The sequence below is a fragment of the Syngnathoides biaculeatus genome, chromosome 6, assembly GCF_019802595.1.
Source record: "Syngnathoides biaculeatus isolate LvHL_M chromosome 6, ASM1980259v1, whole genome shotgun sequence".
NCBI classification, from domain to species: domain Eukaryota; kingdom Metazoa; phylum Chordata; class Actinopteri; order Syngnathiformes; family Syngnathidae; genus Syngnathoides; species Syngnathoides biaculeatus.
Genome location: NC_084645.1, coordinates 14125238 through 14247133, shown reverse-complemented (window position 1 = coordinate 14247133; position 121896 = coordinate 14125238). Strand labels below are relative to the sequence as shown.

At 40.7% G+C, this 121896-nt stretch overlaps 4 protein-coding genes and 1 non-coding gene across 13 annotated transcripts; 4 read left to right on the top strand and 1 right to left on the bottom strand.

Annotated features, from left to right (window-relative positions):
• Positions 1-1716: 1716 nt before the first annotated feature.
• rassf7a (Ras association domain family member 7a) lies at positions 1717-49210 on the top strand. The gene is made up of 7 exons (XM_061823094.1): positions 1717-1822; positions 39496-39572; positions 41051-41249; positions 42461-43377; positions 45112-45286; positions 45371-45460; positions 47448-49210. The coding sequence occupies exons 3-7, from the start codon at positions 41147-41149 to the stop codon at positions 47477-47479; spliced, it is 1317 nt and encodes a 438-aa protein (XP_061679078.1). The 5' UTR covers positions 1717-1822; positions 39496-39572; positions 41051-41146; the 3' UTR covers positions 47480-49210.
• Positions 49211-52710: 3500 nt separating this feature from the next.
• On the top strand, positions 52711-76196 carry phrf1 (PHD and ring finger domains 1). 9 transcript variants are annotated; one of them, XM_061822096.1, is made up of 19 exons: positions 52711-52863; positions 53387-53448; positions 53552-53667; positions 53760-53846; positions 54959-55143; positions 58150-58233; positions 58486-58619; positions 62052-62140; positions 62806-62972; positions 63227-63359; positions 63432-63547; positions 63653-63846; positions 63937-64059; positions 64249-64403; positions 65699-67448; positions 67537-68663; positions 68750-68820; positions 75347-75556; positions 75751-76195. In XM_061822096.1, exons 3-19 carry the CDS (start codon positions 53589-53591, stop codon positions 75886-75888), a joined length of 4842 nt encoding a protein of 1613 aa, XP_061678080.1. In that variant the 5' UTR covers positions 52711-52863; positions 53387-53448; positions 53552-53588; the 3' UTR covers positions 75889-76195. The 9 variants fall into 9 exon arrangements, with proteins under 9 accessions (XP_061678080.1, XP_061678079.1, XP_061678085.1 ...); XM_061822095.1 differs by having other exon boundaries at positions 53541-53667; XM_061822101.1 differs by having other exon boundaries at positions 52724-52867; positions 53541-53667; positions 65702-67448; positions 75751-76196.
• On the top strand, positions 54536-54608 carry trnat-ggu (transfer RNA threonine (anticodon GGU)). Its single transcript has one exon. It is a non-coding gene; the product is annotated as a tRNA-Thr (tRNA).
• Positions 76197-76533: 337 nt separating the features above from the next.
• irf7 (interferon regulatory factor 7) lies at positions 76534-80919 on the bottom strand. The gene is made up of 10 exons (XM_061822102.1): positions 80844-80919; positions 80492-80645; positions 80252-80411; positions 80088-80170; positions 79932-79968; positions 79270-79350; positions 78891-79078; positions 77545-77746; positions 77351-77466; positions 76534-77271 (listed from the first exon to the last, which is right to left on the bottom strand). Exons 1-10 carry the CDS (start codon positions 80849-80851, stop codon positions 77104-77106), a joined length of 1197 nt encoding a protein of 398 aa, XP_061678086.1. The 5' UTR covers positions 80852-80919; the 3' UTR covers positions 76534-77103.
• Positions 80920-87621: 6702 nt separating this feature from the next.
• On the top strand, positions 87622-88259 carry ascl1b (achaete-scute family bHLH transcription factor 1b). The gene has a single exon (XM_061823580.1). The coding sequence runs from the start codon at positions 87622-87624 to the stop codon at positions 88195-88197; it is 576 nt and encodes a 191-aa protein (XP_061679564.1). The 3' UTR covers positions 88198-88259.
• Positions 88260-121896: the final 33637 nt, after the last annotated feature.

The following is a 121896-nucleotide window of genomic DNA, read 5'->3' as shown; positions in this document are numbered from 1 at the left end:
AGTGGTGGTAATCTAATGGTCTGGGGCTGCTTTGGTTGTTGAGGATCTGGATGACTTGCTGCTTGCTGTTACTGTTCATTTTGATATTCACCATAAGTATCTGAAGGAGAATGAATGGCCATTACTTTATCATCTCAATATGAAACTCGTTTGGGTTCTGCAGCAGGGAAACACCAGCAAGTCAACTTCTGAATAGCTTGGAAAAGACAAAAGGAAGGTTTTGCAGTGGCCTAGTCAAATTCTGGACTTGAATCTGATTCAAATGCTGTGGCATGACTTTCCAAAAAGAAAACATTCTTGCTGGAAAACCCTCCAGTGTAGCTGAATTAAAAACATTTCTTTCTTTTATTTGTGTTTGATCCATGTGATTGGAATCTAATTAAATTATGCTATATAATATCATGTAGTGATGGTTCCATTGAGTGTACTAAATCAATAGAATCAGTCAGTTCAAAGATTTGCTAAGCGAATCGTTCAGTTCTTTTTTACAGAATCCTTCACGTGCTTCCCCATTAAGTTAATGATTCATCCCTGAGGTTGATGTTCACTCAACTTGTTCACAGAAGAACTATGTTTGTTGTCCTACACTATATTGTAAACTTGGAAGAAAAAAAAAAACTTCAAAGTCATCCCCTACCTATCGCTCTCAGCAAGCTCTCAACAGATTTATGCATTAAATATGGATACACATGATTTAAGATCAAATTTGTGAGTATGCACTGTTGTTGAATTGAACTCATTGAGGGCCATTATAGAAAATGCATGATTTCTGCTGAGGGTGTTCCAACCTTATTAGGTTTAGGGAGAATTACTTTGTCACACAAGGCCAGGGAGCTTTGAATACCTTTTATCTCTTCAATAAATAAAATCACTGTTTAAATACTGATTTCTATGTTTACTTGGGCTATCTTTGTCTGATATTTACATTCGTTCGATGATTTCAGACAAAGCGGGGACATTGCAAAAAAGGCAAATAATTCTATCTATCTATCTATCTATCTATCTATATCTATCTATCTATCTATCTATCTATCTATCTATCTATCTATCTATCTATCTATCTATCTATCTATCTATCTATCTATCTATCTATCTATCTATCTATCTATCTAGGCCCCCCATATAGTAAATATCCATAGTACATACACCGTACTTAAAGATGTGAATCTAAAAAAGCAAATTAACATTTTATGTATCACTCCAGATGATTCTCTGGGGGCAACGATGGACAAAACTTCTTTTCCTTTCGGCTTGTCCTATTAGGGATTGCCACAGCATGTCATCATTTTCCATAGGATATGAAACTCCCCTTTGAGCTGCCTGCCAACAACAAAGCTGAAGTACAGTAGTAGGGGCAAAGTTTCGGTACATTCCATGTTCGGAGACAAATGGCATGGTCGGATAACCAAAATGACAAGGATGCCTCCCCATTGTGCCGAGTATGGTTGCACACATGTCATATAATTCACAAAGGGATTTCATAGATAGGAATGTTTTGAATTCTGGCAGAATTAAATCACGTCAGAGCATTAAAATAATATTTAAATAAATGTATGGCGAATTAATTCCCATGAACACATCGAAAGTGACATGTCACAAAACGTGTGAAGAAGTGAAAGATACAGCACGAATCACGCCGTATTCCTTTTTTTTTTTTTTTTTTTTTTTTTTTTTTTTTTTTTTTTGGAAGCGTGACCTTTAGTTTGAAATATTGGCCGGAAATTCCAGAAAGCGGACGACGTGCTAACAATGGCTTGTTTGGGCGCAGAAATAGGTTGTTAATCGTGTTATTCAGAGTTCCACTGTTGCTGGACGTCTAACTGTAAGTTCTGTTTAGTTGTACGCGTTCCAGAATATGCGTGGCTGTGTGTCACGAATGTGAAATACTGTACTGTACCGTAGAAGTGTATGTCGCCCATCGCTCGGTGATGCAACAAGTGGCGCACCTGCAGATTTAAACACGCTAAAAAGTTGAAACAGACTCATTTGAATAACTGGAATTGCACGTCTCGCTTTAGATACTATTAATGAATATTACTATTAGTGTGTTATTTGCTGTCTTTCTGTAACGTGTTGCAGTGGTTTATATTTTTTGGGCACAGTTCATAGATAGCGGCGTGCTGTTTGCCATGTAGCTAGATAAGTTGAATAAAAAGGTGAGAAACATCAGTGAGGTGCAGGGAGTTCTGCAAAGCTAACAAGGCTGGTTATAACAACAAGTTAACCTCTCTCTGACTCTCTCTCTCTCGCTCTCTCTCTCTCTCTCTCTCTCCTCTCTCTCTCTCTTTATTTATATATATATATATATATATATATATATATATATATATATATATATATAGCTATCAATTTTCTTAGCCGCTTATCCTCACAAGGGTCGCAGGGAGTGCTGGAGCCTATCCCAGCTGTCAATGAGCAGGAGGCAGGGTACACCCTGAACTGGTTGCCAGCCAATCGCAGGGCACAAGGAGACAAACAGCCCCACTCACAATCACGCCTAGGGGCAATGTAGAGTGTCCAATTAATGTTGCATGTTTTTGGGGTGTGGGAGAAAACCAGTGCACCCAGAGAAAACCTACGCAGGCACGGGGAGAACATCCAAACTCCACACAAGGCAAGTCTGGGATCGACCTCAAAACTGTGAGGGCAATGCTTTCCAGCTGAGCCCATCGTGCATCTATCTTTCTATCGATCTATCGATCTATCTATCGATCTATCGATAGATCTATTGATCTATCGATCGATCGATCGAGCCACTTATCCTCACAAGGGTTGCGTGAGTCCTAGAGCCCAACCCAGCTATCTTCAGGCTGGAGGTGCGGTACACCCTAAACTGGTTGCTAGATATCACACTGGCACTCATTTGAACATTTATGTACGCACACACATGGTTATCTTCATGGATCACAATTGGCATCCGTCGATCTATCTTAAGTTAAGTCTTTAGAGAAGTGTACTGGGATTGGTGTGTTTGTCTCCATTTAGGTACTTACTGGACTGTATTGGCATGTCAAGTCTCAACTAACTTGCTCATTTAATGTGCTTGCGTGGGTTCTCTCTGGGCACTCCGGTTTCCTCCCATATCCTAAAGAGATTCATTAATTAGAAACTCTAACTTGCCCCTAAATGTGATTGTGAGTGCGATTGTTGTCTGTGTTCATCATGTGCCCTGTAATTGGCTGGCAATCAGTTCATGGATTACCCCGTGTCCTGCCCGATAATAGCTGGGATAGGCTCCAGTGTTCCCATCCTTGTGAGGATAAGTGACTCAAAAATGGATGGATGGTATTTCCAGTAGCTGTAATACCAACACAGAGTATATTAAACTTTCCTGTTCTGGAGCAGAACAGTTCCGGCATGAAAAGGCATACAGAGACACCATTCTGCATGACTTAATAGCTAAACAGGATTAGGTTATAAACACAACAATACTCATTCATTCTTTATTTCGTGGCAAGAAATTGTCATACACAGCAGAAGTTATCACGAGAACACTGATCACGATTGGCTTTCTTTAAAAGTGCTATGTAAGTCAAATGGAATATTTATTATATTTGCAGTTTTTGATGACTTCACCTTTAGCAACACTTTGATTTTCTTTTCTAGTACTTTTTTCCACAATACAGTAATGTTTTTACCTTAAAGTACTAATTCAGAGGAAATGTATTTTATTTTTGTCATATAAATGTAGCTAAAAGCTCATAAAACAAAAATTCAAAAAATTCTCAACACAACAGAAATAAAATAAATTAGCGCCAAAGTGCACATTTTTTTGGAACCCGAATGCTTCTGATGTCTGTTTCAAACCGAGGCTCTGTTGAAGCTGTGTGTGACATCCCACTAAATCTAAACACAATGGCTTCCTACAAAGAGAATCATAGACGCTGCAAGTGGGATCTCGAGGAGATAGACAGCAATGATGAAGTTTTTATGGAATGTTCTGTGGAAGATATAGGAACTGAAGAGCAGGAATTTTTGTAATGCTTCCCATGTTCAAAAAACAGTTGGAATTCAACCATATACATATGTTCGAACTGGAGTTGACGAACGCAAGACAAGTACAGGATTCGGCGAGACCTGACCAAGTCGAAAACATAGACTGGTATGTGCCTCAAGAAGTCTATGTACACTTTGTTGACGAAATAATCTAATTCAAACACGTTTAAACGTCTGATGGTGCTTGTACACAGCAGTGAGTCATTTGTTGTTGTTATACTAGCGACTGAGTCGGTGTGAAACAAAAATCGAAACCTTCGGTATCGTTCTTCGTTTAAATATCATGTATATAGTTCGCTCTGAGTTGGACAGTACAGTACGCTTACATTTAGCCAGTGATTATCGTTATTTAAACTAAATGATTAGTAGTTGTAGCTAATAGCCATATATACTGTATAGAAATATGTAATTTAGCTGTATTAGAAGGACATAAGGGGCAACTTGTGAATTTAACTGTCCGTTTCTTAATTGTTATTAATGTAGCGTTGCATACATTCAAGTATGTCATGTTTTCACACTTTAGTCAGCGTATAATGAATAAATGATAGAGCTTTACACCACAGCGGCATTATTTCAGCCTTATCTTGGTGAGCAAAAGATAGTAATGAAATACAACTTTGTGCTTAAAACAAACCAAATAACTTTATTTTAACTGATTATATTTTTACCCATGTGGAAATGTGGAAATTGCCAGACGATGCCTTCCCAAAGAGAATGCCACTGCTGTAAGGAAATCACAGAAACCGCCCAGAAGTTGGATGGAACCGCCTTGGCTTGCATTGTTAACCACGAAGGCTTTCACCCAGTCTGCCCTAACCCATTTGTATTGGAGTAAGTCATGTCTTTGAATACCATTGTGGCAGAAACACCTTCACAGGAGAAGGACATCAAGGAAATTGCCACGTGGTGTACAAACAGTTGGTGAGGTGGTCTCGCGGGGCCTTTTGGCAAAAGCAACAGGGTTGTTATACCATCATGTGCTGTGCAGAGAATCCGACCAGAATTTCCAACCCCAGGACTTGAAGATGATGCCATGTTCACAGGATTTATGCCTAGCTGATGAACATTACCCTTGTCTTTGCATGAAAACTAAATTGTGGGTGTTGATCCTTGACTAATAATTGATGGACATTACTGTCATTATGTGACATGTAATCTGAAGGAGGTTACCGACTTTAAGGTAGTGGTGGGGGAGAGTGTGGCTCGACAGCATGAGATGGTGGTGTGTAGGATGACTATGGCAGCAGGTAGGAAGATTAAGAAGACAAAGGTAGAGCAGAGAATCAAGTGATGGAAGTTGAGAAAGGAAGAATGTTGTGTGGCCTTTCGAAAAGAGGTGAGACAGGCTCCAGATGGTCAAGACTGGAATACTACTGCCAAGGGATTCAGAGAGGCAGGCAGGAGAGTACTTGGGGTGTCTTCTGGAAGGAAAAGGGAGGAGGAGACTTAGTGGTGGAACCCCAAAATACAGGAAGTCATCCAAGGAAAGAGATTAGTGAAGAAGAAGTGGGACACGGACAGCGATAAGGAATACATTGAGTGCGTCGTAGGGCAAAGGTAGAGGTGGCGATACACTTACTGTAGGCAAGGCCAGATTTTAACCCGATCCTATTAGCTGCGAGGCAGATGCGCTCCCCAATCGACCACAGTGTTGCTTAATTTATTTGTTTGTTTGTTTTGTATTCATAATATCGCATTCTAAATGGCCCAAAATGGCTTGCAGGTGAAATGTGATTTTCTTGTGAATATTTCATATGGAAAACAACTTCACTATGATTGCTACTCGGTTATATCTCGGCAGCTACTTAATATGGAGCTGTTAGAAATTGTACCACAGGGGTAACTAGCTTGCGGTGGCCAAGCATTCACTGTGACCAAGTTAGCTCTTCCTGTCATTGTGAAATAGAATTCCCTAAGCATTGGATTCTTCTCCTACTCATAGGGAATGTGAACTGGATTTAGACCATTGTGAGACAGTTTGGTATTACTCGACTGATGACACGTCGCCGTAATCGTAATCATGATAGCTTCTGAGATAGTACTTGTGGCTTGTGGAGAACTGGGTAACCTGTGTGATGTTGGCACATCTCCGGGTTTTGCTGAACTCTTCAGAGTTTACAAAATCATCCTCCACGAAATGTGTTGAACACAGCATAATTCTTATTCCTCAACTCCTCTGAGTTTGGAAGGTGATACAAGGTACAAGTTTGAGCTTTAAATAAGATGTAGTTGGACTGTCATTCAGCCATATCTGCAATTGAGTTGGTAGGTACCCAACACCAACAAGTAGGCTTGTACTTTAACCGTAATTCGTGTGTCTGTAGCACCAAGGCCTGAAATGGATCGGTTTATTTTCCTGCCTTGTGCCTGTAATTGGCAATTGCATATAATCAACAACCCGTTTAGATGTAAAACATAATCTAAGTGACAAATTCATCTTGACCTACGTTTTGCAAAAACTATGAAGGATATGGATTTTCATAGCACGGGAGCATAAATATCCCAACTTAATCTGATTTCATTGACAGATAATACACACATATAGAAGCATTCTACACTCACTAGTGGAAGGTTAAACTATTTGGCTATAAACTAAACTTCATATTCAAAAGCTGCGTTGTTTTGGTTATGTTGTGTTAGTTAGCCTAGAAAACTTCTCAGCGATCTTCTTAGTCTGCCCTTGTCTTCACATGCCACCCGTAAGCAGCGCAACGGTTGTACCCCGCCTCCCCTCTGAACTCTGCCATTTGGAAGTGGCGTTGGAGCTGTCATGTGACTTTTGTCTGAAAACAATTGGCTATGTTTGCCATTGGATGATTTCTTTGAAAGAGCGTCGGTTGTCCAGGCAACAGGGAATGGCGGCAGCACTTCACTTTGCTCTTAAGCCCCCCCCCCCCCTTACACTGCTGTAAGCATGCCTGTGTCTGTCTCTCCCATAGGCGGTGGCAGATCAGGTAGCACACACTGTCAGTAACAGGCTTGTCTCGCTCTTCCTTCTCTTCCTCTTCTCCTTTTTCACCAAGTAGATACACAGAAAGATAAGTTGGACGAGGTGAGTTACAAAAATGAACACATAGTCCCCATAATTTCAAACATTGTAACATAAACGAAAGTTTAGGTTTACTTTAGGTTTTGTTTTGTTTTTTTTAATTGTGCTTTTGTATATTGAGGTTGTATTAGGTATTGTATTAGCAGGGAAACTGGATGAGTTTTGTGTTCTTTAATAGATGATGCCATTGCAAATTGTAAAACATATATGCATTTGTTTGTAGAAATTAATTCGTCATGCACCACCTGCACTTTATTTGACTTGTATCCACTGAGATCGCTGTTGTAATCCGTATTTGTTTTGTGGTCCATGTTCTTCTTTGCTTGTCTGAAAACTGCCGATCAGGTGACAAACATCTGTGTTTGTGAATCTAAACAGCGGCGTAGATGTCTTTGGCATGGTAACCATCCTGAAGTGGTACTCTCACTGCTTCCCTTCTTGGGTTCCACCCACCAAATGATTGTGTCTGTGTTTGGTTTCTGTGGAAACACCAGATGCACAATCCCTGCCCCTCCCTTTGGTGCACTCTCTCTGATGACCTTCTACTATTCAAACATCATATATATGTGGGTTTGTGTCACGTCCCCTCCTACCTATGTTTTTGTGACCACCTTTGTGTTAAAACTGATTTGCAGTTTTGCTTTTCAATGTGTTTTTTTTTGTGCAAAAAAAACTTTTTGCAATGAGAGACCACTTAGTTGAAGCCTTGCACACATAGTGTACGTATAGTTGGTAAGTTATGTTGTGTAGCCTTGTACGCAGCTCCACCATGCTTTATGCGTCACTGATCATTTTTGTGCATCTCGGACATGGAATGTACATCAATGGAGATCTCTGTGTACTTCACGTTACAGTGGCTTACAATAGTAAATACAATTCTTTGGAACAAGACCTGTGTCATTTTGATGAACACTTACATCTATGTATTTTAATGTGGACCATTATGGTGGTACTTGAAGAGTGAAGTACAAATGAAGTCAGAAAGTTACATACACTATGCAGAAAAAACATTGGTCTCAAATCAAATCAAAGAAATTGGCCAGGAAATCAGAGAAACAATTGTGGCGCTCCACAAGTCTCTCTCATCTTTGGGTAAAATTTCCATGTGCTTGAAGGTGCAATGTTCATCTGTTCAAACAATTATATGCAAGTATAAATACGGGAACGTTCAGCCATTACAATGCTCAGAAAGGAGACAGACAAGAGATTAATGTGTTTTGGTCTAAAATATGTAAGTCAACACCAGAGCAAAATACCTTGTGAATATGCTGGATGAAGCTGGTACGAAAGTGTCATTATCCACAGTGAACGGAGTCCTGTACTGAAGTCAGCTGAAAGGTTACTCACTGAGAATGAATCCATCCATTTTCTTGACCGCTTATCCTCACAAGGGTCGTGGGAGTGCTGGAGCCGATCCCAGCTGTCAAGGGGCAGGAGGCGGGGTACACCCTGTACTGGTTGCCAGCCAATCGCAGGGCACATGGAGACAGAGAACAGTTGCACTCAAAGTCAACCCTAAAGGCAATTTAGTATGTCCAATGAATGCATGTTTGCCGAGATTGAACCCTCGACCTCAGAACTGTGAGGCCAACGAGTTCCACTGCTTCCGACACTTTTGGTGATCCTGACTGACCTGAAAAAGGAGAGGTTTAGCCTCATTTAACTTTGGACAATTACACAATTTAAATGTTTTTGCACAGTGTATGTAAACATTTGGCTTTGTGTGTGTTGGCTCAATAGGTTGACCTTGGAATGAATTCTTGCTGTTATTTCTTATTGGCTATCTTCTTTTTCTTCTTTTCCTTTCGGCTTGTCCCGTTGGGGGTCGCCACAGCGTGTCATCTTTTTCCATCTTAGCCTATCTCCCGCATCTTCCTCTCTAACCCCAACTGCCCTCATGTCTTCCCTCACCACATCCCTAAACCTTCTCTTTGGTCTTCCTCTCGCCCTTTTGCCTGGCAGCTCCATCCTCAGCACCCTACCACCAATATACTCACTCTCTCGCCTCTGAACATGTCCAAACCATCGAAGTCTGCTCTCTCGAACCTTGTCAGCAAAACATCCAACTTTGGCTGTCCCTCTAATGAGCTCATTTCTAATCCTATCCAACCTGGTCACTCCGAGCGAGAACATCAACATCTTCATTTCTGCCACCTCCAGTTCTGCTTCCTGTTGTTTCTTCAGTGCCACCGTCTCTAATCCATACATCATGGCTGGCCTCACCACTGTTTTGTAAACTTTGGCCTTCATCCTAGCAGAGACTCTTCTGTCACATAACACACCAGACACCTTCCGCCAGCTGTTCCAACCTGCTTGGACCCGTTTCTTCACTTCCTTACCACACTCACCATTGCTCTGGATTGTTGACCCTAAATATTTGAAGTCCTCCACCCTCGCTATCTCTTCTCCCTGTAGCCTCACTCTTCCCCCTCCACTTTTCTCATTCACGCACATATATTCTGTTTTACTTCGGCTAATCTTCATTCCTCTCCTTTCCAGTGCATGTCTCCATCTTTCTAATTGTTCCTCTGCATGCTCCCTGCTTTCACTGCATATCACAATATCATCTGCGAACATCATGGTCCAATCGGATTCCACTCTAACCTCATCTGTCAGCCTATCCATTACCACTGCAAACAGGAAGGGGCTCAGAGCTGATCCCTGATGCAGACCCACCTCCACCTTAAATTCCTAAGGCACACCTCACCATTGTTCTGCTGCCATCATACATGTCCTGTACTATTTTAACATACTTCTCTGCCACACCAGACTTACGCATGCAGTACCACAGTTCCTCTCTTGGTACTCTGTCATAGGCTTTCTCTAGATCCACAAAGACACAATGTAGTTCCTTCTGACCTTCTCTGTACTTTACCACTAGCCTCCTCAAGGCAAATAATGCATTTGTGGTACTCTTTCTATGCATGAAACCATACTGTTGCTCACAGATACTTACTTCTGTCCTGAGTCTAGCCTCCACTACTCTTTCACATAACTTCATTGTGTGGCTCATCAACTTTATTTCTCTATAGTTCCCACAGCTCTGAACATCCCCTTTGTTCTTAAAAATGGGAACTAGAACACTTTTCCTCCATTCTTCCGGCATCTGTTTGCCCACTAGTATTCTGTTGAATAAGTTGGTCAAAAACTCCACAGCCATCTCTCCAAATTGCTTTCATACCTCTTCCGGTATGTCATCAGGACCAACTGCCTTTCCATTTTTCATCCTTTGTCGTGCCTTTCTGACTTCCCCCTTAGTAATCATTGCCACTTCCTGGCCCTTCACACTTGCCTCTTCAACTCTTCCTTCTCTCTCATTTTCTTCATTCATCAACTTCTCAAAGTATTTTTTCCATCTATTTAGCACACTACTGGCACCAGTCAACACATTTCCATCTCTATCCTTAATCACCCTAACCTGCTGCACATCCTTACCATCTCTATCCCTCTGTCTGGCCAACCTGTAGAGATCCTTTTCTCCTTCTTTCGTGTCCAACCTGGTGTACATGTCTTCATATGCCTCTTTTTTAGCCTTTGCCACCTCTACCTTTGCCCTACGTCGCATCTCGATGTACTCCTTTCGCCTCTCCTCATTCCTCTCAGTATCCCACTTCTTCTTCGCTAATCTCTTTCCTTGTATGACTCCCTGTATTTTGGGGTTCCACCACCAAGTCTCCTTCTCCCCTTTCCTACCAAAAGACACACCAAGTACTCTCCTGCCTGTCTCTCTGATTACCTTGGCTGGCGTTGTCCAGTCTTCTGGAAGCTTCTGCTGTCCATCGAGAGCCTGTTTTACCTCTTTCCGAAAGGCCGCACAACATTCTTCCTTTCTCAGCTTCCACCACATGGTTCTCTGCTCTACCTTTGTCTTCTTAATCTTCCTACCCACCACCAGAGTCATCCTTCACACTACCATCCTATGCTGTCGAGCTACACTCTCCCTACCACTACTTTACAGTCAGTAACCTCCTTCAGATTACATCGTCTGCACAAAATATAATCCACCTGCGTGCTTCTACCTCCACTCTTGTAGGTCACTATATGTTCCTCCCTCTTCTGGAAATAAGTGTTCACTACAGCCATCTCCATCCTTTTTGCAAAGTCCACCACCATCTGTCCCTCAAAGTTCCTTTCCTGGAACTATTTCTTATTGGCTGTAATTCATTACATATCTCAATGAGTCGTAAGTCAACCATTATCCTGCAGCAAATCGTTTGCTCTCGGAGGTCCAATGTTCTTTACACATACACATTAGAATCCACAGTCGATGCACTTCTATTGTATAAGTCTCATATTTATGAAATAATTCTAGGTCATACAGCCAAGCACTGAAATATATAATTCTCTTCATTTACACAACGTGAACAAAAAGGAGCAGTGTAATGTGTGTCATTGAGCAAAGCCTTTCTGTGGCTGATGTAACAAGGGCGAAACACCCACTAGGGCCTTGTTGTAGCGTTTTACCAGCTGCCATTATGTCAACTGCTGACCAGATAATCCAAACATATCACCTTATGTATGACATGTAGACATGTCATATGCCAGACAGAGATGCACACACCTTCACACACATGGGCATTGTCTAAAAGCTGATTAGTAAACTAGCATGTCTGATAATAGACATCATTAATTCAGTCTCACGTACGCCCACTCTCTCACATACTTGAACTCTGATGAAGATGATGATGGGACTCTTTAAAATTCAAGAAGACTTTAAGCTTCTATTTGGGCTGAATTTGTTTTGCATACATTCTCTGCTTTAAAATACAGCATCTGTCGTTGCGATTGTATCATGAGAGAGATCTGTTCTTCACTATTGTGATCATATCTGTGTGCACAATTGGGCATATAGTATTTTTTTTCCCCAAATTTTGTTTGTGTGCATAGTGTATGATTCAAGCTACAAAGGATTTTCTCACCAAGCTACAGTTATGCTTTGATCCAGTAAAGCCTCAGAGGGAAATCGACCATGAGAGCGAGAGGTCCAGTGAAAGCTTTTAAATGCTGTTGTTTCTGCAGGTGTTTGAATCGTTCTTTCCCCCCAGACACATTGTGGCAGCCATATTGTATGTTAGGAGTAAAAGAACAGACGGCTGCTGTTGAAGTACCTTAACTGGAATGCTATTTTAACTGGACAAAATGCATTACCTCAAGTTGAACAAATGCACTAAAGTGAATTGTGTTGTTAAAGCTCAGTGGAGACGGTGAGTGAGAGTGTCCAGCGGTGTCTACCTTGCTTAGTCTGGGGCTTATGAAGCTTTTGTCCACCTCTGACCCCTGACTGTTACAACCTGAGAGCTCCAAGGCCACAAACCCCCATTTCCTGTCTGTTAAGCTTCGTTTTTGTTTCCATCATGGTAAAATCAGGAGTCCTTACCCCAGCATTAGCCACCATCATGTTTTGCAATAACCGTTTTGTCTCAGGGCTTGTACTGCTATTAGTGGGCTTTTGTGTAAGGTTTTGCCTTTAGTAAACGTTTATTTTTCATGTCCTCTATAGAAATTGACAAAATGCATCGTTATATTATTTTAGATGCAATAAAATCATCTTCAGTATCTGTCTGTGCAGTTTTTCACTGTACTAAACCGACCTGTCAACTGCTACCATGGGTCATATTTACTTCTCTTGGATTTATTTTTTGTCATGAATGACAATATCTGTTTTTAATTCTTGTATTTGGTCAGTGTGTGTCATGAAAAAAAAAAAACAAGTCATGAAATGAAACTTGTGAGCTCATTGAATGAGTGAATGAAGATGAAGAGGACCGCTCCAAAGCATTGAAGAATTTTTTCAAATTTCTTCTTATGCAAGTCAAAATCGGTTTTCATAGTTTTTCCTTTTTAACAGTGCAGCACAGCGTTATGTAGAAGCTGAGTACACCTGTTTTAAGGAGTTGTGAAGCCAGCCTAAACTGAAGAAAAAAAAAAAGACAAAATAGAAGAAAAACAAGAAATAAATGGCTATGATGAGAAGGCCAAGTTTTTAACCTCTTGTAAGGGACTATTTACACAAGAATAAAAAGAAGAAAAATTGACAACAGTGTTGCTTTCTCCACTCAATTATGTGACAGTTTGAAGCACATGCTGAATACTCATCTGTAAAAGAGGTAGCAAATTTATGTGTACGACGGTTTCAGCTTGGCCATGTAGGAGTAGTCCACAGTGTGCTGTATTAGTGTTTGGATTTCTAGAGCATTATGTATTTACATTACTAAAGTATCCATCAGTCTGCTTTAAATTACTTTGCAAAGTCTTCAATCTTACAGCATAGTACTGTATATGGCCCCAAAGTCTATTCAAAAGTTTTTTTCTTTTCACATCTTTTTTCCTACTGTATGACAAGTAGAGGCATGTACAGTGGCAAAGTTGCAAAGTGCCATCAACTACTCTTGACCTGGCACGTGTCTGACATATTTTAGTTGATTTTGTTTCAATATGAACGGATCATAATCCCAATGTTTTTTGGCTACAAGAAAAAAATTCCCCGTGTTCAATAATTGTTTGTTTTCAAGCCTGGCAATTCATCTACTTTGGCTTCTAGGAGGTCTTAGAACAGTTTCACTTTGGCGTGCAGTTAATTCCCATTTTGACAGTGTACTTATCCTCTTTGGTGAAAGTTAAAATGATACACATAGCGTAATTGTACAAGTGAAGCATAGCCATGGGCTAATTTGACAGCCATACTAAGGCATTTTTCGTATAAATCAGCACACAATCCTCTCTGGCTGTTCCAACTTGAAAACAGATGTCATCAACAATTCACATTCTTTCAGGGGTTATTGGTGGTGTTTTTTTTTTTTTTTTTTTAACCATGATGCTACTTCTTTCAGAAGGCCGGCTTAGTTGACTTGTGAAAAATTGACTAAATAAAAAGGAGAGATGGAGTGTCAACAACAAAGATTGGAAGAGGCAAAGTTTTCTATCTGGAACTTAATACTATTCATTCATGGTGCTTAAAGGCCAAAAAAGACTATCAGCATGCATTCCCCTCTGTATGCTATTTTCCTCGCCACCTTTTTAACCCCTGGCAAACACAACCAGTCTCTTGCCATATCATCTCCTCTTAGCAGACTTTTGGATTACTCACAACTGTGGACAGATGGGTATATACCCATCACTTGTTTTGCAGGTTATTGTATTATGAGGAATGTAATTCTTTTGTGGGGGTGGACAATGCTAAATCAGCAATAGAATCTTACAAAAGCACTTTTTTCAGCTTTTTGAGGGCTGCCTGTCCATTTTCTTTTGCTTATCTGCTGAATAAAGAAGGGTAGGCAAGTGGGGGCATGGTAAGGGGCGTTGCAAGAATGTTTGAGTCACAGAGAAAATGGGGGATGATATGGGAGGTTTGACAGAGGAGGCAGGAGTGAAGGAGGCACAGGAGTAAGAGCTGCCCTGAGGAATGCCTGGAAGGTGTCAGCAAATTCAGAGAGGTTTTGGACTGTTAATCCTCCAAATCATGTGACGTTACCCTCTCTAGTCCTGTTTTGGTTCTATCTTCAGTTCTTTAGACCTATAATGCAGGATTTTGGGAGTCTCACAAACAAACAAAAACCCCAAAAATGATGATATTGAAGCTTTGCCTGTCATGATCCATATTATGTGCTGATTTCTACGCTCCTCCAAAATGTCTCTCTCTGCGACGTGTTAACCTTTTCTCACTTTGCCCTTTGGTATAGTAATTCCTCTGGAGGCGTTTACTTGACTCTTCATAAGGGATTTGCCTGACAGCACAACTTAGATGTGCAAAAAGCATTGCTTCATAGACAGTATACTAAAGTGGCCCACAGAAGTGAAACAATTCTCCATGGGGAGAGTCTGACTAAAAGCTTTGAGTGTCCTCTTTTCGAATTATGCAGGTACTGCATAAAATTAAATCTACATTGGGTAAGGAAAGGATTCAGACCCCCTTAAAATGTTCACTCTTTATCGAACAGGCACATTGTGTCCGCAGAAAAATTTTTAGACCTTTGAGTCCAGCTCACAAAAACAGGTGTAAAAATAAATGTTGCGTTTGGACTTTGTTCAGTGTATATACATGTATTTTATATAGTGTATGTATACACTTCATAAATATGTGTACCGGTGTATATAAATATGTGTGTCTGTCTGTATATGCATGTGTATACATGTGTACCTGAGTATATCTATGTGGAATTATATGGACAAACCCAATTCCAATGAAATTGGGACATTAACAAAAGAAGAATCCAATGATTACAAATACAAATTAAACTTATATTTAATTCAATACTCTACAAAGACAGTCGCAAGCAAAGATGTGTCGAGGTTCATGTCTTTGTGAACAAGTGTGTGAGAAAATAGTCGAACAATTTAAGGACGATGTTCCTCAATGTACAATTGCAAGTCATTTAGGGATTTCATCTACGGTCCATAATAGCATAAAAGGTTCATAGAATCTGGAGAAATCACTGCATGTAAGCGCCAAGGCCAAAAACGAACATTGAATATTCGTGATGTTCGATCACTTAGGCAGTACTGCATCAAAAACGGACACCACTGTATAAAAGACTTCACCGCATGGGCTCAGGTAAACTTCAGAAAACCAATTTTGGTCAATACAGTTTGACATTACATGTCAGTGCAACTTAAAACTCTACAATGCATAGGAAAATTGCCATTTATCGACAACACTCAGAAATGCTGCGGTCTTTTCTGGGCCCAAGCTCATCTAAGACTGACTGATGCAAAATGGAAAAGTGTTCTGTGGTCCGAACCGTCTACATTTCAAAGTGTTTTTTGGAAACTGTGGACATTGTGTCCTCCAAGCCGAAGAGGAAAAGGAGGAGGACTGTTATGGACCCAAACTTCAAAGCCAGCATCAGTGATGGTGTGGTGCTGGGTTGGTGCCATCAATGGTGAAAGGTGCATACAGGTTTTGGAGAAACATGCTGCCATCCAAGCAACGTCTTTTTGAAGGATGCACCTGCTTATTTTAGCGAGACAATGCCAAACCACATTCTGTACGTGTTACAACAGCGTGGCTTCGTAGTAAAAGAGACTGACTGGACTGCTTACCCATTGAAAATGTGTGCCTCATTATGATCTGGTGTCATGTTGTGCTCAGTTAACTGATTTTCACAAAACTCATGGAAACTGTCAACTTAAGACGGGCCTTAACATGTGCTGGTTTAAGCCTGGAACCTTCTGTGCCATGCATGATTTCAAACCATGATGTCTTTTGTGTATTAGCAACAGTCACCATGGAAACGATGGTCTCAAGTCTTTTCAGGTCATTGACCAAGTCCTGTCGTGTAGTCCTGGGCTGATTCCTCACCTTTCTAAGGATCACTGAGACCCCACGAGGTGATATCTTTCATGGGGCTCCACTCCGATTGAGATTGACCGTCATGGTTAGCTTCTTCCATTTTGTAATGATTGCTCCAACCGTGGACCTTTTTTCACCAAGCTGCTTGGCAATTTCTCCGTAGGACTTTCCATCTGTGTGGAGTTGTACAATTTTATCTCTGGTGGCTTTGGACAGCTCTTTGGTCTTGGCCATGTTACAAGTTTGAGTCTTACAGATTGTAAGGGGTGGACAGGTGTCTTTATGCAGCTTATGACCTCACACAGGTGCATCTGATTTCAGGGTAATACATGGAGTGGAGGTGAACTTTAAAAGGCGGACTAACAGGTCTTTGAGGATCAGAATTCTAGCTCCAGAAATAAAGTAGTTAATTGAGTTAATTTGACTAAGGCCAAATAGTTGACCACAGAGTCTAAAGCACTCATGAAGAATCAGCATTTAGCTGTTATGCTGCACACAAGCGGAGTAAGTTGCCAAAAGAAGTGCTGTCAGCATGAGTTGTGAAATTTTTCCCCAAGTCCAAGCTAATGACTCCTTTTTTCAGATTTTTTTTAAAGAGCATTTCCGCTCTTAAATTATTTGTTGCACTCTACACTTTTAGTTGTATTATTTTTCTTTGTTTTATATAAGGTTTTGTTTTTCAAAGTTTTTAATCATTTTTAATCATAAAGGACATTGAGTCAACTTGTGTACATGTACTCCCAGTCACCTGTGCTATGATGTCATTCTAGTGAAAAGGAAGCAAAATTGACGGTTTTGTTTGCGTAATCAGCTGGGTTAGGGTTAGGAGTGGATATTTTATTACCTCAGTTTCTTGGTTGTATAAAGTTTCAGCCGCACAACTCTTCTATGGACTCACATTTTTTCAACGTTTATTGTTGGCTACAAAACAGGGAGATATGAGGAAACTGATCCAAAGAGAACATGACGCTGTAAACACCTGAAAAAGGAGGAGGCACCTGATCTTTCAGAACAGCAGGACAGGGTGGGGAGAAACCGTGACATAGGGAGGAGTGACTGATGTGGTGTGTTTCTCTGTGGCTGAGAGGAGGAGGAGCAGTGTAGTCAGGAAGAGAGAGAGAGAGAGAGACAGAGCAAGAGAAACTCTTTCAGGCTCTCCGATCTTGGCTGGAGTGGAGACACCCAAGAGCAGTGCATTCCTGAGGTAGGCAGCAAGACCGAACGAGAAAAGAGGAAGCCACATCCTTGATATCACTTGGTCACCGCGTCCGACTGCCTCTGACCTCTTCTTCCTGACTGTCACCGTCGTCTCGCGTTGTCATACACACACTGATGTTCGCAAACACTAACTGCCACACTGGACTGGATTCTGCGACTGTGCCAGTTGTAAAGGATTTTGTTCAGAAAGGCAGAGAAGAAGTGTGAGCTAAGGAGACTAAAGGCAGTGGAACTATATTCTTTCTGGTGAGTGGAAAGTTTTTTTTTTTTTTTTTTTTTTTTAAATATGTCCTTGCTTGTTTGAATGTCAATGGAAAGAAGTTTCACTCAAGTCATCTTTTGACTGTGTAGCTTACTCTCCAACCATAATTATTAATTTTCAATCAGATAAATTCACCTTTCGGTAATTAAGCCGTGTCTTGACAAGTAAACCTTTCTAGTTGTCTTTACTATGAAGTCGTCCTTAATGAACGACTCAAACCTGTTTTGATGATTGTACTCTCTTGATTATTTTTTTTATTTTTCGCAGAAGTGCTCCATGTTCAACATTTGTATGTTTTTTGTTTTTTTTTTTTTTTTTTTAACACCTTTTAAAGGGAACGTTCAGTGTTAGAACTATGTGACAAGTGCATGCTGCTTCTTGTCACACTGGCTGCTGCTTTTATCACTGAAGGATTAAAGATTAATTTATTGGAGGCATGGGCAGAGTTCAGTCCAACATGCCCCAACCTCGATTAAGTGTTAGTGTGCTACACATCTCAAATAATATAATACAAGCATCAAAGCCTAATTAAACTCTTATTTATGATCATGCACGCCAAGATTCTCAACAACAATCCTCTGCATGTTATAGGCCGGGAAGACAAGTTTTGATATCATTAGCATAAATTTTTTTTAATCCCATTGTGGATATTGATTGGAGCTTCCTCCACTTTCACGTTTTTTCAGTTCTTATTTTACTGCTCCTAGTCAGTTATACCCTAACTAGAATGATCACAAAATGATTATAGCTAACCGTAGCTTTTTATTGCCATAACCAGGTTTTTTGCTGTTTATTCATTTATTTTGACCTTACCCTGTCTTGTATGAATGTTGCCACTTACCCTTTCTCAGTAATGTTTGCCTTTAATATAAAGTCCGACATTATAACATTGTAATAATATGGTCAATTGGAATATTTCCCAGAATCTTTAAGTAGTTGTGTTGGTAACCCGATTAGCCAATCAGAAATTTTTCCCTTTTTCGTTTAGAGAAAAATTACTTTAAGAGAGCCCCCCCCTTTCTTTTCCCCCCTGCCCCCAAGACATTTAAAATAGTCTTTACTCTAGGTCCCATGTGGTTTTTATACCTTGTGTAACACTGCTAAAACAATGTCCATATCCCAAATAGCATTTACTTACTTAAAAAGTTAAAAATCTTGTTGAAAAGTTGAAGCTGCTGCTTAGTGGAAAACCAACATATGTAAATTCATTTTTAGTTTCTGAGAGCATGCCATTGCTTTTGTCTCTGTAATTGACAAGTATCTACTATGATTGATGACATAGCAGAGGAATGGTATGCTTTACTGTTGTGTCATCTGAAATTTATACACACCTTGTAAGTGCTTGTTTCCTCTCTCCTTCGATTTACTGTACAGCTCCTCACAGCTTGGGCTTTTTGCTTTGTCCTTGAATTAGCCTCTTAAGATGGTGATAGCTAAGCATCTTCTCAAAGTCATTGTATTTTGTTGTAATCACCCTTATTTTGCACTTCTTTCACTGCTGTAATACGTAGATGGATTTCCATTAACGACTGCAGGCAGCGTAGTCTGTCACTTCTGTCAAAGAGCCTGTCTGTCATTTAGCTCACGTGGAAAGGAAAGCAAGCCTGGCCATGCACAGCACGATATCTTTGGGGATTCTTGATGGAAATTTACAAAGTAATTTTTCATGCTGTGAAGTGACTTCATTTCTCAGGTCCTTATCAGACATGTTTACCGGCTCCCACAGATACACTCAGGGCCGGAGGTAATTGGATGACACTAGGACATGAAATAATATGTCTGCATAGTTTCAGGCTATGATTATTTTGGGAATGTGGTTCAAGCCAATTTCTGCTTTTTTTTTTTTTTTTTTTTTGTAGTGTACCTCTGTCTAACTCTCACACTCTTTGTTCCACGTGTCCTTCCCCTGCCTGTGCAATGGGACAAAAGGCGGTGTTGTGCTCATGTCAGATCCATTAGGGTGGAAGTACACTACTGTGATAAAAAATTGATCCAGTCCTCCTTGCATCACATTCTCATCTCACACCCAGCTCTCTCATCCTCACACCTGTTTCCAATACAAAGTCAACCCAGTTTGCCATTCATCCAATCTTTTCTAGTCATCCAAATGCAGTCCCCACCATAAGTATTTGAATGGCAAGGTCAATTCCTTTGTTTTTGTTGTATAATGAAGACATTTGGGTTTCAGATGAAAAGATGATTAGGGTAGATAACATGTCAGAATGCCAGCTTTAACCCTATTTCATGCTACAGGTATTTACTTCAAAATGTATTAAACAACTCAGGACAGACCCACCCTCTGTTCAAGTGTGTAAATGTATCGGAACAGACATGATTAACCTAAAGTGAATGAGATTTAATATTTGGTAGCATAACCCTTACTTGCATTAATTGCATCAAGCTTGCAACCCATCCTTGATTTTGAATGAAGACTTCTCATCTCCCAGGTATCTGTTGAGGTACGATGGGTAAACCACACATTGATCACAAAATTAGTCAAAAAAAAAAAGTGGCATATTGCCCAGCAAGCCCTACTTCACCTGTTGTATATGAAGAGGCAAAGGAAAACTACAGACCTACGGCTGTCAGGTGGGAGACTATAATTACTGAGAGGAAGAAGGGGATTTAGGCAAGGAATTTCACTGTGGTTCTGCTTTTTAGACCTTAAGTCATGTTAAGTGCATTTGTAAACATGTTGTTGAAAACCAGTATATGCAGACTTGTCACGCTAAATTATTTTTTAAAAGACTGTTTTCCCAGAAGTATCATGATAAACTAGAATTTTTTTTTAATGCCTCTGAAATATGACGAATAGGCCCTCCATTATTATTTTTTCATTTATTACTGTGTATGCACGGCATGGTGCTCATGTGTGACAGATATCATGTGTTTAACTAATTAATTTTTATCATGCTTTTTTCTTATTATAATGAACATCTAAAAATAATTAGAACTAATGTAATGGATACTGTAGATGATGGGGTTCCGTTTTGACAAATGATATAACATTCATGATGATGTGGGCATGCCACAAAGTTTTGGAGAAACATGCTGCCATCCAAGCAACATGGCTACCCGTGCTGATTTTAGCAAGACAATGCCAAACCACCTTCTGTGTGTGATACAACAGGATGGCTTTGTCGTAAAAGAGTGTGGGTACTAGACTGGCCTATCTGCAGTCCAGACCAGTCTCCCATTGAAAATGTGTGCCACATTATGAAGCGTAAAATATGACGACGGAGACCCCGGATTGTTGAACAGCTGAAGTTGTACATCAAACAGGAATGTGTAAAAATTCCACCTACAAACCTTCAACAAATAGTGTCCCCAGTTCCCAAATGTTTATTGAATGTTGTCAAAAGAAAAGGTTAGGTAACGCAGTGGTAAACATGGCCTCATCCCACCTTTTTTGGATGATGTTGCACCAGTAAAATTCCAGGTTAATGATTATTTGCTCAAAACAATAGTTTTTCCAGGTTGAATTATAAATATCTTGTCTTTGTAATTATTCAATTAACTGATTTGCAAGTCTTTTTATTCTGATTTTGTTTAGCACAATGTCCTAACTTCATTGGAATTGTTTGTATGTACTGCACATGGAGAAGGCTGTGGGGCATTGGATGGAGCCAACACTGGCAAGAAAGTCATGGTCTGCTGGCATTCCATGAGCCCGCCATCACAAAGTTAATAGGCTGAGGGTCCTTTGGAGTACCCTTTCCAAAATCCCTTATCAATGAAGCAATGGGTTTTGGTTAGATTACAGAAGTTATTATCAGAACTTTGTTCACCTAAGGTCATTTTCTCAAATCAATCCAGCTGAACATGAAGTTCCGCTTTGAGAGTGTTGCCAATCCGTCAAGAACAACTTTTTGTTGCCTGAGTTAGTTCATGGTTGTTGGTTCTGTCACGTCATGAAACTTATTGGCACACATCTGCTCTTATACTCCTTTAACCGGAGAAACATTTTATCGTTGAAGGGTTTCTGGATGTCTTTAGTCTATTTGTCTCCCATGTGGATGGTGATTGGTGTTGTAAACATCTCTGACCCCCACCTTTGGGAAGGCCACGTAGGTTCTGCGTGCAAGACCAAGCCACAGGTTGCTCCGTTGCTCAACCAGCAATGCTGTTTTGACTTTGTGCTCACAGAATTCTCTTGGCAGTAAATAACAGGGTGTCTCAGCCAAGGGCCCTGGACAGGGTGGGGAAAAGGAAGATGGGGGCGGGGGTGGTGTCAAGACACCCAGAAGAAAGAGAAAATCTCTGCCTTGGGACTTGGAAATACTAAATCGACCAAGTGGACAGGGTTAGGCAGGTGCACTTGACAGACTCATCCTCCAGTTCTCAAAACTTTAGGTCACTTTTAACACTGACATATCTGAATAAACAAAGGTGAGAGAAAATGCCAGTAAATGTTGCTCGTGGCATGCCAATGGTATGTGGCTAATAAAACATCAATCTACATAGAGAAGCAGTCTAACATGTTTAAACAAACAACTGAAACTTCTTGGGGATACTCCGTGTGTGTGTGTGTGTGTGTGTGTGTGTGTGTGTGTGTGCGTGCGGAACTGTGGGTCTGAACTGGTCATCAGACACATATAGACAACTATTCACACTCACATTCACACTTACAGGCAATTTAGAGTCTTCAATTAATCTACCATACGTTTTTGGAATGTAGGAGGAAACCGGAGTTCGTGGAGAAAACCTGTGCATGCATGACGAGAATATCCAAACTCCACATAGGGGAGCCGGATTTTAACCCGGGACGTCAGAACTGTGAGTCAGATGTGCTCACCAGTCGGTCACTGTGCTTGTCCTATTATTATTATTATTATTTATTACTGTCCATCCATATATTTTACGTATCGCTTATCCTCACTAGGGTGACATGCGTGTTAGAGCCTGTTCCAGCTGACTCTGGTCACCAGCCAATCGCAGGGCACATATAAACAACCATTCACACCTCACACCACAGGCATTTTACAGTTTTCAATTAACCTTCATTGTGTGTTTTGGGGATGTGGTAGAAAACCGAAGTACACAGAGAGAAAGCCCACGCAGGTATAGAGAGAACTCCCGGCTGAGAGCGAGCTCGTCAGACTCAGTGTCATTCCGCCCGAAGAACCATCCGGATATTCAACATTATTTACAGCCGAGCAGTGGCGCTCGCTCGCGGGGGGCATGCTCACGGCTCCGGCGCTCAGCGGAGCTCAGCTCACGGCATTATTTACAGCCAAAGGTTCAAGTCTGTATGGAAGTATTCCTCCGTCTTCCTGATCAACCGATACCGCTATTTCTTCATCAGATGAGGATAAATCCGGGAAATCAGCGCTGGGCATAATGGTGTCCCATGCAATCGAGCGTTTGGAACGGCACGTAACATGTCACATACGCCCACGGAGGTCATGTGACTCGCGAAACTGGCAGCGCCACTGAAAACTCGTAATTGCCTAACCCTCTCAAAACACTATTAAAGGAGAGAGGATTTAACATCACATTGTCAAGATAGCGTACATATTAGATGAGCTATTGGATACATTGTTAATGCAAACCACTGGATTTTCCCTTGAAGTACTCCCAGTAATATTGGGGCAGAGGAATGAAAGTTAGACCTTGCAGAACTACCTTGGCTCCTAAAATACTGCCAATAAGGCATAAATAAAACTAGCTTTTTCTGCACCCCTTGACACGCTTGTTTGCACACGCACACAACCGTCGGCTCAGACTGGCAGCATTGGCAGGCTCGTTATTCTGTCTCCTCATAGAGTAATGATGGGGAGTTAACTCTGATTGTGAATAGATGTCCTCATCAAAATATACGGTCCATAAATATGGACTCACCCTAACCACTTGTGATCCTCACCCTGCCCATGACACCCACTGTGAATTTAAATGCTTCCAGTTCAGATGGTTGGGTAAATGATGCTGTGTAATATGTAATTTGAATTTTGAACATTACATCGGAAATCCTGCTGACCTCATAAATGTTTCTCAAGACTGGCATGTTATTCACAATCCAAGATTTTTTTTAGATAGTGAAAACACCATTTAAGCTTAGTCCTTTTTCTTTCTTTTTTTTAAAGATCTATTTAGCTCTCACACTATATTATAATATATAGCACAATTTAACATATCCAGTTGGATTTGGTGATGGAAAGGGGGAAGGAAGCATCCTGTCAATTATTGGTCAAAAGCCATTGGAAACAAAACAATTCTTTTGACTGTGGCAAAATGAGTTCTTGTCACAGGGTGGTTTAGAGCTAGTATTGTCAAAAATAGTCAGTATACATTACCAAAGACTGCTACAGAAAAAAAAAAAAAAACTCAAACCAAAGTCCTACTATAGTAATTGAAAACACATGACCTGAAGATCTGTCGGTTACATCATAGCTGACGTTGTTTCCCAGATTCAGTATGTGTCTCTAAGGGTCAAGTGTGTTGGAACTCCCAAGGTAAATATTAAGTGGGTGTGAGAGAAGCTATTTTACACCACAGACTACACGAGCCAATGTTTTAGACTTTAGCATCTCTATATTTTTTTTTCCTCCGTTTGTTTTAGCTTTTCAAAGAATGAAGTTTAACTGTGCCATTCTAGTTAAATCCAGCAGTTAAGGGGTTTCTCTCGCCACAGTGGTTTTTAAACATCCCTCACGTGGATTGGGATGAAATGAGTGTAATTCTTTGCTTTCATCTTGAAAACCTTTGAATCAGCAGACAGGTCCGTGTTTTTGATGTAATCACTTATTTGGCATAAAGACGAATATGAGCACAAGTAATATGCTTCTGCTATGTCTTAGGGCTGTACCTGCCCGAAGACTGAACCTGAGACTGGGACTGATAACAGGTGTGTCTAGTACTCTTAAAAGCACGTTTATTTGACATTCTGAATTTATTCAATTTTCTAACTTTAGTATTACATGTGGTGTAGAATCCTCCCCATGATCAGTTAGCTGGAAACTTTAGAAATGTCGATTTGTCATGAATAGAATAATTCCAGGTGGGAATTCCAGAGATGCCAACATACAATTTAAAAAAAAAAAAAAAAAAAAAATCTGGTTTGTCGAGTTCCTTTTGAAGGTATTTAAAGGAGATACATCCCCTTTTAAGAGTTTTAACTTTTATTTTTATTAAAAGGTACAACTTCTAGTTCTAAGACACCTAACATCACAGTTAATGGACAGTGCCTTTAACTGTGATGTTAGGTGTCTTAAAAATGTTCTTTGAGACGGTATGGAGTCTTTTATCCCAACTGAAAACCAAGTGACATTGATAGCCTAGAAAACCAGAGACTGTATAGTCTTGGTGGACTACTTCCCATAAAAAACAATGTTAAATGCTAACAGCAAAATATTTAATGGTCAAAGGGAGCTTTCTTTGTCGACTTATCAAATGATAAACAAAGCAGTTTCCTAAATATCTAATTTTTACAGTGAAGAAAATAAGTATTTGAACACCCTTATTTGCAAGTTCTCCCACTTAGAAATCCTGGAGAGCTCTGAAATTTTCATCGTAGGTGCATGTCCACTGTGAGAGAGAGAATCTAAAAATCATAATGTATGATTATTATTATTTTTTTAACAATATGTATGATACAGCTGTAAAAAGGTATTTGAACACCCGTCTATCAGCAAGAATTCTGACCCTCAAAGAGTTTTTAGTCCACCTTTAAAAGTCCACCTCCACTCCATGTATTATTCTGAATCAGATGCACCTGTGTGAGGTCGTTACCTGCATAAAGACACCTGTCCACCCCATACAATCAGTAAGACTCAAACTTGTAACATGGCCAAGACCAAAGAGCTGTCCAGAGACAAGAGAGACAAAATTCTACAACTCCACACAGCTGGAAAGGGCGACGGAGAAATTGCCAAGCAGCTTGGTGAAAAAAGGTCCACTGTTGGAGCAATCATTAGAAAATGGAAGAAGCTAAACTTGACTGTCAATCTCAGTCAGAGTGGAGCCCCATGCAAGATAGCACCTTGCGGGGTCTCAATGATCCTTAGAAAGGTGAGGAATCAGCCCAGGACTACACGACAGGACTTGGTCAATGACCTGAAAAGACTTGGGACCACCGTTTCCAAGGTGACTGTTGCTAATACACAAAGACGTCATGGTTTGAAATCATGCATAGCACAGAAGGATGCAGGCTTAAACCAGCACATGTTAAGCCCCATCTTAGGTTTCCCAATGACCGTTTGGATGATACAGAGGAGTCATGGGAGAAAGTTTTGATTAAATTTAAAATTGATAAAGTTAATAAAGATGAGACCAAAATGGAAGTTTTTGGTCATAATTCCACTGACCTTGTTTGGAGGAAGTCCAATGATAAGTTCCATCCCAAGAACACCATCCATACTGTTAAGCATGGAGGTGGTAGCATCATGCTTTAGGGGTGTTTTTCTGCACATGGGACAGGACATCTAGAGAAGATCTGTGTGGAGGAGTGGGCCAAAATCCATCCTGCAGTGTGTGCAAACCTGGTGAACAACTACAGGAAACGTTTGACCTCTGTAATTGCAAACAAAGACTACTGTGCCAAATATTATTATTGGTTTTCTCAGGTGTTCAAATACTTATTTGCAGCTGTATCACACAAATAAATCGTTAAAAAAATCATACATTGTGGTTTCTGGATTTTTCTTTTCAGATTATCTCTCTCTCATTGGAGATGCACCTATGATGAAAATTTCAGACCCCTCCATGATTTCCAAGTGGGAGAAAATGCAATATAGCAGGGTGTTCAAATACTTATTTTCTTCACGGTGTGTATATATATACTGTATATATTGGAAGAAGCACATTGGCTGCAGTTTTTTTTTATTACAAGGCATTGTTCATGAAAAGATTCCCTTTAACTTGGATAAAAACAATTTCAATGTTTAAGTTTTCACTCGACCAGGAGAGCATGCAGCCTGGCTTCCAAGCTACTTTAAGTCTACTTTTTGTCAAGATGTAGTGAACAGTCAAGAGAACAAAAAGACAGCAGAGCGTAAATCCTGCATATTGAAGTGGATCCGATATAAACCCAAAATGCAATAATGACTAACAATTTTGTATATTACCATCATAAATCTATTTTTATGTACAGTATATCCTCAAAGGGTTGTCTTGAACAATATTCGTTATGGCTTTTAAAGAATAGTTGATAAGCGTAAAGCAAAAAGTTAAATGGAAAAAAAAGATGAATAATTCATATAAGAGACATGGGGGAATGTTTTAAATTACTAATGAGTTTGAGCTTCAAATCTGTGACACTGGACGCTGTGGCAGATTTGAATCTCCTGTGTCAGATGCAAGCACGCAAACAAGAAATGAGTGGCTCACACGAACATTAACCTGCAAAAAACATCAATACTTTCCGAAATATAAAGGGACTAGTACATTTACAGATGTTGTTCATGGTAACTGTCTGATATCATTTTAGTTTCGGCTTTTTATGTGTGTACTTCACGCTTACTGTATGTACTTATGCCTGTCAGGCTTTTTTTTTTTTTGGATTGGGAAAATAGCACTGTCCTCTTTCCCTGGTAAGCATTGCTGACTCAGATCATCGGTGTATAATTACACATGGGTGCCCATCAGCAGTCTCAGAGCCTTCTTCTTTGCCTCACCCGACTAAATGAACTCTTGCGCTTGAAGGGCTAAGCCTATGCTGGGCTAACCCCCTCATCCTGAGCCTAATTCTCTGTTGAGGTCAACGCTGCCTGTGGGATCTGCTGTTATCATTCTTACCATTTGCTTATGTGCGTCTGTGCATGCGTGTGTATTCATGAGTCAGCAGAAACAAAGTCCCTGTTTCTGATATTCTGCGCTTTGCCTGGTTTCCCAGTTGAGCGAAATAATTTACAGACAAGCCAGGTATGAATAAGTTTCTTGGTCAGATAAATTATTTACCATTATTTTAGTGCCAACTGTATTTTGGGCACATGCTCTGGGTAGTCCCGTTATCCTTTTATAGAACAGGAAGTGTGATCTTTCTACAATGTAATTCTCCATTGTTTGTACCTTGTCCCTTCCTTGCTTCCTGCTCAGGCCAGTATACCATCTTTGTGAATGTGAATGTGGCTGGTGATGATTCATGGTGACTAGCGCTGCTCAGAGGTGTTTCACATGGCGGGAGTGTACTGGGACGGTCAGTGACAGGTGATAAACGTGCTCTCAATGACCGTGTCTAGTTGTCTAGTCGTTTGATAGAAAGTGGAGTAGAGTATGTAGTTGGAGCCAGCAGATGAATACAACACTGCCATGGAAATGTGGTTTTGTCTTTGCAGGAATATCAGTCCTATTCAAAGGACAGTCATTTGTCACATCGCTAATTTTTTTGAGCTGACCTGATGGAAACCATTGTTTTGTTGAAGAACTTGTATGGTAAATACTATATATGGAAATGCAATCTGAGGATGCAAGGCTGGATACATTGTGGTCATCTACAACCATGCTCTTTTAGATTTGAGGGCTACATTTCAATATTTTAAAGGTAATTGCTTCCATTTTTGTGTGTATCCTTGATTATATGGTAAAAAATGTTTTAATGAAGCACTAATCCAATTTGATTGAGATTTCACACTTGGTCAAGCCAATAATTATAGTGAGCAGGTTTCAGCTGCAGGGCTTGATAGTGGACGGACCTCTTTGCAACTGTAATGACTAAAGCTTATTAGTGCACCATTTGATTCCCTTATTTGAAGTCCATTTCAGTACCAATAAAAAGAAAGTCTCAGTCAAACCAGGGACGTTTTCAATGCATTTGTAGGTCATAAGCACATTTTTCAGAGAAACATTTTCCAGATGAATGTGTTGTGAGAAAAATGGTATTCATTACATCTGTCTGAACAGTGAGCTGATAATAATTTGTATTTTTGGAAAGTCGAGCCTTGATTCTAAGACTGTTGAGATCTTTAAATATACAACATTTAATGTGTACTGTATGTGTACCGTTGTTTGTGTGGAGATTTGCGTTGCCTCATAAAGCAAAGACAAAAACAGGAGTTAAGACCCAGTACTTTTTTCTAAACAACTCCTATATTTGTGCTTGTATCCATTAAGTTTAACACAGGGGTGTCCAAACTTTTTGCAAAGAGGGCCAGATTTGGTAAGGTAAAAATGTGTGGGGGCCGACTATTTAGCCTGACATTCTTTGAACCATTAACATTAAATACAAATTAACTTTTGGGGATTTTTTTTTTATTTAATTACAAATGGCATACTTTTACTTTTACATTTTTTTTACATTTAGGTTTTTACTGAAATCACAAACCACAAAAAATTAAGAAAACTATAAAGGATATCTAAGTTCATGTGAAACATTACATATTATTCACTATTATATGCTCACTGTAGGAAAAGTGCTGAAAACAAAACAATGATCACTGCATATTCAAACTGTGATTTTGACCATCACAAAAAAATTAATTAACTGAGATTTAAGAATTTATTCAACTCAGAGGACTTAACAAAGGTCTTGCCTGCACTAATGTGAAGGGTGATACTGGGATCTTGACTGCAGTATGTAATGTAGTCCATGTCTGGCTCAAGAGCAGTGGTTTTGATGCGCAAGACGTCACGCAGGTGAGAGTCACTCAGTCTCGTCGTCATGCGGCTCTTGTTAATGTTCATAACGGAGAATGTCTTCTCGCACATGTATGTGGAGCCAAACAAGCTCAGCATTTTCTTAGGAAATGTCCGAATTGCTTGGAACCTGCCTTCATCCAGCTGGCGGTAGAAGTTGACAAGAGGGAGCTGTTGGTGCCGACTGCGATGCTCGGCGTCACACTGCAGCTCAATGAGCTCCAGTTGCAGGTGGTCTGGAGCGTCATCAGGGTCCACGGAGAAAGGAGAGGAAAAAAGCGTGATCTCCTTTTCAATAGCTGCAAAGTCCCGAAAGCGCTGCTGAAACTCCTCAACCAGAGATGAGATGTCTGCTGCATACTTTGTCATTTGCGCACTGATATTGATCTGTGGGAAACTGGTCACAATTTCCTGCAGCGACGGGAAATGTGCGGTATTGGGCTGCGCCTGTGACAGGTGTCTTTGGAAAAGTAGCAGCTTGGTCCGAAAGGCTTTGATGTGTGAATACAGTTGGCTTACCACTGCATTTTGCCCTTGAAGGCTTGTGTTCAGTGCATTCAGATGTCGCGTTATGTCAACTAAAAATCCCAAATCAGCCAGCCAAACAGGATCATTTAATTGTGGCATGGGTTGTCCCTTTTTAGTCAAGAATTGTCCAATTTCCTCCCTGAGAGAGAAGAAGCGCTGCAGCGCAGACCCCCGACTGAGCCACCTTACGTCGGTGTGATACAAAACATCTCCGTATTCAGCCTGGATGTCGAGAGGAAACTGTTGAAACTGGCGGTGGCACAGCGCTTTGGAGCGAATATAATTAATAGTCTTTATCACCGGTTTCATAACATTATCATATTTCATATATTTGGCACAGAGAACTTCTTGATGAATAATACAGTGGAGTTTAATAGCGCTGCCTCCTTCTTCGCTGACTTTGTTACAGACAAGGCTTGATAATCCACTCCGCTCGCCAGCCATGGCAGGTGCGCCGTCCGTAATAATCCCGGTGACTTTATTCCACTGTAGTTTCATGTCATCTACGGTGGAACAAACAGAAACAAATAAATCCCTTCCTCTTGTTTGGCCCTTCAGACTCTGGAGGTCCAGAAGCTCTTCACTCACGTTCATGTCATTGTCCACTCCTCTTAAAAAGATCAGTAACTGAGCGGTGTCGGACGCATCCGTGCTTTCATCGCACGCTAACGAGAAAAAGTCAAACTCAGTTCCTTTTCCCTCTAACTGTCTCTTAATGTCTAATGAAACGTCTTCAATTCTCCGTACCACAGTATTACGAGCCAGGCAAATATTGGCAAACTCTTGCTTCTTCGCGGGACAAATTTTCTCAACCATTTTCATTACACAGTCTTTAATAAATTCACCCTCAGTGAAAGGTTTGCAGTGCTTTGCAATCAGCGTTGCCACTTCGTAGCTTGCCTTTGTGGCATTTTCATTTGACTCACGGACTCTTGTGAAAAAGCTTTGCTGTGCCGTTAAAACAGCTTCCAGTTGCTTCACTTTTTCACCGCGTTTGTTCCCAGTTAGCTTGTCGTAGCTAGCATGTTTCGTCTGGTAGTGCCTCTTGATGTTGAATTCCTTGAAAACAGCCACAGTCTCTTGGCAAATTAGGCAGACACAGTTGTTTCGTATTTCAGTGAAAAAATATTCAAATTTCCACTTGTCCTGGAAGCGGCGGCCCTCGCGGTCAACTTTCCTTTTTTTGTTTACAGACGCCATGTTAGCAATGGGCTGGGCTGAAACGATCACGCAAGGTCAAGGGTCACGGCGGCCAGAGTGCGGCCACAGGGCTACTGCCATCTTCTGGTGAAATGAAAAATATGAAAAATAGCTTTTTGTACACATGTATTTTATACTGTGGTCAACAGTGCTGGCGGGCCGCATATTATTGATTTCATGATAGAGGCCGCGGGCCGGTAAAAATTTGTCCACGGGCCGCAATTGGCCCGGGGGCCGGACTTTGGACATGTCTGGTTTAACATGTTTAACTAAAGTATGTGTTATTTCCCCACCATTTATTATGTCACACTATTTAAAAGTCAGTTATGCACAAAATGAACCATCAGGGACCGCTGATCTCTATCTGTTCCTGACATGCCCAGTGGTCCACTTCCTGCTGTGTCAGACCCACACTCCAGAACCTTGATATTATTGTTTTGTGTTTGTGGAACATGTGCTAGTTTAAAATTCAGGGGTCATTCTTGACTTGCAGTTGAGAAAGTCATCATAGATCTTGAATTCAGCTTTATTATGACAGCATTATTGTCTATACTTGCCTGTGTTTTAATAGATTGGTGAAAAAATTTAGTCTTTAAAGTTCTTGATCATCGACAAGCAATCTTGGATTTACTTTCTCTATTTTGATTCCCCAGTGCAAAAATACAAATGATTGCAGAAAAGTTACTACCCAATTTCATGAAACTGTAGTGACATCTGACAAAGAAGATCCCATTAAATTTTCATTAAAATGTAGATTTTCATATGACATACAGTGCCTTGTGAAAGTATTCGGCCCCCTTCAACTTTTCAACCTTTCGCCACATTTCAGGCTTCAAACATCAAGATATCAAATTTTCATTTTTTGTCAAGAATCAACAAGTGGGACACAATCATGAAGTGGAACAAAATTTATTGGATATTTTATGCTTTTTTTAACATAAAAACCTGAAAAGTGGGGCGTGCAATATTATTCGGCCCCTTTACTTTCAGTGCAGCAAAATCCCTCCAGAAGTTCAGTGAGGATCTCTGAATGATCCGATGTTTACTGACAGGGATGAGAATTTTCCGCCGATCGGCGAATTTACGACTTTTTCAGAACATAATGACCATTCTCGAGATAAGCGCAAATCCGTTGAGAAAATTTCAGAAGGGGGGGGGGGAACATGCGCCTGCCTGTCGGGGGTGGGCTCCGAGCTGCAAGTTCAACTTAGTGCTAGCACAAGCACGACTATCATATGCCGTTCTAACTTGCTCGGTAGTGTAAATATTTGCATTTTGCGACATAAACATAAAAACTTGTTTGCGGCAGATTACTCGATTGGACTACAGTGTTATACAGTATAATGATCCAATTGTGTTAGTGGTTAATCGAGTTTCACCATTGCCATGTACGTGTGTTCTCGGTTCTCAGAAATCGCAGTGTAACTTGTTAGTTAGCCAAGTAATGGCGCGTGGGACTTGGCGCAAATTAAGGGACAGTGCGTTCAAAGTTTTACAATGGCGAAAGTGTTTGGGGAGAAAAAGGATGAAGATCAAGCGAGGTTCATTGACAAGGATGCTGGAATCAAAAACTGTTTCAGACAGGCATGGCTTGAAAAAAGTGTAACCGTGCAGATAGGACCGAAAACGGTATCAACATGTCAAACCAAACACATACAAAAAGTGGACATTCCCGGCAAAGTGCTGTGCACTCTGTGTTCCGATAGGAGCAAAAAATATCCAGGAGGAAAATCAAGGAAGGTGCTCTGGTCAGATGAAACCAAAATCAAACTTTTTGGCCACAATGCAAAATGATATGTTTGGCATAAAAGAAACACACAGGGTTCGCACGCGGCCCTAAAAGTCCCTAAAAACCCCTAAATTTTCGAAGGTGCATTTAGGGGCTCCTGAAAGTCCTTAAAAATCCGCGAAAACCGGTCAAGCCCCTAAAAAGGCCTTAAATTTAAAAAAATCAAAGGGAGGACCTCTACCGCCAAAATTCTCCCTAAAAAAAATTATCTTTTGTTTTTAAAAAATAGCGATCTGTCTGGCGTCCAAAACAGCCGTAAATTGTCAACGGAAGTCACCGTGTTGACAACTTGTCGCCATCTTGTCGATATTCCATTGTTTGTTTCCGTGAGTAGGCATTTCACTTCGTCTTCGTTACAACGTAGCGTAGTTCTTTCATCGATCCAACTTATAACACGGGAAAGTGCATTTTTCAAGAAGCTTGGGTTGAAAGTAAGGAGTTTGGGAGCTGGGTTCGTCGAGATCCAAAAGATCGGCACATGTTTTACTGCCATCTGTGCAAGCAGAGTTACCATCTTGAAAAGATGGGCGTCAAAGCGATGGAGTTGCACTGGAAAAACACGCCGATTTGGCGAAGACTCTCTCATCTTCCGTTGGTATGAATGTGTTTCTAAAATATCAAGATAGTGAAGCATCAACTTCAGGCAGTGGTACTAGAAGTGCATCCGCATTAGGGATCGCAAAAAAACGCTTACTTTCATAACCGTTTTTAACCGAACAGCTGTAGCAAAAAAACGGTACCATAGTGGTGTTTACATAATTCACCTGCGGGACCTCGAGTTGGGGTGCGGGGTTCCGCACGGACTGTTTTTGTTGTTGCTCTTCCGGAGTGATGAGTTCACAGAGTTCCCCCCGTTTTGCGAGTAGTGTTTTGATGTGTGTCAATAAAACAAGTTTACTCCCATACTTTTGAGCGTTTCCTCGATGCCATGTTTGATTTTTCTTTGATTTAACTGAATGTTCTTTTGAGTCCAACTTTACTCTAACAGCGAAACTTGAAAAAAGTGGAAATGATGTTGAAAAAATAGCGCAATGTGGAGTACCGGAACCGGAAAAAAAGATTGGAAATTTTAACCGATCTAGAAAGTCCGATTACGGTTTCGGTCTTTAAAAAAAAAATAAAAAAACGAAAACTGGTTATTTGTAGCCGGTTGTGATCCCTAATGCGCTCCTACAGTTGTCCAGCCAGAAGTCAGGCTTTATGAACGTAGTTCAATACACGAAGACTGACTCGTTAAAGGCAGAGATCGTGTGGACTTTAAAAGTGATCTGCAGCCATTACAGTTACAAATCTTGTGAAAATAATTTGAAAGTGTTTGCAGTCATGTTCCCAGACAGTGACATTGCTAAAAACTACCACTGTGGGGAAAGGAAGACTTCGTACCTGGCCACTTTTCATCTCTACTGCCTCAAAGCCAAAAAAGCCAGAATAGAGACTGACATAGCTACGCTTATTGAGAAGGCTGACCGGCTGTGTGAGGAGGCAGAAGAAAAGAGGAATCTGACGTTTATCACCGAGGCCAATGCATTCAGAGGCAGAGCAAAGGACAAGAGAGCCACTTTGGCATCTCTGCAGCAACAAATAGAGGAGGCACTGGGTAGGCTCAAGGAGCTCGAGTTGGGGTGCTAAAACAGACATCAGTAGAAGACATTTGTGTATATAGTTGCAATTGTAGTTAGAATCTGTTTTTCTGTATACTGTTATGTGAAGACGTTGACAATGGTCATATCAATGAGAACTACCACCAGGGGCGACAGGTGATCACTGTCACAGGTACTGAGGTACTGGAACATTTGATGAACCAAGAACGGTTGATGGCACCAATGGTTAAGTCTTTTTTCCTTACTCCTGCTTTCCCACGATGGCCCTAAATTTTTCATGTCAGCCCTAAATTTTTTCCGTGTCGGCCCTAAATTTTTCGTGTCAGCCCCTAAGAATGCCCCTAAAAATCCCTTAAATTTTTTGGGTCTGACTGAGTATGAACCCTGACACAGCTCATCACCCTGAACACACCATCCCCACTGTCAAACATGGTGGTGGCAGCCTCATGGTTTGGGCCTGGTTTTCTTCGTCAGGAACAGGGAAGATGGTTAAAATTTATGGGAAGATGAATGGAGCCAAATACAGGACCATTCTGGAAGAAAACCTGTTCGAGCCTGCAAAACACTTGAGACTAGGACGGAGATCTGTCTGCCAACAGGACAATGATCCAAAACATAAAGCCAAATCTACAATGGATTGGTTCACAAATATTACGTATCCAGGTGTTAGAATGGCCACTTCAAAATCCAGACCTGAGTCCAATTGAGAATCTGTGGGCAGAGCTGAAGACTGCTGTTCACAAATCCTCTCCATCCAACCTCACTGAGCTCGAGCTGTTTTTGTTTTGCATCTTTATGTTTGAAGCCTGAAATGTAGTGAAATGTTGAAAAGTTCAAGGGGGCCGAATACTTTCACAAGGCAGTGTATGTATTTAAGTCACAAGGAACTGTTCCTTGATTTGCCTTGAATTCAAATGGGATCATGCTATCCATTTCCCCCCAATGTATTACATAATATCTCACGGACCAGACTATAGTAAATGAAAAAAGTGCTTTAACATGATGCTCTAAAGCAGGCACTACTTCCTGGAAGTACTTGGTGACATGCAAGAGTGAAAAGATGTATGACTCACTCTCCTAATGCAATTTCTCAACCTAAAATGTTTTTGTAGATGAGAATTATTCTTGCTCTTGATGACAGGCATGTGTGGAGTTAAACAGTTTTTTTTCTCTCGGGGTATTTGAACACAGCAACTGTGCTCTCCCAGTTGGCTGAAACTTTGGATGTCAAAGGAGGGGCAGAATTAAGAATGCAAATCGGGCGTCAGGGAACACAAAAGCAAGCACTTTATGAGTTTTATCAGTCGCAACATGTGGACGCAGCAGAATGGCCACAATAATTGGCATTGCACACGACCCAGTAATACCAGAGGGCACAAAAGAGCCAACTGCCTGTTTAGTGTGAAACCAGAAGTACAATAGGGTGTCTGCAGCTCAAATGAGACCGGGTTGCTCAGTGCCTGTGTTACAAGGACTTTGTGTGTTGTTTGTGCCAATCTCGAGCAGAGCGGCACAAAGGTTCTCCCACCACTGTTCATTGTCATCAACCAACGTCTAACCTACGACATAAGATTTAACCAGCCTTGGCCAGGCACCTCTGTTCTCTCCTCTACTCTTACTTGTAGGGATTTTGACCAAATGCAAATGCTGTGTGTATGTGTGTTTGTTGACACTGGCTCCTTTGTGTTGTGTGAATGAGTACCCAATTGTGCTTCAGCTCAGATGAGGAGTTTTGATGAGCAAACTGCTCAACGGGTCCTGGCCTTCAGTTGCTGCAGAGATGGGAGTTGGAACACCCTTTCATGAAGAAGAACATTAATAGCCTTTCTACTTACAGAGGACCGATCACCAATCCCATCATTATCTTTCACTACAATTTGTTTGCGATGGTGGCATGGTGGACGACTGGTCAGCACTTCTGCCTCGCCTATCCGGGTTATCCGGTCTCACCTGTGTGGAGTTTGCATGTTCTCCCTGTGCCAGTTAATTTTCTTTCCTCCCTCATCTGCAAAACAGGCATGTTAGTTTAAATGAAGACACTAAATTAAAATGAAATGAAAAAAAAAAGAAAAAAAGTTTTCCTGTATTAGATAATCCGAGGGTCAGAAAAATAGTCAGCAACAGGGTGACCAGTATTTTCCTCACCCCGTAAAACACTTATTGCACAGGTGTGCCTTAGCTGCACACAATAAAAGGCCTCCCTAAAATGTCCACTTTTATGTTATTAGGGCAAAAGAGAGGTTCACACATCACAACTTTTGACAGATCTGTGCCTTTTGTGTATATAGAAAAGAAATTACATCTTTTAGTTCAGCCCATGAGATATGGGAGCAAAAACAAAAGTTTGTATTTTCAAGTATATACATTATGTTCAAGTGTTTGTGCGTGTGGATTCCTCCACCCTATATAGAGCTGATTTGCGTCTTGTGCCATTAAATGGAAAAAGAATCAATGTGTAATTTGTACAGAAACTCATACCATTGTTTACAGAGTGGCACACAGATGGGCTGAAACACACCCATGTAGATGCAGTGCTTTCAGCGGCGGTAACCCCTTGTGCCTCCAGTGCAATTCACTGAGGAGTTGGCAGACAGTTTTTGAAGAGACAAACAGGCACAGACAGGGTGATAAAAGACGCAAAGGAGGGTTTGCTGGAGAGAAGATGAGAGGGAAGAGAATGGCAAGCACATGGCTTCACTGATAGTTATTTTTTTTAGCCATTCTTCCCCTCTATCTATTTTTCATGTAACTCCTCAACCGCACGTTTCATAACTTCATTGTCTGTCTTCCCCTGTCTTTTATTGTATCTTTCAGCAGAGAGTGTCCTCAAGTTGTTTTAGGTTGGTTTGCATGAGGTTGCTGATTAGGCCGAGTGAGAGCATTTTCTTCATTCCTTGCACTGTGTCAACATGTGATGTGAGGACCTAGTTTCAACTGAAACTGGGTGTTGGATTGTTTTGGTGGGTTGGGCCAAGATGTAAATAATGGTGCGAGCGATGGAATCTTTGCTGTTTTTCACAGAGCGTGAGATGCAGTATTGTCACATGGATAATGGATTCCCGATTGTGGAGTGAGTGTTTTTGGTGGGAAGGGTGTGTGTAAAACTAGACAACAGATTTAATTCAAAGAATTTGCATGTTTACACTCTAGTCCATATGGTGAGGATTTTCAACTGGTGTGTCGTGGACAACTACTAAAATTAAATCACATAGTCGTATACTGATCTATTTATTTTCAGTACATTACAAAGGCATTCCAGTTTCCCACGTGGAACGTAGTAGGTATAAGATAAAGATGTTACTCCTTTGCGCTCTAGTCACTATTTTACTCTATAAACAAATACACTTCCCCTGCTTAAAACAGAACATGACAAGGCCAGTCTTACATTTGGCAATGACCATTTGGATGACACAGAGGAGTCATGGGAGAAGGTTTTGTGGTCAGATGAGACCAAAATGAAACTTTTTGGTCATAATTCCACTAACCGTGTTTGAAAAAAGCCAAATGATGAGTTCCATCCCAAGAACACCATCCCTACTGTGAAGCATTGGGGTGGTAGCATCATGCTTTGGGGTGTTTTTCTGCATATAGGACAGGACGAGCGCACTGTATTCAGGAGAGGATGACCGCGGGCATGTATTGTGAGATTTTGAGGAATAACCTCAAAGTCAGACCATTGAAGATGGGTCGTGGCTGGGTCTTTCAACATGACAATGACCCGAAGCACACAGCCAGGCAAACCAAGGAGTGGCTCCGTAAGAAGCATATCAAGGTTCTGGTGTGGCCTAGCCAGTCTCCAGACCTAAACCCAATAGAAAATCTTTGGAGGGAGCTGAAATTCTGTGTGTCTCATTGACAGCCCAGAAACCTGTCTGATCGAGAGAGGATCTGTGTGGAGGAGTGGGTCAAAATCCCTCATCCAGTGTGTGCAAATCTGGTGAACAACTACAGGAAACGTTTGACCGCTGTAATTGGAAACAACGGCTACTGTACCAAATATTAACATTGTTTTTCTCAGGTATTCAAATTCCCTTTTGCAGGTTATACATTGTGATTTCTGTATTTTTCTTTTTAGATTATCTCTCACAGTGGACATGCCCCTACAATGAAAATTTCATAACCCTCCATGATTTATAAGTGGGAGAACTTGCAATATGGCAGGGTGCTCAACTACTTATTTTCTTCACTGTATATACTGTTCATGTGTTTTCAGAGGGTTTTTGTCAACAAAATCTTGCTCGTTCTTAACTTTTAGAAAGTGGGTTGTGAATATGCATTTATAAGAAATTAGTTTCCAGTATCTTCCCTAACCCTTGCCTAAATACATGTTTTTAACCTTGTTTTTAAAAAGTTGAATAATAATAGAATGCATCTCTGGTTGTCACAGTAAATGTAAACGCTGCAAAAGAGAAGCATTATCAATTACATTTTGAATGGCCTGCCTATTCCTTTCATTAACAGCCCTGGTTCCGCCATTCATGCATGAATGTGACGTATTCTTCCATGTGCACTTCCGCCATTTATTTGAAAAGCTGAAGCTTTGGGTTTTACTTCTGTTGTTGTGTAAACAAGTGGCAAAAAAGTGTTTTGGTTAAAAGTAGGCTCTGTATAAATGTCACATGAGTTCCTACACTAGCAACCTGAAAATCACCAATGCGAGCCAGTACACTACCAATGTCTGAGACAAGACTCAGGAACACTGGCAGGTTGTCTGGTTGTCAGTGTTGTTGCCTTGGAACAGAGGTAACAGATAGCAAGCAACCTGCAACTCACAAGCCTGTTTGTTTCTTGCTAGTGCAGCTTATCATGTTTCACTAGCCGGGCGGGACTACAACTAAATAACATGGGAGACTAGCATTCTTGTTTGTGTTCCCTTTTACGTTGTTCTACCTAAGACTGACGCAAAGACTTTTTAGAAAAGAATGTTTGCATAACTGCATGTAGCTATGTGTAAATTTGGTTAAAATCTAAAACCATTTTTTTTTCTGTATGCAGGCAAAGGTACATTTCACCCCCTATTTGGACCTCTTTGTAGGTCATCTGTAGATGTGGAAATACTTCAAATTGTTCAGGTGAGGCACTTCCTGTGACGTGTCCAGTAAAGTGTTATTTCACTGCTGATGCCACCAAGATTTGAAATGTTGCTTCCTGTTCATCAAGTTTAAAAACCAAAAAAGAACTCTCTGCCAAAGCAAATGATTGTCTGACTACTCACTCTGTGACTCAACCCGTCAGGTTTAATTCCTGATATGCATTGCAACACTGTTTGCTTTTCTAGAGAAAAAAAAAAAAAAAAAAATTACGCCACTCCAATGCTGTGTAGTTTTGATAAGCATTCCTATTTCATATGATGTTTTTTGCCATATTTAATTGCCTACATTATACTATGATTCATAACATGCAATCATTAATAAGTCACTTTTGCAAGGCCAGTCTTATAGCAATGACTTCAGTCATGTATGTGATGTCATGTGCTCTAGGTTTGAAGTGTAAGATGTTGCCATTTCAGTGCGTTTGCAATCCAAACAAGTGTTGAGGTAATGGCGGCGCAGGGTGGGGAGGAGACAGGGGTGGGCTGGGCAGGAATCTACTTTCTTAAAGAAAGTAGGAATTCTTCCAGTTGATTGATGAAGTCAGTGCATTCCTCAGAGGCAACTCCTTATTGGCAGCCAGCGGAGCACGGCCAGGCACTGAAAGAAGGTAAACATAAGAGGGGTGGGGGGCTAGGGTTAAAACATTTCCCACTGAGAATTAGAAAGTCACCTAGAAAGAGAATGCCATCTGCCTGAGTGTTGTGTTTTACCCACCTAGACTACATGGCTTCTTTCTCTGTGCCAATTTCTGGAGATAATCCTTCCACTGCCTGAGGCTTTTCACTTTTTTATGAGCATTCCAGTATTTTAATACAGTGTTTTAAAGTTTGTCTGTAAAAGTACAAACTGACAGAGACAGGAGTCAACATAATGTTAATTTAGTCAAACCTGCTGTCAGGAGAGATGTTGATTTGCCTGCTCAAGTCACTTTTGGTCCTGCTTACTTTCATTAAATAAAGGGCACGCATGCATGCACATGTGCGCACTCACACACAGACTTTTCTCGATGCTTTTTCCACCTGCACAAACACCCTCCACCAGATCTACAGTCCGTGCATACAGCAAGTTTGATTTGCTCCACTTTTCCTGTCTGTTCCCTTTGGCAGTAAGCTATCATAACAGCTTTGAAGGAGGGTAGCAGATTGGCATTTATTGTCCTTGGTCCACAAGATCTTCAAACGTCTTTAAACAGACAACTAGGATTGTTGTTATAGCCTTTTCCCTCTGTTGTGATCATGGATCAGTAGGCCTTCTTCTTGATGACTGTAGGGATGTTGTGATCCACCTTTTTTCACTTCCCATCTGGTACCGATATTGCAGCCTTTGGTTTTGGCCAATACCAGAATCAAAATCAGTCATATAAAGTGGAATGGGAATTATAAATGTCAACCGAGTCTATTGTGTGTAAGATTGCTGCAACCGTCAAAACCTGTGTTTTTGTGGTCCATCCCATATAGGTTTTGGGCCATGCAGTTCTGAGCTGAGGCAAGCCAAGCTACAGCACTGTGTTTGGACGACCATCTTACCAATCACCTTTCTTCAACCGCTCGCAAATGGAGCTGAAAGTGTGGGTGGATGGAGTGGTGCGGGTGGTATGCGGACTGTCAGAAGAGACATCTTGCCAGGATGTGGTCATCGCTTTGGCCCAGGCAATTGGTGAGTAAATTTAGTTCTTATATGACAGTACCACCTGATTTGACTCCTTTTAAAACTCATTCCCACCAAGCTGTAACCTTAAACTGATTTCAAGGTTTCACGTTGTCAAACAGTATTGAACCGCTTTTTGGCCTCTTCCATGAGAGTACTAACTGTAGTCTGCTCTAGTATAGTAGTTTAAATGTGGAAAAACAGCAATTTGTTGATGGCCGACAGAGAACTTTCATTTGCACATAATAATGGAATGAGAGGAACACAACATACCTAAGGTTCAACAATAAATCTAAGGTCCCAAGTTTGGATTTTGAATACAGTGAATCAGTCCACTCCATATTGGCAAATTTATTAAAAAAAAAAAAAAAACTTTTACACTTTTGAGTTTACCTGATTATACTCATCCCTAATTTTAAATTGCAAAGGGTTTCTGGCTTTTTTTTTTTTAACTCACAAAAGTGTAAAAATGAGCTAATCACTCTTACGTTGTTACAATGTATTTACAATTATGATATCAAGTGTTTGTTTCATGTTTATAACTGCTAGGACATCACCCTAATATCACCTCCCGCCCCCTTCACTGTTCACAATGCAAACCACATACTGTGATTAAACCAGCGGAAGTATATACCGCTTAATGGAAGCACGGCTGAATTAAAAAAAACATTCTTGCGGACAAGACAAAGAGCATGTGAAATCCTAAAGTTACATCTTTGCACTAAATTAGGAGCTCCACTGGATTTTCATGAGGTCATTTTGGATTTGAGCCTCCCCATGTATCCTCTGGCTTTATTCGAGCCATACGCTGCAGCAGCATTTACAACATAAGACCAGATTTAGCACTCTGTTCCATGAGTGAGCTGCTTGCCAAGCCATAAGGGAGGGTTTGTCCTCGTTTTAAGGTCCTTGTGGAAAGTTTAGTTTATTTGAACATCTTTACATGATGGGAAAGTTGTACATTCTTCTCAATCTCAGAGGCAAATATTTAAAGGTATCAAAATACATATGTTGTAATTTATTCATTTATTATTCCTCACAGAGTGGAGTGCGTAATAAAAAAAAAAATCACTCCTTCACTGACCTTGAACAGACAATCTTTAACATGTAAATTCCTTACAATTATTTGATTCACTTTTGTGAAAAGGGTACAAATATTTAGAGAGAATAGTTCATTTTCTGAAACACTATATTGATGTGTTGTTTTTCTTTGTTCCCAGGTCAGACAGGCCGCTATGTTCTAATTCAACGTCTGCGGGATACAGAGCGACAGTTGCTGGCCACAGAAAGACCTCTTGAGTCTCTGGCCAAGTTAGGCCAACATGGCAGTGAGGTTCAGTTTTTCCTGCGTCGCACTGGCCCGAGCAGCAGTGATGGGCCAGGCTTAAAACAAGACAAAGTATCCCCTATACCCTTGCCCAAGTATGCTGAGCCAGACCTTTTAAAACGCAGCCAACCCAAGAAGTCGCTCACGTTCAACCTGGGCCCATCAACTTCTCCCAGAGCCAAGCAGTTCCAGAGGTCTCCTCAGGACTCCCCAGACCAAGGAGCCTCTCCTTCCTCTTCTCCGATCCCTCCATCTCCTCATAATCAATCTCCCACACCACCAATAGGCCCATCCAAAGAGGAGGTCTTTAGGGCAGTTCTTCAGCAACAGGAGAGACTTAGAACCCTTAAAGCACAACTCGAAACCCTCGAACGGGAGTCTCATACTTGGGAGCGCCACTATCCACCTCTGTGTCCTTCACCTGTCATTGATGCTCGCTTCCAAGAGGAGTTGGACACTCTAGAGCAAACAGTTCGGATGAACCAGGCTGAGCTTGCCCACGAGCAATACTGGGAGGAGGAGTTTCAAGCTGAGACAGAGCGGGAACGAGGAATGAGGAGGAAGCTCGGGGAGCTCCATGCTAAGTTAGATGATTGCGGAAGGCGACTTCATGAGTTCTCAATGCGCTCCACTCAGCTCGAGCAAGAGATCCAGCGAGAAAGTCAGATGGAAGCCAAAAACAGAGGGCCACAGGAATCTCTTGATGCTGTGAAAGCTCAACTCCAGAGTCAAGAGAAGCACAGGACAGAGTTAGAGGAGCAACTCTCTGAGGCTGATATTGCTTTGGGGAAGGCAGAATCTCTGCTGCAGGTAAGGAGTGAGGTCACAGTTTTGGAAAAGGGGCAGTAAAGCCATTATAGGTCAAGGTGTTTTTTGTTTGGCTGTAAAGAACAGACTCTTTTCTTCCCAGACTGTTGAATATGTCCCTCTGCTCCCTGTAAACCACAGCAAACACATTAGTTCAAAGACCTTTACTGAGTGCAACACGTTGTAGAGTAAAATTAAAACTTTCTGAGTTCATCTTTATGTATTTGAACTTTAAAAATATTCCAACAAATTTGATATGCTCATCATTATCCTATGAAAATGTTATCAAAGGAAGTTTTGGACCCTTGCTGAGCCAGCTTGGCAGGTCTTATTTTGTATATGTTCTAAACATGCATACGTACTAATGATATTACAGATCACCATGTCTAACTATTCTTGAACTGTATAAAAATGAGATTAAAGAGACTTGTTTTTTTAGCCCAGAAGCTTGACTTTATTGGGTCAACTGAGACTTATTTGAATGTAGTTATTTAGTCATGATGTTATCTTAGGTGCGGCTATGTCAATTAAAGCCTTGCCCAGAAAATGTTTCCTATTAGTCCATATGAAACAAGAGACTCCGCTATCTGTGTCAGTGAGCTCACATTTGAGGTCACGTCGTTTAGATTGTTCCGCTTGGTGGAACTAAGGTACAGGGACAACTTTAAGTCAGGTGATTTGATGGCGACCATTGTGTCCTGTTCCACAGGGCTCCACGTCACAGCTAAGTGGTTAGAAAACTGAAGAAACTAAAGTATAATTATGATCTCATTTGTGCTTCAGCAAGTCATTCCCTTGGAGGACTCTTGATTCATGCTTTGAGACTGGCTCTTTGTCATAGTCATCAGCAGAACAATATACAGTACTGTACATTTCGCACCAAGACCAACACAAGGCTCTCTTTATTACATCCAGGATTATGTTCCAAAGTGCAATATTCACCTGCATTTTAGAAATTCTAAAATGCCCTCATACACACAGACTATTTTAACTGTAACAATTATAGTGGTGGCTTCTTACTCCATATGGATTTGTGCAAATTAACAGGCCAAAAAGGAACTCTGCCACCTATCAGCCATATGATAAGTAACAGGTTTTAGTTTATTTACTGCATTGGGTGTGATGAGCTCAGTTTTCCTAGCATTAGAGTAATGGAGGCAGATGTGCAGGTGTTAACTGCAGCAGGCCGCTACAGTCCGGTTAACGCCTCCTCTTCCCCTAAGGTGGGGGTCATAACTTGCAACTGTATTTCTCCATAGATACTTTATTGCAGTGGATCATCTCATCGATCTTTGAATTTTGCGTGTTCAATCATTTGATAATTTTCCTGCAGTTCCCCCGAGTTTCCCTGGCCTCAGATCAGTTAAAAGCAATTCATTGTAGCTGTGCATCTGACATGTTGGCATGATAGAGGCTAGTAAAGGATTGTGACATTGCTGGAATGACTAACTGCAAATGAATGGGCTAGAGGTGACTGATGACGTCAGAATGCAGACCCTGCAAGCTCAGTGGTTTCGAATTCCTCACTCCGATGCCCCCTTATGGCAGGAAATACCACTTGAACCAGTAATATGAGTCCTCTTCATGAGCCCTGTGGAATAATTTCCATATTTAACAGCCCTGCAAAATTAAATCTGCTGTACTCTCAACACATTTTTCATTTTCCATGCGTGCTTGGCACGATGCGCCGTCCTCCCTTATGTTTTCCCGTATTTTTTTTTTCCTTTTAATCTCAAGGCAAAGCAGGATGACCTGGAGGAGTTAAACAAGGAACTGCGGCAATGTAACCTGCAGCAATTTATTCAACAAGCAGGCGTCCTGCCTGCTCACAGCCAATCACGCACAGACCTCCAAGAGCAACTGGAGCAGTTCGAACTGGCGCATCTTTTACAGGATGGATACAGAAATGACTGTAAGGCCGGAATTTAGAAATATTAAAACCATTTTGCTGTAACTGTTACCCATACGGATGTTTTTGTGGTCCCTATATCTCTAGCGGAATCACCGCCTCGCCCTACTGCCAAACAGTTCCTAGGACATCCACGGAACCTACAGAACCCCCTTGTGTCCAGCCTCAACCCCGAGGGTGTGTATGTGTGAGACCCTGCCGCCTTCCACGTCCATCCTGCTCTGCCCCCTCCCTTCTGGTCCCCAGGATTGTTGCCTCCCGTACTTTTCTCCATCCCGGCTTGTTTTGGGTTTGAGGCTGCTGTTTTTGGTGTTGGGATGTGGAAGCATTTGGAGGTGGAGAATCCTGCAACTTCTCAATTTTACGTCCTTGTGCTCTACCTTTCATAGCTGCGGTCAGCTTCCCTCTCCGATTGACCACGGATTAAGTTTGAAATGTTGCATTCCTTCTTCCACTGACATTTCCTTTACTTTGCTTTCTTTTCTTATTCTTTTATCTTCCCCTCTTTCTTTTTTTCTGGACTAACTCCTCTCTGGCACATTTTCCTGAGGACACTTAATCACTGAAAGGATTCATACCCTGGCCAACTTTTGAATCATGCTAAAATTTTCCCTAATCAATATGTATTTTCTGGCTAAAAAAATGACAAAAATATGAGAAAACGCAGACAAGCACATAGAAAATATTATGTGCATTATATACTGTATATATAATATTCTGACCTAGAACCTACAAACTAAGGCAGATCTGCTCACAGTTTGGTCAGCGTGTTGCAGAAAATATATTACTAATTTCCATATTATGTAGTGCAGTATACCATTCATGTCCAAAATAATTCAAACCATTATTAATATCCGTTTGTTACAACGAGTCGATAATAATGCTGAATATTATGTCAGATGTCACCTTGATCGTTTAGTGTGGAAAGAAGTACACAATTTAGAAGACAATTGAAGATATTTTTTATAGCTGTAATTAAACCTTTTGCCACATTTGTATGATAATGGTAAAGATCATCTCAGAAGTTACCCGGATCAGAAGGGAAATAAGAAAATAGATTTTTTTTTTAAATATTTGTGGATATTTTCCAATATTTATAATCAAAGCATTTGCCAAGTCCGGATGCAGTTTCAAACCAATAGATCTGTTTCAACAAAATAATACTAAATAAATGTATTGAACAGAATGAATTGAACGTAATAAATTGAACGTTTGCCCAGGGTATTCATATTTTTGGATTTACTACTGCCTGTATCTCCACTTTGAGGATAACTTTCCTCTCATGTCAACAGTTGTTCACACTGATGGCATCTACTATATTGTGTTCTCTAGTTTTGAAAGTTCTGGTTCAGTTTGTACAGCATATTGATGCCATTTATGTGTAACGGGTGTATCTCAACTCCAATGCCTTGTACTTTGGTGACCCTCAACATCCAAAGAACACTACTCGCCTTTCACGGAGGGCTCTGCATGTTTTGCACTGTCCCAATCTCTTTCTCTGTAAAAACTTGGCCTGTTTGTGCGCTAATAGAAATATATTTCTTCTTCTTAACTGTTGTGCGCTAATAGAAATATATTTCTTCTTCTTAACTGGACCTTACACATTTGTCAGCTTCAAAGCTCCACACTAAAAGAAAGGAGTACATTTTCAGCGTGCAAATGGGCCAAGGTTTAAGATGCTTCATTTTTGTTGTTTTTTTTCCCGTTATCTGAATGTGCCTGTTTGCTGTCATCACACTTCACATTTGGCCTGTCATAAATTACACTGTCCCCCAGTGTAATGTAGATTGAGGGTGTGTTTAGCCTAACCGATAGCAAATGTACAGTGTACAAAAGTTGGAATATGAAGTTTAAATTCCTCAAGCCAGTGTTGATTGTATACCAAGCACTTATAGTATATTGTGGTGACAGGTCCAAATGAAGTCTGTTTTTGGCTTCCTTTACTAATTTTGTGGGTTATTTAAAGCAGTCTTCCCTGCCGTTTGAATCCATTTTTGACTGCCTTTTAGAGTACTCGGACTTTGTTCGAAAGTAGAAGAATCAGTCTATTCCATCATGTGTGATTATCCTGATGTTGTAGGTTTCTCAGAAAGGTTTTTTATTATTATTATTTTTTTTTTTAAACAAAGGGATCATTATCCCCAATTGTTTTTGTGTCTTGCAGTCCTGACATCTCAAGAGTCGTCATGGCGATAAAACATGGACCGCAGGGCCAGGGGAACGTTGTTCACTTATGTCACCATCACCTCCTATTTAATGCCTTTCTTTGTAAATCCCATTATTATTAGTACCATGATTTACATACTGTAAATACTTGAGAAATATATTTACAAAGTTTTGCTACTGTAATTTGCAAATTATCTGTAAAATGTAAAATAATGTAGGAGCCTTTTACTTAGCACAATTGTTAAAATGTATTTATATGTAATAAGAGAATATCTTGTTTTAGAGAATAATTTGTGCTTTCATTGTATTTTATTACCTATATTATGAGTCATTTCAATTTTACAATGCAGAATCTTGAAGTGAAAATCTATCTGCAACCTCCAGCAGTAAATGATCAACACAAGCATTCCAAAACTGACATCAGGTCTTTGTGAAATATGAATACACGGTTTGAATCATTCACACTCCTTTGCGCTTCTTTCTCAAAGCACAATGGCTCCGGCGATGAGTTGTGATTATTTCTTGGCATTTGACTGGAAGCATTCACAGGTGATTGAAAAGTGCCCCCTTGCATGCACCACAGGCAAACGTGGCAACCATCTTGGTCTCTCATCTGGTGTTGTTCCAGGCGATGAAGCTACTTCGATTGTAGATAATAAGGATGTGACAATGAAAGAATGCTACACATTTGTGGGCCTTGTAGGGACACCACTTCAGTCAAATGGGTAATGTTTCTCATGTTTAAGTGTACTGAAGGAGTAAGTGCACAGCCTTTGTGACCAATTTGAATGGTATTGTGTGGTAAGGAAAACCATGTTATGAAACACTTATTTCAGGTCTGTGTAAAAGTGGAGATAGCTGAGAATTGAAGGAAGAAAATTATAGATGTGCCTTTGCTAAAAGTGTAGTGTCATTTCAGTAGTTATTCCTAACAAAGTATTTGGCCAACAAGTGGTTTTGCTTTGATACAAAGAAATACGTCAACATATCTAAATTCATCACCGCAATGTATTTGAATATAGCAACCAAGATGTGAAAATGTCTATATAACATTTAGGAATTCTGCCGGTAATTTACTAGCCTGACTTGGGTGCAAGAAATATGGGCTTACTTCCCACATTGTGTTGCTGTGAGTGTGAATCATTGTCAGTTTACGGTACTGCATTTTCGCTTCATGATGGTCTGCCTTTTACCATCCATCCATGTTCGATAGTTCTCATCCTCAGTAGCTGCAGGTAGTCTGCAGCCTCTACCAGCTGAATGGGCCAGAGTCGGGGGTATTTCCTGTGGACTGGTTGTCAGGCAATTGCAGGGCTTTTTTTTTTTTTTTTAAACCATTTCTTCTAACTTTTCGCAAGATAAAGTATTTCAGCAAAGTGACATCAATGCAAATATAACTAATTCTCAAGAAATAAAACGATTCATAGACATCTATAGATGTCACCAAACTAAATTTCCTCCCTTTGGATGATCTTAACTATGGGAGATTATCGGATGACTTTGCCATTGCAGCAAATGCTTAATATTTTAATTTTCCAAGAAATAATTACAGTAATGCCCCTGCTTCCACATTTCAAAAAAAAAAATTATAAATTTTTAAATACACCTGAGGCATTGTTTTTTTTTTTTTTTTTTTTTTTGCATTTTACATTTAAACAAAATCCATTGACTGCAGAGCAATGGATAAAAACATTGTGAAGTGTTTAAAAACAAAAAAGTGTAATAATGCTTACCGAAAAAATAAAAGTCTACCGCACTATGCGATTTTGCACTGACCTCGATGTTGAGTTCCACACGAAGCCTCACGAAACACCCAAGCATGACCAGTGAAGGCTTGCAAAAATCTTTTCTACAAAATAGTACTACAGTACTCTGCGGTCATATTGAAACACGCACACCACAAGTCATTCACTGTTGGCTTTCCATCCGACTCTGACCTTTTTGAACTCCCATCATGCCACGTGTATATGATGAATGATATGATATGATTTAAAATCGACAAGATGGCCAGTTTCAATATAATGATTACTTAGTGTCTGTAGAATTCGATTATACTGAGTAGATTCCGAGCCGTCTGGCAGGGTGTTACGTAATCTCCTAAATCCACTGTCTGGCGTCTGGACCCGGTACACCTCTGACACCCACTTGTGGACGACAACAGTCCTGCATGCCGTCCAACAGTTTTTCTTCAAATGAGGTCACAGCTACTGTAGTCGCATGCGCATTAATCAACATTTCAGGTCCTCATCCTGTATGTCCCCCGTGCAACAAAAACTACACTGACTACGGCGTTTCGAGACATCCGGCTAGATTGTTTATTTAGTCTTATGGTATTCACTCATTTCATTCATAGCACATATCATGTTAAGAAGATTCATCACCATAGAGAGTGAATGATTGCCATGAATGACTGTGATGACATACAGTTGTCCACCTATTGATACATTTGTACAACAATGAGACATTTTACAATTAAAAGAATTAATCCCCCTCTCGTATTAAAATGTGTACACAATTTCGCACAAACAATTTGGGGTAATAATTTGGGTGACTAATTTTAAGGCAAACTGCAGTCATGTAATAGGTATCCAATATGAAAGTGTGCGCGTGTTTGTATGTACAAAGAGCGAATCACAGAAATACATCGAGGGTGAATAGGTCACAGAGGTCGGACGTAAAAAGCAAATGCTGCACATCCTGTGGAGACCATAAATAGATTACAGTAGGCGGACAAAGGGAGGGGCTGGACCCCCAGTCTCAGCACCACAGTCCTGGGACGTGGAGAAGGAGGGAAGCTTGTTGAAGGATGTTCCGTGGGAAGTTTTCCTAAAACCAGGTTAGCCGCTGTCACACGCACAGTGGAACTGGCATTGGGCGCAATGTGCGTTAGTCAGTGGCTCACCTGCTTTTAGTTTTGCTATAAATCGCTGCCGTATGTGGCAGCAAGAACACACAATATAAAGAACAAAACATGTACACTGTGCAGTCAGACAAGACATAACAAACAGAAGCAGGGGGCTAGGTGACACCTGGAATGGAATGAAGGAATTAGAATGAAATAATTTCAGTTACCCAATACAGACAGTGTACCGCAAAAAAGCAACGGGAGTGTGTATTCCTATAATCAAAAAAAAAAGGAGAAAAAACAACAAATGGAATAATTAGATTAAATTGAGTCATCTCAGACAGGTGAGATGTAGCCGATTTAAATGCTATGAGCAGAGTAAAGAGCATCCATTCTTCAGTTTTCTACTGCTTTGGCATATAAATGGAGCTGTACTTACCGGTCCCAAGTTTTCCCTGCGGTATACCTAAATACCCCCCACCAAAAAAAGAAAAAAAAGTTGGGTGTATCTCGTACATTTCCAAATACACTCCTTTTTTTCCTACTTCTATTTGTAAATTCACAGTGCACGATAAAACTTGGGCGCATTTACAAATTCTAGTATATCCTACACAACCGAAGTTGAGTTCACTTGCACTGTCTCTTCCCAGCCCACTCCCGTGTATCGACAACCTGACCTGCTTATGCAAATTGACAAGACAACGGGCACCACGTCCGGCCAATGACCTCTCCGTTGAAGGCAATATGCCCCGCCTATTTGACCTTAGTGACGAATGAAATCCGCCGAAATCTGGTCTTCCCCAACGAGCAGTTACATTCACATTCGCGCTCCAGTTGGGGTGCGGTGCGTTCAGTTTCGCACGTCTTACATTAGGGATAAACCATTCCACTTTTAACCGCCTTTCTATCAAAAGTTATTACTGAATCTAGATATCAATCGGAATGGATTTATGGATATTTAAATAAGCGCTGCACTATCCTCAGGGGCTTTTATTCGTGTAACGCGCGTAGTTTAACTGTCTTTGACTACATAATACCCCTATGATTAGAGCGCGAAGTGGTTGGGCTCGACTCGATTTGTACAGTGTTGCCATGAGCAGAGGGATCTTGTGCACGTAGCAAGGATGCTGCATGACAATCTGATCTCACGATGACGACCAGGAAGAGGAACACTTCAATTATTTACGACGTGACATTCGGGAACATTCTGAGCCCACCCATAATACGTCAAGTCAGTATTACGTGTATTAAAAAAAAAGTACTGGAGGTATTGCCCATCATATTTAAATTACATTTCACACACACGGTAACAATGAAAAAGAAATGTAATAAAACAAGAGTTCGCGTGAGGTCATAAGGAAACAGTGAACGCTCCTTCTTCCTCCCATTTGTAACCAAGAACGTTGCTTCTAAACATTTCCAGTTTGAGACCTTTACTTGAACCTTTGTGTCTAAACGGTATTTGGCTCTGAACCCTCAAAACGGATTATTCACATCCAGGATACACATAACCTCAGGGCATGAAGTCCCAAATTCGGATTACGTTGCATTATGGAACAGATAAAAGTAGTTGGTCTGGTTGAACACAAGGGGGCGACAAGAATACATAGACAAAGGAAATTGAATGAATCCGTTCCTGGGTCAAACTGTTGACATAAATTATATTCAAGAAGGAACGTGAAATCTTACATTTGTTACTAAAGAATGATGTGAAGATAATTGTTGTTTAGTAACTGGTGCAGAACACCTCTCTCACAGACACATTTTCAAAAATTAGTAGAACAAAACAAAAGAGCGAGAGGAAGACCAAAGAAAAGGTTAATGGGCGTTGTGAGGGAAGAGGCACGAGATAGGCTTTGATGGAAAACGATGACACGCTGTGGCGACCTCTAACAGGTCAAGCCGAAAGAAAAGGAAGTAGATAACAAAACACATACTTGGTTGTTTATTTTTACACTTGATGCGTGGGCAGGATCCCCAGAAACCCAACTATTTGTATAAGAACAATAAAAATTACATTTTCCATCATATGTTTCCTTTTAGTAACATTTTAACATCCATTTAAAATAACAGTGACTGCTAAACAAGTACAAGAATTATTCAACCACTGTGTATTTATACATGTAATCTTCAAATCATTAATTAGAAAAATGGGCTGACTTCAAATATATCATCCTATTATTCTTGATTCTTGGTCTATTTGAACAAAAGCACATCGCACCAGTGAAGCATTTTAAATGTGCAGGAAAAAAAATGCTTCGTTGGTCTCCTCCAGTGTGACTTAACATGTTTTATGACTTGTCTCGTCATTTTTTGTTTGTTTGTTTGTTTTTTTTAAGAAGAAAAAACTTGAAACGATTAGCAGAACCTAAATTCACTCTCCAAACCAGTAGTTGGCAGTAATGCAGTTCAATAATATTTGGTCCCCGCCATTAAACACAAAGGAAAGACGAATACCCACTCGGCAATTTCCGTGGAAACTGTTTCGCGGACGGCGGTGTCACTCAACACCTAGATCCTACAACCAAGATTTAGTCCGAACCTACCTTTCACTTCGCCACCGAATATGGTCGGTAGGTGTGTTTTGGTTATGATTTACTCGATTGGGGAATTGGTACGAGTCATAAGTCGCTTGCTTGGAACGTTGAAGAACAAATGCCAACGGAGCGTTTAGTTGAAGCTTAATGCTAAATTTAGCTGACGGTATTCAGAAGGTAGCTAACAACATGGCTCCACGGTCATGCAAATGTAACGTACTATTTTTTTTATTATTTTTTTTTTTAACAACAAAAGCGTTTCATGTCTGGGGGCATAAACCTCCGAGTGCACGCAATTTTAATAAAAACGTCTTCACCCTCTATAAGTAATTCATGCATTACACTAAGTGAGCCATGGTTTACGATGAGTTTCCTTCTTTACGTCTTTGACATGCACATTACAGCATTAATCCTTAATCTTTAGAAACAAAGTTACTCGTTTCAGACGCTGTAAATGCTTGCCCTTTAGTTTGGACCCCCTGATGTCATACATTTTTTTTTCCAATTACCTGATTTATTTTTGTACTCACTTTCAATTTGTTTTATTTGACACAGCCTCCAGTATAGTAAAAAACGTTTAATGTTTGGTCAAATCAACCTGCCCCGTCCTTCAAACAGTGAGTAATCTGGCTCTTTATTTATATTCACCCCGCCCTTTCAGATAAATTGATATAATTTTAAATAATGGATTCGAATATCTAATTTCCAGCTATTTTGCAGACAAACTTTTGAGCGACCTGTCTGTTCATTATCAGTCATGGATGATGATGACAGCCCAGATGAACTGATAAACCACCGTAGATGCCGCAAAAGAACTGTGCCACAGGAAATTTCAGGTAGTTTGTGATGAGCGTTCTGCAAAAAAAATTGAAAATGTATGATTAACTTGTACTGAATGAGTCTGATACCACAACATTTGTTGTTTTAGACTCTGATGATGAGATTGATGGGTCAGAAGAGGATGAATCAGGTGGCAGTGACGAAGAGGAGGGAGAAGAAAATGATGAGGAATATGGTAACAGCAGTCACATTTAACCCGCGCGATCACACCCGCGCGCCATCACACTCGCAAATCTGCACAGTCGAGCACAAAAAAATCACGTGCGTAAAATTTGCTACAAGTAGCAAAAATAGTTATTGAAAGATGTCAAGACTACACAAATTAAGTGATATTAATTTACGTGTTTATTTCATAAATGTTGGTAACAAAACTAGCCTATTCCTAAACAATCACTATTCACCCGGAAACGGGAAATGCAAGTTAACCGTACTGAGCATATTCAGAAGTAATGCCAAAAGCACATGTTCCGAGTTGCTTCATGTACTGTGAGCGCATTTACGTCGAAAGTCATCAACATGTCAACGTGAGCCATGTCAAAGGAAATTCGGTTACACCAGGAGTCTTCAATGTGTCGATTGCGAGGCAGTTTTGGTTGGTCGTGTGACGGCGTGCCCAAAAAAAAAAAGAAAAAAAAATGTTAGACCATCATCCACTTCGTCGCTTGATTCAGGTGTGGCTAATACGTCTAGCGCACGCACATAAAGATGCGTTCTCGCAGGCCGGCCTCCTATTTACAACAGTCGTGGCGATGCGCATGTTCTGAAGAATTGTACTTCACCGTGTGTGTAAATGTAAAATTTTCTTATGATGAGTAAATACATTTTGATACATGATATTCCCCTTTTACGTGTCCATCAGTTTGAGGCCCCATAGCTCAGTGGTTAGAGCACTGGTTTGGTAAACCAGGGGTTGTGGGTTCGTATCCCACTGGGGCCTCCACTCCCTGAGAAGGGTTGCGTCAGGAAGGGCATCCGGCGTAAAAATTGTGCCAAACGTATATATGCGTTCATCTGAGATGACACGCTGTGGCGACCCCGAAAGGGACAACCCGAAAGAAACACATATGTGTCCATCAGTTTGTAAACGTAGTAGTTGCTTGCATCCAAAAGTCATACTGTATTGTCAACAAGGATTTGCGTGAGTTTACAATGTAGTCAGGATTTTTCAAAACTTAATGGGTGATTTGCCAACCATAAATTTTCTTGTGACAGTAGTCATCTTGATCATAAAATATTGTATATATGTATTAATGATCAAAAATGCATATTTTCTATTATCTACTTAAGATGAGGATGAAGAAGAAGAATCTGAAGTTGAGGATGCTGTTTTAGGCGCCGTCACAGCAATGAGCTCAGACGAGGATGCAGATAAATGTCCCATCTGCTTGAACACCTTCAGCAACCAACCTGTGGCAACACCAGAGAACTGTGAGCACTACTTTTGCCTCGACTGCATCCTTGCTTGGGCCAAGGTGAGTCGGGTATAATTTCTCAACCTCAACACTGTGTCCGTTCATCCTGGGTTTATCAAATATTTACATTGTCAGGTTGCATCATATGTCATACCTTTCATTAAATCATTGTCCTGTGGTAGTGTCAAAATGGTGTGAGAAATATTTGAGAAGCCCAGAACTGAAGAAGAAAATTAAAAACAGACCTGGGAGTTCAAGTTTCCATTATACTTGGTGACACGCGTGAGGCTTCAGCAAATCTTGTGAGAAATCTTGGACTTGATCCACATTTGCTTTTGTGAACTGACAATTATAAATAGTTTAACTCTACATGCAGTGTATGTGAAATTATGTTATCGTTTGAATTTGTACTTATATTTTAACCAAGGAAAAAAATTGCTGGAAAGCTGGCAAATCAATGCAACAGATTTAAAGGATTATCTCTACACATTTGCTTTACTTTCTCCTTGGCTTTGTTGTCCGCCCATATTTTTTGTAATGCAGCAGCAGAAATGTATCAGTGATGGCAAAAAGGGAAAGTTTGATAACTATACAGCCAGGAATGAAACCCAAATTTTAAAGTGTGCAGTTGTTGCTGAGTACAATGTACAGTACAGTCCATTTGATACTGTTGACAACACTCACCTTCCCCACCACTTCATTGGACCTACTGCCCTCTGGCAGGTGCTCCCAGTTCATCCAGACTAAAACAAACAGCCACTGAGACAGATTATTCCCTCATCGAACTCACAATGACACCAATACTCATCCCATACTTCTGTACTTCTACTTTTGTACGTTTAATGCAAAAAGATCTCGTTGCACTTTGCTGCTGATAATAACAGAGGAATCAAATGACTCTTCTGCTACTGCATGTCTGTCTTCCTGGCATTTGCACTGGATTATTTAGTGTTCTAAAGATTTTATATAATTTATCTTTCCATTCTATTTTTTATTCCTGAAACATACACCTGTCCTTACACCTCTATTTTGTTTTACCTGCATCGTACAGTGGCAGTAAACAGTATATTCTTATTTCTGTTTCAAACGTCTATTCTGCCAACATCTGTAAAGAGAGACTAAAGTGACTGTATTGTTTTGCAAACAGTCTGGTATTCTGGAAGTACAATTAGTGTTACTCTTTTTTTCCATTTTCATTTTAGTTTTATTATGATTTAGTTTTCTTCAGTAGCAGGTAACTTTTCTAAATACTTGTATGACTTGAGGTTCATAGTTAATCATGTTTATATGATGCCTTAGGGGAATTAATTCTCTTTAGATTACTTACAAAGTGTTTTTTTTTCAGTTTTTTTTTTAATTAAATAGGAAATTGACCAGTGTCAAATTTAGTTAACATTTAGAAGTTGCACCTTAAGGTTGGAAATTTATATTCAAACCTCTTTAGCTAGCAATTTTTACCTGTTTATTGGTTCATAGTTAATAGAACATTTTTTTATTTAGCAGTTGATACATGGATATACAGAAAAATATTTGGACAGTGACAAGTTTTATTTTAGCTGTTTACAAAAACACATTTAGTATACAATTACATAATCGTGTTTTAAAATGCATTCAAATAGGAGCAAGGGTTGAGGAATTATAGCTCTTTAATACACAGCTACCTCTTTTTCAAGGGACTAAAAGTAATAGAACAATTGATTCAGAAGGCTGGGAAAAAATGTTACAATCTCCAGAAGCCTCTCCATCAGGGCCAATCAGAAGTCATGGCTGACAGGTGAAGCCCACAAGCTCCTGAAGGCCCGCAATGCTGCCTTCAGAACTGTGGATGAGGTGAGCTGAAGGAGAGCCAGGGCCAACCTGTCAGGTGGCATCAGAGAAGCCAAGAAGTAGTACACCAGGAGGATTGCTGACCGCTTCAGCCACAGCACAGACACCAGGAACCTGTGGCGTCGTATCCAGACCATCAGGGACTACAAGCACCCCCAATGGCCCCCAACAACTCTTCTTTGCTGCTGGATCAGCTCAGCCACACAACAGGACCCCAGCACAGAAGATACCTCTGCTTTCCCAAAGACCAGGTGCTGTTGCGGTCTGCAGGTAGCGTGTGGAGAGTACTCAGAAGGACTAACATAACGAAGGTCCCCAGACCGGATGACATTCCTGGCCACGTCCTTAGAGACAGTGTGGATGACCTCACAGATATCTTGAACACCTCAGTGAGCCAAGGCATTGTTCCGACCTGCCTCAAAAGCCCCACCATCATCCTGGTCCCACAAAAGCAGTCTCCTGCTCCAATGACTACCACGCGATTGCACTCAGTCTCATTATTATGAAATGCTTCAAGCAGGTAGTCATGGAGCACATTAATCCTCCCTCCCCTCACACTGGACCCCTATCTCTTTGCATATCAATCAAATGATTGACTGATGATGCTATCTCCACTACCCTTCACTCAGCTCTCACCCACCTGGAGACTAAAGACTCAGACGTCAGAATACTGTTCATCGACTTCAGCATTCAACACAATTATCCCCCAGTAGCTCATCCTCAAACTAGACCGGCTGGGACTGCATACCTCCCTTTGCAACGGGCTGTTGGACTTCCTGACGGGGAGACCCCAGGCAGTTCGGGTCGGTAACACCTCCAAAGCCATCATGCTGAAAACAGGTGCCACCAAGGATGTTTGCTGACCCACTCTACGCACCCGTATCCCTCTCCAAAGTCTTCATCAAGTTTGCAGACGACAGAACTGCAGGAGTGAGGTGAGCCCCCTGGCGACGTAGTGTAAGGACAACAATCTCCACTTGAATGTGGAGAAGACAAAGGAGAACATAGTGGACCATAGGAGAGGGCACACCCAGCATTCCCTGTTAACCAACTCCAGAAAATTGTGTCACTGTCCAAATAATTCTCAGCCTAACTGTAGCTAGTCCCTTAAAAATCACCTTTGGAACATTTGACAATATACTGAAAAGTGGGTCACTGTCTAAATATTGCAATCAAAGTCATAAGTGGGGGAAGGAAGAATAACATCGAATTTCAAATGTGTTTAATCCCTCTTTTCAGAATGCAAACTCATGCCCTGTGGACCGTATTGCTTTCAACAGCATTTCCCTCAGGAAGTCATATGGTGGTAAAGTGCAGAAAATTGTAAGTGTGTTCATCCCTGATTCTAAACAACAAATGCAATTGAATTCCCAAATGGTGTTTAAAGTCATAAATGTGACAGTCACAGTGCGTATAAATAATACCAAATTTGTGATTTGTTGTGCTTTGTTGGAATGGAATCACATTGTAAAATCTCTTAGGGATCCGTGTATTTAAACGATGAAAGTGTTACAAGTGACTTTGGTGTCTGTATGTAGATGTATTAAGTTTTTATTGTATTTATGCTCCATACAGATTACAGTACAAAAACCATTGAAGGAAGATGAAGAGGTGGCTGTGGATTTAGAATTGGAGCTGACCAATTGCGAGGTGTGTCAGGGTAGTGATAGGGAGGACCGTCTTCTGCTCTGCGATGGCTGTGATGCTGGGTGAGACATTCATTCATTCAAGACTTGTAGCACAGTGTGTTTTGATTAAATTCACTTTTTGTTCCTAGTTGTTAGTTTGCGGTCTTAAATACTGTTACCTTTGAGGATTACTTTTAGTAGATTTGGAAAATGATTGAAGGTTATTGTTTTTAATGTAAAATATTAGTCTTTACAGTGATCTTATTAGCCTTATCGGTACTGGTAGATGTTTAGCATTTTCTGTTGACCACCTATAAAGTCATAGTTTGCTTATCCAATCAATTATCTCATTGATCGGCTTTACAAAATACATTTACACCCTGTCGCCATCATGCACTGAATGTCTTAATCCAAAAGCTAGTTTATTAGCTTTGTCACGTCTCTTTTGATGAAGTACTGTATATCTGATCTCCAATAAAATATTTTTTTTTTTTTTTTTTTTTTAACCAATGTGAAACAGACAACATGTCTGAGAAGGACGGCACGAAATCCCCAGATCAGACTACAGGACAAATTTGCTCCTTCACGATCGCACTGTTAGTCTGAGGTGATAAAATCATGTATTCACATACTCTACCATGACATCCCATTTTTTTTTTTTTTTTCGATTATTGGGTTTTATTTTGTCAACTCAAATATCACTGGATTCACTCGTTATTGTGGCAGTGACCACATGAGTGGATGGCTTTGACTGTAATAAAGAAATGTGCGAAAAATGTGTGTTGGTTGTCCGTGGTGCTCAGGATAGACTTTCATTTTAGTGTTGCTGGAGGTATGTTTCTGTACTTTTAATATGATTCGAACTGCAAACAGGCAACCAAAACGTTATGTAGCACACAATGATCTGGCAAACAGTGGCATGAAAAACAAGGCTTAAATGCACAACTGAATCGGCGCACACGAGGAAATGGCACTTGACCACGCCACCGTGGTTACTGCCAAACACCTGACATAATTGTGCTTTTGGATATGTGTGCACATGGCATGCTGCGAACGCACACATGTGGCCATTGAGAACCACACTCCTCACATATTTATTACGTGGTGTAAAAATGTTAGACTTGGCGGGAATGTTTAGGGTCGGTCGGGAAATTGCATTTTTTTTACGCCTTATTATAATGCAAGAATTATTTGACCAATTAAACAGTAGCCCCTTTCTGATAGGGGTTGGAGAGGTTGGGGGGGAACTAGAAGGCGGCCAGTGTGTTGGCCATATAAACTGACTTTTTGTAGGCTCTTTTGCAGATTACCGTTTGAAATGCTGCCAGCTGCCAGACAGTCACTGGTCTCACTGCATAGCTAATTATATGGATGTACAAAGCCGCAACAGATGTAGACATGCGCACTTAATGGCGATTTCATGCTTTGACGAATTTTGTCTTAATGGGACGGCTTTGTACGAGCTCCTTATATGCAGGTGGTAGTTTCCAGTTGTTGCTTTAACAGCCATTGACAAGTCTGTTACAATTGGCCATTGTTGTTTATTGGCGCTGTTGTGCATTACGGATCACAGATATACAATATGACTGGATTTGACCAACACATGCAACTGTGCCTATGTTGAATGTGGTGACATTTCAAGGTAAGTTATTGGCAAGGTAGCCATGATTGCAGGAGTTGTACACGTATCTATTGTAGCAAAGAGCTCACATGGAGTGCAGAGAGAGCTCACATGGAGTGCAGTGTTAACTTAGAGAAATATAACACAGAGTCTGTCTTTGTCTCTGGAGTCTGAAACATGCTATTTTTGGTACAGTAACAGTTATTGCATTTTTTGTCAAGCTGTTTGTCTATGTCATCCAATTAATATATTTGGAAATCAGAAGAACTGTACCAATTCCTCGCGGCTCATGAAAGCCACCCACCTCACTTGACACTAGTCACTACAACAACCACACTAGATCAAGTTTGGCTAAAATTTAAAAATTTTCAAACATCTTGAAGCGCTTTAAAATTTTTTGTTACAATAACTTTGTACCATAATTGGGGGTTTAGTAATAATGTGTTGTACAGTGATAAGGGTGTATATGGCACGAAAAAAAGTATAACATATAATTGGTTGTAACGGGAAACCCACTACCCCTTTTTAGCCGTTAAATTGCGCTTCTACTGTATTAGGTTTAGAAGCCGGTGAATCAGATGGTTGACTTCAACACACCATTTTGGACAGTTGTCTTACCTTTTCACACATAACAGTAACTTGGTATAAAGCAGTCAAAAGGGCTGGCTTTGATAAGCAGTGTGAAAGGGGGTGTTGTGATGCCATTTATCTTCACATGGGTTGATTAATTCTTTTCTATTCTTTTCTGGTAGGTCATTAATAACCTGTAGAGCTCGTGTACCTATGTCATGGAATCACTTTATTTTTGTTTTCATGGCCATATTGCCGGTCAAACAAAGCATTGTTGAAAGTTAATTCCGTTGAGAGGAAATGAAAATGTCTTATAGCACGACACCCAGAATTTTGTTCGATACCGTTAAACATTTAGGTGATAAACAAAGGTACATGGAAACATTAGAGATACTTGGCATAGAGGATTCATATTTAATGCCGAAGTTGATGTTTTTGCCGATAAAATTTTTTACTGTTAATTCGCTTCCGCTTGTCTTGGACAACTGGATATACACACTCATCTGGTGAGTAAGTCGTTGAGATTTACACAGAAGAGTTTGAAAGCGTATAAAAGTCTGGACGCATACAAGTACTTCATGGCTAGATCTGTTCTCAATCAGGAATAAATTCCACACAGTGATGGATCCACTTGGATTTTTTTCAATACAAATACCAATATTTAAATAAATGACCATTGGTTTTACACAAACTCGCATTCATTAACTATGATTGGAAAACAAATTTTGCCTCCGTACACCGAAGCGTATTGCTGCCACACGCTTACCTCCATAAACTGGTCTGTGACAGACAGTTTATTTTTTCTAAACATGCATTGTTCTCAAATGAGTCAGCTTGGCATAATAAATACTTATTGATAGGTTGATACTGAGAAGAATTAATTCCTACCTGAAATGAAATGATCGCTACACAGGCATATGTATTTCATTGGGCACCATCCATCCTGTTTATTTGCTGAAACCCATCGATCTTTTCTGGTCTTTTCAGATGTTATTATATAGAATGATATCTTTGAAGAGCTGTCTTATCTATGGAGACAACCAACAGTGCAATTGGTCACGGGCATTTAAAAAATCTGCACCGGTTCAACGACTCCCGCAGTGTCAATCAGCTTTGTTTGACCAGCAATATGGCACCGTGAAAACGGTGACGTCACGTGCACGATCTCTATAACTATTAACAAATTCTGTAAATGACAAACTTGACCAAAAACATTACAATTTGCTACTAATTTTGCGTCGACTGTTATGCTTTCCTTCTTTCAAACAAATATTCAAGTACACTTGCAGAGCAGTTGAGTTACAACTTCCCTTTGGTTACAGCTACCACATGGAATGTCTCACACCACCACTGGACACTGTTCCTGTTGAAGAATGGTTCTGTCCTGAATGTGTCACTAATAACCACTCTGGTAAGTTGAAGTATAATTAGGTTTCTGGCATTCACCTTGCCTAAACAATTCTTCACTCACAATATGTTCTTGCGTAATGAACTCCGTTTAGTTGGTGTTATGTTGTCTAAAAAATGTCTGTGATGTGCTTTCATTAAAATATATCAAAGCTTCAGAATTACAGAAGAATTTACACCCCATTATTAAACCCTCATGAAACATAAAATGTTTTGAGAACATGATTACGTCTCAGGAAAATTAGTGACTGGTGCATATACTGCCGATTTTCACCATTGGAGTCAAAGCTAAGAGGTTGCAACAAGATAGCGGAGGAGTGGCGGGTGGGCACCTGTGAAAACATTCAAAAGCATTTTCACTCATGGAAGCAACAATTCATACACCACAACTTTAATGCATTTATCCATTAGTATCCATACAAATGCACTGGACCCTGCAAAACGCTAATCCTGTACCTCATGACTTGACTATTTGGCACTATCCAGAACGGATACACACATTTTCAGAAATTACCACACAACAAAAGATTTAGTTGGTCATTTCATTTGATTATTGATTTTTGGCAGGCACTCCCGAGATACGATTTGTATAGAATCAACTAAAAATATTTTTTCTATGATGTTAAAAGTGTCATACATGCTTACACTCATAAGCATTGTTTATTGAAGGAGAAGAAAATCGAACCCAAAGCCTCCCTTCTACTGCCCAGCCAACCACCAGTCGTTCACAGTCCCGAACTGCAGGTCCTACACGAGCCATCGCTCGCACTCAGCACAGTGAGCGGGTTCGAGCCAATGTGAATCGACATCGCATCACGCAGGCACGCACATCACAGGTTTGGCACGATGGAATGTTGTTGCATTCTTGGTTATGTTGTTGTGCTAGCTTTACACCATTATTTGCATAGTTGGATATAGGTTACTGTTTGCTATTTAGTAGAAAGGAAATCTACTCACACTAAGGTTATAATGACAACAGGAAATTGTTTTTTAACACAACAAATAATAACTGCCTGTGTTTGGTCCTTGTACCGGAATAGACTCAGAGAATAAATCTGGACAGTGATTTATATACTTTATATCGTTCTAGTTTGCTCCAACATACCAGATCCAGTCTACTTGGCTAGATGACACCATAAATGCGGTGGTTGCTGGGCTGAATACAGCTGTATATGTAAGGGACCTCACACCTCATGCACCAATCAGACGCCGGCGTAAGACTGGTAAGTTGGCTTAAGAAAATGCATCAGTGGGAACTACTGTACCAGGAAAATGTTGCACATTTTATTGAACAGGAACATGCCGAAAGGGAACAAAAAAGGAAGCGCTCTCTGTTAAGGGTAAAAAAGGTCGTTCGACAAGACATAGGAGGAAACGTAGAGTAAGGAGGGCTAAATCCAAAAGGACACTGGTGAGTCTCTCATCAGCAATTTGAGTCTTCCATAAAATATTTATATCTAATACTCATTGCAAGATAACATGACAGTTTCTTTCCTGTGTTTTTGCTTTTTCATAGGTGGCTAAGAAGTTAACAACTCCTCGGAGCCGCATTGCCAATAGTCTCGGATTGTCAAAGGACAAGAAGAACTGTTCACTTCCTACAGTTTGTCGCCCCTCAGAGCACACGCTAAGCAGCATGCGAGCTGATATAGGTGCTGCATCCCTTTCAATCTACGGGGATCCTTTTGACCTGGATCCTTTTATTGATCGGTATGGTCACTGGTTCATTGTACTGCGATAACTCACCCTAATAACGATTTAGCAATGTTTTATCTGTGGATTTTTTTTGGGTGGGGACAGTGAAGAGGATGAGCAAGAAGAAACAGTTATGTCATTGTTGGAGGCAAAGAGACGAGGGATATCTCATTCTGCTTTTCGCTCTCACCAGCCTGTTGCTCGACCAGTCAGCACAGGTCTCTCAAGGTAAATTTTCATCCTGATGTGTATTTTCTTTTTAACTTCCCACTGATTTATGTATATATTGGAGCTTATCAATTGCAAACATCTAGAATATTAGGGTAAAAAGGAAAATACACTGGAAGGGAAACGCTTAAATTTGTATTTATTTTTTTTTCAAGAAGAGACAACCCAATACAATTTGTGTGATACCAGGCGGAGTATGGATGTTCCCCAAACTGGAGGTGTTGTGGAGGCAGCACCAATGCCCGACCTCCTTGGTAGTATTCTTTCAGGGCAAAGCCTGCTTTTGATGGACAGCTCTGATGTTTTCATTAGTCGTGATGGTTCCCTTAAAGCCTCTCAATCAGGTAAGTTTAGAAATTCTGATCATAATGCCAAAAATCAGACAGACCTTCTACCTTTTTATTGAATTCGCCCTGCGGGCCGGGAAAATGTTTTCCAACCAGACAACTCAGTTTTAGCTGATGAACGTTGATCAATATTAGAGGATTTGCCTGCTTCTTAAACGGTGAATGTTTAACATACATTTGGTTCTTCCAGATAAAAAAATAGCTTCAGATCCAGTATGCATGAGTCTTTTTCAATGCAAGAAGGTGAAATTCCTTCAGCTGTCCGATAAGGGCAAAATTCTCTTTGGAATCACTGTAACATACTACAATAATATAGGATTGCAGAGCTGCCATATGTTAGTGTTATTGGACTAAAATCAAACGTCCAACATTACCACCCAGAATGGTACTATTATCAGGTCGTTGTGGCGAAAATTTGGCAAATACATTAATTAAAATAAGCACAATATTTTTGAAAAGTAGAGAGGAAAAAAAAAAAGCTGCCTTGTGCATGCTTTTTTATCACGCATGGCCCCCCCGTTCTATCGGCTACCGAGCTGCGCAGAGGAAAATGGTCTCTTTGGGTCCACTGTCAATGTATTGCAAGTCACTAATTGTCGCCTTCGTGACTGCAAATTAACCACACTTCTTACCCTGCTTCCCAAGAGAAGACATCTGATATACAAATATATTCAGAAAAATAGAAATCCAAAGTATTGTCCATGCATAAATTATCCAATGCATTTTCATCATATTTTTTTTTGCATACAAAATGGAATGTTGAGCTTTAATTGACATTTGAGATCTGATTGATAAACCAATTTTTTTTTGTTTTTATTTTATATTTTTATATTTTCATATACGGTACTTTGAATAAGGCTTCAATGTGTCTGCCATTATTATATGAATGCAATAAAATATTAAAATAACAAATATGGAAGCCATACTTTATGTACTATGATTATAGAGTATACAGTATGCAGAAATATTTTTATCCTAATACAAAATATCAGACTTTACTGTCAGTCAGTAATGTTCTTGACAACATTTTGAAAAGATAGAAATTCAGACAAGTTTGAGCAAATTGTTCTGGAAGTAAATTGCTATTGGTTTGCGGCTCTGGGATGGGACATATTCACACATGCATAACAAACCCTGTAGATGTGGCCTCTCGTAACGGTATGTTGACAGACACAGTAACTAGCTACATTAGCTACAAGAATTGGCAATCACAGCTTTCCTCTACTTAAATGAAAAAGAAAACATTTAATTTGAATGCCTGTCACAATCACTATTTTGTGCTTTAATTCCAGCAGAAAGTTTGTCTACTTTGAAGTCAGATTTAGGAAAGCCCAGCAGCTCCGAAGAATCAAACGCTACTGCCTCGCCTGTGGTTTCAGACAGCCTAGGAGAATGTTCTCTGTCTGATCACTTCACCAGACATCAATCTGGACCTACTTATGGCAACTTGAACAGACCTCTCTCCCAACGCTCCTCTCCGATACCCTCAGATGTCAACCATATGCAGCCGCCTCACTATCCTGATTTGCCACCTAGGGGTCATTTGTGTTTCCAGCAGCCTCTTAAAAACCAATCCTCACCATCATTTGGTATTCAGATTACCAATGGAGTTTGCAGGGAAGGCACCACCTCTTCATATAAGGAGTCTGTCCTAAGCTCCTTTAGCAGAAAAACACTTCCATCACAATCTCAAAGTACCAAAGCAGCTACAAAGCCCGTGTGGGTGGATGTGGACATCCTCCCAAGGATACCGAAAATAAAACGAGACGCTGTAGATGATGGTAACAGGGACATCATTAAAAGCAATTGTAGTTCTCCCACTGGTAGTAATTCTGGCATGCCTGAGACAGCCTTGATCAACTTTGCAGGGGACAAAAACAGAGATCGTCTTGCCCAACAAAGCAACAACACTGAACGCCAGTCACAAAATCAAGGAGCTGGGTCCTCTAAACCGTTCTCCAACTCTTTCTCTTTTTCCTCCTCCACTTTCTCTCCTACACCACTTTCCAATTCCTCAGTATCATCTTCATCATCCATAAGCTTCCGCATTAATGCCAGTGGGAACTCATGGCATTCACGACGGCTCAGCCTCTCATCATCATCTGCTAGTGGAAGCAACACACAGGGGGACAGGAAAGAGAAGATGGATGAAGCAAAGAAGAGAAAAGCGCACAGAGACAAACAGAAGCTGTTGCGGTCACGCACAACTCAAAGTAACAAACAAGACTTCAGTATCTATGACCCTTTTAATCCAACTATGTCAGACTCAAGTGGTTCTGACAGTGAAGGTGAGAGCTTGGGCACCAGGTGTCACCAACTTCGTGCAGCTCATTCAGCGTTCACTCAATATATAGCACAAAGTGAGCAGAAACTGGTTCAGGCGAAAACAAAATCATGTGCGAGTGAAGCCTCCCAAGGAGAACCAAGAGAATCAGAGACTCCATCACGGGTGGTCCATTTCGCTTCAGGAATTCTCAAAGTTGAAAAAAATTCAATGTTGGTGGATGCAAAGACTGTTAACCGATCAGCACAGAGTGGCATCCAGGTAAAGAAGGAGCCAAGAAAGAATGTTTTTGCACACAGTGAGAGTGATTCTTCAGGTTCACAGACACCAACTTTTATTTCACCTGTTCAACACAGTCTGGGCCATATAAAGCCAGAGGAGGAAATTGCTCAGAGTGCCATTAGTTCCCAAAATGTTCCCAACAACAAAAAAATTGATTATTTGAACTTATGTTCTATCAAGGTAAAATTGAAGGAAGAAATCAAATCTGATCCCGGGTCTACTCCAAGTGATTTGGGCTGTGAAAAGAAAACTTCCACCACAGCAGTTCCATCTAAAAAACAACACTCTACTTCAAGTAGCTCAGAATCTGACAAAGGCAAGACTAAGAACTATCTTGTCTCGAACCAGGGAGACCGGCAGAAGAAAGTGGACAAAAGGCGCTCAAGGTCACGAGAGAGAAGAAAGTGTTCATTGTCACAAAGTTCTCAGTCCAATTCTCCCAAGAGCGCCTGGAAAAAGAGACGACAGAGATCTAGGTAAAGTGATGTTTTTTTTGGTTAATTTTTTTCCATTTAGAAAGCACTAAATATTCTTAATTCTTTCTCTATGATTTTGTACCTGAAGGTCCGGATCCAGGGCGAGCAGTAGAGAGCGTTCAAGTAGGGAAAAAAAAGAACAAAAGAGCCGGGAAAGAACTCATGGTAACGAAAGTAGCCGGGAGAGAACGGTGTACAGTGATAGGACATATCATCAGTCTCGGTCTAGATCACGGTCCAGAGGTAGATACAAGGACCAGAGATGTGGACGGTCCCGCTCTAAATCCCCGTCATCAGCATACAAGTCCAGATCCAAGGAAAGAAGGAAAGAGCACATGCACTCGTGGCATGAACTAAAGCCTCAACTGAAAAACAGAAGGAGACCCAGGTCTAGATCAAGTTCAAGAGAGCGAAGGAAAGTGGGTGGTCCATTCAAAACCTTCCCCCAAAATACAACAGAGTCATGTTTTTTATCCACAAAATATCACAAGGACCCTAAACAAGAGGATAAAGTCTCCCTAAGCGCTGTAAAAAAAGAAGAAATTGCTGAAGTAAAAAAACACATTTCAGAACCTACCTTTGCTGCTAAAGTTAAAAATAAAGATGACAGTGAAGATAATATGGCCACTTCTTCAGTAATGAAGAAAGAAATACAAGAAATTAAAGAGGTGAAGAAAGAAGAGCTACAATCTATAGATATGTTCCAACATTCTCCCATCTCCACACACATTAAGGAAGAAGAAGAGACTCCCTATGGAATGAAAGAAGAGCCCATTATGATAGAAGTGTGTAAAATGACCGAGACACAAGGCGTTTGTGAAAACATTCAAATCAAAGCAGAGCCTGTGTCCTTAGACTTGTCAGTCACCTCGCCTCAAACCATAAGTAGTCACCAGGAGGCACCTAATCACTTTCAGCCCGATGTCAAGGCCCCAGTTGACCAGGCAAACATAATTGAGCTTAATGCCCCCGTGAAGCAGCCCCCAATATCTGATGAAGACATCTCCATTGATGTGGTGCATGAGAGCCTTGACTGTGTGAAGCAAGAACTCACCGAGGACATTAGTGCCAATATCAAACAGGAAGACACCAGACAGGAAGGGACGACTGAGGCAGAACAGCTGTCGGCTGCATCAAAAGTTAAGATTCAAGGGAAGAGGGTGACCTGGAATATACAAGAGCCTGATGGAGTGCAACCAGACAAGTCTTTGAGCAGTGAGTGTTGATTTCTCATCTGCATATTTGCCTAATTACAAATTTCATGTGGAACTGTTGAGTTCATTCACTATACTTTCCTTCAGAGCTGGCTTTGAATAAAAGAAAGCTAAAACAGGAGGTAGCTCACAGACCTTCATCTAATACCCCTGATCAGGTAAGACCAAGTACGTTTAATACTAGGAGTATTCAGACTAGGACAGTTTATGTGCCTCTCCACACTAATAGATTCAATAGATTCAAAATACGTTGCAAAAATAATTCAGAAAATTTAGAATCAAGGGACTCAAATGTAACCCATGGACATGACTTACGAATCCCCCAATTTTTCAACCCACAAAGTGTTGCTTGGTTTAGAATTTCTCCTGTGTTGCAAGCTAAACCCTATTCACGAGCTTCAAATACGTAGCCGCTTGAGTAATGTGTAAAGAAATACTGTAATTTGTAAAATGTGTCCTGAAGTATAATGCGCACCCCCAAAGTTGACCCAACAAAATCAGAAAAACCCTTCTACCAATGTACAATGCTCACTACCATTTTGCCACTACCCATCTGCTCAGAATATTAGGAATGATCTGTTTATATTTTGTGAGGTTTGTACTTGTATTATTTTTCAAAAAAATCTCTGTACAACAATTATTAATAGTCGTTGTGCATGTGCTGATGTAGCGGTAATATAATCTTAAAACAGGCCACAGGACACGCTTGTCCTGGTCCCTGCAATTGTCAGAACAGAATCCCTCCACCAACTAAAATAAATGCTCAATGATGGCACAACATTTTATTAATACTGTTGATAACACGTATTAGAGTCTTAAATAAACTATTTAGCACTATTTAATTTAAACATTTTTTTGCATTAAATATTTGTGCATGAAACATTTGTGCATAGTGGAGTTTATCCTCCTCATTACACATCCTTGGCTAATCCCTCAAAAGAAGCATTGACTCATCTCCAATCTGGAAAAAGATCCATAGTAGCTGCCTTTGGTGCATCGCTGTGGAACTCATCATTGATGACTTGGTACAGTTCCGGTGCCTCTTTCATTGCATCATGAACATCTCATCTTGCTCCCACCACATGTCATCCTTTTTGCCATCCATGCCGTTTGTGAGGAAACATTTTTGTAGAGGTTGGGTTGCGCAGCCTGTCCCCTTCCATTCGGCTCCAATCTGTCGCATCTTTCACGACGCCATCAGGTGACTATCAAAACGTGAGCTCTAACTACGTAGACACGTGCGTAATTGGCATGTTTAAAAATAAAAAAAAAAATAATAAAAAAGGACCATTTAAATTGTGTGCACTCCCCCGTCTTTTTAATGTGCTCATGACGCTCATATTACGTAGTTTGAGTTTACGCTGTTTTGATGGGCGCACATTACCGTAATATATATAAATGTGTAACGTAAGACATCGAATATCATATTGAAATATATATGTATACATTTTTTACCATGCTATGTACAGTGAAGAAAATAAGTATTTGATCACCCTGCTATATTGCAAGTTTTCCCACTTAGAAATCATGCAGGGGTCTGAAATTTTCATCGTAGGTGCATGTCCACTGTGAGAGAGATAATCTAGAAATCACAATGTATGATTTTTTTTTTTAACGATTTGTGTGATACAGCTGCAAGTAAGTATTTGCGCACCTGTCTATCAACTAGAATTCTGACCCTCAAAGACCTGTTAGTCTGCCTTTAAAAGTCCATCTCCACTCCATGTATTATCCTGAAACAGATCCAGCTGTGTGAGGTCGTTAGCTGCAGATAGACGCCTGTCCACCCCATACAATCAGTAAGACTCAAACTTGAAACATGGCTAAAACCAAAGAGCTGTCCAAAGACACCAGAGACATAATTGTACAACTCTACACGACTGCAAAGTGCTACAGAGAAATTGCGAAGCAGCTTGGTGAAAAAAGGTCCACTGTTGGAGCAATCATTAGAAAATGGAAGAAGCTAAATATGACGGTCAATCTCAATCGGATTGGAGCCCCATGCAAGATATCGCCTCATGGGGTCTCAGTGATCTTAGAAAGGTGAGGAATCAGCCCAGGACTACGCGACAGGACTTGGTCAATGACCTGAAAAGAGCTGGGGCCACCATTTCCAAGGTGACTGTTGGTTATACACTAAGACGTCATGGTTTGAAATTATGCACGGCAGGGAAGGTTCCCCTGCTTAAACCAGCACATGTCAAGGCCCATCTGAAGTTTGCCAATGACCATTTGGATGATACAGAGGAGTCATGGGAGAAAGTTTTGTGGTCAGATGAGACCAAAATGGAACTTTTTGGTCATAATTCCACTCACCGTGTTTGGAGGAAGATGAATGATGAGTTCCATCCCAAGAACACCATCCCGACTGTGAAGCATGGGGGTGGTAGCATCATGCTTTGTGGATGTTTTTCTGCACATGTGACAGGACGACTGCAGTGTACTACTACTCAGGCATCCACCTACAAAGCAATTTTGTCTGCTGGCGTCACCCCTGTCCCAAATGCTGGGCCTGTACTCATCATTCTTGACACTGATCGGTTGTCATGACGCCATCTGTGGCCTATACAATGTAGGAGCCGAATAGCTGCATGGTCACCCCACTGGTGTCATGTAACGGGTCACTTAGCATGGATTCGTGCCTATTCACATGAATTGCATTGACGTTATATGTCATCATGTTGAGTGAATAGTCCAGTTTGCCTCCTTGTGTAAACGCTCTCCAGTCATGACCAAGCGTGTTGAGAATGAATGACGTATTGGTTTTCACAAGATTTGCTGCTTCAGTGGTTATAGATATTTTTGTTAGATGTTACTATGATAAACTGAAGTACCGTGGCACCTCTACTTGCGAACGTCTCTGGTAACGAAAAATTCAGGTTACGAAACTCCTCGGAAAATTCAGGATACGAAAGGAAAAAATAGGTGCTGTATTCAAAGCCCCAAAATTCTACTGAAGGTAACCATCCTGTATCTTGGTATTTGTGAAACAGTGGAGCTGCTCTGCCATTGGCTATCGCCATAGCATCTTCCTGGCATCCCATTGGCTAGGGAGGATGTCAATCTTTACCCATGATGCTCTTCCTGTATCTTGTTTTGTTTGCCGTGGTAGATCTGCTCTTCCATTGGCTATCGCCTAAGCATCTTCCTGGCATCCCATTGGCTACGAGGGAGATCAGTTTTTACCCATGATAGTTTTCGTTTCCCTTGGTCACTCGATTGTCATTGACTCATGCGAGCGCTGTCACATGCTAGCACACATTGGTAAAGTACAACTTTTTTGTGAGATTTTCATTTATTTTTTGCAAGTTTATTCATCTTTATTCACCATTGGCCCCAAGAAACTTTAGTGGAATTAAGTGATGAGCATGCATACCTTCGTACATGTTTTTTTCTCACCTGTCAAAACGTTTGCTGCCTCCTGCCTCAACCACGATGCCTTTTGTTTGTCACACACCCTTTTCTTCACAAAGTCGCCCAATGACTTTTAACTGCGTGCTTATGGTCATTGTCTTGTTGAAAGGTGAACGTCTGAGGTCCTGACCACTCTGGAGAAGGTTTTCGTCCAGTATATCCCTGTACTTGGCCGCATTCATCTTTCCTTTGAATGCAACCAGTCATTCTGTCTCTGCTGTTGGGGAAAAACAACCCCACACCAAGATGCCGCCATCACCATGCTTCACTGTTGGGACTGTATTGGACAGCCTGGTTTTCTCCACACATACTGTTTCTAATTAAAACCCCAAAAGTTATATATCGGTCTCATCAAACCAGATAATCTTATTTCTTACCACCTTTGAGTCCTTCCGATGTTTTTTGTTGTATTTATTTATTTTAACCAATGTAGGCATGTGGGCTTGTCTTATCTTGCCCCGAAGAGAGGATTCTGTCGGACAGCTTTCGCAAGCCTTTGTGGAGAGCAGCAGTGTTGGTTGACTTTCTACAACTTTCTCCCATTTCCCGACTGCATTTCTGGAACTCAGTTATGATGATGTTTGGGTTCTTTAAGATAGGGTTGTGGTCATCCCAAACATCTTCCGTTTAAGGATTATGGAGGCCATAGTGGTATTAAGCACCTTAAGAAAAGCAGATTTTTTTAGTAACCTGGGCCAGATCTGTGCCTTGCCACATTTCTGTTTGAGCTTTTCAGGCAGTTGCTTTGACCTCCTGATTCTCATTAGCACTGACATGCACTATGAGCTGTAAGGTCTTTTATAGATACTTGTGTGGCTTTCCTAATCAATTCCAGTTAGTTTACAATACAATCAAGGTTCCAATGAATGTGTAGAACCATCTCAAGCATTATCAGAAAAATGGACAGTACCCGAGTTAAATTTGCGTCACAGCAAAGGGTCTGAGTACTTATGGCTGTGTGATAGTTTAATTTTTCTTTTTAATAAATCTTCATAAAATGTCAACAATAGTTTTTTTCCCATCAATATGGGGTACTGTGTTTACAATAATGGGGTTGTGGGAGGAGTGCACTTAAATTATTTTGGAAAAATGGCAGCAACAAAACTGTAAAAAAATAAGAAGGTCCTCATACTTTCCATACCCACTGTAAGTCATGACCTAATTCAAATTCAAACTTCTCAGAATTGAAGGATGAAATGGCTTTTGTTACCAAATGGTGATTTCTTTCTCAAGCTACACTTGCGCCACTTCTCTTTTTTTGTTTGTTTTGTTTTAAGAAAAAAAAACCTTAGTGTTATATTGGTATTTGTCACTGCAGTTCACTGTTTTTGTGTCAACCACGTAGGATAATTCTATCACCAATGGGTGGCAGTGTTAGTCCTGTGAGCATTGATGGAAAGTGAAGAGGTGATTGAAACCTAAACTCGAGAGTTTTGTCATTTCAAATTAAATGAAACTGAAACCCCATTATCTAATTCAATATACTGTATAATATTATTCATGGATTAATAAGAATGATGACATCTTCAATACAATATTCTCAGTGCAGACAATAACCTGGAATAGTAAGAGTAATAACAGTTTGTCCAACATATAGCATCTGGCTCTGGGAATAATATGGAAAATATAAATTTTTTGATGTTCAGTGTTCCCTCATTTAACGCTGGGGTTGCGTTCCAAAATATACCCGGAAGTGAAATCAGTGTAGAAGTTTTTTTTTCTTTTTTTTTTTCATTCATTATATATATTTTTTTTGGTTTCCAGGTTGGTTTTTTTTCATTTAGTGTTTTTTTTTGTGTAGTGTTTTCCTATAACTCTAACCTCTAACTACACACTTTGGAACCTTTTTTTCCAGACAGCCGTGAACAATTTCTCACATTTGTTTAAATATTCTCAAAGTTCAAACCTTTGTAGAAATAAATGTAATTCTAATGATCAATCTATGAGGTTGGACACAAGAAATTAAGAGTGACACGGGTGCATTTTACAGTTCCTCTGCTGGTCGAAGCTATGGGTCCTTGTTGGTGCTTTTTTTTTTCCCTTCTGGGTGAGAATATCCTTATGAACCGACATGTCACCTTCGATTATGTTGGAGAACTGAAGCAATGACGCTTTGTGCGGGTGCGCCGAAATGCCGCGACCCCTGGTAGTTAAGGCGGTCAATCGCGGCTTACGAATAAGAAGACCCTGAAAAGGAAGCACCGGACACAAGTGTTAAAAAAAGAGGTGGAGGATCCACTAACACTTGATCACATGACAACCATCACCAATGAATTTTAGCGAAGTGCACTGAGCTCAAGTGCAGTCGTCCAGGCAGCTAGGTTCGGGGGCCGCCGCAATTGCCCACCCTAGCTACCGGGACCGTAGCCGCAGCACAACGCGGGAGCTGGTGCTTAGGCGGTTGACAATGGTCTACAATCCTATAGCCAATTGGGATGCAGAACACGATCCGGGGTTTCCCTTGGCGATGTAGGATACAGATCCCAATGCCCATTCATACGCCATAAAAAAAATTGAGAAAAAGCCCATTACACTGGGGAAAAAAAAAATAATAATTTACACATGCGGACACACACAAACCTGTGTAAGACTGAGGCCTCATAAACCAAACTGTTGTAGTGAGCGAACACTATACAGTCCCCTCCAAAATTATTGGAATAGCATGGTCAATTCCTTTGTTTTGTCGTATACTGAAAACTTTTGGGTTTCGGATCGAAAGATGTATGAGACAAAAGTTGAGCGTTCCAGCTTTTCTTTCAAGGTATTTACATGTAGATGTTTTCAACAGCGCAGGACAGAGTACCTTTTGTTAGAAGTCAATATCCATAGTGTTTGAAGTTACCCACTTTACAAATGAGAAAAAGTATTGGAACAGATTATTAATTGTCAACAAATACCTGAGCAACTACAGAGATCTATCAGTCACTTTAAAAGTGAGTGGCTTCAAGCAAAGTTGCTCTATCCTGAGTAGTTTAATACATCAAGATGTAAATACCATTAAATAAAAGCTTGACTTTTGAACCTTCTTTTCATACTCATTCTTTTGAAATGTTTTCAGTATGCAACAAAAGCAAAGGAATTGACCTTTGCATTCCACTACTTTTGAATGTAACTGTACATGCTTTATCAATTTCTTTCTGCTTAAAATATTTCTCACTTGTATTCTTCAAATGTCAAGAAAGCCAACATAGGCAGTCTTTCACCAAAACTTTATTGCTCTCTCGTTGCAGCTCTTTAACTTTAGTTGTTTTGTTTGACATACCTTAACAGGACACAATTGGACCTGGTTCAGTCAGTGATTCATCCAAGGGCGACAGTGCTACTCTACTGACTGGCACTGGCTGTCAAGCGTATTTAAAGAAACTTCATATGCAAGAGAGAGCTGTTGAAGAGGTCAAACTAGCCATCAAACCTTTCTACCAGAAGCGAAAAATCACCAAGGAGGAATATAAAGAGATTTTACGCAAAGCTGTGCGAAAGGTGGGTACTAAGATACAGTGAAGAAAATATGTATTTGAACACCTTGCGTGGGAGAACTTGCAATATAGCAGTATGTTCAAATACTTATTTTCTTCACCGTAGTATAAGGAAAATACATGATCACTTTTTTTCAGCTATGACCCAAGATATTGTTAAGTTGAAGTGTTATAAGTTGAAGTCATGTGTTTCACTAGGTGTGCCACAGCAAGAGTGGGGAAATAAACCCAGTGAAGGTGGCCAATCTGGTCAAGGCTTATGTTCAGAAGTACAAATATGCTCGGAAACACCAGAAATCTGAGACCGAGGCCATAAAGGTGACTGACAGCAACTGATCCACGTCCTATCAACTCTTATTCACTTTTTCACCAGAGAGGGTCTGGTAGAAAGATTCCATGTTTTTCATCACAATGGACAGATTTTTGTCTTTTGCTGGGATGCAAGTGAAGAACTTTTCTTTTCATGTACAGCCCAAGTTGTACTTTTAAAAGACTTTTCCCCAAGGTAGTACTGTCCACTGATTCCTTGCTCACATTTAATGGTGACGAATCACCATCCGTAACCTTTTGTTACTAAAATATATATCAGTGGTCAAAACTGAACTATTGGTTTACAGGCATGTTTTATGTTGGTATTTAAAATGTTCATCATATTAAAAAAAAAAAAAAAAAAAAGAAAATGTCACTGTTAGTAAATCTTTGAATAAAATGTCAATAGTCTTATTAGGACATTTACTATTGACATGTAAATAATTTTCATTTAATTATTTCCATTTGAGTGTGTCTTTCCGTAAATGTTGTTTTGCTAACATCGCAACTGAATAAATGTATTAACATTGTTTTGTTACTTGAGTGAATTCACACGTAACATATGCTATAAACTGTGAGACAAATTAGACCCCCACAACTATTATTTTTTTAAAAGCTCTATATACACCTACCTGTCATTTAGAACCCACAAAGCTCTCGTCATTTGCACCCATGCAATCCATATTTCACGACGAACCGAGTGTTTTGGAAAAGTGCGAAGAGTGAATCCACCCTCCCAAGTGTTTGAGCAAAATCCAGCAATATGACGAGCCAGCATTTTGGCTAACACTATGAAAAGGCCAAGTCATTTTTCGCTGGTGCAATAGGTATAAACCAATATCAACACTCAACCCCACTACTGTAAAAAACCTCACTTCCTGGTTCTTCTCCAACACAAATGCCTCGAGAGGATTTTCATGGCGAGAGATGTAAAAATCTATATACGACATGACGTGTGCTGAAAAAACGTATGGGTCCATTTCGGCTGCCTTTTTTAAAAAAAATTTAAAACATACTAAAAATCATGCTTTACGTGTCGGTAGACCTTTAAGATGTAATTTACCCTAAAATCCTGATTACAATATACTGTAGTTTAAATGTCAACGTATTTACAGATGAAGGTGCCAGCACACCCTTTATTTACCCTAGTGAGAATAATGGTACAGAAAAGGAAGGAATTGGAAAAAATCCAGTGGGCGTTTAGTAAGAATTTATTGGCAAATGGGTGGGGGGAAAAAAATCTCAATTGGATTCTGAACTAAACTCAGTTGTTGGTGGACTCAAGTGTGAAGCAATGAAATCATAGAAGCTGTTGTGTGACAACTGGAGGCTGACATTTGCGCTGTTCAGAGAAGACGCTCCCTCACTCTGGGCCTTCTCGTGAAAGGTTTGGAAGATTAGCGGGACCACCTGTGTTAGCAAAGACAGGGACATTATAGAACACTTGTGTGTATGAAGTAGGATTGATTGTCTTTAAGTCTCGCCCCACCTGTACTGTAATGAGCTTTTTCTCCAGTGGTTTTCCATCTGGGAAAATCTCTCCAAAGCACATTGTGATGGTATAGTTAGGAGACCTCCCTTTGTTCTCTTTAAACTGTTTTAGTTCTGTAAAGGAAATTAAAAAGAGTAACTTCGCTTTGTCGTAAAATGTAATCGTTGTTCCGTTTGGAGATCGATGCCTACCGTGAATAAACTTCTGAACACTAAAGAGCTCCACAATAGTGTTTTGGGGTAATTTAATTGGGTGTGCTTCAGCCATGCTGGCTTTATCAGTGCTAGCAAACACACGGCACGTGTCCTGCCTGATCCCATAAATTCCAGACTGATGCACCTCAAGGAGAAGACCTCTCTGGATACTGTTCAGGATGCGATTGGTGTATTTAATCTGGTGGAAAGGCAGTTATGGTTAGAAAAATTAAGATGACTAGCTACAGTTTGACAAAAACAGTATCAAGAGCTTGCCAATTTTCACCGCCACAATGGATTTTAACTTAAATGTGATTGAAGTGCAAATTAGCAGATTTTAATTGAAGAAGAATTATGAAAAAAAATTATGGACTTTACCATTTGGGAATTTCAGCCATTTTTATTTAGAATAGATCCAATTTTTGAGAGCTTAAAATTATTTGCTGCACAAAGTGATGTAATTGTAAATATAGAATACCTGATGAAGAAGAATGCACCTGTAACTATAAATTTGTTCACATTTCAGGTTTTTGTTAAGCATCCCTATCAATTTGTTTTGTTTTCTTCTGATCGGACCGCATATTGATGGCTCAGTCAAACCACTGCAAAATGTCAAGTCAATTGCTGGTACCAACTCAGGACATATAGAAGTTAGACTAAAATGGAGGGTACTTAGGAATTATGTTCATATGAATCAATTGTCCGTATACTTTTGAGCCACTGACAATAGAAGTATTCTACTTTAAATGATGGATGGCAAACCTATCATGATTTATTTTCTTCCCTGTATAATGCTGTTTGTTAAAGATGCCATATTTTACCAAACTATGTTTTTGTAGTATTTTAGCTATAATATTGACTTCATGCTGCCTCAGAAAACGTGTGAAATCTTCTACACAGAGGCAACCAATCAGAGGAAAGGGTACAAATATGGATAAATTGGATACAAAACTACATTAGAGGGGCCTATTCTGGAAACTCGTATGATAAAAACCAAGATTTTTTTTTTTTTTTATCATTAGCATTTTCACACGAAGTCCATGCTTCCATGCTCGTCACTATAGAGGTCTAAATGGTCCAAAATTGGATTTCTAAGGATATCTACTCAGTACACAACCCATTATTTTTAGACCAAAGTATTTTGCTGTGTTTTTTTTTTGCCTTCATTGTTTTTATGATCCATTGTGAACGCACACAATCGGAAAACTTAAGAGGATCAGAGTCTACACTTCAATCATGTTAAATGTTTCATTTTAAAATAGAATGGGGCATTGACTGAGACTTCATTGTATGAGACGGCAAAGATCCATTTTAGGCTAGGCCCATTTTGTATTGGAAGGTACCTGCTTGTGGTCCAGCAGGCCTTCAGTAGTGGGGAAGCACAGAGAATAGGAGTTGTTCTGAAAGGCCTGTTGGAGGTAGTGCAGTTGGAGACGAGCTGTGTTCACTATAGTCTTTAGCATTTGTCTATTTCTGTAGTGGATGGAGACCTCCAAGTCAATACTCTGATATTGAGGAAGATATGGATTTACTGTGAAAAATAATAATCAAATGTCAGGGATGACAGAACAATATCACAGATACAAGTGCAAGAAATGAAGATGTTTGGAGTCTCCCAAGTATTAGTTAGGTTCTAATTCCAGAGGGGCTCAGAGTAGAGCTGCTCTTCTTCCAAATTGAGAGGAGCCAAAGAAGGCAGGCCAGAAGGAAGGAATTGCTCACTTGTTAAAAGATGAGGGTCATTCTCAGTTATTGGAGCAACAGAATAGTTTCCCTGGACAATTGGATGTTGTTGGAAATAGTCTGTTGAGAGAGAGAGAGACATTTTAATTCAGGACACTATAAGAGGATGATGTGTTTTTATTATTGTTCCTTAAAGGTCCCTTATTTTGACTTTTTTGACCTCAATTGATGACTGTCTAACACGGACTTAGTATAGAAGTGCAAATTTAATTAAAAAAAAAATAAAAACAGACATTGATGTTGTCATACAGGTGTCCAGAAAAAGCCCCTCTGACAACTACTTCTGTATGATCTGGTTTTGTATCCGCTCTGTCCATATTTGGCTCAGCCTGCACCCTTTCCTACTGATCGTTTGCCTCCGTGTGGAAAACCCACTTCTGAGAGGTCACTCTTATGTTAGAGTATGTTGACAATGCTGGCTGAGCAGCAAAAAGGGAAGGAGGGCTCTTCCTAGTGATGTAGATAAACTTGAGAAGTTCAAATGACCTGAAAAACATCTAGCATTCAGGACAGAAATGCATGGAATGTTTTAATTCTTTTGACACTTTTACTGAGGCCCCATGGAGGCATTACTACATTCCATATACTAGAAAAAAAGTTGGTTTGGTAAAATATGGGACCTTTAAGCAAATGTAACGTACCTGTTGTATAACTGATATAATTTTCAACAAATTGTTGCTGTGTGGACAGAAAACATAGCTTTGAAATATTTAAATAACAACGCAGAACACCAATTAATCAACATTAATTCTAACAGGGCCAGTGTAAAACCAGTTCTGCTTAAAGTTGAAATGCACCTCTGGGGGATCCCCGTAGAGGTCAATAATCATGTCAGACACCTCCCATGAGTCTTGTTTATTCTGTGTACTGTCGTCCTTGCCTACAAATGAATGGAAAAATAACAGCAACATTAATTTTTGATTGACAATCCAATATGTGTATAAATTTAAATCTGTCTTACTCTTAGTGTTGATAATCTCATAGATTTTATGAGGGTCTGGAGTCTTGGAGTTATCTTCAATCAGTTTGAAGTGAAGGTTCAGGTTGGAGCGAAAGTTTGTTTTCCACCTTGCCTTATCGTTTGGGTATAGACTGATTTTACCACTGACAACTGCCCATTCCTGTGAACCATGCAGTCACAATTTCTTAGGTGGAATACAGTATATTGATTTGAACTGAACCATCATTCAGTCAGACCTACATGAAATATTTTAGTGTCTACATCACTGCAGTCCCTTTTGGAGTTGTGCTTCCAGGAAATTCGGATCTTGTTGGGAGCGACGTAGCGCAGACCCTCATACTGGCCTGACTCTACTTGCTTTATGAGCCAGCTGGCAAAGAGTGGCTTGGGAGCGCTAAAAGGAAACGTTAGATTAGTCATCTCTTTTGTTTTGCTGATTCTCAGGAAGAAGTCTGTTATCAAGCTTGATGGGAGACTCAACCAGCCTCCAGGAATAGCTGAATAAATTGACACGTGAAGCTTTAGAGGAAATGTCCCTACCCAAAAAATTATACACATTGTCCACTCCAAATGAAAAGTGAGAAAATCTTACCATTGCATTTCTTGACAGTTGTTCCTTCCCTAGGCAGGAGGTGATCTTACTCTTCCCTGCACTGCGTTGAGATTTTATACACAAACTCAGACACAACAGTGCGTGTCTCCTCCTCCTCAGTGGGAGGGCAAAACTTCCTGCGGTATTCCTTCCCTTTGTGAGAAGGTGTGTTTCATTCACGCTCAAGTAGGGAATGATTATGTCACACTGTATTTTTATCAGACAGGCGATTGCTCCAGGTGCATAAATCAGATGAACCGTTCTCCCCCCCCATTTTATTTTAATCCATGTGTAATTTCAATCGTAAGAGAAACTGAAAGTGAAATTCTGATGTAAACTTTTGTCATTTATCATTCTTCCAGTCAAACATCGTCAGCAATTTTAAGCAACTGAAGCCTTGAGCCCAAACTTAACATTCTATTCAAAAGCCTTTCTTAATCACCTGATGGTGCATTTTCAGCACACGGGGACTACTTTGGTATTTATAGCACAATTTTGCCTTTTAACTTTGTGACAGTGAGGTCAAAAACTTTATATCCGCCATTAAATCGTCCTTGCAACGTGCGAACACGTCAGTGTCATGGTGAGATGGATGAATAAAAACAAACCAAGATCATGTGGTGCAAATAAAAGGCCATCATATATTATAGCTGTTTTTTCGTGGCTGAAACTCAAAATTGTAATCGAGACCCATTGTGTGGCATGAAATCTCATCCACCTGCTCTGACCTTTTAATTGGGTTATTTCTGACCAAAATACAGAATTGGAAACTGCTCGTGGATTTATTGTAAAATACATTTTCTATAAATGAGGTGTCGTCGTCCACACTGAGGGACTTTTGGTATCAGGACCCTACAGGTGTGTGATTGTACTCTGTGTAAGTGTGTATTATCGGGCACGCTAGGTTTGTGGCATACTTAAGCCTCAAAAGCATCACCGAATAGAGCTTCTCTGCATTATTTATAGCTCCATAGTTTCCACACCTTCAAGTGGACTGCAGAACTGGAAAATCAAGTTGGTTTTGCCCTTTGATGGTGGCCCGTCTGTCATGTACCCACACTCACACGACAGTTTGTGTTGTGGCAGTAGAATTTGTTCCCCCTAGGCTTTAGAACTCATACACTTGACATGTCAGTAATACAGAAGTGATCCATTCTCTGTGGGGACACTTCCTCATTCCTGCCTTGTCAACTCGTTGTACCTCCTGTTGTGGTCAAAGGCCTTATTGCAGTGACAGTTAAACAATTGTGTTGTGCTACTTAATACTGAGGATGTGGTCCGAACCTGAAAGCTGTGCAAAATTGCCCGTCTGTGAAATCCAATAGGGGTCTATCAATTGAAGGTTCTGTACGTTGTACCTTGGTGCCATTATTTATCTTCAAGACTGCCTGAATTATTTGTCGCATAAATTCAACAAGGTTCTTGAAAGATTCCATCTTCTATCTGTACCTTTTGAAATTCTGTTTCGGATCTGATGACTTTTTAAATGTTGATATGGTTTGCTTAGGTTTATCTGTGGACTCCCATGTTCACGCTTTTGTGCTGAATTGTTTGCTGGTTTTATGGCTTCTTGAACTAACTCTTTCTCATCTCTTGTTCATTCCCCATCTGTCTCGAATATTTGGGGAGGGGGAGGGAATTACATAGAACTGGCAAGTCATCCATTTCTTATGAGGAAAAAGTGCATCGAAACACCACTTCAAACCTTTTTTCACAACCTCTTTTGCATTCTGTGAGAAATAATTCCCCAAAATGTCAGTGCCTTTGTCATTTTTTCCCCCATCATCAACATATCCGCTAGCTTGAAAGGATAATTATTAGTGGCACCATGGAATGCAGCAACAGCCCACAGGCGTCATTGAGTCGATGTCGATTTTTCGTACTGTCCTTGTACAGTGCCCTGAAAAAGTATTGGCCCCCTTCTCAAATTGTTATATTTTCAGACAAATCTAACTAATAAGTGAATCTCGAATCCTGTTTTGAAATGATCAAATGGTTACATTTGTCTGAAGAGCTTCACTGTTAAAGTGGGAAAACTATGAAAAAATATAAGAATTTGAGAAGGGGCCCAATATTTTTTCACACTATTGTAGATGTGTTACTGTGTGTTTATTTTCAATGGATTTCTCCAAGTTGAAATTCTCCTGGCTGTTTGCTGTATTTTCACTCGCAGTTGCTCACAACACGTTTAACAAAATTGAGGTGCAAAAACTGTGGAGGCCATTTTTCATGATTGGGAAATAACCTTGGGATGGTCTCGGCTCAGTATGCTACTATACTTCCAAAGAACTGAAATTTTTTGGCAATTATTGCAAAGATGTTCTCATTTCCTTTACTGCGCTTTATCCAAACTACTTGTGTTGCTATTAACTAATCTTGCAGCATCCATATTTTTTTCAACCTTGTGACCATTGATATGATGCAAATGTATAAAAGGGATTTCCCCTTTGGTATTGCTTAGTACTGTATTTTTGTCCCTCCTCTTTCAAACTTTCCCCATGTTCACTATCTCTAACTTACACCCACGCTCTCACACACCTCTTTTATTGTCCCTCCGCCATAAAGTGCGCCATGCAGAATTAAGGTGGAGGGGGAATCCCCTTTTTCATGATGACCAGGCTGCAATAGCTATCAAGTTGGCAACATTACCCTCATAGTGTAGTGCTGTACAATGTTCATTACAATAGCAAGCTGCTGGACAGTTTTCAATAAGATGGCATAAGAGTCCATTTAAAGAGAAAAGGTGCCTTCTGTGGTTCTGCCTCAATATTACAGTTCCAAGGACCGGGGTTCAAATCCAGCCTTGCTTGTGTGGAGTTTGCATGTTCTCTCTGTGGCTGCTTAGGTTTTCTCCAAGTGTTCCGGTTTTCATCCAGATCCCAAGAGCATGCTTGGTAGGTTAATTGAAAACTCTAAATTGCCTTTAGGTGTGCGTGTGAGTGCGAGTGATTGATTGTTTCTGTGTGGCCTGCGATCAGCTGGCGACCATTCAGTCAGGGGGTTAGGGCCCCAATACGCCTGTGACCATTGTGAGGATAAGCGGTATGAAAAAGATATGTAATGGTCTAATGATAAATAGTTTTTTAATACTTTTTAAAATACATATTTTCTGTGGTGGCACGGTGGTGCAGCTGGAAAGCGTTGGCCTCACAGTTTTCTGAACACCTGGATTCAATCCCGGCCCTGCCTGTGTCGAATTTGCATGTTCTCCCTGTGCCTGCTTGGGATTTCTCCGGGCACTTCCATTTTCCTCCCACATCCCAAAAACATGCAACATTAATTGGACATTCTAAATTGCCCCTCGGTGTGATTGTGATTGCGGCTGTTTGTCTCTATGTGCTCTGTGATTGGCTGGCAACCAGTTCAGGGTGTACCCCGCCTCCTGGCCGTTGACAGATGGGATAGGCTCCAGCACTCTCGCGATCCTTGTGAGGATAAGCGGCTAAGAAAATGGATGGATAGATGTACATATTTCAGCGGCGGAACAGTGGAGCAGCTGTAAAGTGCTGGTCTCACAGTTCTGAGGTCCAGGGTTGAATCGCGGCCCTTCCTGTGTGGAGTTTGCATGTTCTCCCTGTTCCTGCGTGGTTTTTCTCCAGGCACTCCTTCCACATCCCAAAATCAGCAAAGACCTAAGATGTTCAGCCATCCTGTGCTTTGGAGAAAGATACTGGCTATGTGAATGCATCCTTGATAGGGCAATAATGCTTCTGGGCTTTCAACTACCTAGAGCGGAAGGCGTCACAGAGCTAGTGGGGAAAACAAAAGATGGCAGAATATGCTTCTGTAACAACAGAAAAACAAACAAAATGGTGTACCGACATCTTGAAAATCAACACTGCCCGGACTTTAAGTTTTTTTTTTTTTTTTTTTTTTAACTGTAAGCCATTCTACTTGCCGTGGAAATGCACCTCTTTCACTGGTGTTTACATTCCATCTCAGGCTAATATCTATACCACACTACTAACAAGCAAATGTATGAACAATTAAACTTCAAAAAAAGCACCCAGATTCACCCTTCCTTATTTTCCTGTTTTTTTTAAAGTCCTGATTAACTGTTTTGATAAGCAAAAAGGAGGATTTGTGTTTATGCTAGAACAGTCCCCCCCCACCCAAATAACGAAATAAATAAAAGGAAGAGCAAAACCCCCCTACCCAAAATGCAGCCGCACTTTGACCAACCCCATACAAGCCAAAAGAAACCCTGAATACATGCCCGGATGTGACTAATGAAATTTTTTTTTTTTACTGTGAATGGGTGCTAAATTACTGATTAAGAGGCTTCCATCCACAAACTACAAGCCCAGACCTTGTGTCCCCATCCTGCCTCCAAGACTCTGTAGACCACCTCACTCCACTTTTCACACAGATCTTCACTAGTTCTCTGGAACTGTGTGAAGTACCATTCCATTTCAAATGGTCCTCCATCCTACCGGTCCCCAAGAAAGCAGCAATCTCAGATCTGAATGAATACAGGCCCATTACCCTGACATCTATGCTTGTGAAATCGTCTACCTCACGCCTCACACTGGACCACATCAAGAGCACCACAGGACCCTGCCGGACCCTCTGCAGTTTCTTTACCTAGCAAACAGATCTGTGGATGACGCAGTCAACATGGGACTGCACTTCATCCTAGGATACTTCGATGGCGCGGGGATTTATGTGGGGATCCTGTTCGTGTACTTTCAGATCTCCAATCAACACCATCATCCCTGAACTCTCCTATACCAAGGGGCACGTCCCAACGGGAGGACTCATCAGACCACAGCACCGTTGTTCGTTTTGCTTCAGTCCATGTGTGTTGTCTTAGGGCTTGGTGTTTCTTGGTGTTGATGATATTACTGTACTTAATTGGTCAAATATATATATATTTACAGTAAATGAATCTTTGTTCATGAATGCCAGTGAGACATAGAGAGAGACACCAAATTAATGGTCTTCTATTAGATGGCAGGAAGTACATACAGCAATTAATGTATCTACCTATTGTGACATTTTTGTTTGTTGGTGTCCTGTGAGATTTTTCACTTGTTAAGTATGTGCCTTGGCTCCAAAAACGTTGGAATTTGCTGTTCTGGTCAGATCATGTATTCAACAGCAGCGTGTTTACACAAGACCACAGGCCCTAACTCTACCTTTCTCGGCTACTTAACGTTTTGATTACTTGTTAGCCATATTGTACGTGAAAATACCTTAAGCAAGACTCACCCTAACGGCTTCTCCTGTCCTGGCCATCAACTACCCCCCCCCCCCTCCACACACACACACACACACACACACACACACACACACCACACACACACACACACACCATTTTCTTCTTAAAATACAGTCAGTGTGATCCACTTGTGTTGTCATCCCCACGGTAACGAGCGTAGTCATGTCGCATTTCAGTTAAGATCAAACTCAATGTGATGGGAAAAAAAGGGATGTGCAATACAAGATTTTATTGCGGTAGTCTAACAGTGTACAGCAGTGTATTGCTGCCCCCCAAAAAAAGTTTCACATAACATAAATCATTTGACATTATAAACTTTCATATTATAACATAACACTAACATTAATTTCACGTTATGAACATTTTTTGTTATAATGACAAACCAATTATGTTATAAAATGAAACTTGTCCATCCATCCATTACTCATTTGTACCATAAGATGGCGTAAGTACCCAATTTTTGCTTGCAGCTCTTTGCTCAGATTTCCACATGGATTTATGACATCGGCCAGTTGCTTCTAAAAAGACCAAAAGTGGACATATGTTACAAAAAGTGAAACAGAAAAAAAGACAAGTTAAAAAAAAAATCACAGTTTTTATTTTTCAAGTATAGTTCACATTTAAAACCGGATGTCTTATTCTCTTATCAAACTGTCCACTCCTAGACGGTGCTGAAACGCAAACCTCCGCGCAGTTGGATTTGGAACGAACTCCCCCGAACAACACGACTGCAACGCCTTTGCATTCCAACGGGAGCGAACGCAACAGAGTGCACGTAAACCTGCTGCGTGTCATAAACACAATGTTGACTTTGGAGTGAATCGCGTCCTCCTTGTCTAATTGCCAATTACCGTGCACAGAGACACGCTTCGCGTCCATTTGGCTGCGTTAAGCTGTAGCCCGGATACAGCATCGCGCGTCTTGGTATTCGGGATCGTAAAGAGACTGAGGAGAACGGTGGTGGTGGTGGGGGGCGAGGACTTATAATTTGAAGACTTGCCAGGGGCACATTGTCAAATTCAAAAGGCATTTCAAAGAATCCAACCATTCACTTTTTTTCTTCTCTCCTTTTTTCCAGTCTTTTCTGCCCCCCAACCGCCCCCCCCCCCGTCCCTCGCCCCCTCCCCTCCTCTATGCTTTCTTCTCGCACGGTTGCAGGCCATTTGAATGGACCAATGGGCCTTCAAGTTGGAGACATTGGAATGCAAATGAGGCCAGCGCGTGCTCGGGGCCCAGTGAAAGCTCAGATTGTTTATTGAGCTCCCGGAGCCACGCGCCTGGCCCGAGGGAGCCAGCCCGCAAAGAATCGCACAGCGGGGGCGGGGCCTCACCACGGAGCGTGCAGGGGAGGGGATGGCGACTGGGGTGGGGGGTGGGGTGGTCGGGGCGCGTGTTGAAAAAGAGGAGTGCTGCCAAAGTTTGGGTCACAACGGCTCGTGGGCAATCGCAGTCAAGAGAGACTTGGATCTGCACAGTCGGCCAGCGCACGGGCCTCCCACGCGAAGGACACGAGAGCCAAGCGTCGCCGCATCCATCACGGGAGCTGTCACAGCAGACATGGCAACCATCACCAGCAGGCAGACAGCGTTCGCCTTCGCTCTGACGACGGAGAGACGCGCCGGATTGAACGCGCACGCCCCGGCGCAGGATTGCTCGCTCCCGAGCGCGCACGAGCAGAACCGGAGCAAGGTGCTGAAGAGACAGCGCTCCAACTCGCCCGAGCTTCTGCGCTGCAAGCGGCGTCTGAGCTTCAACGGCCTGGGCTACTCCATCCCGCAGCAGCAGCCGGTGGCCGTGGCCCGGCGCAACGAGCGGGAGCGCAACCGGGTCAAGCAGGTCAACATGGGCTTCCAGACGCTTCGCCAGCACGTCCCCAACGGGGCCGCTAACAAGAAGATGAGCAAGGTGGAGACTTTGCGCTCCGCGGTGGAGTACATCCGCGCTTTGCAGCAGCTTTTAGACGAGCACGACGCGGTGTCGGCCGCCTTCCAATGCGGCCTGCCCTCGCCCACGCTGTCCAACACCTACTCGGCCGACCCGGAGTCGCCTCACTCTACGTACTCATCCGACGAGCCTCTGAGTTCCGAGGAGCAGGAGTTGTTGGACTTCACCACCTGGTTCGACCGCTACTGACGTGCGTAAAAGCAGGGCCGGACACAGCAGCCGGGTTTGTGTGCGCACTGGCTCCTGCTCTGCCGCTGCAACCCCCCCCCCCCCCCACACACACACACAGACACACTGACCCGAGTGACTCTGCGAGAAAGGCAGCCAAGCAATAATGACAGCAATGAAGGAGCATGTTGACGCGCTGAAGTCAATACTGTTGAATAAGTGCAATTATTTGGGGACACACACGCAGACGCGCCCTCACAATGACTGCAGACGGGCTTTCTCCTCACGATGTACATTTCTTTCTTACTTGTCATTCATTGTAACACATACCATGAAGACCTATTTTTGTACACTGAAAATAAATGATCACAGATGGATTATCAGCAATATCAAGGCCACCCGGGACGAACTGTCCTCAATTTCCCTCTTTTTATATAATTATACGTATGTATATATATATATATATATATATATATATATATATATATATATATATATATATATAAAAGGTGGGCGAGAGATCTCTATTGATGTATGCACTTGTTCTCCACTTTCTGTAGCCTCCAGATGTAAATACTTGATTTTAACAGATATATTTTGTGTAAGATAACTTTTTTTAAATAAATAAAATAATCTATTTATATGAAATGCCTGTGGGTGTGTGTCCGTTTGCTTCCGTCTGTATGTCCACGCATGGGAGGGAGTGTGTGGCGGTAATTGAGCAAACTGCGGAGTACTTCTATTCGATCCTTCCGCCCCACCTCCTCAGTGACCTTTCCCCGACTGATTGGGCACATGGGGCTAAAATTGCGCAGCTGGGTGAGCCCTCAATAAGCATTAAGAGACGCTCACCTACCACTATGCTTTGTCCGCATTCAGGGAGGGGAGATTAATATTACTTTTCTTTCATTGCATTGTTTTATGTGTGCAGTATTTGGCCTGGGGGGAGAGTTTGTGTGTGTGTGTGAGGGGGGCGAATTCACTCTTCTCAAAGCCTATTTGAAATACGGACCCCGGAAAGTCAACAAGACAATGAAACAGGTCAAAATTCATACTGGCCCAACTAAAATCAATCTAAATAAAAACCTGGCCTTGTAGACTAGTTGTATCCCCGACTGTGTTTTTCATGCAGCGCTCAATCACAAGTACATCCTCGCAAAATAGGGAGCACAACACCCCACTGTGGGCACCATTGTGCTTTCTTTGCGGCTCATTATTCAAATTAGGGTCGTTATGGTAAATGATTAAACTCGATGGTCGTCATGATGATGATTATAAAAAAATATATAGCGATATTATCATCATCGTCATCAAAGTTTGATGACAAAAATAGCCAGCCAGATGATGACTCAAAATGTATTTTTTCCTCTGATGCAACATTTGTAGGACACCGTTATAATCACTTATGTACATCTGCTGTATGTATTTAATATATATGACTATTTAGTGGGATATAATATATTGATATAAAAATATGATTACTATTAATTTGTTAAATTATGTGTTATAAAGTAATTATCCTATTTATTAAACTGATATACATCCATACAACCCTACATATCTGTAGTAGAGTATATAAATTGACAGTAAATATATATATATATAGTAATAATAGAATAGAATAAAGTAATAATAATAATAATAGAATCCATTATTTTTATTATTTTTGATTATTTTTCATGATTGTTATTGCAATTGTGTCACATTAAAATATTTAATTGGAATGTTTGATTAAGAAAAAAATATTTATAGCACAATAAAAGCTCTGAAACTAAACTCAATCTTTTATAATAAAAAAAAATCAACAATTTATCTAAACTTATTTTCCAGGGTTCAAACATTAAACAGTCTTAACTGTCATACAAGTACAGTTTAACAAATGTGTAAACCTCCCTTCAAACTAAATGAATGCCACATACAATATATACAAAGTTAACTTTGGAATATTCCCAGCTCTCATGAAAGTGTGAAAAAGGTGAAACACTGGAGAGTTGCTTCCTAAATTCCAAACACTATACTCACTTGTAACTTTGATCGCAAGTGACAGACTTGTGACCCATACTTTTACGTGTCTGGGGGTGTATTCACCTACAGAGAAAAAAACACCTTGAGGTGTATTTTTTGTCTTCTTCTTTTTGTTTATGACATAAAACGGCTCGGTGGAACAGCTGTAGAGTGTTGGCCTCGCAGTACTGAGGGTCAGGGTTCAATCCCGGCCCCGCCTGTGTGGAGTTTGCATGTTCTCCCCATGCTTGCATGGGTTTCCTCTGGGCACTCCGGTTTTCTCCCACATCTAAAAAAAAAAAAAAAAAAAAAAAAAGAAACATTGATTAAACACTCTAAATTGACCCTAGGTGTAAATGTAAGTGTGGTTGTTTGTCTCTATGTGCCCTGCAATGGGCTAGCAACCAGTTCGCCTCCTGCCTGTTGACAGCTGGGATAGGCTCCAGCACTCCCCGCGACCCTTGTGAGGATAAGTGACCAAGAAAACGGATATATGGATTAATAATAATAATAATAATAATAAAGAGACATGTGTACATCTATGTGACATTCCAACGAGTTGAGTTTTTGGTGCATCACAAACTTTTATGTCCTTTTCACTAGTACAATACAGTGGTGGCAGTAAAAAAAAATCCGGAGATGAATTTTTTTTAGTTGTCACTTGTTTCATTATTATGATTACATTTATCCACTGATTAAACACACACATACACTCACACACACACACACACACACACGCACACACACAGCCTGCAGGTGTTAGCCACGTGTCTGCACTTGAGCGGAGATGACAAAGTCTCTGGTGCATCTTTTGGTCAGTGGCACAGTCAGGATCAAAGATGTGATGAATTACTTGAAAGACATCCAAGACTCCCAAAGACAAATCAAATTGGGGCGTGCAACACCCTGCTGCCCCATTATGACACGCTTGATGGTGTCTCTGATGTCCTTGAGTGTCAACCAGAGGCCAGTTCACTCAATGAAAGAAATCGTTTGTCCACTGACGGATTGATTGATATGCAATTTTCTCCTCAGCTCGAGCGCGACAAGATCATTTATTCATGCTACTTTGTCCTGTAGGGTCATTTTCATGTTGCAAAAACAAGGGCCATGTTCATGTTAATCCATCATTTTAATAATCCATCACATGCATCACATTTGTGTATGTAACAAGAGTCAAGAGTTGGGTGGTGTTCGGCACTTACTACTTTGTGCTTTTGTGTGTATATTTGTGTGTGTTAAAAAGGATGGAAATAGCTGTAGTGAACACTTTGTTCCAGAAGAGGCAGCAACATAAACTGACCTACGAGAGCGGAGGTAGAAGCATCCGAGTGGATTACATTTTGTGGAGAAGATGTAATCTGAAGGAGGTTACTTACTGTAAAGTACTGAGTGGTAGGGGAGAGTGTGGCTAGACAGTGTTGGATGGTGGTGTGTAGGATGACTGGTGGTGGAGAGGAACATTAAAAAGACAAAGTCGTATTATAGAATCATGTGGTGGAGGCTGAGAAAGGAAGAGTTTATGGATTTTCGAGGAGAGATGAGCCAGGCTCTTGGTGGACAGGAGGACCTTCCAGAAGACTGGACCACTGCAGTCAAGGTGATCAGAGAGACAGACAGGAGAGTACTTGTTGTATCTTCTGGCAGGAAAGGGGCGCAAGAGACTCGATCAAATCCTACAATGAAAGGGGTCAGCTAAGAAGAAGTGGGTGACTGAGAAGATTGACAAGAGGAGAAAGGAATACAATGAGATGCGACGTAGGGCAAAGGTAGCGATAGCGACGCCCAAACAAGAGGTTGGACACAAAAGAAGGCTGAAAAGATCAATGCAAGTGAGCCATACAGAGATATAGAGATGGGAAGGATGTGCCACCGTGCCACCCACAGTGAAAATCGAGAAGTGCAATTTACAAAACAAGCAAGTGTGGTGAAATATCTATTCACAAATGTGCAATTATGTTCTCAATTGCAAATGAATATTCGAGTGTGACTAAGTTTGTTGTCAGTACTGGTGCCAACACTAATGCAATCTGAGAGATGTCATGGCCGATTTCAGCCCATTTTATGGTTTGCTGAAGTAGGGGTTGACAGGGAAATGACTATATGATGACTCCTGATAATTGAGATCAAAGATTTAAAGATGTTATTTAATAGGATACTTATGAATTAAGTACTCTCAATAATAATAGAAGTTCACTAAAATTATAACATCACATTTAGTTTACTTTGTTTATAAATGATGTGTTAAATTATATCTGGAAACGATCTATAATTATAACCAGAGCACATACATATAAGTTTTTTTTTTGAGGATGATATTAGCTCTACTCGAAATGTTGATGAGTTATGTGTAATATTTTCATAATTGTGGAACAGTGGATAAGCTGGTAAAGCGTTGGCCTCACAGTTCTGAGGTCCCGGGATGAAGTTGGAGGTGCACCGATGTTGCATGGTGTAGTGTGGAGGTGGCAGGGGCTGTGATTTGCATGGGCCATTGTGCTTCACAAGTTTGGGTGTTTTTTTTTCTGTCCCGGGCCCTTTTGGCCATTTACTTCCACTCTGGCTGGCTGTGGTGGACTGTGAATAGTCTCTGCTCGGAGGAGACACAAAGGCGCTTTTGTGCTCCGGCTGCACCATATTCATCATGTAATGCCTGTAAGACAAATCTGATTGGACGTCTGTGTCACTTTGATGTGGGTCCAGAATGCGAGTGGCCCTGAGATTGCTAACTTCACTCTCTATTGCCTATTTTGAAGCATTGATATGGGAGGGGTGGAGGCAAGGGAGAGTGAGAGGAGGCGGCTTGGGGGAGAAGGAAAGCGCAGGCAGGGGGTACGACTCATTATTTGCAGGAGAAAATTCATAATAAATTTTCCCATTCTACAAAATCTGGTCGAGATGATTGACACTACTTTGCACCGAGCTGAACAAAAGCTCTGATTTGAGCAGAATGCCGAATGAATGGGGCGAGCGTGGACCCAATTCAAACAATTTTAATCCTGTCTGTCCTCCCTCATTTCTGCTTTGCCCATTTACCTCACACTACCCTCTTCCTTAACACCAACTTTATTGCCTCTTTTGTCTCATTTTACAGGTTAATTCTACACTAACGGATGTGCTAACTTTGATAGGTAATACTGGAGGCTGGTGGACTCCTGTGATACAGAATTGATGGAGGCCTAATGACTCCAACATAGAGTCGGGAAAATGTTATTCTTTTGGGTTGTATGGGAAAGTGCCCAGTGATAGGCAATGGAGCTGGAAACTTGAAATTAGAGGAAAAAAATTACATGGCACCATGCAATGTACAAAAGTGGTTTTGTAAGTTAACCCCTCAGGAAAGTCCTCGTTCATTTTCTACCCTCCCTGTTGCAAATGCTTGAAATATTTAGATAATAATCTATAACAGATTTCTTTATATTGAACAGGAAATGATAAATGCAGAGGTTAGTATGATTAATAACCAAGCATCCATTCATCCATCCACTTCCTATAGTGTTTGTCCTCATTTGACTCACAGGTGAGGTGCAGTCTATCCCAGCTGACTTTGAGTGAGAACTAAGAACCAAGAAACATCCAGGACTGGGTAGTAGTTAGTGATGATGCACATTTACACAAACAACAACTGACGCAAACATTCACACCTGTGGGGAATGTGGAGTTTTCGCATAACCTAACATATGTTTTTGATGGGAGGAAGTTAGAGTACTCAGGGAAATCCCCTAACAGCACGCAGAACAAAGAGCAAACTCATAGCCAAGATTTGAACTCAGAACCTTTAAATTCTGAGGCAGGCAAGCAAACCATGATTCGACATTGTATTATTATTATCCAACAATCCATCCATTTTCTTAGCTGCGGCACATAGAGACAAACAACTGCATTCACAATCACATCTAGGGGGTATTTAAAGTGTCCAATTAATGTTGCTTGTTTTTCAGATGTGGGAGGAAACAAGAGTGCCGAAAACCCACACAGGCATGGGGAGAACATGCAAACTCCACACAGGTGGGGCCGGGATCGAATCCGGGTCCTCAGAACTGTGAGGCCATCTTTCCAGCTGAATCACTCTGCCACCCCGCCTATTATTCTTATTCTTATTCTTATTCTTATTCTTATTCTTATTCTTATTCTTATTCTTATTCTTATTCTTATTCTTATTCTTATTCTTATTCTTATTCTTGTTGAAAAATACATTTGTTCATTTGGATGAAAATTTGTAGTAGGGAATATCTTTAAATTTGCAAATGTTTTTTTTTTGGCCAGCTGAGAAAAAAGAGGCACTAAACAGGTTCCAAAAACCACCACAGAGAATAGTAATGTTTACAAGCTCCATCCATTCTCTGAACAGCTTACTCTCACAAGAGTTGCGGGAGTGTTGGAACCTATCCCAGCAGTCAATGGGCAGGGGGCGGGCTACACCCTGAACTGGTCACCAGCCAATCGCAGGGCACATTGAGACAGACAACAGTCGCACTCACAATCACACCTAGGTGCAATTTCGAGTGTCCACTTAATGTTGTATGTTTTGGGGAAGTGGGAGGAAACCGCAGTGCCCGTAGACTGTATTCCAAAAGAACTACCAAAGAAGACATTCAGTCCCATTTACATAGTGTCCCGGATGCACCTCACATTCTCAACTAGTTGCGACTTGCTTGGTGTGAATGAAAGTCGTGGGTACGCTGAATCAGTTGCCAAAAACATCGTTTATCTGCCGACACATGAAGAAGCCTCGTATATCCTGTGTTTGGATGGGGTTCATTTCATTCACCCCCCCCCCGAAAACACGTGGCATTTTTGAATGAACTTTCCATCCAAAACTGTTCTTCAACACCAGAATGACCATGTTCACAATTTCATTCACCTGTCAGAAATGAACTAAGTTCAGTTTACGTTTTCCCCAAATTCAAAATAGTTCATGAACTTTCATTCATTGAACTTGTTCAGGTACAACACTGAATATGGGTTCTTGCCGTAATCATGTAAATTTTTCATACATGTGATTGACTAGTGACTGGTCCAGGATAAACCCCACCTCTCGGATAGAAAATCGATGGGTGGATTTAGTTTTCATTGGTTCATTTAGAGCTTCCTCACATTCCTAACTTATGTTTATGTCTACGTAAATGAGATGACACAAGATGTTAAGTCATTATAGGTGTCGGGGGTTGGGGGTGGAGGGTGGATTTAACTCCCCAAACGGTCTGAAAACCAATCAGGTGTAGACTTGTTCTTGTTAAATTCAGTTTAGAAAGCTTGTCTCCTTTCTTCTTCCACCATCACATTTTTTTTCCACTCAGCAAAACGTAACGTCTTAGAGAAAGATTGGTGTGGAAAATTGTTGTCTGTCTACAGTGCTCAGGATTACACGCACACACAAACACACACGTCTACAGTGCTGAGGATTACACACACACACCACACACACACACACACACACACACACACCACACACACACACACACACACCACACACACACACACACACCACACCACACACACACACACACACACTAACACACACACACACACACTAACACACACACACACACTAACACACACACATGAACATAGACAGTTATATCCAAAAGTTCTTAGCAAGTTGGAGCGTGCCCCTGCAGAACCTGTTTAGTGATGCACAACGTACACACTGCCCTCACAAAGGTATTTTTTCTATTCTATTTTTTTTATTTTTCACCCAAAGCCTAGGTTTTTTTTTTCATTTTAATCTCATGTCTCTCATTGCGTTATCTCACCCATCAGGCCATATATGTACATCCTTTGAGGATAGCCCATAGTTCACCATCATAGTGCTTCCAAAACCAGGTTAAGATGAAAAATGTACTATGCTTTTTGTACTTTTTTGTATTTTCGACAGACCAGATGATTTACATTTTATTATTTTTTTAAATGCTTTTTAGTCTATTATAGCACCCCAGGACTGAGAGAAATGCTATTTCAGGTATGTTGTACATCATGTATAAATAACACATCTGACAAAAAGGTTACTTGAACTTGAAAAGGTTTTCTCTAAATTTACTCTGGAAGCTCTAAAATTGCAAAATAGTATTAAAAAAAATCTTTTTTTTTTTTGGTCTGTTTTCTCACTGCTCAGTCTTTTCTTGGATAAAATGTGTCTCAACAGACAACAACAACAAAAAATCCGTTATTTGGACTGATGATTGATGTGTGGCTTAGTTGGAAAAGATACCCGCAGTACTGCAATGGTGCCTTGAGACATGAGTGACCTTGTGAGTTTTTCAACATATGAGTGATCACTCAGACAAATTTTTGCCTGGATCTGTGAGGCCAAACCTGAGATATACTAAATTGTAGTTTTCAATTAACTTGTAGTTTGATTGCCCATAGGTCTGAATGGGAGAGCGACTGCTTGGTTGTTTTTATGTGCCCTGTGATTGTCTGGTGACCAGTTCAGCGTGTACACCACCTCTCACCCAAAGATAGTTGGGATAGGCTCCAGCACACCTGTGACCGTAGTGAGGATGCAAGAAAAATGGATGCATTGATGGATTGTTGAGCACTTTCAAGAAGAGACTTTTCTTTTTCCTTTCGATTTGTCCCATTAGCGGTCGTCGCAGTGTGTCATCTCAGATGAACGCGTATTTGTTTGGCAGAGTTTTACGCCGGATGCCCTTCCTGACACAGGGAGAGAAGCTTACAGCACCTGGTATTCCCAGGCGGTCTCTCATCAAAGTACTAACCAGGGCCAAACCCACTTAGCTTCCGAGTTCTGACGAAATCGTGCGTTCTCAGGATAGCTTGGCCACTTTGAAGAAGAGTATATGTTTTATAAATTGCTGGCTTCAGGTGGGCACCTTGCCTGACGCATTCAAAGGATCAGTCGTAGTACCCTTTCTGAAGAAGAGTAATTTAGATTTGAACAATCTTGACAAATATCGATTGTCAGAATAAATCTTGAACACCAGAATTTTAACAGTGTTGGTTTTGTTGAATCTCAGTAAATCACACCATTCTTTTAAATAAAATAAATGTCTGTCTGGGCTCTCTGGAAAAATCTGTTTTTCATCGCACTTCAGTGAAAGAACCTTTATGGTGAATTTGGATACATGCGGCTTAAAAGTCAATGAAACAACACTTGTGTGTGTCAGGGCTCGGTTTTAGGCCTTTTATTGATCAATTGTCTTCTCTCTTGGCAGCGTCAACAGGAAATAGAGATACAGTATAGTCATAGTCACGAATAGATGATACACAGCTTTACATCTCTGTGTCTCCTGGTGGCATGAGTCTAAATTGATGTTTTTTTTCTATTGCATTTTAGATCCCGGAAATCTTGGATGGCAGAGAACTTTCCCCAGCCAAACGTAAGTTTTAGTTATTGGTCCTGAGACTCAGAGAGAAAAGCTTCTAACCAAAGTCAGAACATTATGATTAAACCCGTCATTCTAAGTTTAAGAAAAAAAACCTGGGTCTTTTCTCCAAGCACTTCGTTTTCCACCCACATCCCAAAAACATGCATTAATTAGAAACTCTAAATTGGCCATCAGTGTGATTATGACTGCTGAAGGTTGTTTCTATGTGCCCTGTGATTGGCTGGCAACCACTTTAGGGTGTACCTTGCCTCCTGCCTGAAGAAAGCTGGGATAGAGTCCAGAACGCTCATGACCCTTGTAAGGATAAGCGGCCCAGAAAATGGATTGATTGATGAATATTGCCAGAGTCCGCACCCTTCTCTTTCAGGACAACATGCAGACGCTAATGCATGCTTTTATGACTAATCAGACTGATTACTGTAATGCCCTGCTCCCTGGTATTCCAAAAAGAGTAATTCAAGCTTATAATTCCTGCAAAATTCAGCAGCACATGTCCTGATGAAGTCTGGAAGGTAGGAGCACAGTACACCAATTTTAAAAGCACTGCATTCATTGGCTCTCCATGTGTTCCAGGGTTGATTTTAAAATTTATTTATTGGGTTTTAAATATGTTCATAATTTTCAGCTTTCTGATCTCAGAACTCCTTTTATCATAAGACGTTTTGCAAACTCTGAGGTCCTCTAACTCTACTATGCTCTATACTCAATTATGTATGCTTTTATGTTTTAGTCATTTTAGCCTGTATATTTTTGGTTTGTTTAATATATTTTAGTCGTACTGTACAGTGTTTCCTCGAAGGGAGCCCTCTGCAACAGGATCTATGATGGGCTGTGGTCACGGTCCTGCTTTGTGGGAGCTCCACTTGCTGTCCGCACGGCTGACTGCACTTCTACATCCAGGGCGGCTGACAATGGTCCCTTGGGCAACCCGGATGCAGAACACATTGCAGTGTCAAGATACAGAACACAATGCAGATTCATACGCTGTAAAAAAAATCCACGCACACAAAAAAATCAATGTAATAGCAAAGCCGAGTAAAGTGAACCGCGTCATAGTGAGGGAACACTGTATTCAATCTTCTACTCACATCTTCTATCAGGATATTTACAGGTACTTCCCATTCATTTTATCTTCAAGCTTTCACTAGTGAGCTACTTTCTCTTAAAGTGATCTACTTGTTGCATAGCAGCACCTGGTGCCCTTCAGCATCACCACCTTAACCTTTCATTGCTCAGACACTCTCTGTAATGTGTTTTCTATGTTTTTATGTCTCAAAAGTATTTTTGTCAAAATGGCTGTCCGTTGTTGTACTCTTGCAGCTTGAACTTCTGGATCCAAATTCCTTGCTTGTTTTTGACATCCTGTATTTAGCTTTGTTTTTTTAATTTAAACATCAAATGCAGTAAATAAGGTGAAACAAACATTCAACATCCATACATCCATACTTTCATTATTTTTTCCGCTTATCCTCACTAGGGTTGCAATTATGCTGCAGCCTATCTCCGATATCTCTGGGCGAGAGACATCGTGAACTGGTTGCCAGCCAATTACAGGGCACATAGAAACAACCATTTACACTCACATCCATTGCTTCTGTCGGGATGCTTACTTGGAAAGTTGTGGTGGTTTGATAACAAAGTTGTCCATTGAAGAGGAACATTTTCTTTTAGCACTGTCATGTGGCAGTATACGACCGCATTACCACATTTCTATTCGCACATACTGTAACATTGCTTTTACAATGTTGCATTCAGCACATATGTGTGCTAAGGCTTATAAAACTGTCATTCTTCGCCTTAAGCAAAAGTTAACATTTGCAGCTATCATGTAGACGCTTACTCATTGACGTTAATATAAGCACCTAACCAGACAAATAGCTTATAGACTCCGAGATGTCTTCATCAGAGATAGAATCAAGACATAATGTGATTCCTTTTCAAAATTAGCATTGCAAATTCTTCTCTTTTAGGTTTCTGGTCAAATATTCCCAATTGTTGAGCTCTGTTACCAGTTAGCCATGATATTGTTTGTCTATAGCTGGTGTTAGGGCTGAGTAGAATGACCACTAGTGTGCATCTGTATCAAAAAGGAAGGCAGACGAGGTAGTCTTGAAAGCAAAAATCAAACAATGACGTCGACTATCAAGGTAGCTATCGACAAGTTTGGTCGTCAATGTAATTGAGATTAATTGCCTGACCTTGCTAGCCCTAATGCATGCTGTGTTGTATTGAACACACGAAAAGAACAGCAACCACACTTGCTGATTTGTTTCTCACGTGTAAAATATTAATAAATACATAAAGAAAAAGTTTAGATGTGATCTGTTAAGATGTTAAAAATTCGGAAGTGTCCTCAACTTTAGAGCTACAGTGTAGAAAAATAGTTGCAACGAAGAAAATATCAAGTTAATGACATTTGGTCAAGCACGGCTAACACGCACACACACGTGCAGACGCACTTGCACATTTGCACAAGTCCCCTCTATTATCAGCCGAGATACCCTGGCTTCTGAAGTCCTGCCCCCTCCCTAAAACAAGGTAAAGGGGGGGATTAGTGAGCACCATTTAGGGACTCCTTTCAGTCCCCCATTTCATTTCATTAGCTTGTGACCTCTCCAGTTAATTATTTTGATCTGGCCACAGGCCTGCCCTGCGTTTAATGATGCTGACTTACTCACTACCCCCATCTCAGAGCACAATACTTAACACAGCCATTCAGGGCAGGGAATAGGAGGAGTAAAAAGGGATGAGGAGAGAAAAGAGAAAGATTGAGAGTGGCATTTACCAGTCACCAGCAACGGCTGTATGGAAAGGAGCAGAGTGATGGCAGGGTGGCGTAAAGCCTTCGGACTATTTGTCAGGATATGCTATTGTCCCCCACTGATGGAGTGGTTCCCTTTTTAAAAGGGTGAAATTGTTGCAAGGCTTAAACCTGATTCCGGTAAGGAGCAAAGAATGAAAGGAAGGGAATCCAATGCACATTCTTATAATCTGAGGAAGGATTGACTAAAAGCAAAGATGTGGTGAATTATTTGCAGGAGGGCCTATTCAGAGGAATTCATGACATGACAAGGTGGCGGCCGTACTTTTATCCATAAATACTGTACAGTGGAAACTCATCTTAACGGGCTAATCGGAGCAGGGGGGCAGTGGTGGTGGGGTCTCTTATAGCCGACTGTGTAATGTATCGAAGGTTCTTTTTTTTGTGGCCATGCACCCATATTACTGGACAGTACAAATTTATTGTTTTGTAATTTTTGTGGCCTAAAATGCCAACTACAGTACAAAGTTATTGTAAATAAATATATTTAAAAAACGTGAAAAAGATTGAAAAGTTATACATGTTACGGTGTGCTTGATGGTGACATTGTTGGTGGCCATGGGAAAGTCCAGTCAAGTCTTGGCCTTTTCTTTAAATTGCACCATAGCGCCAGTAAACGACAACGGCCAATTGTACAACTAACAGAATTTGTTCGCACCTGGTTAGGTGAGAACTGGAAACTTATTTTGGAGACATGTACTGTCCAGAAACATCTAGTGTGTTACTCCTGATGGTCATTAAATTAGGGTCTGGTAAATCGTTTCACTGCGTACTGTCAACTCCATGCTTCTATCTGCGGTCCAGTGACAACATGTATTTATTACTGGTGTGATCAAATAAATAACTTGATTACTTATGCCCCAAAAAGCACCATACACTATTGAGAGCATACATTATGTTGTCAAGTCGAGGCAGCTCGAGCTGTTCAGCACCTTTTCAGTCCATTCTAGCTAGAGACAAGGCTATAAAAACGCTGCCGATTTGGTGGGATATTCCTTTTTTTCAGAACAGTTTTTGAGCCTTGTATTTATTTGTCAGTACCGCAGGTCAGTTTACTCTGTCTTGCTGTGCATGCAAAAAGCATCCCCTCTTTGTAACAGCCCTGGGCCCACAGCCAAGCTCCCCCCTTTAAAACTTGAGCAACACGTACGCACACACATCTCTCCAACAGCTCTCTCCATCCACCCTGTGTTGCCCTCAAATTGCAGATGACAAGAAAGGAGGATAGAAGCGCAGCGACAAGCATCACTTTAAAAGCAGGTGTCCAGAACTTTTCAGGGCTTGTCGATTTCAAATGGCCACCCTTTGACCTCTGTGCTTTTCTAGCTGGTGGCTGAGGTAGCCAGTCAGAGGCCTAATCAGTTTCGTCGAACAATACTGGGAGGTTGAGGGCTGTCAGTCCCTCTTTCAGACTGGGCCTTCAATAAAGCCATGGCAGGGGAACCTCTGATTGATTAGTGCCTTTTTATTGAAGTGCATTGCAGTGCGTGTGTGTGTGCATATGGGGGCCCCAACCAGGAAGCTTTATTTGAATCCAGCCAGACAGAGGACTATAATTATGACTTTTTCTTTCCGCTGGTCGGTTGAAGCTGACAGAGGGTTCTTATGGCTCACTCCACCCTCTCAGCCTCGTGAGAGGTTGAAGAGAGATTATTGCTGGCCCCAAGAGTTCAGACCAATTGGGCTCATCAGCAAGGCTTTCTAGACCCGACAGAAGAGCCGTTTCTTCTCCAGAGCACGACTCCAAAAGGAAAGAAAAAAAAGGGTGCAGGACATGGATGAAGACAAGTCACTGTGTAATCCTATTTCACATGCATTCAGCGAAGCCAGAGGCATGAGCAGCCAATCTTTTTCAAATATATCAAAGCCGACAAAGGTGTGCTGGAGTGCATCAGTTATGAACTCCCACCGGTCAGAAAATCTCGAAGCTTGAAACCTGCTCAGAAATAGCTATGTGTAAATTACTGGTGATCTTGTGTGGTCTCAATGGTAAAAGTCACATTTTTTTTATGACCATGTTGGCCTCTATCAGTGTGTGTCTACACTAACTCTAACTGAAACCTTCTATTGTTCGGTGACACCTCCTGTTTGCTCAATGTATCTTTTGGCCTGCACTTTAGGTGGTCTTTCTCACAATTGATTTACTTCCGGCTCACTTTCTTTGTAGATTCTCTGTGATTACTTCAACTCCAGATAGGAAGCAAACTCATCCCGCTGTGGTCCGTAAAGCGATGGGAAAATTTGGTTAAATGAGTAAACCTTCTGCAGAGAAATGTACTCAAGCTTAGTAAAGCAATAATTTGTGCCAGTAGAAGGAGGGAAAGTGATTTATTTTAGGTACGACTTTAACGATTGATGATTAAGTGGCTCACTTCTCAGTCAGGAACATAAGGTAGAGTTATATTCATAGCCTGGATATCCTGTGTAGTCTCCCACTATTGATTTGATGCTGATATATTTATGGAGAAATAATGATATCATGTTTGGCTAAATAAAAAAAAAATCCATTGAATCCATCCATGTATCAGATCACCTTCTGTACATTTTCTCCTCTTCACCGTTTTAAGGGAGCTGCATCCTGTCCTTCAGTTGACATTGGAGGGCAGGCAGACAGAGACCTGGACTGGTCACCAGTCAATCACTGGGCACTTGGAGATAGAGACCTTCACACACATTCAGATTCACATTGAGTGTTAACCGAACCCACGAATCACTGCGCTGCCAGTGACAAACCAGACTGTGATGTGGGTGTCTGGTGTAGTGGTTCACCCACCTGATTTTGGTCCATGCAGGGCAGGTTTATTGATGGTGTCAACAGGCATATGAAGTCACTCACTAGCCTGTGATTGACTGGGACAAACCCAGAGTGTAGGGTGTCTTTTGTAAGAAGTCACCTGGGAAAGGCTCCAGCTCCCTGGAAACCTGAACAGCCTCAGCGGTTCTTGAAAACTGACAGATGAATGATGCGTTACTTTTCGTGAAAGCTGGGGACCATACTTAGCTTTGTTGTGTCCATGCGTATATGCGTGTTTACGCTTTAGTCCCTTCACATTTGGTCATTTCTAACATTCACCTCTGGGTGTGGTGGGACTTGAATTCTCCTGACAGTGTGTCTATTCCACTACACAGACAGACAAGTGAATGACCTTCCAGAGATCCTTGAAATCCTTGAACACATCTGTCTTCAACCAAGAACACTGATGGTAAACCAACAGGCTCTTACACTGAGTACAGAGCAGTGCTTCATGTTTGGTTTGTGAAGCAGGAAACAAACACTGCTTGCTATATGACTAGCCCACTTTTGAATAAATAAATGTGTGTGAAATGTTCCTCTTTCTCTTCGTCTTGTGTTCCATCAAATGGCAGAATTTGGAGCCAGTCCTCCAAAAATAATGGTCATTTCTGTTTATTTTTTTTGTATTTCACTTCTGCTTTGAGTGAATTTGAAGATTGTATTGCATATTTTTTAGCTGATCTTTCTACAAGTCTCAATTCTGATCAAAAATGTAACACAGTTGTCACAAAACTGTATTGCTGTTGTGCGACAAGCGTTGCGACAAAAGTGTTTGTGAAGCGACAAACACGAGACATTGACAGTTGCTGTCTTTGCTTTTTGGAGGCTTTTGGGCAATAAAGGTGAAGTGAGGACACAGATGAAAAATTTTTCTTGATAACTCTCAAATCCCTTTATAAACCACATCTAACATTGCAAAGTGATTAGATAGCAAATATACAGCACTTGTGATGCAGAATATGCCTTCTGCTGCTTCCATTATGCTATTGTTCCATGTTGTCGTCCTTGTATATTTGATGTCATATGATTTAACAATATCACGATGGGTTATTGTGTGGTATTTGGTTGAACAAATGGTTCAGGGAGTGGCAAGAGTTCTTTTTTTTTGGGTGGGGTTCGAAGTGAAAAGGGAATACAGCACGTGACCAGTGGATATGGAATGTAAATCGACAGGGGAAGAAACATGCTAAGCGCCTAGCAAGTATTTCGAACTGTGCTGATCATCGCGAACTGGTGTGTTTTGAGCAAGATTTAGCAGAAGGTATTGGCTACAGAGGTAGAGGCTGAAACTAGCTGCTGTTCCAACTATTTTTCCTACAGCCATTAGGACCTCAACTACCAGTAAGAGAACTAAAACTCGCAACCACCACGTGCCGAGGTGAAGACTTGAGATTTACTTGTACTGTATATTACTGTGACTCTATTATGGTTATAAAGCACTGGGGAGTAGGAATAAAAGACGCATGTAGTACTTTTCAGTACTGTCGTCTATGCTTTTGCCGAGCTGTCTTGACTCAATACTTTCTTTTTAAAAACTGTGAAATCAGTGCTAGCTGATTTGTATAGGAAATAAAACAAATAATCAATGATCACTTTGGCGAGTTTCGTAAGGCTTCTAAAGTAGCTGCTGTTAAGCCTCTTAAAAAAAAAAAAAACAGAGCACTGTATGCTTCCATGTTATCAAGATATAGACCTATCTCTAATCTATCTTTCAAAGCCAACATTGTTGAAAAGTTATTTTTAATCAATTGAGCTTAAACGTTTTGAATTTTAGTGGACTTTTTGACCAATTTAAATCAGGTTCCCGAACGTATCACAGCACAGAATCTGCTCTTATCAAAGTGTGCAATTATATAAGTTTGACCACTGACTTATGAAAGGTATCAATTTTGGTCTTGTTGCGGTTTTTGATACGGTAGATCATTATATACTGCTGAACAGGTTGGAAACGTGGGTAGGACAAAATGGAACGGTTCTACCTGGGGGAAAGGAGCTACTTTGTAAACATTGAAAGTGCTCAATCTCAACAAATGGCAATGACACATGTTGTCCCTCGAGGGTTAGTTCTTGGACTGCTTCTGCCTGTATTTGCAAGCCTTGGGTCAAATTTTCCTAGCCGCTTATCCTCACAAGGGTCACGGGAGTGCTGGAGCCTATCCCAGCTGTCAACGGGCAGGAGGCGGGGTACACCCTGAACTGGTTGCCAGCCAATTGCAGGGCAGATCGAGACAAACAGCCGCACTCACAATCACACCGAGGGGCAATTTAGAGTCTCCAATCAATATTGTGTCTTTTTGGGATGTGCCCGGAGAAAACCCACGCAAGCACAGGGAGAACATGCAAACTCCACACAGGCAGGGCCAGGATCGAAACCTGGACCTCAGAATTGTGAGACCAACACTTTCCAGTTGATCCACCGTGCCACCTCGCTATGGCGATAACACACAGTTAGAAGCAAGAGTGTTTCCAGATGACTATAGTTCTATTGAGGTGTTGTGCCACTGTCTGAAGCAGATAAATACATTTGCTTTGCTTTGTTTATATGACAAGTCAACAGACATGCGGCAAAGACTTTCTGTGAGGCGTGTTATAAAGCTGACCGAGGGGCACAGAATATACAGGAATACTGCATACTATGTATTTTATATTACATTATATATATATATATATATATATATAATATTTTATATCTATTTTACTATGTAAAAGCTTGTGCTGTGTCACTAGAATATAATAATATATGAACTTATGCCATACTGTATTTAGTCGTGCTCAGTAATATTGGCACCCCTGCCAATATTTCTCATTATGGCTGGATAAAAAGACTTGCTTTTGACATCCTGTCACATCAACCAGGTAGCCACTCTTTTTCTGCTCCTCTCTTGCTGTTGTTCAAGCTGCTACTTGGCTGCTCATCGTCGTTACTGTTCCGACCTCCCGATCGGCTCAAACGTATACGGTTTGACGATGCCAAGTTCTTTTGGGTGCTCCTGTATGACAAAATCCTCCTCCTCCACATATGCCAAGACTTTGCTGGTCATTGTGTATGGTGTGGAGCGCGCTGTTTGTCAATTGCAACAAGATTTCTGGTAGTCCTTGTGGTGGATGGAGTGAACCAAATCCTGGTGTCTCGAGTTTTGGCTATGTTTGGAGATGACTCAGAGTTAACAACTTGCTGGAAGTTACGTGCATGTATTACATAACATCTAGACAATGTAAATATGAATTTTAATTGAACCCATGACATTTTTATCATCTGATCTTATGCCTCTGTCCCCATTCCTCACTCCCGGCTTCGTTATCCGGTTGGTATGATTACTTTAAACTTGGGACGATCAGAATAGCCAAAACAAATTAGGCTACCCCCTCATCTGCAACCATTTTATTTTCATATTCTCTGAGTGTGTCGCGCATTGTTGTGGCTGGACATTATTACTGTCCAGTGATGGCAGTTCTGGTCGAAGGTCCTCTTTAAGGTGGCCAATGGGAAGACCAGATACCAAAAGCATCTGACTTGTGATTAGTTGCCTTGAAGCTTCAAATATCAATGTGATGCAATAAAGTCAACTAATCAATTCAATCCTTAATATGAACACAACTCTACACAGACTGCCCAAGTGTTTTTTTCAATACAAAAAAACAACACTGTACTAAAGAAAAAAGTAGAATATTGTCCTTCCTCAATGTTTTGGCACAAGAATGAGTTTAACCTTGACGACAAATAAAGAGAGTACGTATTTGCAATACTGTCTCTTAAGAACAGTGCTTTCATCTTGACTCACCTTGTCCTTGAGTTAATGGTAGCAAAGTAAAAGCTGACCCAGCGAGAGTCAATATTTAGACTCAATTCAAGTTTCCCCTGTGTGGTTTTTTGTTTTTTTTTTGCTGCTAGTAGTGAAACCTTTGGCCAAAGCATCATTCTACAAGAGCTCCTGTCATCCAACTCATGAGATTAACAGGACCAAAGGAGTATAATCCCGACACTTTGAAGTGTGACAGTACAACTTGTCACAGCGCACCGAAGAGAACTATCATTGTTGTTGATCTAAGGGAGCCGTTGAGCTTCTTTCAGCTTTTAACATTACTCCATTCTCTTTTCTGCAGTTTAGTCACTACAAGGAATGTCAGAGCCCTTTTTTTCATGCAAGAAAAGAGGAGAAAGAAAGCCCCGTGGCTCACCACATGGAGTCATTTTTAAGAACAGCATCAGAATAAAGCAGGTCTCGCTTTAAACCTTGTGCATGTGCATTCGGTTTCAGGTCTTTTTAATGGCGTGTGGGTGCAAGTCGTCTGTGTTCTCCATTAATGACGATTTGTTAGATAACAGCGTTCTCTTAATGACCCACCCAGGTTCATGGCCCCTCTGTGTATGCACCATCCACTAGTAAATACACACACGCACACACGTAAACCTGTTTAAGCATTAACCATGGTCACCAGATCAGTGAAGAAATGCTCACATATCTGTCCGCCATATGCTCACACCTGTGTTTAGCATGTCTTCCAGTTGGAGGAGGAGAATTCCAACATGACAGCATTTATCAGTGGGTGGTTTGGTGTGGGGGCAAGCGATTAGATATTGGTGATAAAGATTTTGAGTCAACATCCAGGCAGGTGTTGAGCGTTTTTTTTTTTAAACAGCACACGAGACGCTCCACTCACAGGCAGGATTTTAACAACAATAAAGAATGAAAACCACACTTATCTTTTTGCGGCTGCTCCTCATAATTACTTTCTGTCTCTGGGCAGACGGCAGACAAGCTCTTTATTCCAAATAACCTGACAACCAGTGCCTTTTGAACACAAGTGTACGAATCTATGTTTTGTACCCAATAGAAAACCAGTGTATATTCTCTAACTCTATGATGAACCTTTCGACAAAATGTTTTTGATTTACTAGAAAAGTGACACAAACGTAACCAGTAAATGATCAATGTGTGAGTAGTGTGCTCAGAGAGATCATCATGTGGGGTGTGGGGAATTATTCAATGTGACTTAATTAGCCTTAATTTACTACAAATAATCTATTTTTGGGCGGCACGGTGGAACAGCTGTAAAGTGTTGGGCTCACAGTTCTGAGGACCGGGGTTCAAATGCTGCCCCCCAGAACTCTGTGGAGTTTGGATATTTTCCCCCTGTAACCATAAACAGAGACTATTACAACATGTTCTATTTTCTGAACTCATTTTTTTTCTCTCAAATTGTATGTCATGGAGCAAAAAGAAAAAAAAAACAAGACAAAAACTAAAAACATATAAAAACATACGTGAAGGAAAAGAAAAATACAATAAAATATTTAACACACAGAAGAGGAAATTGTTCGAGAAATGAAAGGAAATGTTGCTTAAAGAGTCAGATAACACATTCACAAACACAAATATCCGATGAACCGAGATAATATGGCACTTTGTTAAATGTTCAGCAAGTAGATGGATGAATAAAAATATGAGGCACCATCCACAAATATGAGAGGCACTATCCACGATGTCATGCCAATGCATGTGTGTGTGCGCATGTACGTCCGTGTGCGTGCGCGTGCATGTGTGTGTGTATGTGTGCACACACAGATGCAGTAATGTTTGATTTGTTTGCACATCTACTGGGGGATCTACATTCACTGACCTCAAAACCTGGCAGACCTACAGCAGCGGTAGCATGTCAGAACCCCCCAGTTATTACATTTGCCACCGACTGGAAGCCGCCACTCTGTCAGCCTTTGACAGGGATGACGCCACAGGCCACAGAAAATTAACTGAGTTAGCTATTCACTTGCTGGTGTGGACACAAAAAGGCAGGCAACAAGAATGTTATTCATTTGTTTCCTGATCAATCAAAGTCGATTTTCAGTTTGGGATCACAGAACTTGCTGGGATTGTCTTCGCAATGAGTCATTCCAGTGATCGTTTCATCACAATAGACGACAGGGGAGGGCCGGTTGGTTTTCCTGCAGGGATTCTTTACTGTATTGGACAAATGCAGATGGGTGCGCACCACGGCCCTGGGAGCTATTGTTGCATGGTGTGGTGGCCGTCATGCATCTGCTGCCCACTGGGACCTGTTACTCCACTAATTGTCCAAATGTCATTATATTCACCACATGTAATCTTTAAGAAAACCGACTGAGGTTCCAGTCCAGTAAATAACTTTTGTTTCTAAATTATTCAATATCTTAATTTCTTGCTGCCATCATTTGATTGACCAATTGACCTGATTCCTTTAATCGTACTTCAACAGTCAATGGACACACACATACACACTTTCCTGGCTTGTTTGCAAAGAGAGAGCCATCTTTAATGGGTCCCTTCAAGATAGCTGCTGCAAAGGAGTGCAAACAGAAATATGATAAAGGTGACAAGCCAGCGACTGGTGGTCTGGTGTGCTGCCTCAGTTTGCTCAATGTTAAACCAATAAGATAATGCAGGCACTGCGTAGGCTAGACTCACTCCATCCACAGATAGAGTTTGATTTGGGCTCTGTGAGGCTTGTAGTCTAACTTTTGTATCGGTGACTTTGATTGTCAGTTAGATAGTTGGGTCAAAGAGTGGCTGTGTATATATATGTATGCAGAGCTATAGATACAGTTTACTGACTTGCTAAATGGCAAGCGTGCTGCCTTCTGAACTTTACTCTCGAACATGCATGAGCACAGATGAGATGCAGGTTCACTCAGCAGGGCAAAGAGGACAATATAAAGAATCTTAGTAGCAAGCTGAAAATGAACACTGGACTGATTTGGCCTTCTTTTAATATGTATTCATAAAAATGAGTTTATTCCACACATTTTGAAAGAACTATGACATGTATTTGTTGTACGGACAAAAATTTTCCTCATGGCAAATAATATGCAGTGAGGTCTCCTGCGCCTAAAATAATGTCCACGAATTCAAACGCTGGTAGTCAAACCGAATGATTTAAATACTGTATTGCACTATACTAACCAGATTCATCCATGTTTTCTGTGTATTTTTTATTGCTACATGTCAAACAAGTTACCAGTAGGTGCAGTAGATTCTCAGAAAACCAGCAAGACCCAGCATTCATATGTACACTCTTAAGGTTGTGCGATTGGGCAATTGGGTGAAAGGGGTGTGTTAAAAAAAATAGCAGTCTGACCTTGACTTTACAAACTCAAAACTATTTTTTTTTGGTTTCTATGAATTTCCAGTCCTTCAAATCCTCCATCTATCCATTTTCATAGCCGCTTATCCTCACAAGGGTCACAGGAGTGCTGCAGCCTATCCCAGGTGTCAATGGGCAGGGGGGGCAGGGTACACCCTGAACTGGTTGCCAGCCAATCGCAGGGCAGATGGAGACAGACAACAATCGAACTCACAATCACATCTAGGGGCAATTTAGAGCCTCCAATTAATGCATGTTTTTGGGAAGTAGGAGAAAACCGGAGTGCCTGGAGGAAACCCACACAGGTACGGGGAGAACATGCACACTCCAGACAGGTGGGGCCAGGATTTGAGCCCCCGTCCTCAGAACTGTGAGGCCAATGTTTGAACCAGTTTCTCCACCGTGCCACCGTCAACAAGAACCATTTTGAAAAATTCATCATCCATCCATCCTCTTTGCATACTACTCGTCTTGTTCAGGGTTGCAGAGAGCTCGGCCCAGTAGTAACTCACTTGAGCTCTGACTGCTTGTCAACCAATTACAGGGCAGACAGGAAACATTTCAAACTTACCTTTCATAGAGGAAATTAAACCCATGCTGCCTCCCAAAAAGTCAGGTGACCAAATCCTATACCATTAGTAATGAAAGCTGTATGCAAAACTTCTTAGCTTTGCATAGAAACGATTATGCCCTTTTTCTTGTTACCTTGTAATAAGACCCAAGTGCACAATTAAATACAATAGCAAAGTGTCCCTCTAGAGAAGAACTCAAGCTGTGAAAAATGCCCAAATGGCCTTCCACAAAACCATTTGGGCCCATGGGGGTCACAATTTTAATAAAGGATTTAGATGTCTTGGGTTCTCTAGGGTTAATCTACTGTACATTGTGCATGGTTATACTTTGTACCATCCTAGAACTGTTAAGAGTACAGCATAGTAGTTTACTTGCAAGGTTTAATTCCAGAGGCCAAAATTGGCCTTAGTAGTGGAAAACTTTACTGGTCAGACACAGTTGCTCTCATAGTGCACTGAACTGTCTTACTCGTAAGGACAAAGAGCATACTAGTACAACATGGAGATTAAGACAATATCAAATACTTGCTCAAATGGCCTCTTGTAAATGTGTGACCTGAGTGAAGGGCAAAGGATCACAATTTGGAGGAGGGATGACAGCGTCCAGAGTGAAATCTGCCTTTATAAATTTGACATACACTCAGGTACAAGGACCCCTGAGCACTCATGGAAGACAAGACAAGTGGACAACGGATGGGCTACAGAGTATGCATTGTCTTTGCATCAATATTTATTGTGTTTTGATTGTTTTGACAAGAAGCACTTGGTCAAATTTTGCACTTTGGTTGTTTGTTTGCCATCTAGAAGATTGATTAGCCTGCCGTCTCCTTGACACACGAGTGTACGTACACACACAAATCCTCGGAGTGTGTTGCTGTGCTGGCAGATTTGTAAGATTTCCAAATACCAAAACCATTTTTCTTTTGGAACATGCACCACGACTTTTTGTTTATCCCTTTCTTCATTCGATTAGCCTCTCTTGTGTTTGTTAAACATTTCATCCTCATGATCTCATTTTTTGTTTGGTTGCGCCATAGATCTGTAAATTAATGCCTCTGCTGAGCATACTGCATGCGCTGTAGAATTCATTAAGCCTGCTTGTCACTCGTATATGTTTGCACGACAAAGAGTGACAGCATCCCTGAAATGAAAGAGAGTGTGTGTGGGTGTGCATGCGCCCATGTGCGTGAGTTTGAGTACGAGTGATGCGATGGTGAAAGGCGCCATCTGTTCCATGTGACAGTAATGAAGTGAGGGGCATTGTGGAATAAAGGCTTCCACCCATTCATCACAGCTGTAGGCGGGCCCGAGCATATTCGCCCAGCCCTATAAGAATACCTACACATTCACACACACACACACACACACACACACACACACACACACACACACACACACACACACACACACACAACACACACACACACACACACACACACACACACACACACACACACACACATGCACACGCACGCACCCATACACTTATATACACACATTAAGTCCCGGTTCTATTCCAGTGCCCCAAAAACCTAGCCAATGCCGGTCCGAAGTGTGGATGAAAAAAAAAAAAAAAAAAAATCAGATCAGACTGAGTTCCTTTGTCTTGCTCTGCAGGACTCTGTTAGAGGTTTGAATTCTGAATTGTTCAACCACTGAGGCTTTTTTTTTTTTTTAGTTTTTAAGAGTTTACTGCACATTCGAGTTAGAACCTTTGCTTTGGTGAGGTCTAAGTTAGGGATTCACAACTGGTGGGCCAGGACCCAAAAGTGCTTTGCGGACCCATCTGTGGTCAGTTGCAAATAACAAGTACAAATATCTTTGCTACAGTACAGAGGTGTATCAAGTTCCCACGCAGAACATAGTTGGAAGGTGAGAAGAAATATTGAGGTCAACGCTTTTACCAGCTGTTCCACCGTGCTTCCGCCTTAAAAATATTTTATTAAAAATTATGAAAAGTTTGAAGTTAAGGCCCATATGTATTTATGTATTTATATTTTAAAAACACTGCATGTTTTTCAAAGCACAACATGTCAAAGTCTCATATCTTTTAAAAAAAAGTGTTTAGTTACATTTCGTGTTGTGTGTAAGCACAGTAGGTGATGATTGCTTGTCTCAACTGGTCACAATGGAAAATCCAATCTGAGACTAAGACAAGACCAAGACTTTTTGACGTTGAGTCAGAGACACGAAAAAGACCTTTAAATTATGTTCCTTATGACAAGACTGGTCTCGAGTGCTAAACTAGAAAATATACTGACGACCCATGAATCGCTCTAGAAATGATATAGATAGACCAAAAGTTTTCACTCCCCTGGCACATAGGGTGCCATTACCATGTACAGTGAAAAAAACAAGTATTTGAATACTCTGCTATATTGCAAGTTCTCCCACTTAGAAATCACGCAGCGGTTGGAAATGTTCATAGTGGGGGCATGTCCACTGTGAGAGAGATAATCTGAAAAGAAAAATCCAGAAATCACAGTGTATTAATTTTTAACGATTTATTTGTGATACAGCTGCATATAAGTATTTGAACACCTGTCTATCCGCTAGAATTCTGACCCTCAAAGACCTGTCAGTCCGCCTTTAAAAGTCCACCTCCACTCCATGTATTATGCTGAATCAGATGCAGTGGTGACAGGTCGTTAGCTGCATAAAGACACCTGTCCACCCCATACAATTAGTAAGACTCAAGACTTCATGGTTTGAAATCATGCATGGCACGGAAGGTTCCCCTGCTTAGACCAGCATAAGTCAGGGCCCGTTTTAAGTTTGCCAATGACCATTTGGATGGTACAGAGTCGTCATGGGAGAAAGTTTTGTGGTTAGATGAGATCAAAATTATACTTTTTGGTCATAATTCCACTAACTGTGTTTGGAGAAAGACAAATAATGAGTTCCATCCCAAGAACACCATCCCAACTGTGAAACTTGGGGGTGGTAGCATCATGCTTTTGGGAGAGGGGGAGGGGGGGTGTTTTGCACATGGGACAGGACAACTGCACTGTATTAAGGAGAGGATGACTGCGGCCATGTATTGTGAGATTTTGGGGAACAACCCCTTTCCCTCAGTCAGAGCATTGAAGATGAGTCGTGGCTGGGTCTTTCAACATGAATATGACCCGAAGCACACATCCAGGAAAACCAAGGAGTGGCTCCGAAAGGAGTACATCTAGGTTCTGGGGTGGCCTATCCAGTTTCCAGACCTAAACCCAATAGAAAATCTTTGTAGGAAGCTGAAACTCTGTGTTTCTCAGTGTCAGCCCAGAAACCTGTCTGATCTAGAGAAGATCTGTGTGGACCCTGCAGTTTGTCCAAACCCAGTGAACAACTACAGGAAACGACCTCTGTAATTGCAAACAAAGGCTACTGTACCAAATATTAAAATTGGTTTTCTCAGGTGTTCAAATACTTATTTGCAGCTGTATCACACAAATCATTTAAAAAAAAACATATATTGTGATTTCTGGATTTTTCTTTTTAGATTATCTCTCAAACAGTGGACATGTACCTATAAGGAACATTTCAGACCCATCCATGATTTCTAAGTGGGAGAAATTGCAAAATAACAGGGTGTTCAAAAACTCACTTTCTTCACTGTATGTTTAGTGTATTTTTAGTTATCAGAATCAGAATCAGCTGGGCCCCGTAGCTCAGTGGTTAGAGCACTGGTTTGGTAAACCAGGCGTTGTAGGTTCGTATCCCACTGGGGCTTCCACTCCCTGAGAAGCGTTGGGTCAGGAAGGACATCCGGTGTAAAAATTGTGCCAAACATATATGCGTTCATCTGAGATGACACGCTGTGGTGACCCCGAAAGGGACAAGACGAAAGACACACAGAATCAGCTTTAGTGGTGTAAAAACACAAGGAATTTTTCTCCGACAGTCGCTGCTGCCCTGGTTACACATTCAGAACAAAAACAAGAAACAACAAGAACATAAAAGAAGAGACATCTCTGTTTATAGGAACTATTCTTGATAATAGTCGTGCAAGATGTAAAATTTGCTTCGTTTAGAACAGGTAAGAGATAGGTGTGTCAATGTCCCACATTGGGTTAAGCTTGTACAGAGTGTCTTTACCCGTTGGCAGTTCCCAGATGTAAAGCACAGTTACCTTGTGTATGGAATGTGCTATACAAATAAAATTAGCTTTGCTATATTAAAATGCCTGAATGGAAAACTGTGTGTTTATGTATTTGTATTTGCATGCATTGTTGTCTGTCAGTGCCAGTTTCTCCAGAATGAATTGAAGATATCTCAAAGCTGTGACAATGCCCGATGCCTGAACCAGAATATTAAACATGAACTTAAACCCGTTCATGTCCTGTGGAGGACGAAATGAGCTCCAGGTCCAAAACGTCTTCTGCAGAGTGAGCATTGGAATTATGTTAGTCTATGTTACACACAAACCCCCCCCCCAAAAAACAACGCAAATTCATATGAGGGAGCATCAACGGTGTACTTCTGTTTAATTTGACCAACTTTTATGAGTTTGCATTCCTTCCTGAGTTGCAACCGTTCAATGGCCTAAGTTAAGTGTCAATGGTTGGCTGTGCATACATGTGCATGAGGGTTCAAGATAAACAGATTTAGAGACGTGGATCTGTCAATCCAAATCACCTGTTGTGATGGACAAACTGTAGAATCAACTTAGACGTCACTCGCTGTAAAATGTCCACGTGTGTGTGTGTGTGTGTGTGTGTGTGTGTGTGTGTGTGTGTGTGTGTGTGTGTGTGTGTGCGTGTGTGTGTGCCTACATTGGGTGAACAAAGTTAGGCCTGTGCCGTTCCCTGTCAGGAGGTATCAGGCGTTCACACATGTGGAAGGGACGTGTGCAGACCTGGCCCCCCAACCCTGCATCTTACCTGTCAATCCCAACATGCCACAGTTCACAGTAAACATCACACTACACTCACAGACAGGTGCAAAAATATAATTTAGGACTGCTACATAACAAACCTTTATGTACACAGCAAAAGCATTGAGTTGTCATGCAAAATGGAAATATTGTTTTGCTTTCATCTTATTGGAATCAATTTTTTTAGCCCATGTTATGGTTATATTTCTACATTTGATTTTCTTTTCCACTCATGTTACAATAGTGACCTAAAATAAGCAACTATGAGTAACAGAAATCAAACAAAACATTATAACTATGAAAGTACTACTAATAGTATTAGTGTTCGTGTTAAAATTATTCTTGGGATTGTCTGGTATTTCACGAGAAGTACTAGTGCACGCAACAGGTGGACAGCTTTGCCGCACTAGTAACATGCAGCTGTTTCACTAATGTGGCCCTATTCATTGTAGTCGAACACAGAAATGTCATACGTTAGTGTCTTACTAGTGAGGACAAAGATCGTACTACCACATGGACCTTAAAAAGGATATCAAGTATATCAAATAAATGGTTAAATAGCTATCCCTTCAAGAAATGCACAACTTTTACTACGATGAGTAATCATATGACTACTAATTGAACTAATTTTCTTCAACTAAATCACAACAAAACTGAGACAATTGTTTTTGGCAATAAAGAAAAGAGAATTGCTGTTAGTAAACACCTGGACTGTCTATCTTTAAAAACCAAAGACCAAGTCCGAAACCTTGATGTTCTGATTGATTCCGACCTGACTTTCAACAATCATATCAAATCAATCACAAAAACTGCCTTCTACCATCTGAAGAACATATCTAGAGTGAAGCCCTGTATGTGTCAAGCAGACCAGGAAAAGCTCATCCATGCTTCAACCTCGACTGTAATGGTCTTCTGACTGGACTCCCTAAAAAGAGTATTAAACAGCTCATTCAGAATGCTGCAGCTCACGTTCTAAACCAAATCAAAACAAAGCAGTCAGATCATATAATCCCATTCCCAAAGTCCTTGCACTGGTTTCCAGTCATTTTTAGAATAAATTCTAAAGTTCTTCTACTAGTCTATAAATCACTAAATGATTTAGGTCCTGAATGCATGAAAGAAATGCTTATGGAATACAAACCCAGTAGAGCTCTGAGATTGACTGACTCAGGTCAAATAGTGGAGCACAGAGTCCAAAGCAAACATGGTGAAGCAGCATTTAGCTATTATGCTGCACACAAATGGAATAAGTTGCCAACAGAGGCGAGGTCAGCCCGAAGTGTGAATGTTTTTAAATCCAGGTTGGAAGCTCTTCTTTTTCTCATGCTTTTTAGAATATATCCACTTTTTGATCATATTACTTGCACTGTATGTGTTTTTTTCTTTTTTTTTTTTTAAATATTTTGTTTGTCATTTTTATTGTCTTTATGCCGTTTTAAATATTTTATCTCTTTGTTTTCAAATGCCTTTAAACATGTAAAGCAGATTGAGTTACCTCGTGTATGAAATGTGCTATACAAATAAATTTGCTTTGCTTTGCTTTTGCTTACTACTACTACTAGTACTACTACGATGACCACCACTAATACTACTAGTAATAATGGACAAAATCAACATTCTTCACCTGAACCGAAAATGAGGAAACTCAAGCCAAAAATGGCAACATTAAAAGAAATTACAAATTAAGAAATTAAAATTACTTTATAACTGCAGAGCTGCCAACTCAAAAAACCCACAGAGGTTTCTTTTCTTGGGTTGAGGTTTCTATTTTATCCAATGTACTTCTTGTGCTGTCTAATGTCTTTTCTTGCATGCTATTTTTGTACTTCGTTGTATCGACTTGTTGCTGAAATAATGCAAATTTCCCCATTGTGGGACTTTAGGCTCTTTGATCAATATTTATTTTAGTAACGTATGCGTATCCGACATGAGTACTAATTAATTTCCAGTTTCAGATGTCATCCTGTGTGGTTGTGCATTATTTACTATGCAGACACATAACGTCTTGGAGAAAATTGAAGACTTTTAAGTGCATTTTATGGTTGCAAAAATATGGTAAATATTTGGTACATATATATATATATATACATACATATATACATATATATATGTATATATATATATATATATATATACATATATATATATATATATATATATATGTAACATATATATGTGGTTGTAATTTGAAATAAATAGCTTTTTAATCAAAGCCACAATTGAAATTTTCATGGGTACGTATCTTTTTGGGTCACCCTGTATATATATGTATGTATGTACCAAATATTTACCATATTTTTGCAACAATAAACCATTTTTTTTTTGCAGATTTTCGTTATTGGTAGGGTGTAAGGAAGGTGACCTCATGGATAACAGGTAAACACTGCATATTGGGAATATAGGAATACAATAAATACATATTTTGTGCAACGCATTAGGCTGCAGCAACAGTGGCAGTGACAGCCAGCAGTCATTCATTGTGCTTGACAGACTTGTCAGAATACATTGGGCTGCCAGTCTCCTGCCAGGAGTCCAGGGCATGCATTCTACCATCCAAGAATTGGAGGACATGACCTGGGAGGTGTCTTAGTCCATAACGTCGGGCACATCCACACAAAAGGTAGTACAATAGACTTGCAAACATACAGAAAGTGACATTGCCAGATAGTGGAGTGGGACACAGTCTGAAGGGCCCTGCAAGCCATCCGTCCTGTTAGTCACGCTTATGTGCTGTCTTCCCCTCCAGGACAGGGGTTCCTCCATAGACTGGAATGTAATACTTGGCAACTTAAGCAAATGTTAAGTCTTAAATGTCACTACAAACAATGATTTAATAATGTTAATCTTTCCATTTTGCTGACGCTCACCTTATTAGACATTCAAATCCATCCTTGCTCCGGGCTACGTTGGGAGACGTGAACAGGCCTGCCTTTTATCTGACACCAGTACACCCCTCAACTGCCAAATGACTTGTTTGTGCATGCAGCTGGATAAAAAAAAGTCCACGTTCAATATACACCCTGACTTGATTAATTTCGTCTGAGGTTTTGTGTATCGTTCCAGAAATCTGCAAGCATGAACAACTAGTCATGAACATTTGACCAAAATGCGTCAATGATGCCTTTCAATTGTCATAACTTTCATCCATGTTCCGGCCTTCTTTACAATTATGACGTCTACATTTTAGGGTTCATGTCATTGTCCTGATCACAGTGATTTAAACCCAACATCACAAAACATAAAAGTAAAAATCTATACAGATAAGAAAGACAGTGGTTACAGACTAAACGACAGTTAGATGACACCACTACTGAAAAGTGAAATCCAAATATAAAGTCACTGTTAATATCTGTGGCCGTCATCATTCTAGAGTAGACTGTGTCCTGTGAAGTGTAAATAAAAACACTGGCAGGGCCTGCACGATGTTGTGTGTATGTCACATGGAATGACGGCGCGGCGGTTGGCCTGCACTTTGATGTAAGCAGCCAACGCTTTCTGTATTTGTTTGCACTGTTAGATAAGGAGAACCCAAAACATTGTAAATGCTTAGCATGGAACTCATTCAGACTGGATGCCACTGAAGTAAACTGTGCGGAGCTGTACTGTGACAAGATGCCCTTTGTCCTGTTATTGTTAAAGGTCAGTTTGGAGTGATGTAAATGACATAAAACTGACCCAGTGGTGAGGTAATTATGACAGCGAGGTCTTATTTTATATATCACAGCTGATTTTGGGTGAGAGGTAGGATATACCCTGGACTGGTCGCTGGCCAATCGTAGAATTCTCCCCCTTGAAATCTTTAATATCAACAGTGAATACCTTCGTCTTCTTTTCCTTTTGGCACTTGTGGTTTAAGGGTGTATTTACACAACAATGAATGAGTATAAACAGGACAGTTTGTTCAAAGTTTTGTATACAGAGGAAAACATTCTTAAAGGAATCTGAGTTTACACACCGCCCCCGCACCAAAGAGACGAAAAACTCTATAATATGCATGCCAGATCAGTAGCAGTAATTCCCCACATATTTGCGGTTTCACCTATTCTTGTATTTTCTTTCTATCTTCAGCCATTTGCTGAAAAACCCATTTTGGTTTTTGTAGTCATTCTGAAAAGCCCTATTCTAACCTGTGTACTTAACCTCTGCATTGCATTATTGGTGATCATTCAAGTAGAGTTGTATTTGGTCTCACTGCGTCTTTATTTCATGGGTGAGCCAAATCACGATGTATGTCCAGAAAGCAGTGTGCTACTGTGCTGTCCTCAGTGACTCTTCTTGAGCGCATCCAAAGCATGAGTTTAATCTAAAATTAGAGGGAGTAAAATGTGCAACAATAATTCACAAAAATATCATACCTATAGCTCAAAAGCTTACATGAATAGGGCGTGACCAATAGATACTTTTCACATGTCGTGACTTTAATTTACCACGCCTACTGGACGGACAAACTCCAATACAGCCCATGTGTTGTAGTCGTGTTTTTGTGAATACTGACTTGTTTCTCAGCGTGTTACGGCCTTTTCATCATGGTTTTTTATTGTGCATTTAATTTCTAGTAGGCACATGTTCCGCACATATTTTTGTTGGTGGTGGGTGGTGGTGAGGGCTAAATTACGTAAATTACGCTAGATTTGATTGCCGACAAGATTGTTTGTTACAATGTATCCCTAGTTTGTTGCCACTAACGCCAATTATGTAGAACTAAACTTTCAGCATTTTCAAAACATTGCAGTTATTTTAGCTTTGTATTTGTTTATTTTATTTTTTAATTTACAGTTATGTTATATTAATATGGTAAGAAGAAGTTTTAAAATGATGTTTTTTTTCATACATAGTGATACCATGTAAAGTTGTAATGTTCAAAATTTTATTATCTGACAAATGATATATTTTTAGTCAAGTGATCTGATACCACATTAAAATAACTTCCCCACATAGAATTATTCCAGGGTACTTAAACTCTTTGTCATCAGCTACATATCACAACACACAGTGAGATTGTTACACATACTGTAGACCTCTCAATACTAGTATATCATTTGTGACATGCAGTCTCAAATGCTAAGACATAACATTTTAGGTATTAATTAAAATATACTTACTCGAGCTTTCAATACTAAGAAAGCCATACTTTCAATTGGTGAAATAACAACTTCGTGCAGCCAACCAGCAGGGCTGGGGTGGCGATCAGGTAGTTAAAAATGTCAATGTAACGTAGATCTGGCTTGCGAACGAAATTACTAAAACTAGTAAAATTGTGTAAAGGTATGCAATAGGGATCGATACCGATTGCTTGTATCTTTTCTTTATACCGTTGTTTATGATAACTGTCCAACCGTTGTGCAATATCTGATAAAACTGTCGCATTTAGGTCAAGCTCAGGTCGCAAAATGGCTTGGAAAGGTGTGTCACACCATGTTACATCATCAACATGATTTCCCTTTTGGTGTCACGGTCTCTTATCCACAACTGAAGATGTGCTCTGTCTTGGTCATTGGCAAGACTCAAAACATGGAACATGGAAGTGACGTACATGGCAGAAACGCCCTCAAGTGGACTCGTTTGTTTCTATTAGTTTTACCTCCAAGGAGGTGGCTCGTTGTTCTTTCGTGTTAGCCAAAATGCCTGCTCATTGCATTGCTGGACATTGCTTGAACACTCGGGAGGATGGATTTACCCTTCATAAGTTTGCAAGAGACCCGGTTTGTCGTGAAAAATGGATTGCACGGGTGCAATGGATGAGAGCTTTGTGGGTTCCTAATGACAGGTAGGTGTGTATACAGCTACTTAAAAAAATAATAGTTTGGGGCGGACCACGTAATCCGTCTCTCATAATGTAACAAAAGATCAGCGTACATATGACAGGGGTGCTAAATGTGTCGATGTGCGCGTCGGATGGCTTCCGCGTTGGCTTGTCCGCCGGTTACGGCTTCGGATGGGGCGGCTCATCTTGGTTTATCACGGTGCCGAGCCGGGCCGCTATACGGTGTTGTCATCGCACGTGGCTGAGTGCGCCATTGCCAACAGGGTTATTCATAGCCACTGCCGTCGTCCGCAATGAGCAACACCACTGATGGCGGCAGCGATAAACAATTGTTAATGGCGCACTCAGCCGCGAGCAACGACAACGCTGTAAAGTGGCCTGGCTCGGTGCCGTGATAAGCCACCTCGGCGGTGATGGCTCATCTCCGCCGCAG

Excerpts from the sequence above, each read along its gene's own strand:
- ascl1b (XM_061823580.1), top strand. The coding sequence starts at position 87,622 with ATGGCAACCATCACCAGCAGGCAGACAGCGTTCGCCTTCGCTCTGACG.
- irf7 (XM_061822102.1), bottom strand. Across the intron at positions 79,351-79,931 it reads TTATATCAGTTATACAACAG|ACTATTTCCAACAACATCCA; the intron begins GTACGTTACATT and ends CTCTCTCAACAG. Across the intron at positions 79,079-79,269 it reads TGACCCTCATCTTTTAACAA|TAAATCCATATCTTCCTCAA; the intron begins GTGAGCAATTCC and ends TATTTTTCACAG.
- phrf1 (XM_061822096.1), top strand. The coding sequence starts at position 53,589 with ATGGATGATGATGACAGCCCAGATGAACTGATAAACCACCGTAGATGC. Across the intron at positions 58,234-58,485 it reads GTGGTAAAGTGCAGAAAATT|ATTACAGTACAAAAACCATT; the intron begins GTAAGTGTGTTC and ends TGCTCCATACAG. Across the intron at positions 64,060-64,248 it reads GTCAGCACAGGTCTCTCAAG|GCGGAGTATGGATGTTCCCC; the intron begins GTAAATTTTCAT and ends GTGTGATACCAG.
- rassf7a (XM_061823094.1), top strand. The coding sequence starts at position 41,147 with ATGGAGCTGAAAGTGTGGGTGGATGGAGTGGTGCGGGTGGTATGCGGA. Across the intron at positions 41,250-42,460 it reads CGCTTTGGCCCAGGCAATTG|GTCAGACAGGCCGCTATGTT; the intron begins GTGAGTAAATTT and ends CTTTGTTCCCAG. Across the intron at positions 43,378-45,111 it reads AGGCAGAATCTCTGCTGCAG|GCAAAGCAGGATGACCTGGA; the intron begins GTAAGGAGTGAG and ends TTTAATCTCAAG.